Below are 143,838 nucleotides of genomic sequence, written 5' to 3'. Positions count from 1 at the left end.
TCCCTTCTGTATTTGGTTGAGAAAAAGTTGAAAAAGTTTCTATTACATTGAAAAGACCAAAATGCCCTTTGCTTAAACTTAAACCCTTTATTAAATAATAAGAGAGGATGCTAAACTCAGGTGTCCCACGCAAAAATAAGCTCAAAGGGTGGCCCCATTGGCTGCACGTCACCCAAGTGCATTTTATAGTCTTTGACTCGTAGATTAACCTTCTTCATAAAAAATTTCATTTGGCCCACCCCAACTAGTTTGGGACAAAAGCTTTGTTGAGTTGAGTTGACTCGTAGATTAACCTATGAGATAAGGGTATTTTTGTCATCTGTAGCCATTTTTTTTCATATAGTTTGCTTTCTTCAGCCGTTGATATCTGCACCAACATGTTATGATAAGGGGGTGAGCTGACCTTGTTTTACATTGTTTAACCAGTATTATAATTTCCAAAAAGCTCTCATCAGCTAATTAAAAAGTGTAAAACAGGGTGAGTTCATCCCATAATCAAAACATTGTCGTGCAGATATCAGTACCATTTTTTTTTTAAATGGCATATAGTGGTCCCCTTTCTATTCTTCTCTTCTGCAAGACGACTCCTGTGTCTTCCAAATGCCTTCTTCTGGTGCGAGGGTATTTCTGCCATTTCATAAAAAAGGAGGCTGTTCTTGTTGTTGATTACGGAAAATACATTTTGGGCAATGATATTCCCCCCGCCCGCCCCCTCTGACGGATAAAATCCCCCCCTTTAACGTTATCTATCAACTTTCAGTCTTTCACAGGTAAGGAAAAACATTAAAGGGACTGAATTTATTGAACCATTCTCACGGAAAACGTCGTGGTGGGCCGGGGGGATATCAAGTTCGTACCGGTACGTCCTTAGATCAAATGCTGAGAATTTGCAGAGATAATATCTTGCTAGAGATATAAAGATTTAAATTTAGAGTAAATTCATGGAATACGTTCCATCCATGCTTTCCTCATTCACCACCTACCTCTCTTTTTTCTCTTTCTCCCACCTCTTTGCATCTCCAGGTAAACAAATATTCCATGAATCTTTTTTTCAAGGTTGAAAAACATGGAAAGAAAATGCTTTTAATGAGGAAAGAGACGTCTCCTGCTGGCCCTTACCTAATTGCACTTTCAACAAGGTATGCAAAAAAAAAAAAAAACAGTCCCTTCTCTTGATTAGCCCTCCATGAATGCTCTACTAGCATCATCATACAAAAGATTGGAGACTGGAGAACTTTGAAAAAACTTGAGATTAGATATTATTTTGTGTAAGGTTCTTGCACTTTTTAGGGAAATAAACACATCACTTGAATTTTTTTTTGCTGAGATTCTTACTCTTGAAGGGAACTTTTAAAAAAAGAAACTTGTCGGCATTGTTGCCATTTATGCTTCAGAAAAGCACCTAATATTCTCCTTTTTCTCTTATGCTATTTTTTTAATTAATGCTCATAATTAGCTTCGTTTTTAATTGATGAGTTGATATTATTCATGGGTTTTGTTACAGAATCGAGAGAAGAAGAAGAAATGCTGAAACACCCTAAGCTCAGTTCATTCTCCTTTGCATTATTTCATTTACCTTTCCCTAACCAAAACCAGATGTGTTCCATGAAAGAGCCCAAGCTAAAACCCTTCTCTTTTTCATCACTTCTTTTCCTTTTCTTCCTTCTGTTTCTCCTTCCTATGGCCATTGCAGACCTGAATTCTGACAGGCAAGCTCTCCTTCAATTTGCATCCACAGTCCCCCATGGCCGAAAGCTTAACTGGGATCCAGCCACCCCCATCTGCTCATCTTGGGTTGGCATCAAGTGCAACCAGAACCAAACCCGAGTGACTTCCCTCCGACTCCCTGGCATAGGGCTCTCTGGTTCTATCCCAGCTAATACACTTGGAAGACTGGATGCCCTTCAACATCTTAGCCTCAGATCCAACAACCTTAATGGAAATCTCCCCCTTGACATCCCTTCCCTCCCTTCACTCAATTCCCTTTACCTCCAACACAACAATTTGTCTGGGGACCTCCCCAACAATCTATCTCACAACCTCAACTTCCTTGACCTTTCCTTCAACTCCTTGAGTGGAAACATACCCCCAGCAATTCAAAATCTGACACAACTTACTACACTGAACCTCCAGAACAACTCCCTTTCTGGGGTCATCCCTGATCTCAACCTCCCAAGTTTGAAGCATTTGAATCTGAGCTATAACCATCTTAATGGCACAATCCCCGTTTCTCTCCAGAGGTACGGCAACTCTTCCTTTTTGGGCAACTCTCTTTTATGCGGGCCTCCCCTAATTCAATGCTCTCTCATCTCCCCTTCACCTTCACCTTCACCTTCACCTTCACCATTCTCTACATCCTTTCCACCCCCCACACCCATCCCTCAAATCCAAAGCCATAGCTCCAGTAAGAAGCTTAGTGTTGGGTCTATAATTGCTATTGTAGTTGGGGGTTGTGCAATACTGTTTCTATTGGCACTAGTCCTCATACTGTGTTGTTTGAGGAAAAAAGATTCAGAAGGTGGTGGTGATTTGAAAGGGAAGGCCTCTAGTGGCGGAAGTGAGAAACCAAAGGAGGAGTTTAGTAGCGGAGCGCAAGAGGCAGAGAAAAACAAGCTGGTATTCTTCGAGGGCCTTTCTTATAACTTTGACTTGGAGGATCTGTTGAGAGCTTCAGCTGAAGTGCTGGGGAAGGGGAGCTATGGGACAACATATAAGGCCGTCTTGGAGGACGGGACAACGGTAGTGGTGAAAAGGTTGAAGGAGGTAGTGGTGGGGAAGAGGGAGTTTGAACAGCAGATGGAGATTGTGTGGAGGGTTGGGCAGCATCCAAATGTCGTGCCACTACGTGCTTATTACTACTCAAAGGATGAGAAGCTCATTGTCTATGATTATATCTCGGGTGGAAGTTTGTCCAGTCTCTTGCATGGTATGCCTAATTGATCCTCTTTGTTTTCATTCCCTTTGTTGTTTGCTTTTTGAATTGTTTCAAAATAGATTTTACTTGCAGAGCTGTGGAAGACGATTTTTTGATGTAAGATGGTTTCTTATTATACTGGGTTTCTTTTTTAGTTTCTGATTTGCTTAAGTTACCTAAGTTGGAAACCTAAGATTTGTTACCAGGAGTCTTTTAATTTGAGTAGGAGAGGTCTTTTGGTTTGGGTAGGATAGGAAGGTAGGAAAACTCTGTAAGTATTGGATGTAAGTGTAGAATTTATCTCTTTCATTGAATAAACTTATTTAGCTTGCTTCTTTCCTTGTGGATTCAAGGCTTTTATCTTATTTCCTTATGAATTCAAGGGTTTTTATCAAAGGAGATGTTGATCTTTGCCTCCTTTCCATACACTTCTGCCGCATTATTTTCAATACATTCACACATGAAGATGACCATTTATTTGCATCTTTTGGAAAATCTGTGTTTCTTTCATATTGGTGATGGTAAGTCAAATGCTTAAGGAACTCTATGGATGCCATTAAAGTTTCTCTCTTCTTCTTTTTTTGCAGATAAGAGTAGTTTTAATTAATTCTTATTTGCAAATGGAACAATAAGGCCTCTTTGGAAGCCATTGATTATATCATTCTAAAACTAGTATGACCATTTTTTGCAAATAAGCATATTTAACTTCACAACCATTTTCATATAAGATTATATGCTAAGAGTTTTTAGAGGTATCCAAAGAGCCCCTTAACCAGGTACATAGTTGACACCTCTTTTAATTCGGTGAATGATGTTTTTCGCTTTCTATCTTGCATGAACACAAGAACATATATAATGAGCTTGAATATGGGCACCAAAGTTGTGTCAAAAACCTATGTTGACTATTGAAAATCCCAACAAAAACTTCCTTTTGATTTTATTTAGAAGCACTAGAAAATTGCAACATACTTGTAAACTAGTGAGCACGCAAGATTGATTCATTGTCCCTACGACATGCTTTTTCATCTCCGCAAGTCTCAGAGATGAAAAAGGGTAATCATCTAACGCATATGAATAGTAGAAAGAATGTACTGAACTTGAAGAACACGACATGTCCATGTCTAACACTTGTAGTAAATTAAAAGATCTCAATGAAGTAAATTAAAAGATCCCATTTCAAGCCACTGAGAATCTTAGTACAAGACATCCATAACCAAATATTTGTTGGCTTTAGGTGTCTTGTTTCCTACGTAAGTAGGAAGAGGAGACCCTCCCTTTGATTCTCGGTTTCCTAGTTGGGCTAGGAGAGGTTTTAAAGTCTATTTAAGGTATTAGTATACCTTGGGTGTAGGTGGAGAGAAACATACCTTGGGTGTAGGTGGAGAGAAAACTCACGAGCACAAAAAGGGTGATTGGTTAGAGGTATGAGAAAATAGGAGAAGGTTTCTCTTGGTCTTCTCATGTGACAATAATTGGGTTTTTCTCTTGGTAGTGTACAGTCGTGGTTGGAGCAGAAACAAAAAGGGCAGGGATGTGTGGGGAGCGAAAGGAGTTTCGCTTGGACATCAAATGCTCTTTTAGATTTGATCTTCCTGGGTTGTGAGTTTGGAGGGGGTTTAAGGGTTTAATCCCTCTGTAATCTCTTATTTTTATTGCTCATAGGGGAGGATTGTTTCTCTCCCGTGGATCGGTGGATGTAAGCACGGTTGTTGAACCACATATATCTCATGCTTGTGTGTTGTTGCATATTTATATCATCTGTCTATTGCTTTGCGTGCGTTAGAATCGGATTTTGCTCGTCGTATTTCATAACAACACAAATAACATTTTACACATGACATATCTGGGATGAAAATTTGGGATTTGGCTGAGAAAGTAACAGCTCATTAATTTGGGATTATGGATAAAACCTAAAACAAAAGACAAAAAGTACAAGACTAAAAACAATGGCCTGATTGCATGTAAACCCAAAACTAAGTTGGGTACTATTTCAGTTTTTTTTTTTTTTCACTTTCAAACTGTTTTTCATTTAATGTGCTTTTCATCTGCATTGAGTTATTTTAGTACCTTTTTTTATTTGAGTTATTTGAATATTTGATTGGGACTTTCAACTGAGTTCCAGTTTTTCAAGTTTAAGTTCACCTAGGGTTGATTGAGTCATGTGAATTGGTGAGCTGTGCAGTGTACTCGATCAAATTTCCAAACACTAAAGAATACAAACAGAGACACCATATCCTCATCTCTTTTCTTTGCCATTTGGGTCCTCATTTTCATGTCCCATAGGAGGTTGATCTTATTGGGAATGATTCAATTGAAACACAATGAGATTCCCTGTAATTCGGGTCCTCCCACCCTATTTCCTATAGACCAAGACAGCTCGTCCCAAGCGCCACACCTTGAAGATGCCATATTATAACCCTGATTGGGGCCTTGAATGTGTGACTGTTAGTGTTCTGGATTTAGCCAACCATTTGCAGGCTACTGATCTGACAGTTTCAAATGCCCCCATGAGTCTCTTATTTTCGGTTATCTCTACCTTGGGTCCATTAGATGAAAGTTCCGGATCATGATGATGTCTCATCGGTCTATCCTGTCACAAGTTATTACTTCCCTTATATACTGGTTCTTGAAGATAACATTATAACAGCAGCTTGAACGAGGTCTGATTTTGTTTGCTTGGAATATAAATAAATTCAAACGAATATTTCTTCAATGTAGAGAATGTAATAATTTAGCTCTTTCCATCTCAAACTGATGAGTCTGTTATCCTCCTCCCCTTGCTCTTCAAATTCAATAACAGGGAACAGGGGTACTGGAAGGACTCCATTAGACTGGGATTCCAGAGTAAAGATATCACTTGGAACAGCAAGAGGCCTCGCCCATATCCACTCCGGGGGTGGCGGGAAATCCACCCATGGCAACATCAAATCGTCCAATGTCCTCCTCAGTCCTGATCAAGATGGCTGTGTCTCTGATTTCGGCCTGACCACCCTCATGAACGTTCCCACTGTCCCACCCCGAACTACAGGCTACCGTGCTCCCGAAATGATTGAGACCCGAAAACCCACCCAGAAAGCCGATGTGTATAGCTTTGGTGTACTCCTCCTCGAGATGCTGACGGGCAAAGCCCCGCTACAGTCGCCTGGTCATGACGACATTGTTGATCTCCCTAGATGGGTCCAATCCGTGGTTCGAGAAGAGTGGACAGCAGAGGTGTTTGATGCGGGGCTGATGATTTACCCGAACATTGAAGAAGAGATGGTGCAAATGCTGCAGATTGCAATGGCATGTGTATCCAAGATGCCAGATCAACGCCCGAAAATGGAAGAAGTCATTAGAATGATAGAAGAAATGCGGCATACTGACTCGGAGAATCGGCCTTCATCAGAGGACAAGTCCAAGGATTCAAACGTTCAAACCCCTTGAGCACTTTCGAGCGCATCCAGTACGTAACATCTCAAACTGTTTAGGTGTTTTCTGTTTCTATTTAAAGTATTTGTAATCAAGCTGATTTTGTACGACAACGATGTTTCTAGCTCCATTGGATTTTTATAGATTGATGAATTCTAATTGTTCCTCTAATTGAATGTAGCATTTGACTATCAATTTGGTCTGTCATCTTATTTCATATAAGAAGTGTCTTATATTCAACCCATTGTTCTAAATGATCAGTGTCTAATATTTGAGTCTCAAAGCATTAAAAGGTTCCTTTGAGTGTTTCAGACAGTCTTAGGGTGGCGTAGCCGGAAGCGCGAAGAACAAGTCGAGGTTGATTAATATCAACACCGATCAGAATAAACCTTCGAATCCACGAAGAACAAAGGTAAACAAAGAAGATGGAAGCTCTTCTTTTCTTTTATTTCATAAAAATAATACCAAAAAAACGTGCAACAAGCCATGCACGATAGCTATTTATAGAGCTTTTAATGTTCTATCCTAAACAGAACTCCTGCTCGTATCTTTTTCCGACTACAACTCAAAAGCTAAAACCTATCGTGACTCACTATCCCACCCCAACTAAAGACCTAAACAGATATTAAATAAACAAGGACTCAATTTCAAAGTAAGCTGGTTGCAACAGAAACGTGTTGCAACACAACACCGACTCGTTTTAAACTCCTATCCCCATATACAAAGGAGACGTGGCTACATCATAGGGCCTCTTTGGGTACAACCAAAATTGGTCCTGATTTGGGAACAATTGAGTGTTTCACACAGTCTTAGGACCTCTTTGCGGCATGGTTTTAAATTTCGATCGAAATATGAAATTTTGACACCGAAATGCATCAAAACCGAAACGGTCATTTATTTCGGCCGAAATATCCGAATTTCGGTTTTTCTGAAATTTGACCCAAAAAAATGTTTTTTTAATATTAATTTAATATTTCACCGAAATTTTGACCGAAATTTAATATTGAATAACATTTTAGTTTCAGGTCAAGTACCAGATTTCGATCGAAAATTTGAAATTTCACTGTCTGAAACCGAAATTTTAAACCTTGCTCTTTGGATACCACCCCTAATCGGTCCTGATTTGCGAATATTATTTAAATTGTGAATTCAAATTTAGGACTAGCCGTATTATTTCAAGGCTACTGATATTGGCACTACCATGTTTTTTGATAATGATTCGAACTCACTTTTTCTTTTATCTGATAATTAACTGCTGAGAGCTCTTTTGAAATTGTAATAGCTTTTGACATCTGGTTAAATAATAAAAGACAAGCTGAGTTTGGCCCGTTATCAAAACATGGTAGTTCCAATATTAGTAACCTCTTTAAATTTAGGATTAGTTGTCGCTATATTCATATCAATCAATCCCCTAAAAATCTGGGACATATTCGTTGCATCATTCTTTATAAATGAAGTTTAGTAATGACGTATATCAAGTTTACCACATCTAGTTGTCCCACTCACACTCATCATCCTCTCTCATACCTCGTCCATCTTATCTGCGTCACTACATTTCCTCTTTCCACTAAGGATTGTCATTCCCACTCTAAGTTGCCTTCGTCTGAGGCAGCCACTTCTCTTTCTTTAACTCATTTTCTTTCTTGTGATAGTATCTTTCCATCTAATTGTGCCTTAATTGCATCGATTTCCTCTACTTCAGAACTCAGGATTTTCACTCAGGCTGTCGAATTACCTCAATAGAAAGATGCTCTATCTATGGAGAGTTAGAGATCCATACACACTCGAGGCTATAAAAACTTCGACTCTTGAAGCCTTACTACCAAAGAAAGTGGCCATTGGCTATAAACGAGTTAAATGATCGAGTTATGATCTGACAGAAAACTTGATCGTCATAAAGCTCAGTTAATAGTTAAGAGCTCAGTTAGGATAGGTTTGGTCTTTGTTCCCTTGGTCTGTACCCCTATTCTTGCAATAGGATTGTGTTTTGTATGCTGGTTGTAATATCTTTCTCAATCAATAAATCGGTAGGGGTCCCCGCCAAACCCCAGCTTACCTATCAAAAAATAATAATAATAATTTAAAGAGCTACACATAGGAGGGGTTAGACTACCATTAATATTTTGCACTTGTAGCTAAACTTGTATCCATTCGATGCATCCTTGCTATTGTGTCTATCTGAGGTTGATCCTTACATCAAGTCAATGTTAATAATGCCTTTCTACATATCTCCGTGAAAAAGTAACATGCACATTCTGCCTATGTTTTCTAGCAGGTGTAGCACTGCGTCTACAAATTAAATGAATCTTCATATGAAATCAAACAAGCTTTATGGAAATGGTTTGCCAAGTTCTCTATTACACTCATAGATGCCAATTTTCAACAATCCAAAGCTGATTACTCATTTTCTGCTCATATCACTACTTCACCTCTACCTCTGTTTTGGTACTTGATGATATTGTCATAACTGGGAATAACAATTGATTTTATCGATTCTCTAGAAGAATTCCTTTATAGGAGATTCCGAATCAAAGATCTCAGTCCTCTCAATAGGCATTAAATTTTCCCACTCAAAACTAGGCATTTTCTTGAGCCAAAGAAAATACACACTTAATATTCTCTAAGATGCAGGAATATTGGATGGTGGAGTTGCTGAGACTCATATGGAGAAATATCCCAAACTTGATCCTCCTTCTGGTGAAATTTTATCAAATTCATCCCAATATCAGTGTCTCATTTATCTTACTATTATACCACTCAATATTGTATACACAGTACATGTTCTCACTCAATTCATGAAGACTCCAGGACAGCCACATTTGGTTGTTGACCATCGCCTTCTGCGGTATCGTAAGATCCCTCTAGGGCAAGTAAGTTTCTGTTCATCTACAAGTATTCTTTAACTCATATAGGATATTGTGATTCTCTCAGGCCAATATTGTATCCTACATGGTAACAGTCTTATATATTGGTAAAGAAAGAAACAGAATACAAATTTTCAGATCTTTTAGATGTTGAATATTGAGTCGTAGCTCAAATTTAACTTCTGAATTTCAATGACTCATGAAATCTTAATCTTATTTGCGAATAGGATGTCAAATCTCTCTGGAAGCCATTACCAATACATAATTTCAAGAACTATTATACCTTTATATCACTTATTTGCAAATGAGAAAGCATTACTCACTGTACATGTGGTATATGTTTTTGGTAACCCGGAGCATTGAGGGTGACTCTATGGGTCTTGGTCGATGCCCAAGTTAGATCACATTCACAAGATTAAGATGTGCAAAAATCAATGCCTTAAAGGCGTCTTAAGGGGTGTCTTTTTAATCATACCTGATCAAATGTCCAGATCCATCCAATGAGGGCGGGACTAAGTGCAATAGGTCGGACTTGCCGTGGCCAATAATATTCATGGACCTCAATCACGGATCACATGGTGATATCTATCTATTGGAAAGAAAAACGATGCATATTCTCCCATTTTTCCAATGTTTTTTTTTTTTTCCGCCCCCATTTTTACCCAAGGTCATCCCCCTCTAGTGTATTTATGACTATCCTTTTACAGTACAAGCTGGTGGCCCAAGGAAGATTTCGCTGCAGCCAATCTATTACTTTCGCAGGATCTAAAGGTCCAGATATATTGGCCATATCGAACCCCCTCCTGATGTATCGGTCAATATATGAGAAATATTCTAAAATATTTCTAAATATTCTCGATATATCGGCATATCAAACTTCCTGTGATATTTATTGATGTATCAGCCAATCTATCATGATATTTGTCAGAGACTCCATATTTAAAATCAGAACAAAACTGAGCATGTTTGATTTATAGATATGGTGAAACAATGAGGGATGGTTTCACTGTGTTTTTTCCAAGCCTTTGTATCAGAGAATGAACCCATAAGATGCACCTATATAAGATAATCATGATCAGGTTCACCCCATATGGCACCAACATGATTGCTCTACTCATATAGTGGGTTATATACATCACACCATAAGATGATCCAAATAGATAAGCTTATCAGGTTTGGCTTCTAGGTTGTGCCATCTCCATCCTAGGGCCCACAAAAAATAATGATATCCAATCATGCTAGAATAACATGAGTTGTTCTAGTCACAAGGTGTTAGGTATTCTAGCAAAAAAGACTTTCTTTAGAGAACCTTTGTTTAGGTTATGTTGAATAAATTATTAGGAAAAATTGCCAATGGGAGGGACACTCTTTTAAAAAAGTATAAAGGGGAGTCGAAAATGGGTTGTCAAGTCTACAAGGGGGTTACAACTTACAAGTAGTAAACAGTGAAAACTTGACCAAAATGCCCTAGGAGTTATCAAGTCTAAAAAAGGGTTATCAAGTATGTAAATAGGGATTGTCAAGTTCATAGAGACTTGATAACCCCTTGTGAGACTCAATAACCCTATTGAGAACTTCATATCTCCGGGCGAGATTTGATAACCCCGTTTAGGTTAGAGTTGTTAAATCATACCCTTTTTAGACTTGAAAATCCCTTTTTAGACTTGTAACCCAAACAGCATTTTGATCAGGTTTTCCCGCAAATTCCATTTTCAACGCCATTTATAAAAATTTTCAAGGAAAAATTGTCAATGGGGGACATCAATATTCAAGAATTGCCAACAGGAAACACTTACGAAAAATTGTTACAGAGGGACGAAATGAGGGTTATCAGGTCTCCAAAAGGGGATTATCAACCCTCTAAATGGGGTTATCAAACTCTCAATAGGGGGTTATCGACCCTCTTTAACAATTTTTCAAAAGTGTGTCCCCCATCGGCAACTCTCGTATTTTGACGTCCCCCCGTTGGCAATTTTTCCTTTTTTTCAAAAGAGTGTCCCCTACCGGCAATTCTCGTATTTTGGTAATTTGGTGTCCTCGATTTGCAATTTTTCCAAATTGCTAAATGACGACAGTCATGAGACATATCGCTGAGGGCAATACAGTCTTTTTGTCACTATAAATATACTTGCCCTCTCAAAAAGACTCCCTGGTTTCACGAGGGTGACGGTGGATCTGCTCGAAGGCCGTCCCCTTTTGCCCTAATTTTCTCCGATCGGAAAAATCCAAGCTCCAATCACCGAAACCCTAATTTTCTCCAGGTTTTCAATTCTATCTCTTATTCTCTCTTTATTTCCACGTAGATGGGTTCTTTTTTTCTTTTCTTTTTTCGATCCGAGAGATCTAGGGTTTCATCTCGATCGGGTCTACAAACCTTGGTTTTAAATTTTAAAGATTTTCATTCCGCCCTATTAGAATCTGAGGCTTTCAAAATGACGATCGTTGGATAATTACGTTGGGCATTTTAGGATTACTCAGAGTTTGAATCCAATCCATAAATTTTAGGGTGCATCGTGGGTTTTTACCTTTGAATTTGTTAATTTCTTATAGTATTTTTTAGGCGTTTATAGTCTGGTCTAGGGATTTAAGAGTTTTCTAGGGTTTAGATCCGTTCTAAAAATTTGAATGTATCGCAGGGTTTTTAGTCAGGTGGAAATTCGCGGCCTTTGGGGGATTCCTTTAATTGGGTCTAAAAATTTGAAGGGTTCGTAGGGTTTTTTTTTTTTTTTTTTGGGGTGCAATCTGGTAGGGTTTCAAACTGCCCTGTAGTTCTGGGTTGTTTTGACTTTTTTCTTCCGATATTGCAGCTGCTTCTCATGGCGTCTAAGCGTATCTTGAAGGAACTCAAGGACTTGCAGAAGGATCCGCCTACGTCCTGTAGTGCAGGTACACAGATTGAGACGATTCCCCTTTTACCTGTTAGTTCTCAGAAATTTGCTGGTATTTTGATAGTTGGATATGTTTATTGGCTTGATGGGTTGTTGTCTTGATCCGTGTAATGTGATAGTCCTGAAGTGAGTATGTCAACATTTTTTTTTTTGAATTGTCTGGTGTGTATGTCAACATATTGTGTATGGGTTCTGATGAAATTGGTTTCTGGTGGATTGGTTTTCTGTAAGATTTCGAATTCTTATCAACAGTTTTTATTCTTCCATCCTTTGAGAACTGTCAGTATCATGCATGTAGTACTGCTTGTTTCTTATCATCTCTGTTTTCTATACACAAGATGGTGTTTCATTTGATGTGTTGGGTGGTGTAGCAGCGAGGACTGTAATGTAGTGGTTTGTTGGATAGTTATCAACTAGCATAGTTGACTGCTGTCCTGGGTGCATAGGTGACCACTCGACTCAGTGTTATGACTCGGATGAATGTTCATTTTGTGCACTTAGTACTATTGAAAATGTGTACCTTCACAGCTTACGACCTTGATGCGGCGCATACACATAGGTCCTTCAACCTAGAAGTAGGAGAAGGAAGAATGACGCTTGGAGAAAGAAATTGATATCAATTCTGGTGACTTTTAGTTATAGCATAGGAATAATTCTGGTGCCCCCTTCTCTCGGATTGCTAAAGCTAAACTTTGTTGGCTCTAGTATAGGCAACCCCGGTCTGGGCGGTATCGGAGGCGTCCTTAGAGATTCACGAGGAGATGTGATTTGGGCTTTTTCAGGGCCTATTAGGATAGCAGATGCTAGTGAGGCGGAGGTTCGATCCGTATATGAGGGGATAAAACACTTGGAGAAAGATTTCCTTGACAGTGTCGTAACGGAGGGTGATTCCCTTAATGTCATTCTGTGGCTAAGAGGTGATTCCCTTAATGTCATTCTGTGGCTAAGAGGCACTAGCGTTCCCCCTTGGAGATTTGCTCAGTTTTTTTATGAGATTCAAGATCGAGTAGAAGGATCGTCAATCATATTTACGCATATCAGGTCGTCGGCTAATAGTATAGCTGATAGATTAGCAAGGGCAGGAGTTTCTTTATTGTCTTTCCTCTTGTTATCTTTGTACTTCTTCGGGTTGAGCATCTCAGTCTTCCTTTTTCTTTTGAATGAAAGCTTGCAACCATTCAAAAAAAAAAAAAACTGAACTGTGGCTTGAAAAGAGTACCTTAACTGTTTAACATGACTTCAAAGTCTTTCGGCAACATTTTGTTCCATTCTGAAACTTGAATTCTCATGCTGAGAACCCTCAAGATTGAAAGAGCGAAAGTGAGAAAGATGCGGTCTGTTCTTTTTTCGGCATACTCCTCAGATATTCAGATTCACAAGCTTTGCAAATATGGAAAGGAGTCACATAGCTCCCTGAAGACATTTTTTTGTTAGGAAATTGTCGTTGGATCACGATGGTGCAATGCCCCATTTCTTATAGTCTATGGCAGGTAATCATCAAAAGTTTTGGCCTTGTGTGGGTGCTTTAAAGAACCGTAAAGAGCATATTGAGAAGTTGGAGTGGCTAACCGTTTGGAGAAACGGGGCTGGCGATATGGTGACTTGTTCCTTATGCTTTAGTGTGTCTTGTTTGGAAAGAAAGAAATAATCGCATTTTCAAAGAGAGAACAGCTGGGCATAAATCATTACAGACATTAAAATTGATTTGCTCCTATGGGGAAGAAATAGCAAGGGCGATCTTAAAAATTAACATTCAGAGAATATATCCGAATATTATTATTAAAAAAAAGAATATATCTGAATATCAGGGTGAAATTTGTTTCATTAGAAGCTAGACATTCAGAGCATATAACTAGAGCTGAAGTTTGCTTGATTTGGAATTAAAATGACCAAGACACATTTCTTTAAAGTAAGACATGGGAATCTGTCCTAGCCTGAAATCCTTCTGTACAAACACAATAGAACAGTCCATATCTTTCTCACCCCTCTGAATTTCGGGTTTAGATTTGTTTCATTGGAAACTAGACATTCAAAGCATGTAACTAGCACTAAAGTTTGCTAGATTTAGTTTTAAAATGACCAAGATATGCCTATTTGAAGTCAGACCTAAGGATATGTCCTGAAATCCTTCCTTTATTCTTTTAGATGCATCTATTCCATTCAGCCTTTTCTTTATATTACAAGTTCAGCGATAGTTCCTGGAGATAAAAAAAAAAAAAAAAAGCTTTCTTTTTTAGATATGATATCCGCGCTCCATTGTTTTGATAATGGCACTCTTCATTTTATTACACACCTCTCTGATTTGTTTTTGGGAACTTTCTTTTTTGTGCTGGTTAAAAAAATAATTAGTACGTGAGCTGTAGTCTGTAGATGGCAATGATTTTGAGCATTGGCTGTCGATTAATGGATGTTCTTTTCTTGGAATTATTGTTTCCTTTTTTATCCATCTCATTTCTTTTTGCAATTAATTTCCCGCTGTATATTTTATTTTAAAACGTTATAACAAAAATGTAGTCCTCTTACCGAATATGTGAGAAGGCTTTTACGTCAATTGGTTGAACTGATGAATTTTGTTGATCTCATGTGTTTCCTGATTTCGAAACCTTTCAACAATGACCTTATTGTTTAATTACAAGAAATATTACCTTTTATCTACCATATATATTAAATTTGGGATGTCTTGTCTATTGTCTGAAGGTCCTGTGGCTGAAGACATGTTCCATTGGCAAGCGACAATCATGGGACCTCCTGATAGTCCATATGCAGGAGGCGTATTTCTTGTCACTATTCATTTTCCTCCAGATTATCCTTTTAAGCCTCCAAAGGTGCTGCTGTCACTTTCTTGTTTATTTCAATAATTATTTCCTGAATCTCTCACTGATGGTACCTTGCGATGTGCTATTTTTTCTGTTTTCATTTCAATTATGTGTGAAGATTATATCAGCACCTTGAGTGTTCTTGCAACCATGGGAGGTTACATATTAAGTGTTACAAATCTATCTTAAAAACCAAAAGAACAGTTGCTAGAATATTCAAGCCTTGAACTTGCATGCCGGGTTTGTCCGCTGAAATGTGCTCTTGTTAACAACCCTCATGAAAAATTGAGGGTTGTTGGATGCCCCTGCACCTTTAGTTTCTTCTTAAGGCAACAATTTGTAGTAGAGGATATTATTGATATTTCCTGAATCTCTCACTGATGGTACCTTGCGATGTGCTATTTTTTCTGTTTTCATTTCAATTATGTGTGAAGATTATATCAGCACCTTGTGTGTTTTTGCAACCATTGGAGGTTACATATTAAGTGTTACAAATCTATCTTAAAAACCAAAATAACAGTTGCTAGAATATTCATGCCTTGAACTTGCATGCCGGGTTTGTCCGCTGAAATGTGCTCTTGTTAACAACCCTCATGAAAAATTGAGGGTTGTTGGTTTCTTCTTAAGGCAACAATTTGTAGTAGAGGATATTATCGATTATGCTTCATGAAAAATTGAGAGACCAACCCTCATAGCTATGCCATTAATTTGCTCATTTCATAACTAATGAGTTATTAATCTGCTGTTTCTATTGCTGTTGTTGTTGTCATTATTATGATTGTCACTGTTATTATTTGATGGATTTGTCTAATGTAGAGATTCTAATGAACTATTTTCATTTATCAAATTCTCATCTATTAAATTTGGGACTTCTTGTTTATTATGCACCACCATGAATATATTAATGTACTATTATTTTCTACGAGTAATGAAAACATTGGGTGGTCTGAATTATGTGTGCATTCGCATTGGTTGCCTATTTCAATATTTATCTGCTCCTTGTTGTCATCTGTGTAGTGAGGAATGTATGACATTCATTGGCCATGCCTTTTTTTTCTGCACCTTAATGTTTGGTTGCCAGTAAAATTTAAAACCTAGGAAGTTTTTAGTAAAATTTTCGTCCCATCCCATGTTTGGTTGCCTTTTAGCACTAGAATTTTTTTAATCCCACTCTTGTAATGATTGCTTATGAGTATGACATGGACTCCTTGTCCCCTCTTTTTCTTTCCTAGGGAATGATGTCCTCTCTCTTTCTCTCTCTTCCCTCTCTCTCCTCCCTTCCCATATTTGGTAATGACACCCCTAAATTTTGGCGGGAATTTAGGAATTGCAGGAAAAAAAAAACCCTGGCCCCATTGACTTCACTGTTGGGATTAAAAAGCTCCTAGGATAAAAATTTTACTGGCAACCAAACGGAGCAAGCAATTTAAGTAATTAAAACATGGGAGATGTCATACTCCTCTATTTAGTGACAACACTGCTTTCCCTCTTCTAACCAGCCTTTAACAGCTGGTTTGAAGAGTGTTGGTAGTGTTGTTACTAAAATGCTATCAAGAGCCAATCAGAAAAGTGTAAAATTAAGTAACATGAGAGTATAGATATCATTCCCCTTTCGGATATATGTTTCTCGTTTTTATAATTTATAATCACCCTTTTTTTCTCCCCATTACTATGGATCAATATCTTACATTGTAGAGGTAGGCTGACCTCATTTTGCCTTATAGGTTGCATTTAGGACTAAGGTCTTCCACCCAAACATCAATAGCAATGGAAGCATTTGCTTGGATATCCTTAAAGAACAATGGAGCCCTGCTCTGACCATCTCAAAGGTTTGTTTTGGTTTGCAGATTCGTTTGTCTTTTGCATGTAATAATATTGTTAGTGTTTCCATTCTTCCTTTTCTGGCTGGGCATTTTATTGCTCACAGCCTTAGATATGCTATTATACTTGCTTTGTTCCATCAATGAGGTTCTATTGGAAGGCTATTTATGTGCATAACATATCTGATTTAGCAACTAAGACTGTAAATCGTATTTGGGCATTTTTGTTGTAGAATGGCAGACGATTTAGACTTGAGACATTTTTGTTTTAGAACGGCATAGTTTTATATCTAAACTAATAGGGGACCATTGTCAAGAAAATGAAAGAAAATAATGTTAGTGCATGCAGATCACGGTGTGTTCAACATGGCTAACCTTGCTCTTCTAGCTGAGAAGTGTGCAATGTTCTGATATTATCCCCAAATTTTATCCAACTGAGAACTGAGCAAAAAGTTTTATGCAAGGTAAGGACCTTTTAAATAATCTACTCATCAGTGGAAGTCATGTTGTCGTGGTTGAAACAGCCATATGTATCATTGGGTACTGTGAAGTATCACGCCATATGTGTCAGATTTTCAATAGGGGTTGTACATTTTTCACCCTCCCATCGTATCTCTTTGTAGGGTATCATCCAATGGTTCATCGCATGCCAACTGCACATGTCTTGGGTGGCAGAAATATACTTGAATTGTCGAATCATTGATGTATCAATCATCATAGAAGTAGTGATAACATAGGAATAGAATTATCGATCTGTCTTTTCTCGACTCCTGGTAGTTAATTCTTGGATACAATGAAATATTAACAACTAGACAAATGTGGATTGCTTATAGATCTGAACATTCCCGTTCATTAACTCTATAAAACTCTAGTATGTCCATTCACTCCATAAAAGCCTAGTATGTCTCTAATCCTTATAGTGTATTGATTACGATCCATACTATCTCAAGAAGCCATTTGAACCTAAGCTTTGTTGTCAAATTGATGTGAATCCATGACATCCAAGTGAAAGAGAGAGAAAGAATAGATAATCTAATGACTAAACAAAAACCTAACATTTTTAGACTAAAATACCCTCTAATGACGTAAAAGACTCTCCCCGCTTAAATTTTCATATGGGGCCTATTTAAAACACCCATGACTCAGAGAACTTAAGTGATTTTAATGAAAAAAGACTCTAATACTCCCCTATGACTTAAATAACACTTTAAAAACTAAATGAAACTCTTTTAACATTAATAAGGAGCTTCATCTTCTTAACTTATTGATTCTTCATGGCATGTTGGATAGTCCCCATCAAAAGTGCATTCATCAGTCTAATCTAGTTATTTTCAGTCTCTAAGTCTCTAGTATGCTTCGAGAAAGAGAGACCAATAAGATACAATGAATATAACATTGGAGAATGTTCGATTAGTGTTTTAGGGATTAGGGGAGGGTGATACCAACAAAAATCAGAGTTAATGATAAAAGATTAGGTAAACATAATAATCGATAATAAAGCCATTCAAAAAAAAAATCAATAATAAATAGTATTTCACTGGACAGTGAGACACGATATAATAACCTCTTGATGTGCCCACATTAAGTTCAGTAGTTCTACAGTATGTTTGCAAGTGTCGAGGGGCACCCTTGCAAAAACCAACGGCAAGGGCACCACTATTGGATCCACATCACCAAAGTGCATGTCATTCCTTTCCTTTTAATTTTTTCCAGTGCTATTATGAATGCACTCTGGTGATGTGGATACAATGGAGGCGCCCTTGCCGCTGGCTTTTGCAAGATAGTAGTGAGCCATATCTTTCCAAATTAATTTGGAGCCATATCATTTATCATTTTTATTACATGCATACTAAAAGACGAATGAATGTCTTCTGCTATCAGGTCCTACTTTCCATATGCTCGCTACTTACAGACCCGAATCCAGATGACCCACTTGTTCCAGAGATTGCTCACATGTACAAGACTGACAGAACCAAATATGAGACTACTGCTCGTAGCTGGACCCAGAAATATGCGATGGGATAGAAACCCCAGGATCTGATATTATTCAGAGAACATAAATCTAGATTTGCGTCCGAAGCAGAAAGAAGGAAGATGGTTTTCTTCGGTAAGGAAAAAAAAAAAAACTTGGCTCTTTGCTCGTGTGAAATTTCAGTCTCAAAGACCTTTGAAAGAAAAAGAGCAAAAAACTGTAGACTTCTGTGTTGTTTGACATGTAATAGTGCTACTATCTTGTTGGTGCTGCCTTTGTTTGAAAATATTTTTCTTCCGTACTTTTACTGCAGTAAATCTTCCCTTTTTTCCCCTGAATTCTGGTTTGGTTAAAAAAAAAAATAGAAGAAATGCCTAGTCCAACCATGGTGAAGTAAATCAGTCCCTCTGCAGTGGTGGGCTGTCCCGAGTAAATAATGGGGCGGATATAATACTTCCCTTTGTTTTATTCTTTCAAAGTAAAACGGTCCTAAAACAAATTTTATGCACATTTGTAAGTGGAAAATGGGTGTGCAATATGTGTTACACCCATTTTACGGATCCTAACGCCATGTTTGGCAATCTTTGAATTTTTTTTCCTGGAATATTAGATTACCAAGCGGTAAAAGAGGGGTAGGGATGGATGGAGATGAAGAGAATTGGGTGGGCGCGAGTGAAAATTGAGGAAAGAAAAAACCCTATTTTGTGTAAAGTTGTTATTTTCCTTATTTTTAAGCCACTTGTTATTCTCTCACACTCCCACCCACCTTCCTCCTCTCCAACAACTCTGATAAGTTTATATTCCATGGAAAAAATTTAATGACTACTAAACATGGCCAGTATAAAACAAAATGACTCGTCTCATTATCAAGACAGTCGTGTGGATATCAATAGCCATCCTAGGGACAACTAATGTGAAAACTAGTCTTAACAAATCGGGCTAGTATAAAAGTTGTCAAACCATGTGCCCAAGCAGAACGATGAAGAGGTAAATATAGGCTGAAATTGAGGGTGGCAGATTCTCTTCCTAAATTGCAATCTCAAATGGCAAAAACTGTACCAAAATAGAAGTTTAGATCTACATTCAAGTACACCCTTAAATCCCTTAATCATATCATCTTTTTAAAGACAGAGATACATTACAGCTAACCTCATAGCTGAAGTCACATTAACTTCAACTGCTCCTTTTGACTCTACGTAATTACAGCTGGTCTTATAGCTAAACTCACATTAACTTGAAATCCTCCTTTTGATTCTCATAACCCTCTTTTTCTGTCTTATAAAATCCAATATAAAGTGGGTAGCTTTGAACCATCAAACCACAGCTGTGATTGTACCCATCTGGGAAACTAAGTTCAATGCATCTGATTAATAAGTCAAAACTCACCTCCCTCCTACTCTTTTCCTTTTCTTTCTGTTTTCTTCCCAAAAATTTTCATCCCAATGGAGAATCAAATAAATGAAAACACTTCATGGGCACAGGCCCCTGAGTTATTATGTAAAGGCTTATAATTGTGACATTAACTACTTTGCATAGTAAAAATAATTTAAAATCTTATAAATGTAATTTTCTTTTGTCTATCAATTATGCCTGATTCATTTTAATAAAGATTCATCCCTTCAAAAAAAATATAAAAAAATCAAATAAGGAAACTTTGATGGCCCTGTTGTCATTTGTAACCTTATAGATTTAATGTTTTCTTTTGATTATTAAATTATTTTCATGTAATATTAGCTTATGAAGTGTTGAGAAAGGGGTAGGGAGGTTGGGTGGGAGATACAGGAATTGAGAGGGCTTGAGTTAATATATCCACTCCCCAAATGGATAAATTGACTCCCCATGTGTCTATCTCTCTTCTCTTTCTCTCTCTCTAACCTAGAGGAGAGAGACAGGCACGGGGAGTCGATTTATCACTCCCCGAAATAAAGGGTGATGATATTTTCAACCTCCGTGCACACCCTATTATAACCTGATTTGACATAAAGGTGCCCACTTTTCACATCAAATCAGGTTATAAGGGAGGTGTGCACATAATGCGCGGGGGTGAAAATATCATCTCCAAAATAAGACTCTATTTTGAATACAGCTTATTTTCTTTTCTCTGCAGTGAGCCAGTAATGAACAAACATTGGGCTGTCATAAAAAGAAGGCGGGAACGACGGTACCCTGTCTGAGTACCAGCCAGTTGTTATAATCTTTCCTAAAAGACACATGTTGGGTCCCACACATGTCTCGTTTTGTTTGAATTTTATTACCGAAGATGGGGTCCCAAATAAGGGTGGGTCAAAATACAATTATTTCTATAAAAAAACAAACAAACAGAAGGGGTGGAAATATCACTTTCAAATAGTCTGTTTTTTATATTAACAATTTTCACGAGACCCACGAGGTATATGTATGACTGTGAAATGGAATCTCGTATACGTCCAACGTTTTGAAACCAGGTGTATCCCCAAGTACAAGCAACGTGATTGAGATCAGCACTTTACTTTCATTTAATTATATATTTTAGAAGATTAGATACGATATTTTAGAAGGGATTTGCTAGGGTCTGTTGTCTCCATTCACGAGGTGGCTGGTCTCATATGCGACACACCAGCTGCGAAATGCCTTTTGCGATGGACGCTAGCAATTCCCATTTTAGAATGTAAAGAAAAGACAAGTGAGGTGAATGAAAACAAAATCAAGCCGTATGGCTGCTCTCACATGCGACAGCCCATCCACAAAATGCCTTCTGCGTTGGACGCTAGCAGATACCATATTGTTTTATATTAAATTAAAGTTAGTGATTTGTTTTATTTTTCTTTAAATGAGTATAGAAAGAGGAATGATAGAATGAAGGGCGCCCACGCTAGCAGATACCATATTGTTTTATATATTAAATTATATATGTTGTCTCTAGAATCTAAGGGTAGATGGGATCAAATGCCTCTGTGCATTAGGTGTAACCATGTTTCAGGCATTTATAAATTTATTATTTTAGAAATATTTAATTTCTAAAAATGAAATTTGGCCAACCAAAAATAGAAGTTGTGGGGACGTTTCTTTTTGGTCATTTTGCCCAAAAAAAATAGAGGAATTGACGCAAAATGACAGGGAGAAATTATGGGAAAATATAATATATAAAAAATGATAGCTTGATTTACAAGTAAGATACATTATATGTCTTGAACTTTTGCCGCATGTCTCCTCACGTGCGCTGACGAAATCCCACACCTTTGCTTCTTCTTCAAGCCAAAACATCCCTTTGAATATTTCTTATTTTTTAATTATTAATTATGAGATGATTATTTTAATCTGGTTCGATAATCAGCAGATAATGTGATTGTTTTTTATACAAAAATCTCCTGACATTGTTAAATTGGAAATGACGAAAATGGGCCTGAGAACGAAAGTTTGGGAGCCGTGCTTTTATAATGACGAAAGTAACCTTTGCTAAAAAAAAATACCATTACTTTTTCTTCTTTGGTAGAACCAATTTTAATTTTTTTTAAAGTGGCGTTATTGTAAATTTTCAAAATTCCTATGGTAAAAGCAGATGCACAGCCTGTGGAAATTCAAGCCAATCTGCCCAATTCTAAGATCCAATAATATGCGCTTTTTCTCGTGATTGTTGGATTACAAGAAATCGAAAGCAAGGCCTATCAAATGGACGGTTCAGATCATTCAATGGGGGACCTACAATGATGGATTGAGTGCCAATTTGAGATAGTTGAATGAAAAACTTCAAACGGGCCCAAACCAATGCTGTTAGTTTCATTCGGTGGGGCCCACTATTAAGATGTTTATTATTATTATTATTATTATTGTTGTTGTTGGGGTTTGCGAGGCCCATGCAATAGTGCAACGCATGGGCGACGCGTGAGTGCCCTGCTGGTAGCGGGCCCTCCCCCACAAAAAATTAAATTAATATCATGTGGTCCAATGGACCACGGATCAGATATTAAACTGATAAGAACAGATTATTAAGATGTTATATGCATGTAGTCTCAAAACCACAGATTGAACCATCTTAGATAGTGAAAATGCAGCCCGCAATTTGAAACAAAATGGAGCAAGTAAATTAGAGTTCAAGGGTTAGGATTGGGTTATTTGATTTGTTTAGCCTAGGACATTTACAAGGTGGGCCCACAGAAGAAGAGTAGGCTCTATCAATCAATCAAAACCTCAGATTTCATTAGTTGTTTTAAAGAGAAGTGCAACGAATGTGCACGCTGGCATAGTGGGTTCCACCTTTAAATAATCAGAACCGTCCATTCAATATGCCATGATTTGGATCTCCCATCTCTGTAGTCTTTGTTGCCTAGATGTTGTTATGACCGTTCATCTAAACTAAAGTAAGTGCACAATTTTGGATGCTAAAATTGGGCGATTGGTGTGATTTTCTTGGCATAGGAGATCCAAAAAAAGGATTGATGAAATGAATGGTTTAGATCAATTAAAGGCGTTAGCCACTAAATCATGCCATTGTGGGCCGGCTTTGAATGATCTGAACCGCTCACTTGATGCTCAAAACAACGGCAGTAAAATGGATGGTTCAGATCAATCGAATCTGAGACCCACTGTGTCAAAGTGACGATCTCAAATGTCCAGTGTTCTTTGGGCTCTCAAACATTATTCCCTAATTATATACCCCTGTCCTCCATTGCTGATCCGTCATTTCGTCAGGAAAATTGCGAAATAGGAAAAATTACCGGATAAAGCAGAAAAAGCCGGTCAATCAGAAGTCAGCACGTACTAGACTCATAATTGCCTCCCAAAGGTATGTTTCCACGCCGGTAATTTTGACTGACAACCGTCCTTTTGCTGACAAGTCCGCTTGAAATCGTTACCGTCGGCTATTCCAGGTATTTTACCGCCCCAACTTTTTTTTGTCGTCCACGTATCTTCTATTTACCTCAGACTTAAAGACTGTACCCCTGTTTATTTCCCAAAATTTATGCGACGCTGATACGAGTGTCACTGTCTCCTTCCATGTCGTCTTGGATAAAAGAAAATTCCCAAATTATCCTTCTTTTTTAAGGTCTCTTATATTGGCACTACCTTGTTTTATTAATTTCACAAACTCAAGCTTATCTTTTCATTTTTATTTGGTTCGTCAGAGCTTTTGGGAACCGTAATAACCTCTGATAGCTCTTTAAATAATAAAAGACAATATACTTAGTGCAATTAAAAAATTATTTTCGAGAAATTGGCTAGCAAATCCCGTCTTTTCTTTCTCTGCAATAGCGTTGAATTAGGAATGACGGGACCCGATTGTAAGATAATAAAGCGTACCTGCCACTGCACAGTGGGTCTCCCCTTTAAGTGATCTGAACCGTCCATCTGGTATGCTTTATTTGAATCTACCATCACTCAAAATCGTACCGATCATAAAATCCTAACATCCAACAATGTGTATACTTAGCCGAATATAGAAATTATGTATTTAATGTGACAATTAGATGAAGGGAAATGATCTCATCACAACCGTATTTTGATATTTTCACGACCCATCCTGTCTTTTATTTTTAAGGAGCTGCCAAAAAGTTATTACATTTCCCAAAATACTCTCACAAGCCAAGTGAAGAAGAAAAGACAGCTGGGCATGTGCAAATATCAAAATATCGTTTTGCACTTTTGCTTATAGCATTTCCCTTTAGATCAAACATGATTTGTCTGGAAAAGTTTGAAAAGAAAAAATATTTTCTAAAACTTTCTACTATTTTAAATAAGAGGAATGCTAGATTCACAGGCGCCCCTGTAAAAAAGAGGGCAAAGGCCACCCCCATTGGTCAATTGCATTAAAGATGCTATTGATTTTAATTTTCTGTGTCATCTTAAATGGTATTTGACCAATGGGAGTGCCCTTTGCCGCTTTTTTTGCAAGGGTGCCTGTGAGTCTAGCATTCCTCAATAAGAAACGAAAAATGGTACAATAAATTAATTAGCATGTGGAGGAATGCTAGAGTGAAGGGAGTCCTTGCAAAAATGATAAGAAATGGCTAAAATGTAAAAGTCAACAAGTGTAAAATGCACTTTGGTGATTTGCAACCAACCTTTCATCTTATTTTCGCAAGGGCTCCCTTTATTCTAGCATTCTCTAAATCGTGGAAATAAAAAAATATCAAGAAAAGAAAATCTATCAAATGCTTTACTTGCACTCCAAACAAGGCTTTAGAGATTGACTTAATTTTGGGGAACGGTGGTCCATAGTGAGGCCAATCAAATAGACGGAGAAAATAAATTAAAAAGAGAGAAAAAATAAAAATAGTCTTCCATTAAGCATACATGTTATGTGGCATCCAAGGTTTATCACTCAATATCGTATCTTAAAAATGCGTGTTTGGATAGTCAACTTATAAATTTAGGGAAATGATATGCGCCCCCCTCCCCCTCTCCTTACTAACGGCTTCTGTGAGAATGATTCACAGCTTGAGGATAAATTCACTCCCTTTAACGTTTTTCTTTTCCATTAAAACTTAACGAATAACTAAGGGTGTCAATTTTGGCTCGGGCTCGGACGAGGCTCGCTCGAGCTCGGCTTGAATCCTTAACGAGCCGAGCCGGCTCTCCAGGCTCGTTAAGTTTAACGAGCCGAGCCCAATTTAGGCCAGGCTCGGCTCGGCTCAGCTCGTTAAGAATTATATATATATATATATATATATATATATATATATATATATATGAGAGAACGGTTCATACACATGTGTAGATAAGTTATCTACACACTAGCTTAAAATACAGTGGGGGCCACATTATTTGGGTGATCCAAACCATTCATTTTTAAGGCCCTCACATAGATAGGGTGTCCATAAAAAATCAGATCCATAGGATCATCCTAACCATTCGAACTGTGGAGGCAAAAAATGGACTAATTTGTGAAGGTTTAAAGACATCCATTTTACCTCCACAAATCGTAGGGTTGGGATGATCCTATGGATCTGATTTTTTGTAGACACCCTATCTATGTGCGGGCCTTTAAAATGGATGGCTTGGATCACCCAAACAATGTGGGCCCCCACTGTATTTTAAGCTAGTGTGTAGAGAACTCTCTACACATATGTGTAGGAACCGTTTTCTCTCTCTCTCTCTCTCTCTCTCTCTATATATATATATATATATATATATATATATATATATATATAATATTAATTTATGCATTAAAAGGATTGTCCAGGGAGTGAAAGGGGTGGCAAAATATGTCACTTCATTTTTGGAACCCCATTTGTTACTAGGACCACCCCCCATAGTGTAAAAAAAGTAGTCAAATTACACTAATAGGGCTGTCCAGGGAAGATGAGGGGTGTGAACATAATATAACCCAAGCTCGGTAAGGCTCGCGAGCCTGACCGAGCCGAGCTTTTGAGCTTAACCAGCCTAGCCAAGCTCAATGCTCTCTACTGGTGCTCTCTTAAGCCTTTCCCGCTCCATCTTTCACAACTGGGCCTAAATATTCCATGAAATCATTTTCATGATTCCCAAACATGCCTTTAATGTCAACTTAGGCTTCCTAGTATGACTTCGAGAGAGAGAGAGAGGCTTTAATGTGACCTTTAATTAATCGTCATTAATTACGTAATGACGGTTAGCGTAGGGCCAATGTATCGGCAGTTCGGAACCAACACACATCTTCCCGCCAATAAAATCTACAAAAGGTCATTTTCGTAATAGAGACACAGAAGGGTAAAACAGTCATTAGATGGGGGACATTATTAAGCTTTACGAAGATATTCTCTATTCCATCCCAAGCAGGATTATCTTAGTCATCATCACAGAGGTCATGCACTAGTACTATTTTAAACATCTTCCCCTTTCTGACCAAATTACCCCAACGCGTGTTAAATTCAAGGGCTTTTTCGGAATTTACCCCGCTCTGGCCCTTTCCCTCGTAAAAGCACGAGGTCCACGTCAGCAAAGTCCAGCTGGAGTGGCCGTTTCACCGATATAAACGAGGCCCCCTCTCTCCGTGCACTATATATTCCCACCTTTCTCTTCTTTTCTCTCTAAACCTTCAAAAATTTAACAAAACCCTAGATCTGGTATTCAGACACTCTCTCTACTTCAACAAAACCCTAGATCTAATACTCTCACACTGTCTCTCTTTCTCTCTGCAAAATAGGGAAGAGAAAAAGATAACTTTTTGGAAATTGATATTTACACCTCCTTTACCTTTGTTACAGTTCTTGCAGGATCTTCAGAAGTTAGAAATTTCTTCACTCTTTCTCATTGAATACGGATTTGCTCGATGTTTAAAGGTCATCGGAGTATCAGACCTACTACTTCCGCAGCTTCTGAGAAGCTTCGGAAGACAGAGATTCGCATCATGAGAAGAAAGTTATTCAATCTTTGGTTTTGAAACCCTAGCCCTCTGTTACTCGGAGCTCTTTACTAGAAAAAGGTAAAAAAAGAAAAGAAAAGGAAGGCCTACATCTCCTCCTCTTCTTTATTGAGCTCTTTCTGCTTTCGCTTGAGTTTACAAAAAGGTTTGATTCTTCAATACTAGAATGAAAGAAGAAAAATCGTAAATTTTCTCTTATGCTTGTGTTTTTGCTGCCTTTTCGAAGATCCGAAATGCGAGATTGATTATTGCAAAAATCCTCTGTTTTTGTTTCGCTGCTTCAAAAATCCTCTTAGACATCTCTTTGTTTATATCTCCAAAAGGAAGGTCCTGATCTTATGTCTCTGTGTAGAGATTCGCATCTTATTCTTCTTCAGGAAAGATTAAGACGCCAGCAAATCTTACTTTTTATAAAAGGAATTTTTTTATATTCAACTTTCAATGTCTCTCACTTGTGTTTATCTCACTTGTCTCTCACTTGTGTTTATCCACCTGGTTTGATACTGGCAACCAGATTCATTTGCCGCCGATCGATACAATGAATCAGATGGTAGGTAGATACCTGAACTGTATCGATAACAGCACCACGTCAGCAGTGAAGTTCTCCGAGCACGTCCTCACCATAAGAAAGTCATTCTCCGGCAAGAATCTCACCGGCAAGCCTCGAAATTCCGGCGAACCGCCTGAAATCGTTCGGCGCAAGGTCGTTAGGATCTCCTTCACCGATGCGGACGCCACCGACTCGTCAAGCGAAGACGAGTCATCCGAGTTCGTGAGGCACGTGAAGCGGCACGTGCGCGAAATCAGCATCGCACCATCCGGCAACGTGCGCCAGGAAGGTCTTTCACCTGAGACGAAGAAAAGAAATCTAGAATCGCGTGCGCCGGAATCTGACGAACACTGCCGGAAAAAGTTCAGAGGCGTGCGGAGACGGCCGTGGGGTCGATGGGCGGCGGAGATCCGAGATCCGACCCGCCGGAAAAGGCTGTGGCTCGGCACGTACGACACGGCTGAGGAAGCTGCTGCCGTTTATGATAACGCTGCCGTCAGGCTTAAAGGACCTGACGCCGTTACGAATTTCCCTGTCGTTACGAAGACGGAAATGGTAACTGATAGTGAGTTTCCGAAGGTCTCGTCTCCGACCTCGGTCTTGCCTTATGATGATTTGACGCCGTTAGATCCGTTTGATTATGGGGATGTTGACGCCTTCGGTTTTGACGTCGTTGATCTGCCGTTAAGTTTGTCGGATCTTAAGTGGCCCAGGAAATTCGCGTGGCGAGAAGAAGAAGTGGAGTTTGGCGATTTTGACGCGGACTGTTTTTGAGAATTACGAAAATACCCTTTTGGGACCTTCAAATAAGAGCATCTTTTCATGGGCGGTAGAGTCAATGCGTACAAATATCGGATTTTTGTTTTTTTCCTTATGTGAGATTTTTATTTTTAAAATTGTAAGGTTTTTTTATGGAGAGAGAGAGAGAGATGATTTCCACGCCTTTGACGTGGAAAAGTAAGAGAATTATTTTCTTTTCGGCTTGTATAAGACTTTGAAGTTGAAATGTAAGAGAATTATTTGTTTTTTTTCGGCATGTATAGCAAAAGACGGTGGTTTTTTCTTTCCCTCTCTTTAATGTGGTCTGAAACTCTGGCTGACTGATAGACACGTGGCATTTTATGAGCGGGTCAGTGGCTGATTCGAGCACTGTCTCTTGGTCTGTGGGCCCTCAAATTTATTACGGAACGCGATTTCTCATGGCAGATCATATTTTCACCCCTGTAGTGCGCATTCGCCCCCTTTTGACGTGATTTGACGTCAAAAAAAGCGTTAAAGTTGCCTACTGTACACGTACTGCAGAGGGCTGAAAGTATCATCTCCCTTTCTTCTTCAAATAAGTTTCTTCTGGGGAGATGATTTTTTCGCCCCCTACCCCCTGTAGGATTATGCGATCCGGCGATCCCCTTAACGTGAAATGTGGGCGCATTTTTCATGGATATACTTTTTAATGGTTTAGGTCCTGTTTGATTTTAGGGTTGGGTTGGAAAAATGGGTTCTTCGGGTTGGGTCGGGTTGGCCTCAACCCGACCTGAGTTGCACCCCTATTTGATTTTGAGTCCAATAATCAGTTTGACTCATAATCGGATCCTAAAATCCAAAACATACACTGGCCCTTTTGGATTTTGAAAACCAATTGTGAGTTTAAAAAACTCACTATTGGACTCAAAATCAAACAGGACCTTAACCATTAAAATGCATAACAAAATGATAAAATAACAGTTCTCAGTTTGGCATGTCAGTTGACAAAGTGGATACCCCTCCTTAGCATAAGAGTTAACCCTCTCATGTCTCATCCATGAAATATAGAAACCAAGATAGCACTGATGAAGAAGGCCACAACCCAAAGTCCCATTGCCAGCCTCATACAGGTGGGCTCATCGTTTGGTAACCAGATTGTTAATCTGGCCCGGCCCGGCCTGGCCTGGCCTGAACCTCCCAATGAACAGTGCTGAACTGTCTGATAAATGTGATTTTATATTATGATGCCCGAGAAGTCCAGTATTTTTCAGAAAGTACAGTGGGGCCCACCTTCAGTTCATTTGATGGGCCACAACACAAATATGCCTGACCACGTAAATATTCTCCATCGGTTTGGATAATGTGCAGTCCCTTCTCAGATTAGAGGCGTAGGGTCATCCTATGGAGTTGATTTATGTGGTACAGCCTATTTGCATTGTGGCCCATCAAATGAACGGTTTGGATCATCCTAACAAGTGTGCCTGCCCCACTATACTTTCTGAAAAATACTGGCTTTCACGCACAAACATCATCCATCTACAATGAGATCAAGGAGTGAAGAAGTTGTATAATTCCTTTTTTCAGAAAGATTAATCAGATCAAGACACGGTCATAACCCAGAGGAAGGATGAAAACATAATTTTTAATTAAATTATATAAAAAGCAATTAAGGAACATCATAGAACAGGTAAAATACATGTCTCGCAGCCACGGAGGAGGAGTTTTGTGGAGGAAACTTACTTGAAGGAGGTGAAGAAGTTGACGGTGTCTTTGAGCCCTTGAACAAATGCATCAACGTCTTCTTTGGTGTTGTAGAAGTAAAGGCTTGCTCGTGCGCTTGAATTTATGCCTAAGAAACGGTGAAGGGGCTGTGTGCAGTGGTGGCCCGATCTGATGGCCACTCCATGCTAAAAGAAAGAACAAGTAAACCTTTAGAAATAGATATTAAGTCGTCAAAATTTTGATGAACCAAATATAAAAGAGACAATGGATTGTCGGGCCACAAGTGGTTTGGTAATTTAGCATTAGTGTTGCTGGAAATGGATATTATCTTTCTTTCTATTTGACCATATTAACAGCTAAGTCATAAGAAAATAAATACAATTTTACAATGGTGATGAGGTTCTGTTTGTAGGTGCACCTGTTGATCGAGAAAAGTTGCAATGTCTGTTGGGTGAACGTTGTCGACATTGAATGAACAAAGAGCGGCTCGAGGGGTTGTTTCTGAAGGAGCAGGGCCATAGATTCGAATATTGGGGATGGAACTGAGGCTGTGATAGAGATAGTTGGCCAGCTCAGTCTGAAAAGCAGGAAAAAACATGTAAGGAATCAGTGTGGCAAGAGTGAGCGAGAGAAGTAGCAAATAAATGTAAATGGCAAGAGCAACAAAAACAGAATATAATAGACAGCAGCTCATGTTTATAATCAATACATCAAGGTAAGGTTCATTCACTTTCTAAGTCTTTTAACAGTAAATATTATGTTATAAGAAACACAATTATTTCAGTCTCTAAGGAATCATTTGTAACAAGGCTCGAAAGCCACAACGAATCGTACTTGATCATGTCCCGAGATGAACCCGACTAGACTTGGCCAATTCTTTTGAGAATTTGCAAGTAAATTGAGAATTAACTCTAAACATATTTAATCTATGAACCAACATATTTAATCTGTGAACGAAGTAAGCATATCCTCGTCGTACCGTGTACCAGGCTACCATCGTACCCCGTACCTGTTCCCATACCACGTACCGGGACGAACCACATTCCAGGTAACATTGGTCGCGAGCTATTCACAGTGTGGGAATGCACTTTTACTAATCATACTTACAAAGCAAATTATTTAATTGCCCTTAATGAAGGGAAAAGTTAAAAAAGCGGAATACAGAGCAAACTGGAAGGAAGAATGGTGTATGTAGTCCCTCAAACACGCATTATATTACACTTGCATCAATTTTTCTTATAGTGAATATTCATTGATCAGATCCAAGATAAGTACTAACCTCGTAATCATGGATCCTTTGCATGCCAATGTGGGATAAATAATCAATTGCTGCTCCCAGCCCTATGGCCTCACCAATTGCAGGAGTTCCGGCCTCAAACCTGTCCAAGGAAATGAATGAATAACCACCAAGAGAAATATAAATAGACTACAAAAGCAAACAAAAATAAAAAGAAATGTAGACATTTTCCAACACAAAGTACTACTATTGAACAAGATCAGTTCAAAACAAAACACAAAGTACTACTATTTTCTTTCCAAAGAAAAGTAAGTTCTCATTTATTAAGGCTTTGCTCTAGGCAACCCCTTTCTCTCAACCCATTCTTGCAAACCAACCCGTTTCTCTCGAACTCTTCTTGCAAAACGCGCTCGCTCCTTCCTCGACGACAGGAGAATGATGGCATTTCTGCTCTCCCGACTGCAACAACAAACCCCCAAAGGAAAGGATCCTTCTCGATAGGTGCAACTACAAGCACTAGCTCATTGCCTTGGAGTTCCCCGAAAACCCAAAACCCTCCCAGGACGAGATGATCGCTGCCTATATCGACTCTCACAACAGTCATCGAGAGCTTTCTTATCGAGTTAAAGATACAGACCTCCAGATTTATTTTCTGTTGGTCGGTAACGTGGAATTGGTTCTGCAACTGCGGTATCACAATCACTATGGCCACTTCAGTGTTGATTTTGAGAAAATAATTTCCATTTTCAAGTGCTCTCTTATTGCAAGTTCTGGTGTATGCAGTTATTTATTTTTGGGGCTATGGTTTTTTTAACAAATATGTAGATGTATTTTTGGGGGGGTGACCATAGCGACCTGGGTTTCTTTGGGTGCTGCCTGATTCTAATCTTGATGTGCCCAACAAGGATTATGGAGATTAGTATTGTTGAGATATTTTGAAACATAGAGAAAAATTATTTCCTTGGTGGGTTTTCTTCATATATCCGAATGTGATTATGAACTCCTGCAATCTCTTTTATTTTATTTTATTATGATTATGACAAAACTCCTGCAATCTTACTGTATTCTTTCAGCTTTATGGTTTCTTTTCCATTTTGATGAACCTGTAGTGTAAATTCATTGTTTATATGCAGATGAGCCAAACATAAGAAAGAGAAAATCCAGAGAAAAAAAAACAATAAAAAAGTTTCTAGAAAAATATTATTTTCCATAAATTTCTTTTCCCTATATCCAAACATGCCCATAAGGACTTTCACACCAAACATATGACGATTTTTATTAGAGCGCAGGAGATTTTGTTTTATGAAAAATGAAACCAATCACTGTTATTTTCTTAGAAAGAACAACCGAAAAGAACAGAATATTCACTTGGTAGAGTTGAAAATAATTTGGTCCAACTGAATAAAATATAGTCACAATACCAAAAGAAGCCATAAATTTATTGAGAAAGCTGAGATATCTCTTTTAGTAGAAAAAGAATATGTCTACAACTAATGAACCAGGTGGGCAACAAAATTTCCATCTCTTCTGTTTTTAGAGTTGGTAAAATTTACTTTCAATGACTACCCAAATTTTCATAAACAAATCAAGATATAGAAACCAATAGCAGCACGACAGAACAATAGAAGTAGCAAATTGTAGCCATGGTAGGAAGTACTATTATTAATTGGTGTGTTTTATTTCATTTCAGGTATTTATGCAGCAAGCCTATGTCAGTATATATGCAAAAGTTTTTGAACTAAAGATGTTCAATCAACATAAAAAAAATCCAACTTCAACAGAGCACATCACTATTATTGGTGTCCATCTTCTGATGTAAGCTTCAGTCATATAGTTTAGTTCAATCCACGGCAGGCATACCTCAGTCAGTCCCCATAGTAAAAGAGAAAATTCTACCTAGAGGTCACTCCGAAAAAATTAAGGCCTTCCCCACCAACTCCGAATAACAAGCAATTACTTGTTCTCTACTGATACCTAAAAGACATCTCTAATAACATAAAGAGATCTCCAAAATATAATATAGACTAGTAAAGTATACATTCCCATAAAAGTAAACAATAACATTTATAACCAAAACAACAGGTTATTCCTAGTGAAGAAAAATGGAAGTCACTGACTGGGTGTTCGGAATTTGTAAGACGACTCCATGAATGATATTAGCAAAAAGCAGATGAGGTAAAAAACTAATAATAGAGGAGAGAGAACCATATCAAGGTCAAATTAAATGTAACAGTAGTTTGCTGACCTCGAAGGAGGTTCTGCATATGTAGAGTGATCTAAAAATACATCAGCAATCATTTCCCCACCACCTAACACAAAAACATAAAGAATGTTAGGCAGAGTAACAACACAATCAGCTCCCCAACAAATTGGAATGCCAATGACTTCAGACTTCCATAGAAAGAGACATCAAAACCTAGGGCAAAGAAGAAAGAACATGACAAACAAGATCCTTTTAAACTACATTAGTACAAACTCAAGGAACTCACCTAAGAAATGAGGCATTGCAGACAACAGCGTGCTTTTTCCATACAAGAATCCAACGCCTGTAGGCCCACACATCTGAGACATGTTTTTTCCTTAACATCCCAATACTACACATTCAGGAAATTACTTACACGGTAGATGGAAATAGAAATCCTATGAGAATAATCTGTGAAAATACAAGATAACTCGAACCTTGTGTGAAGATGCAACAAGAAAATCAGCATCTAGTCTCTGCACATCAACCACCATGTGTGGAACACTTTGAGAAGCATCAACCAGCACTTTAGCCCCAACGTTATGAGACCAATTTACGATCTCATCAACAGGTAAAACAGAACCTGAAAAATGATGAACATTGTCATACAATATGGTGTGATAAAGTCCGTCCTTTTCTATCTTCTTTTTAATTAATTTTCTTTTGTAGTAAATACTCCAGTCAGTATTTTCAGACTATACGTTATTCAGGCAGTGAACAATTAATAAATAAATAAATCATTTCATAACTATCAAAAGCACTTAGGTTAATTGCATCTTCACTATTACAATACTTCATGGCCAATCAGATATGCTGATTCAAAAGAAAAATCAGCTGCAAAAAGTCTGCCATCTATGGAGGTATGACATCATGATGTGAAGTAACCAAAAAAACTTGGATGTCTTGAAATGAGAACTGAAGCTGTAAAAAACAAACATGAAGTTACTGAGGAGAAAAACTTTATGATGTTCTATTTGTGCATACTAACAAAAACAGGACAAAGGGAACAGTGCAAGAATTACGGTAACTCAAATGATAACATCTGAGTACATGAGACTCATTAATGCTAGCTAATAACTACAATCATGACACTGGTGGACCTAATGCTTCGAACAAAACTTCTGAAGGGAGAACCACATTTTCAAGTTCAAACACCAATGATTATCCCATCATCTCCTTTGCTCAAAACAAAACCCTAACGCCAACCATGGTTCTAAATTTCCACCGATACTAACACGAAACGACCAAAATGTTTCCATTTCCACTGAAGCCGAAACGACTTGAATGCAGAAACCGAAATCGTAAGTGTAATAGTGGAATACTATATTTGTATGTATTACATAATTGTATTAATATGAATTGCAAGCGAAATGCGGTGCATCTATTATGTATAAACATTTATATGAATTGCAAGTGAAATTTGGTATGTACTAAATGATCAGACATGCGCGACAGGGCATGTCACTAGGTGTTCGATGTTTTTAAACCATTATGAATGTCTTGCTTATGTGATGGACTCAAGTGTGTATTTGTGCTTATTATAGCATGTCTTGAAGTTTCATCTCCATATGTTTTCGTGATTTGATAGGATTTCCATTGAAATTTCCAACTAAAACTGAAAGTTTTCTGTTTCAATGGAGACCGAAACCGAAATTTAAAAACTTGATCCCAACAACGTGGAATGAATGAGGAAAAATCCCTCATTATGGAGAACAGAATGCATATCAGACCGGTTTGTAATTCGTAAATTAATTAGAAATAGCGAAACTATAGTGAAACCATAGAAAAACTATAGTGAAACTATATTGCGCGCTGGTTTGTAATACTGGTTTGAATTTCATAACAGCAAATAAAGAATTAGGCAGCATGGGTCACGCTACATTGTAGAGGATCCTCTTAGAAGAAACTGGTCCGGAAAGCATCACTCGCCCTCACAATCATTTGTAATATATCAGAATATTAGTTACTAAGTTCTGTACCGTGAAGGGAAGGCAACTTTAACCCTCAGGTTGTATTAACATTCCAAATAATGTGCCAATCGGCCCAATCCCATATAGGATTCAAAGATCATCCTTTGTTTTACCAATTGCAATTGATACACTAGGGAAAGTAAGCGAGAAATTGCCTGAATTTGCTAATCAGTTAACTCAAACTAGTCTTCAGATGCAAAACACCACATTTGAAGCAACAGGATAGAACTTCAGCTCTAGCAGTAAAGCATTAAAGGCCTATCTAAAGGAAATCTAATCTCACATAAAAGAAGTTTTATTCAAGTAAACCACTTGTAGGTACTGTAAGACAATCCCTAACAAAGCTTCCCAAGATAACACAAATGAATTGTCAAACAGTTACCACAAAACGAATTGTCTAACAGGTACAATGTTGATGGACCTGCTTGGATGTTACTACTAATTGAATCCTAATAGATCTATTATATTAAAGATGACAGACTTTCAACCGTTTTTGCTGACATGGATAGCCTCATCTTACACCAACGTGGCATCCAATCCTACGTGGCATTCTAATTTGAAAGCTCACTTTAATAGCAATATCATTCCAAACGCCACTTTTCCATATTTCTTTTGATACGCCCCTTCCGATACCATATTTAGATTTTGACACGTCCCTTTATTTTCTAGATGGATGCCGTTTGAACCCCTAAAAATCAGGATAATATACAAGATGATTGACATTTTACGTCCCTTTATTTCTTTATTTTCTACACGTCCCTTTATTTTCTAGATGGATGCCGTTTGAACCCCTAAAAATCAGGATAATATAAAAGATGATTGACATTTTACGTCCCTTTATTTTCTAAATGGAAGCCGTTTGAATCCCTAAATATCAGGCCCTAAAAGATGATTGACATTTTACGTCCCTTTATTTTCTAAATGCAAGCCATTTTAATCCCTAAATATCAGGTCCTAAAAATTCTTGGGAAATGATAAAATCCCACAGTAAATTTATTTCCCTAATTTGAAATCTCCCTTTAACAGCCATCGTTCCAAACGCCCAGAAACGTTAGACCAATAAAAAACGTTAGGGGTAAATTCTCCATACCCTCCGTCTCTCTTTCCACAACCAGCTAACCTAAAAAATGGGGATTTTATAAGGGGAATATCATTTCCTAAAATCCATGGCAATATCCATCCTAATCGCATCCCTTCCGCTCCTGTTTCCCATACCCAAACTCTAATCGCATCCCTTCCGCCCCCTGTTTCCCATAAATCAAACCTCCCATGGGTTGTGACTTTTCATAAATACCTCCACACCCCTTCGAATTACATACTTCTGAAACGTTGTGGCTTTTTACAAATGCCTCCTCAACCTAAACGGCTTAAATACTATTAAGCGATGCATTTTTTTTTTTAAACTTCAATATTCCAACCCGACACCAGCGCTTTGTTACGGTCCAAAGTGGGGGCCCGCCTAGGTATGGTACTGGGTGGGACCCAGCCTGGTATGGGAGAGGTTTAAAGGGCCTTGCCTAACGCGTTCCATCAGCTCTGGAGCTTTTGGCGTATCGGTAAGGTACCTAACATTTGGTATCAGAGCAGCCACCACGTCCCGTGTTCGAGTCACGGAAGGGGAGACCTGTGAAAAGGGCTACCTGGAAAAAAAGGCCAGAGTGAAAGCCGTCATAGAGTGGGCCACCGAGGACGGCAGGTGCGGAAGCATGGTGGTATGTTACGGTCCTAAGTGGGGGCCCACCTAGGTATGAGACTGGGTGGGACCCAGCCTGGCATGGGACAGGTTTAAAGGGCCTTGCCTAACGCGTTCCATCAGCTCTAGAGCTTTTGGCGTATCGGTAAGGTACCTAACACGCTTCCCTTCCTCTGCCCTCACTCCTTCCCATATCTTCTGTTTATTCGAATTGCATGCTCCAGCTCCATCATTAAATTCGCACACGAGGTAATCTTTTATTGCACTATTTTTGCTTTGGATTCCATCCATCTGGGTTTTAAATCGGTTTTCTCTGCAAACAATTTATATGTGCAAACAATCCGCCTTCATTCTCTCTAATTTGGCGCCCAAAAATTTTTTAAGATCTATTTCAGATGTGCTAACTTAGGATTAATTTCTATAATATGCAATATCTAAAATGACATGAAATTTCAGATCACTTGATCCAAAGGATTAAATTCATGTTGATCTCATTTGTCTATATATACCACTTGAATAATATTGTACTGTTTTCTTTACTTGAGTCATATTATTCCTATTTAACTTATTACATATAGTTCTATTATTAACAAACTTTTTAATTTCTTTCAGTTTTATTAGATCTAATATTACTTTCACCCAGTTGCATCGCACGGGTTATCCCACTAGTTATCAATGATTTCAACAAGTACCTGGAAGCATTTTAGTCCTGAATATTTTTTAATTACCATTTTAAATATGCCATATCCTACTTCATTCAGACCATCATGGTATTATAGCAACTTGCAAATTTCAGCACATACTATCAAGACAACCAAAAATGTGCCAATAAAAAATGATTCGTAAAAAATCAATGAAAACCATAAGGTGGAGTCTTGAAATAAATACCAACCAAGCATATTTGAGACATGATGGATAACCACAAGCTTTGTCTTCTTTGAAAGGAAGCTTTTCAGTTGCTCAATATCTGGAATTTGTTCTTCCGTCAAACTAGCAAATTTCAGAGTCACACCAACCTTCTGAGCTACGAGTTGCCACGGAACTATAGCACTGTGATGTTCAGCAACTGTAAGTACGATCTGCAAGAAAATAAATATCAAAGAAAACCAAAGGAGATGATGTAAAAGACAGTGACCAAAGTAAAAAAAGGGGGGGGGGGGGGGGGGGGGGGGGGGGGGGGGTTAGAATAAGCCAAGATGATATGAACTGTGAACTCTCGGCCTTTCATGCGGAAAAGGAAATGCTCCGCTAAAAAGTCTTGAATAACCCCAGCCCGCGCATTACATTATTAAATATTTCAATTGGAAATAAGTTGCCTTAATAAATTACATTTTCAACAAATCATAAAACGGAACTTCAGAAGCTCATTGACATGAAATGATAATACAAAACTAATCGAATAAGTTTTCCCATATTTATCTATTCACCCTAGAAGCAAACATCATCTCCTATCTTGATCACAGCAATGAATCATCAATCCTATAGACATTGTTTGCTTATAAATTAAATATATATATATATATATATATATATATATATATATATGAGGAAACTGTTGGTGCGCTTAAGCTCACCAAACTTTTGGTGAGCTTAAGCGCCCCAATCACATGGGGGCCCACTTTGTTAGGGGATCCAAAGCATTCATTTTAAAGTCCCTTACATGGATAGGGGGTGTACCAAAAATCAGCTCCATAGGATCATCCTAACCCCTCCATTTGTGGAGGACAAAAATAGACACACACAAATCTGCCCATTTTTGTCCTCCACAAATGAAGGGGTTAGGATGATCCTATGGAGCTGATTTTTGGTACACCCCCTATCTATCATAAGGCCTCTAAAATGAATGCTTTGGATCACCTAACAAAGTGGGCCCCCATGTGATTGGGGAGCTTAAACGCACCATAGGTTTGGTGCGCTTAAGCTCACCAACAGTTCTCTCTCTCTCTCTCTCTCTCTCTCTCTCTCTCTCTCTCTCTCTCTCTCTCTCTCTCTCTATATATATATATATATATATATATATATATATATATATATATATATATATATATATATATATATGAGATAGTGGTTTGTGTGCAGCTGCACAGTTAAGCTATCTGTGCATGGCTGCCACAAACCATGGGGCGGCCACATTTTTTGGGGGATCCAAAGCATTCATTTGGAAGGCCCTTCCATGGATAGGGTGTGTACCAAAAATCAGCCCTTTAGGATCATCCTAACCCTGCCATTTGTGGATGGAAAAAATGCGCAGAAACAGTGTCTGTCCATTTTCCCCTTCAACTTTGATTGGGTTAGGATGATCCTATAGGACTGATTTTTGGTACACATCCTATCCATGGAAGGGCCTTCCAAATGAATGCTTTGGATCCCTCCAAAAATGTGGCCCCCCCATGGTTTGATTCAGCCATGCACAGATAAGCTAATATATATATATATATATATATATATATATATATATATATATATATATATATATATATATATATATATATTGTGTGTGTGTGTGTGTACTAGTTGCAGACCCGTGCGATGCACGGGGCGGCCCAAAAAAAAAATCTTTATAACCGGTTTTTTAGAAAAAAATTAAAAGAAAGAAGAAACATTCATAAGTAAGATATAGAGAAAATTTCAACCGGAGAAGGCATGAGAAATTCATCTAAAAGCCAGTTTTATATGTTACAAAAGTAAGGACATATATCTTAAAAGAAAGTAACAGAAAAGCCCGGTTTAATGAAACCGTTACAGGTTTTATTTTTGAAGTTTTCAAATTAAGGAGAGATGATTAAATGAGGAGAATCAAGAGGTTTATTATATACTTCATCCGTTGATCAAGGGAGGGGTGGCAATTTGTAACATTGCTAACCATATATAAGTGCAGGAAAAAAAGTTTGGCACCTATTCCGTGGATACATAAACCATTTTCATAATTAATAATTATATTATAGTTATTCCAAAAAAATAACTATATTATAATTGAAGAGTATCTTGATTTTAAACATTAAGCTGTAAACAGATCAGGTAGAGAATTATATGAGGTTCCATGCTTAAATGAGTTTTGACTATTTTAAATGTTAAACTATTGGAACTCTTAATCTTAATTGGGTTTTTTTCATAATGAATAAAATAATATTTTAATTTTGATTCATTAGCCACTCCTTGTAAATCATGAGATTTGCATTCCTGAACACGAAAGCTCTAAATGAATCAAGCAAATTGCAAGAGTTTGTCGTTCATAAACATAGAAGCTGTAAACAAATGTGGATTAAAGAACCTTTGCAAAAATATGCCATGTTTATTATAGTAATATATAGCATTTATTTTCTCCTTTATGTTATAAAGAATGTTGCTGGAAATTTAACCCAAAAAATCACGTCCTTTAACCCCTTATGTTATCCCTTTTTTTTCTCGCTCCCAAAAAATCACGTCCTTTAACCTCAAATCAGTGAATGCGGTTTGCAAAGGGGGTGCCACGTGGCACACCCTCAGCGTACCACATCCAGCTTTATATATAGAAAATAGATAGATTTCACCACTTTTAGCAACTTTTCATTCTCATATACCCTAGTTTACAGGAATACACCAATTCCAAACTATGATTACAACAGATGGAATCTATAGGATGAGGAAATTAAATAGCTCTATAAGACGCAAAACTATTTAGATGAAATTCTAATCAACCATTCAAACTTAAAAAACAGAGTCATACAGCAACAGATCGTCTTAAAAAACTATGATTGTATTGTGAGTTTTTTTTATGGTGTAATCATAGGATGATAAAAACAGTCCATTTAATGGGCCACCGTGTAAATATGTTTTACCTGAAAAATCAATTCCATAACAATCAGTTTCTCTACATAATAGAATGGAGGGCTATGGTGTAAACTGTAAACATAAGATGATGGTGAGGAAACCTAGATGTTTAAGTAAAAATATATGGTTTCAAGTGAACAAATTTTAAAAAATCCCATCATATGACCGGCTACTCAACTCCAAATGCGAACTAAATCAAATCGACTCTAAAGAAACCATAAAAATTCATCAATGCATATAATCTATATACTTTATAGAGAGACGATATTTTAAATCGATGATACTACTATTCCGTGGAAAGTTATATTCATTTTTTTGTTGTTTATTATATTCCATGTTTGTTCATTAAATGAAAACAAAAAAATACTGAATTGGTATGTAATTCAGCTCTCAAATGACATAAACAGACACGTCGGAGATAAATTTTTTGGAGGCTTATAATAATCCTCCTAGAAATTCAAGTCAGGAATAAATTTTTGGAGGCTTATAATAATACTCCTAATATTCAGTTTTTTCATCTATGTCCACAGCAACCAAAGATAGCATGCTTCCCATACCTTCTACATATCTAAATTTCTACATATAAAAATTAATAACAGAATATATTACAAATAAGGTAAATAGATACATATCATCGAGACCTGATTTATTATAAAAAAACGGGTCTGAAGTTAATGCGGTACCTTTAAAAGTGTGTTGATATAGCAAATAGGCAAGGAGTGTACAAAGGTGTATAGTTTGCTGATTTTTTTTTGTTTTTTGTTTTGGCCTATGGAAAGGGGTGTACCATGTACAATTGTTCATCCGAAAATATGGTATTAAAAAATATGGTGTCATTGGATGAATCAACATGATCTAGACCATTCAAGCAGTGGGGTCCACCTGTTCTTTTATTTCCTCTAGGATTGAACGCAGTGTTATAACTTATAATTGACAAAAAGATAATGGGACCCATCATTTATTCAGAAGACTTTTCTTCACAAATTTCTATCATTTATGACAGGTTGTTTGGATATAGAGAAAATTATGAGATTTTGTTTTACAAAATCAATTTTTTATTTTTATTTTTAAGGAATATTGCAAACGCCCTAGACCATGTACTTTGTATTTCATGGAATGTTTTTTCCTTGGAAAATTTTCTTTTTCTTAGATACAAACACCCCAGTATAGGACTTTTCCTCTGTTTGGTCTTTCAACCACACAGGCTCAATTTTGAACAGATTTTGTCTTCATTCATTTATTCATCTGACGTGACTGCTCTCACATGCAACATACCATCAGCGAAATCCCTTCCACGATGGACGCTAGCAAAACCCCATTTATTATTTTTAGATCCAATTGATATATGCAATCTCTACAGCGGAACCCACCTAACCAACGACACACACCTAAAAAATGATAATTGCACCCCTTTTAATTGTCTTTTCCTGAAAATGATATTTCACAAAAATCCAAACAATAATTGCAAAAACGCTGCGAAAGGAGGGTGTATATAATCATTTTCCAGTTTTTCCTCCCTAAAAATACCCATTTAGGCTTCAAGAATCTCTGGCACGTTTCCACTAACACTATATACTAAAAATTATATATTCGTTACGGGAAACAAAGCCCAGACAAAATGGGGGAAATAATGGCTGGGTGTTGTTTCTCTTTTCTCAAAAAATAATAAAAGAGTTGTAAAATAATAGCACATAAATTAGCACAATAAAAGAGTACCTGTGTCTGATAATAATCTTGGATCCGAAGCAAAATAAATTAGAAGAAACAGATATGGGATTGACGAAGGGCAGAGGCAAGGAGAAGATGGTGTGGAGGACTATAGATTGGAATATTGAAGTTTCTAGATTGGAATATTGAAGTTGGAATAGAAGGATGGATTGTTTAAATGTATTTAATTTGGTGGAGGGGAAGAGGCATTTCTGAAAAGACGTAATGTTTGATTAAATGATAGCTACCTCTTCGCATCGATTAGTATTTCGCATCGATTGGTATTCGCATCGGTATAGACTTTTCTGTTGAATGGTGATTGGAATGCGGTTTACATATTTATTAATATTAATTTAATAAATAGGACATATGATTGAAAGATATATCTTGGAATGCGTGTAAATTTTATTTGTAGTTTTTTCCGTAATTGTCATATTTTACTACATTGTTTTGGTATTTTTTCCGTATTTTTTCAACTTTGCTTCCATTTGTCCGTAATTTTTCATTTTAAACTTAGTATTCTGCCAATCTTTTTTCACATAGCCGTAATGATTATTATTTTTTGCTAGATTTATTGCTAGCCACCTTTGCACAAATAGTACTTCGGCCAATCTTTGCACCTCGAAGTAAGCACAGGCGAGTTGTAGCCTCGGCGATGGTGGGTAGCAAATTCCTACCAAAAAAAAAAATTCTTAAAAAATCCGGTTATAGAGGGGGTGCCACGTGGCAGCACCACGGTTTGGGTTTTTTGCGTTAAAAAAAAAGGGCTGGATGCGGTTTGCAAAGGGGGTGCCACGTGACACACCCTCAGCGTACCACATCCAGCTTTATATATAAGCCATAGATATATATATATATGAGGAAAGTTTTTCTAGTCGGCCGACTAGAGAAGCTTCTCTAGTCCGCCGACCAAAAAACACAGTGTGCCCACATTATTTGGATAATCCAAAACATTCATTTGATAGGCCATGGCATAGATCGGGTGTGCCCAAAAAATCAGATACATAGGATCATCCTAAACCGTTGATTTGTGGAGGTTAAAAATGGACAGATTTGTGGAGTTTATACACGTCCATTTTAACCTCCATAAATCAAAGGGTTAGGATGATCCTATGGAGATGATTTTTTAGGCACATCTTATCTATGTCAGGGCCCATCAAATGAATGCTTTGGATCATCAAACAACGTGGGGTCACTGTGTTTTTAACCTCCACTGTCCATTTTTAACCTCCACAAATCGAAGGGCTAGGATGATCCTATGGAGCTGATTTTTTGGGCACACCCTATCTATGATAGGGCCCATCAAATGAATGCTTTGGATCATCCAAACAACATGGGCCCACTGTGTTTTTGGTCGGCGGACTAGAGAAGCTTCTCTAGTCGGCCGACTAGAAAAACTTTCCTCTCTCTCTCTCTCTCTCTCTCTCTCTCTCTCTCTCTCTCTCTCTCTCTATATATATATATATATATATATATATATATATATATATGAGGAAAGTGTTTCTACTCGGCCGAGTAGAAAAGCTTATCTACTCCTCCCTTTAAAAAGTACAGTGGGCCCACACATTGTGGATGATCCAAAGCATTCATTTGATAGGTCTTAACATAGATAGGGTGTGCCCAAAAAATCAGCACCAAAGGGTCATCCTAGCCCTTCGTTTTGTTGGGCCTTGTAGAAACAGAATGGACGCATCTTACGCATCTTACACAGTGCGTCCATTCTGTTTCTACAAGGCCCAACAAAACGAAGGGCTAGGATGACCCTTTGGTGCTGATTTTTTGGGCACACCCTATCTATGATAAGACCTATCAAATGAATGCTTTGGATCATCCACAATGTGTGGGCCCACTGTACTTTTTAAAGGGAGGAGTAGATAAGCTTTTCTACTCGGCCGAGTAGAAACACTTTCCTCATATATATATATATATATATATATATATGGTTTTTCTTCTATGTACCATAGATCTAATATTAAAATGAAGCCAATAATAGACAGGAGAGCGATAAAAACAAAGATTTGACATTGGAAGGAAATAAAGGTGTAGAAAAAGTGCACCTCATCGCCAGATTTTAAGTTTGAGAAGCCCCAAGAATAGGCCACTAGATTTATAGCTTCAGTGGCATTCCGTGTAAACACAATTTCTCTAGATTCCGATGCATTTATGAAAGTTGCCACCTTTTTCCTAGCTAACTCATATTCATATGTGGCCTTTGCACTGAAATTAAAAAACAAACCTAAATGTAAGCGTGCCAGACTGAAAAGAGAAACTGCAAGATCTATACTCCATGGAAAACATCTTTTTTAAAGATAGAAAAGAAACTACATATGGGGAAAAATAACAGGAATATAAGCACTAGACAAGCAAAAGCGAGGTACGAGAACTATAAAAATACGGCAAACCATTTGGTTGCATATTTCAACAGTGTAAATAAAAAATCAATCACGGTTCAAGTAATCAAGGTCTAATGTGTGTGTGTGTGTGTGTGTGTGTGTGTAATATTTTTCTAATACCTCAAGGAATGGATACCACGATGCACATTTGAATTATAGTTTTCATAATAGTCATGTAATGCCTTCAAAACAGCAGAAGGCTTTTGAGAAGTCGCGGCATTGTCCAAGTAGACCAACCGTGATCCATTCACCTCCTATAGAATTCACAAAATTGTATTAAAAATGATATAGAAACCCCAAACAATATGCTAGCTGTACTTTGTTTAGCTCTGTTCCTCAGGTGAATTTCTTTTATCTTTATACTAAACGAATTATTAAGTCCTTGTTCGTAAGGCATACAAAGAACATTTTTACTAATTAGAAAGGCCTTTGAAAACCTAAGATCCAAGGAATTTATAGGAGAAATTCCTTTGATTAAAAAACAGAAATACTAAAAATCCATTCTTTTTCAAAGATATTGCAACAACTAGTAGAATTCGTGCAAACAACGTGACAGATTGACGTAACCAAAACCCTATAAATTCCTTTGATTAAAAGAGGAGCAGAAATATTAAAAATCCATTCTTTTTCAAAGATAATGCAATAAGTAGTAGAATTCGTACTATACAACAACAAAAAAAAAGTAGTAGAATGCGTGCAAACAACGTGGCAGGCTGACATAACCAGAACCCTAATCCTCATAATTCCAAAAAATCAAAGCCAGAGTAAAGAAAATAAACACATAAACTCTATTCCAAAACGGTAAAAACCTACGAAAGAAGAAGAATAAAACGAATTATTTGAACATGCCTGATCGAGAATTGGGAAATCTGGTCTCGTGATGTCTGCGAGAGAAGCGGATTCGAGTAAATTCCCTTCGCCTTCTTTAGAGATCGAAGAAGAGACCGATGCCGTTGCGAAAGAAGAGAGTCTACGAAACCCTAATCGATTGGTTAGGTGGCTCGGATTTTGGCGGGTAGGGTTTGAGAGTTTGAAAGGAGGGAGTTTCAGAAATGAGTTTTCAAGCGAAGGAAGAGAAGAGGAAGCAGAAGTAGAAGAGGAGCAGAAGAAGAGCTTCGAGAGAGATTGGTGCGATACACAAGGAAAATTACAGAGAAATGCCATTGAGAGAGAGAGAGTTCTAACTTCGTGATTTCTATTTAAATAACTAGCGGCCTGTAAAATGTACAGTGCAAAAATGATATGTGCACAAGCAACACGCGCGTCGCGCTATGCACAAACGTGATTCATGAAAGTTTATAGAGGAATGCTAAACATAAGTGAGCCCTTGAAAAATAATTAACAGCAAGGGCGTGTCATTGGAGCCATGTCAATAACTGGGAAAGTGATATATTTGCCCGTTCTTTTTTACACTACAAGGGGTGGGCCGGGAAAGAAAGGGGGCAAATATATCATTTCTCTTTTAGCTGCAATGAAAAAGTAAATAAATTATAAGTGCTGTTGAGTGACGTAGGGCCAATGGGGCTCCCTTGCTACGCTCTTCAGTTTAGCATTCCTCAAGTTTAAGAGTTAGGTTAAAAGATAGTGGTTCAATTTGTAAGTTCACCTTCTAAACTATCATTGTTCGAATATGATCGTAATGATCACCCTACATACCATCAGCTGTTGGTCCCACGGCACAAGTACACCTATAAAATTCGACTGTTTAGCTTTTTTATTTGTGGGCTACTAAAGCTTCTTAATTTATGAAGGTTCTCGGATTAACTATCTACATGAGACCACCTAGCGGGTTAAACTTGTGATTGCATTTGATTATGTCGACATGCATAATAGTTAGACCTGGCAAGAAGTGACCTCGACCCGCAGGTCGACTCGGCCAGCCTGTATTTTATGGGGTCCGAGTCACTCCTTTGCGACCCGTTTCAAAATACGAAGTGGGTGTGGGAAGATAATATTATCTCACATAAGTGACGCATGAGGGAGATGATTTTTTTCCCCCAAGGATGATACGCCCCCCTCCCTTTTAAGTGAACTGTGGGCGGACTTTAACGCTTTTTGACGTTACATCACGTTGGGGGACCATGGCCACTAAGCTTGCATTGCATGTAAAGCCACTAAACTAGTTAAGCATGCATGTAGGACATAAACCGTAAAAGGAATTTTGCAATTCATTGGGGGCCATGGCCCCCTCATGCTATATGTGCCTCCGCTCCTTTGGGTGAAAAAATCATCGAGGGACAAAATTATATTAGTGAAAGAAATGGATTGTTGTGGCTCTAATTGGATTGAAAGAAACACTTTTATAATTGGATTGTCATACCTTTTTGCATTTTGTTAGTAGTTTTTTCCATAATTGTCATATTTCAATACATTCGGAAAAAAATACCGTTGTTTTCTACTTTGTTACCCTTTTCCTCTGAGTCTCTAAAAAGTCAAAAAAGATGCAATTGCAACTGATCACATGCAGTTGCAAAGATGGGCGAAAAGTAGCCGTGGCGAAGGTGACTAGCAAATCCCTGTAAAAACAACATAATTCATAAAAACAGGAAAAAAAAACGGGTGACCTGCAGGTACACCCGGCCCGTACGGGTGGGGTCCGGGTCCACACTTCATGACCTGTAAATTTTTCCAGGTCATTTTGACCAGGCCCGTTTGACCCGGACCCGTACGGGTCAGGCCATACCCGGCCCGGCCCACCCGTTTGCCAGGTCTAATAATAGTTTTTGGCAAGTACTAGCCCACCTAGGTTATGTGCTAAAGACTTGCATTTACAAGGCTTTAAATAAGGGATTTCTACATGGTATCCCTTGTAAAACATCTAAATTGCACTTGGACAGTTAGACCCTACTGAAGGCCCTGTTAAAAAATCTACTTTATTAACTTCATTTTATCATAATCAATTCGCATGTCCAATCAATCGAAGAAAAGGCTCTTTGTATTTTGGCCTCAAGGACCTGTTAGGGTTGCAGGAAAAACATTTCTCACGGAAAATTGTTTCGTAGATTTAGATAGAAATGATATGATTATGGCTTACTTAGAGGGATAGCATTATAAACCGAAGGCCCATCTAAATAAAACTTGAACTGTAGTGGCTCAAATTACTGTTTTCCATTAGTAATCAAACAATAGAAAAAAAAAGAAATTTTGGAAAGTTTTTCCTTTCAAACTTTTCAGAAAAAAAATCCCTGCAAAACGAAGGCAAAACAGTCGAGCTCAGCTAATCTGAGTCGAGAAAACAAGTTTCCAGTTTTGTAACAATCATTCAGTCTTAAAGATACAGAGCCCAGAGCCTGACCAGATTGACTCGGACCTGGTCAAGTTCGGGGTTTAGCAACCGAGTCTCTTCAGTATTTTGATAACTTTGTTTGGTTTACAGACTGGTGTCAAGAAGTCAAAATTGATCATTGTAAGCAAATTTAAAATCGTGAGGTTCCAAAAATTACCGCTCTTCTGATTTGATTGATACACCTTTGTACAATTGGACGCGGTCCTTCAAAGCATCTCGCCTGGGCCGTGCCACCTTATTGTTGGGATCAAAAAGAAGAACCTCCTCAAAAGCCTTCAGAGCAGCTCTCAGATCTTTCTTCTGTTCATAGGCATCACCAAGGTTATTCCAAGCCGTAACATAGCCTGGTTGAACCTTCACTGCTTTCTCAAACTGAGAAATCCCCTTTTCAAGCTTCCCATCACGGATGTAACTGACACCAAGGGCATTGTAGACCTGATCATAAGTTTGAGACAAAAAAAAAATCACTCAAAACCCAACAGACTCCATAAATATAATTAAAACCAAGACTGGAAGCTGGCAGACACAGCTAAACTGATAGTGTTTGTTTCAAGTCCGCAATCCCACTTGATCACAATTAACAGATTTACATCGTAATCCTTCAAATTTGTTGATAATTTTTTAATAAGGATTACCATTCAAAAAAAAAATTGAATAAGGATTACTTCCCAATGAAACGAGATTTATTTCATCAATGGGCAGATCGACTAAATATTATACAATTTTCCCAGAAGAAGCTACCGATGAACTTCATATTTAGCAGATCCACACCAAAATCATGGAATCAGAATTGGTTGGCGGATTACTTCGAATTTATTCTATGATTCCTTAGTTTTACTAAATGAGTGGTGACTGAACCCTGTGATTCAAACAGACCACAAACAGGGTGACAAAGTCCACAACTCCAAATCATTAAGACTGATAATTAATCAATCATTTGGCAATAGGAGAAAAATTAAGATATTCCAAGCACGTGTTAAATGCAAATTGACATAATCAAAAGAAAAACTTTATTTTAGATTTTTCGTGGTTTTTTTATTTACAATTATGCTTTTTTTGTTAATTATACGAAGATATATCTAACAATAATAGAAGAAAGTATGGATGTAACCAGCATGCTTAATTCAATAATTTGTCATGCTCATCTTGCATATGACCCCATGAATATAATACTTTATGGGTTCCTAGACCACTTAACTAGTTACCAACAACAAATGTGTCAGCATGAGGTAGGAATAAGAGCGGGGTCAGCAGCCAGGGTACCTTCAAGACACCTGATTCACCAGCACTCCATAGAAACATGTGAAAGTATAATGAAAATATTTTTTAAATGTGTAATAAAGGATACAAGGGTAAAATCAGGAAAGAAGAAAACACGTGCCCCATGTCCAGCCGTGTCAATGCATCAGTCTATATTGCTAAAAGAACTACAAGCGCCTCACCTTTGTTTCATGGATGAAATGCCTACAAGCTCATTGGTGGTTTATGCATTGGTTATTCATGTTTTACCTAAATACATAAGTCGATTACAATAACTGTTTCTTTCACAAAAGGAGAAACTATATGTAAGCTAGTTATAAATGATATTGAAGCACTACGCCAGCAAGCTTTACACGAAGCTCTTCATTAAAATGTTTAAAATGGTAATGGAGAATAGTAATCCATATGACTCTGAAATCATAGTTTAACATACCTGCGCAAGATCTTGATCATCTCCATCCCATTTCTCAATTGCTTGCTGCAAGTACTTAATAGCAGCTGGGTAGAATTTCCTCCTCAACATTACTGCACCAAGCTCAAAATACCCAGTGGCACTAGCATTACCGCTTCGAACTTGTTCCTGAAAAGCCATTAAGAGAAAAAGAAGAGAATTAGCATGACACGTAAACCGTGTGCTCCCACTCCCAAGACATGAATAAGAAAACAAGAAGATCTTGCAGGGGAGAGCATTCCCCTGAAAAGAAGATATTGGAAAAGAACATGCCGCACTTCACATAAAACCATGTCACCAACAACACACCAAAAGTAATTAAAAAAAATTAAGAGTAAAAGGTCTCTTCGTTTTGAAATACTAGTAAGCCCGGCAGTGCAATTGACATTAAAAAAACAGGATACGGAAAAGGCTAAACGGTATACAAAAGTAAAAAATGAAAGTTATCATATAACAAAGACAAAAAATTACTATAAGAAGAATGCCATAGAATTAGCACATGAAGTATCATGGTAATACTATATATTATATTCTTGGAATTTGCACATGAAGTATCATGTTAATACAATATATTATATTCTTGCCATGAGAAATTATAAGAGAAGCACACGTGTCCAATACTTCCAAACGCCAACACCCAATGACAGAAACCATGGTTTTAAATTTCGACGGAAATCCGAAATTTCGGGTTTCGGACCTTTCAGTCTCAACCGAAACTGAAATCAGGTATACCCGAAACGTTACGAAAATTTCAGTCGACATTTCATTTTTCCCGAAATTTCGGTCGAAATTTAGGGCCCGTTTGGATGCTGAGAAGATTTTGATTTGGATTTCTCACATTTGTAGCCCTTTTTTGCGTTGTGATTTGGATCCGGATCAAATCCCTGGATTTTCAAATCAGGGACTGACTGTAAAAAAAATCAGATTTCCAAATATGCTGTGGAAATAAGTAATTGGAAATCCACAAATCTGGCAGTTTCCTTCACCCTCTTTGCTCCTCAACCTCTCCCCTCCAATAGAAAGTACCTCTTTCCCTCTCTGTCTCCCTCAACATGCGCTGGCATATCTTTTCATTTTGTATTCAAAACTCAATTCCGAATCTAAATACAAAATATGAGGTATCCAAACGGGCCCTTATGGAATTTCACCCAAAAATCTAGATTTTGTGCATTTTTTTAATATTTTGAGATAAAATATTATTTAAACTGGTTTCGTTGCATTCCGAAACCGAAATTTGAAACCATGGTCCAAATTCAAATATAAACCGGAACACCTTTTTCGTTGCTCCATATACTGGAGAGTTAAGAAGTTTCTTTTGCTGTTTATAAATCTCAAGGCAACAGTTGCTTAGAGGGAGATGTGAAGAATATAATAAGGGAAGAAAATGCAGAATGAAACAAAACTAACTTACAGTAGTAGCACTACTAATGTACATATAAAAATGATATATGCACACACAGACACACATGTGGTGTGTGTGCGCGCACAGGTGCGCAAATATATAAATATATTAATTACTGTGCTTCTTGTTAAAATTTATGTGCTAAAGGGACTCTGACCTACAGAGGTATGGACTAAAGGTATTATCACAATCCTGAGAAGTACTATGGTTTTCAATTGTTTCAAAAATTAAGTTTCCAATTCCGGAAAAAAAAGCAAATTTCGTAATTATTTTGCGAAAAGGAAACAAGAGTACAGTTGTTACCTGCAATTCTTTAGCAGAAAGATCAAGCTCTCTACGAACTAGAACTTGACGAATGACAAAGAAGGTTCCAACTCCAAGCAAGCCTAATAACACAATCAGGTATGATAGTTGAATTCCCAATTCGAAAAGTTCCCCTATCTCATAAACCATGTCCTTTCTCACTTCGCTTGAATGGGCCTTCGGTGCAGAACTCAACCATGCTGTTACTCCACATACAAGAGTAGATATCATTGGCGGTGGCTTGTTTGCATTGTTAATATCCTCACCACTTAGTAAGTTCCACAAAAGATCTGCAACCATGTGATGGGCTCCAATGAGATAGTGCTCGGCAGTATAAATCACCAAAAATTGCAACAGCGAAAACAAACTAATGGGTCAAGATACAAGTTGGAAACTATGATGTAAAGATCACGAATAATCACATAGTTTATGAGAGATAGAGAGCTGGAGCCTGCAGCATAATATCAGTCCTTAGAAGGAGAGTTCCTTGTTATGGGGAGTGAAAGAACAAGATCTATAACAAAGATGAGTAAATATCCATGATTCTCTAAGATATGACCCCAATACCATAGTTAAATCTTCAAAACATTGTTGATTAACTCGAAACTTGGCAGGGTCGGCTCTGTGTGCATACTACAAACTCCAATTTCATAAAACTCAATCAAGTCAACCATTAAATTGACCAGATCCATTAAATGGACTCATCTGAGTAGATCCCATAAATTGAAAGATTTGACTTCCAAGACAATTCCACGTTTCAGAAGATTATATCAACCCAACACAATACTCCATTAAATTTAACATAATGACAATCTGCCCCATGAATCTTCTGAATAGGATATATAAAGAAAATAAAAACAAAAAAGTAGAAGCAAACCTGATAACAGGATGCCTACCAAGCAATTTTTTCATCTTTGTTTGGTCTAGGCTATGTTTGCAGTTCAGTCAGTAGCAAGTAAGGCATTTAATGAGAATATTTGGGTGTCTTTTTATAGCTGAATATTGTATCGAGTGAATATAACTTTGCAAACCATGTGTGATACATTCATAACATCTTAAATATGGAGTCATTTTTTTGTCTTTTTAAACTGTTTGATGTTTTTAAATTGCCTGTACCAATCCTCGAAACCTCAACCTATAAGGTTTAAGAAACGTTCCAAGCCATCGCGGCAATGGAGAGAATTGGTTAAAATGTTTGATGTTATGCTCACAAGAAGATATCAATATTATATCCATATATATTACAAATGTGTGTGAATTAAGAAATAAGTATGATTAACAAACACAAATCAAGTTACCAAGAATCCAGTAAATAATCAATTTACTATTTTCCCAACAAAAAAAAAACATTTTACTAAAGTTTGTAGTATTTTGTGAAATAAAAAGGAATAACAACAGAGAAGCAGGAATTACCTTCTTCAACTCTTGAGATTGAGGATTTTATCTTCAATTCCCCTTCTAACGTCTGTGTTCCTCCAAAACAAAATGAATTTCAAATACAAGTCATCATCATCCATTTATATGCAGGAATGATAATAAGTAACTCAACAATTTGAATTGACCACAATGCATTGATCTTTTCTTCAGAATTTTAAAGATGCCATCATTGAGATTGATTTCGATCATAGTAACGCAAATAATGACACCTTTGTTTGAAGGTATTTGCTACGGACCATCGCAGAAGGCATTTTGCGGGCTTGGCTTATGGGTGAGAGAGCAGCCACCTCAGATGAATTAAATGAATAAGTGAGCCTACGTGGCTGCTCTCTCACGCAACATTCGGCCCACAAAAAGCCTTCTGCAATGGTCCCTAGCAAAACCCTTATTTGAAAAGGCATGAAGAAGGTGTAAGTCACTATTAATAAGATAGGGTTTTGCTAACAAGTGCCCAAAGGGCGCCCCCCTTAAGGTGCAATGGGAAAGAGATTTTACGCATATATTTATAAAGAAATCTCAAAATAGGTGTAAAAGTATTAAATTATGTGTAAAATGATTGGAAAATCTATTTTCCAATGCACCTTAACAGGGGCACTCGTTAGCAAAACCCAATAAGATATGATCTTAACATATTAAACTCATCGAGTCTGTTCGAAATGACAGATTTTGGACAATCACTGTTCCTTTTGGGAATTGAAGTGTATAATTCAAAAGTGTATGCAACGTAATTTCTAGAAGTACCTGATTCCAGAAAATGAAAAGCAATGGCTTAGAAATATTGGCACTCGTTAAAGTGCATTGGAAACTTAATTTTGCAATCATTTTACACATGTTTTGAGACTTTAAAGTCTCAAAACATGTGTAATTAAGCTTCTAATGCACTTTACCGAGTGCCGTAGCAAAACCCTAGATGTAAACAGGGAAGAATAACATAAAACCTAGAAAGTAGAGAACTCTGGTTAGAAAAACAACAAATTCGATTCGACATACCTAGTCGAGAATTGGGAGACCCAATCTAGGGATATAGCATAGCGAAGAGGGTTCGAGTAATTCGGCTTCAGATTCTTTAGAAGACGAAGAGAAGGACACTTTTAGAGGAGAAGAGGGTCTCCGAAACCCTAACTTGATGGTTTGTGACGACTGTTTGGAGTCGTTAGGGTTTGAGATTCTGTAAGGAGGGAGTTTCAGAAAGGCACTTTCAAGGGAACTGAGAGAAGAAGATGAAAACGAGGGAGAGATGAGCTTAGAAACAGATTGGTGAGACGCCGAAGGGAAATGGCAGAGAAAGGCCATGTCGAGAGAGAGAGAGAGAGAGAGAGAGAGAGAGAGAGAGCGTAATGGATTGAGTCTGCTGTAGTAGTGGGTTGATTAGAGAAGAAGAAATGACACGTGGCAGATGGAGACAGAAACGGTGATATCCAAGGGTGGGTGGGACATGTGGAGACATGATCTGAACTGTTGATCTGGTGGGATATCTTAAAATCCAATGGGCAAATGATAAATTCGCACCCCTGTAGGATGATTCACGCCCTCGTTAAACGTCTAAAAGCGTTGCAAGTCTGCCGCAATTCACGTTACAAGTGGTGCGAATCATCTTAGAGAGGGGTGCGAATTTATCGTCGCCCAATCCAATAATGTATTTTTTTGTACCATCACTATTCAATGACAAAAAATACATGCTATTGGATGATCGGTGTAGTTTTTTGGTTCAAAGGAGATCCAAAGCAAGGCCGATTAGATGGACGGTTCAAATCACTCAAGGTGGGACCCACTATGTCATAGTAGAAACACCTCACACTCGCTACCCACATTTGGTTGATCTGTCCACGTAATTGATATTGCTTTGGACCTCCTACGGCCCAAAATAGATCAATAATCTAATCCTGACATCTAGTAAGATGTAATTTTTGTTGTTGGGCATGAATCGCCGAACACTGAATATAATGCATATAAGAGCAATGGTTCGCAATCATGACAAACAAGTCACATTATTGGTATCCAAAGCAAAGGGATTATGAAATGAACGGTCCAGATCAATCGAAGATAGGGCACATTTCTTTAATGGGAATGCCACATTGTATTACAATTAGGTCACCCCCTATCGAAGCATTCTTTTTACCTCGGAGATCAGTAATCGATGTTCATTATCAAGCAAGAATTGTTGGGACCCGGGCCTTAAACACTAGTGGTCAAGGGGTGGGTGCCCAGTCCCTTATAAGCCCATCCGCATCTCTTTTACTTTTTCCGATGTTGGATCTTTGCTTTTACATGGAATCCTAACAATCTTCCCCTCCACTCCGGAGCAACGTGGGGAATTCGAGATCTTACTCGAGGGATTTTTCTCCACCCTCGAGGACAAACTGTAATTACCAAGCCCACACCAGTTGTTGGGGACCCAGGTAGAACTCAACCTTGAAGTCTCTCTCTCTCCCTCTCTCTCTCTCTCTCTCTCTCTCTCTCTTGAGAGACTGGGCAAGTTGAAAAATGGGAACATGCAAGAGATAAAGCCTGAGGTGGGTGGTCATTGGAATTTGGAAGTTCCCTCTTTGAGAATACGGGGTAGTGGGGAGCAGTTACCCGGGAAAAAGTCATAAAAAGAGACCTCATCTCACAAGAAAAAGTCCCACGACCAAATCAAAACATGCCCTTAGCATTTATCTTTTATCACTTACTTTTCAACACTCATTTACTTTTCCTAGTTGTAGCTTGTCTGATCGAATTAATGAACAATGGATTCTTACTCCAATGTGAACTTTTCTCTTCAGTTCCCCAACAACGTTGTTTGAGTTCTACGCAATCGGCGTTATTCATGAGTACATTCTGCATGTGTCGACATGCCGTTCACATTATGCACGTGTCAAACTCAGAAAAGTCATTTCCATTCGTGTAAAGGCAATAGAGCCCAAAGAAGAGGTGGCATTCCCCTTCTTCACAATTGCCTGAAATCCAATCCTAGGGGGAAAAAATGTTTTGATTCTCGATCCTGCAAATCAAGTTTTGATTTGCCTCTTAGGAGGCTGGGATGCCCGCGCATTCGCCATTTACATAGTTGCCCACAAGCACACCCACTCAACCACACCAGCTGCACTGACCAATCTCGCTGGACAAGTTTAGACTGAACGCAAGGATCTGACTGCAATCTATGGAGATGTTGTCGTTAATCTCGCTCGCACACTCTCATAGCAGTCGTGAATCTCAACCCTTTCTTTAGAGAGAGAGAGACGTCAAGGTTGAGTTCTACCTGGGTCCCCAACAACTGGTGTGGGCTTGGTAACTATAGTTTGTCCTCGAGGGTGGAGAAAAATCCCTCGAGTAAGATCTCGAATTCCCCATGTTGCTCCGGAGAGGAGGGGAAGATTGTTAGGGTTCCATGTAAAAGCAAAGATCCAACATCGGAAAAAGTAAAAGAGATGTGGATGGGCTTATAAAGGACTGGGCACCCACCCCTTGACCACTAGTGTTTAAGGCCCAGGTCCCAACAATTCTTGCTTGATAATGAACATCGATTACTCATCTCTGAGGTAAAAAGAATGCTTCGATAGGGGGTGACCTAATTGTAATACAATGTGGCATTCCCATTAAAGTAGTGTGCCCTATCTTCGATTGATCTGGACCGTTCATTTCATAATCCCTTTGCTTTGGATACCAATAATGTGACTTGTTTGTCATGATTGCGAACCATTGCTCTTATATGCATTATATTCAGTGTTCGGCGATTCATGCCCAACAACAAAAATTACATATTACTAGATGTCAAGATTAGATTATTGATCTATTTTGGGCCGTAGGAGGTCCAACGCAATATCAATTACGTGGACAGATCAACCAAATGTGGGTAGCGAGTGTGAGGTGTTTCTACTATGACATAGTGGGTCCCACCTTGAGTGATTTGAACCGTCCATCTAATCGGCCTTGCTTTGGATCTCCTTTGAACCAAAAACTACACCGATCATCCAATAGCATGTATTTTTTGTCATTGAATAGTGATGGTACAAAAAAATACATTATTGGATTGGGCAACGATAAATTCGCACCCCTCTCTAAGATGATTCGCACCACTTGTAACGTGAATTGCGGCAGACTTGCAACGCTTTTAGACGTCTAACGGGGGCGTGAAGCATCCTACAGGGGTGCGAATTTATCATTTGCCTATTGGATTTTAAGATATCCCACCAGATCAACAGTTCAGATCATGTCCCACCCACCCTTGGATATCACCGTTTCTGTCTCCATCTGCCACGTGTCATTTCTTCTTCTCTAATCAACCCACCACTACAGCAGACTCAATCCATTACGCTCTCTCTCTCTCTCTCTCTCTCTCTCTCTCTCTCTCTCTCTCTCTCTCTCTCTATTGACATGGCCTTTCTCTGCCATTTCCCTTCGGCGTCTCACCAATCTGTTTCTAAGCTCATCTCTCCCTCGTTTTCATCTTCTTCTCTCAGTTCCCTTGAAAGTGCCTTTCTGAAACTCCCTCCTTACAGAATCTCAAACCCTAACGACTCCAAACAGTCGTCACAAACCATCAAGTTAGGGTTTCGGAGACTCTCTTCTCCTCTAAGAGTGTCCTTCTCTTCGTCTTCTAAAGAATCTGAAGCCGAATTACTCGAATCCTCTTCGCTATGCTATATCCCTAGATTGGGTCTCCCAATTCTCGACCAGGTATGTCGAATCGAATTTGTTGTTTTTCTAACCAGAGTTCCCTACTTTCTAGGTTTTCTGTTATTCTTCCCTGTTTACATCTAGGGTTTTGCTACGGCACTCGGTAAAGTGCATTAGAAGCTTAATTACACATGTTTTGAGACTTTAAAAGTCTCAAAAACATGTGTAAAATGATTGCAAAATTAAGTTTCCAATGCACTTTAACGAGTGCCAATATTTTTAAGCCATTGCTTTTCATTTTCTGGAATCAGGTACTTCTAGAAATTACGTTGCATACAGTTTTGAATTATACACTTCAATTCCCAAAAGAAACAGTGATTGTCCAAAATCTGTCATTTCGAACAGACATGATGAATTTAATATGTTAAGATCATATCTTATTGGGTTTTGCTAACGAGTGCCCCTGTTAAGGTGCAATGGAAAATAGATTTTCCAATCATTTTACACATAATTTAATACTTTTACACCTATCTGTGCAGCTACACACAAACCATTTCCTATATATATATATATATATATATATATATATATATATATATATATATATATATATATATATTCCATTGTGTGTGTGTGTGTGTGTACTAGTTGCAGACCCGTGCGATGCACGGGGTGGCCCAAAAAAGAAATCTTTATAACCGGTTTTTTAGAAAAAAATTAAAAGAAAGAAGAAACATTCATAAGTAAGATATAGAGAAAATTTCAACCGGAGAAGGCATGAGAAATTCATCTAAAAGCCAGTTTTATATGTTACAAAAGTAAGGACATATATATTAAAAGAAAGTAACAGAAAAGCCCGGTTTAACAAAACCGTTACAGGTTTTATTTTTGAAGTTTTCAAATTAAGGAGAGATGGTTAAATGAGGAGAATCAAGAGGTTTATTATATACTTCACCCGTTGATCAAGGGAGGGGTGGCAATTTGTAACATTGCTAACCATATATAAGTGCAGGAAAAAAAGTTTGGAACCTATTCCGTGGATACATAAACCATTTTCATAATTAATAATTATATTATAGTTATTCAAAAAAAAGAACTATATTATAATTGAAGAGTATCTTGATTTTAAACATTAAGCTGTAAACAGATCAGGTAGAGAATTATATGAGGTTCCATGCTTAAATGAGTGTTGACTATTTTAAATGTTAAACTATTGGAACTCTTAATCTTAATTGGGTTTTTTTCATAATGAATAAAATAATATTTTAATTTTGATTCATTAGCCACTCCTTGTAAATCATGAGATTTGCATTCCTGAACACGAAAGCTCTAAATGAATCAAGCAAATTGCAAGAGTTTGTCGTTCATAAACATAGAAGCTGTAAACAAATGTGGATTATAGAACCTTTGCAAAAATATGCCATGTTTATTATAGTAATATATAGCATTTATTTTCTCCTTTATGTTATAAAGAATGTTGCTGGAAATTTAACCCAAAAAATCACGTCCTTTAACCCCTTATGTTATCCCTTTTTTTTCTCGCTCCCAAAAAATCACGTCCTTTAACCTCAAATCAGTGAATGCGGTTTGCAAAGGGGGTGCCATGTGGCACACCCTCAGCGTACCACATCCAGCTTTATATATAGAAAATAGATAGATAGATTTCACCACTTTTAGCAACTTTTCATTCTCATATACCCTAGTTTACAGGAATACACCAATTCCAAACTATGATTACAACAGATGGAATCTATAGGATGAGGAAATCAAATAGCTCTATAAGACGCAAAACTATTTAGATGAAATTCTAATCAACCATTCGAACTTAAAAAACAGAGTCATACAGCAACAGATCGTCTTCAAAATCTATGATTGTATTGTGAGTTTTTTTTATGGTGTAATCATAGGATGATAAAAACAGTCCATTTAATGGGCCACCATGTAAATATGTTTTACCTGAAAAATCAATTGCATAACAATCAGTTTCTCTACATAATAGAATGGAGGGCTATGGTGTAAACTGTAAACATAAGATGATGGTGAGGAAACCTGGATGTTTAAGTAAAAATATATGGTTTCAGGTGAACAAATTAAAAAAAATCCCATCATATGACCGGCTACTCAACTCCAAATGCGAACTAAATCAAATCGACTCTAAAGAAACCATAAAAATTCATCAATGCATATAATCTATATACTTTATAGAGAGACCATATTTTAAATCGATGATACTACTATTCCGTGGAAAATTATATTCATTTTTTTGTTGTTTATTATATTCCATGTTTGTTCATTAAATGAAAACAAAACATACTGAATTGGTATGTAATTCAGCTCTCACATGACATAAACAGACACGTCGGAGATAAATTTTTTGGAGGCTTATAATAATCCTCCTAGACATTCAAGTCAGGATTGGAGGCTTATAATAATACTCTTAATATTCAGTTTTTTCATCTATGTCCACAGCAACCAAAAATAGCATGCTTCCCATACCTTCTACATATCTAAATTTCTACATATAAAAATTAATAACAGAATATATTTCAAATAAGGTAAATAGATACATATCATCGAGACCTGATTTATTATAAAAAAATGGGTCTGAAGTTCATGCGGTACCTTTAAAAGTGTGTTGATATAGCAAATAGGCAAGGAGTGTACAAAGGTGTATAGTTTGCTGAATTTTTTTTGTTTTTTGTTTTGGCCTATGGAAAGGGGTGTACCATGTAAAAAATATGGTGTCATTGGATGAATCAACATGATCTAGACCATTCAAGCAGTGGGGTCCACATGTTCTTTTATTTCCTCTAGGATTGAACGCAGTGTTATAACTTATAATTGACAAAAAGATAATGGGACCCATCATTTATTCAGAAGACTTTTCTTCACAGATTTCTATCATTTATGACAGGCTGTTTGGATATAGAGAAAATTATGAGATTTTGTTTTACAAAATCAATTTTTTATTTTTATTTTTAAGGAATATTGCAAACGCCCTAGACCATGTACTTTGTATTTCATGGAATGTTTTTTCCTTGGAAAATTTTCTTTTTCTTAGATACAAACACCCTATATAGGACTTTTCCTCTGTTTGGTCTTTCAACCACACAGGCTCACTTTTGAACAGATTTTGTCTTCATTCATTTATTCATCTGACGTGGCTGCTCTCACATGCAACATACCATCCGCGAAATGCCTTCCGCGATGGACGCTAGCAAAACCCTATTTATTATTTTTAGATCCAATTGATATATGCAATCTCTACAGCGGAACCCACCTAACCAACGACACACACCTAAAAATGATAATTGCACCCCTTTTAATTGTCTTTTCCTGAAAATGATATTTCACAAAAATCCAAACAATAATTGCAAAAATGCTGCAAAAGGTGGGTGTATATAATCATTTTCCAGTTTTTCCTCCCTAAAAATACCCATTTAGGCTTCAAGAATCTCTGGCACGTTTCCACTGACACTATATACTAAAAATTATATATTCGTTACGGGAAACAAAGCCCAGACAAAATGGGGGAAATAATGGCCGGGTGTTGTTTCTCTTTTCTCAAAAAATAATAAAAGAGTTGTAAAATAATAGCACATAAATTAGCACAATAAAAGAGTACCTGTGTCTGATAATAATCTTGGATCCGAAGCAAAATAAATTAGAAGAAACAGACATGGGATTGACGAAGGGCAGAGGCAAGGAGAAGATGGTGTGGAGGACTATAGATTGGAATATTGAAGTTGGAATAGAAGGATGCATTGTTTAAATGTATTTAATTTGGTGGAGGGGAAGAGGCATTTCCGAAAAGACGTAATGTTTGATTAAATGATAGCTACCTATTCGCATCGATTGGTATTCGCATCGGTATAGACTTTTCTGTTGAATGGTGATTGGAATGCGGTTTACATATTTATTAATATTAATTTAATAAATAGGACATATGATTGAAAGATATATCTTGGAATGCGTTAAAATTTTATTTGTAGTTTTTTTCCGTAATTGTCATATTTTACTACAATGTTTTGGTATTTTTCCGTATTTTTTCAACTTTGCTTCCATTTGTCCGTAATTTTTCATTTTAAACTTAGTATTCTGCCAATCTTTTTTCACATAGCCGTAATGATTATTATTTTTTGCTAGATTTATTGCTAGCCACCTTTGCACAAATAGTACTTCGGCCAATCTTTGCACCTCGAAGTAAGCACAGGCGAGTTGTAGCCTCGGCGATGGTGGGTAGCAAATTCCTACCAAAAAAAAAAATTCTTAAAAAATCCGGTTATAGAGGGGGTGCCACGTGGCAGCACCACGATTTGGGTTTTTTGCGTTAAAAAAAAGGACGGTTTGGGTTTTTTGCGTTAAAAAAAAAGGGCTGGATGCGGTTTGCAGAGGGGGTGCCACGTGGCAACCCTCAGCATACCACATCCAGCTTTATATATTTATATATATGTATGGTTTTTCTTCTATGTACCATAGATCTAATATTAAAATGAAGCCAAAAATAGACAGGAGAGCAATAAAAACAAATATTTGACATTGGAAGCAAATAAAGGTGTAGAAAAAGTGCACCTCATCGCCAGATTTTAAGTTTGAGAAGCCCCAAGAATAGGCCACTAGATTTATAGCTTCAGTGGCATTCCGTGTAAACACAATTTCTCTAGATTCCGATGCATTTATGAAAGTTGCCACCTTTTTCCTAGCTAACTCATATTCATCTGTGGCCTTTGCACTGAAATTAAAAAACAAACCTAAATGTAAGCGTGCCAGACTGAAAAGAGAAACTGCAAGATCTATAGTCCATGGAAAACATCTTTTTTAAAGATAGACAAGAAACTACATATGGGGAAAAATAACAGGAATATAAGCACTAGACAAGCAAAAGCGAGGTACGAGAACTATAAAAATACGGCAAACCATTCGGTTGCATATTTCAATAGTGTAAATAAGAAATCAATCACGGTTCAAGTAATCAAGGTCTAATGTGTGTGTGTGTGTGTGTGTGTGTGTGTGTGTGTGTGTAATATTTTTCTGATACCTCAAGGAATGGATACCACGATGCACATTTGAATTATAGTTTCCATAATAGTCATGTAATGCCTTCAAAACAGCAGAAGGCTTTTGAGAAGTCGCGGCATTGTCCAAGTAGACCAACCGTGATCCATTCACCTCCTATAGAATTCACAAAATTGTATTAAAAATGATATAGAAACCCCAAACAATATGCTAGCTGTACTTTGTTTAGCTCTGTTCCTCAGGTGAATTTCTTTTATCTTTATACTAAACGAATTATTAAGTCCTTGTTCGTAAGGCATACAAAGAACATTTTTACTAATTAGAAGGGCCTTTGAAAACCTAAGATCCAAGGAATTTATAGGAGAAATTCCTTTGATTAAAAAACAGAAATACTAAAAATCCATTCTTTTTCAAAGATATTGCAACAACTAGTAGAATTCGTGCAAACAACGTGACAGATTGACGTAACCAAAACCGTATAAATTCCTTTGATTAAAAGAAGAGCAGAAATATTAAAAATCCATTCTTTTTCAAAGATAATGCAATAAGTAGTAGAATTCGTACTATACAACAACAACAAAAAAAAGTAGTAGAATGCGTGCAAACAACGTGGCAGGCTGACATAACCAGAACCCTAATCCTCATAATTCCAAAAAATCAAAGCCAGAGTAAAGAAAATAAACACATAAACTCTATTCCAAAACGGTAAAAAGCTACGAAAGAAGAAGAATAAAACGAATTATTTGAACATGCCTGATCGAGAATTGGGAAATCTGGTCTCGTGATGTCTGCGAGAGAAGCGGATTCGAGTAAATTCCCTTCGCCTTCTTTAGAGATCGAAGAAGAGACCGATGCCGTTGCGAAAGAAGAGAGTCTACGAAACCCTAATCGATTGGTTAGGTGGCTCGGATTTTGGCGGGTAGGGTTTGAGAGTTTGAAAGGAGGGAGTTTCAGAAATGAGTTTTCAAGCGAAGGAAGAGAAGAGGAAGCAGAAGTAGAAGAGGAGCAGAAGAAGAGCTTCGAGAGAGATTGGTGCGATACACAAGGAAAATTACAGAGAAATGCCATTGAGAGAGAGAGAGTTCTAACTTCGTGATTTCTATTTAAATAACTAGCGGCCTGTAAAATGTACAGTGCAAAAAGATATGTGCAACAAACAATAAGAGATATGTGCCTCCTCTCCTTTTGGGTGAATTGTGGGCAGACTTTAATGCTTTTTGACGTCACATCACGTTAGGGGATTTACACATGATGGGGCCGGACTAATTTACACTTGCCTGAATTGATTATTGGGGTGCCCATGGCCACTAAGCTTGCATTCATGTAAAGCCACTAAACTAGTTGAGCATGCATGTAGGACCATAAACCGTAAAAGGAATTTTTCAATTCATTGGGGGCCATGGCCCCCTCGTGCTATATGTGCCTCCTCGTGAAATTTCAGTCGACATTTCGTTTTTCCCGAAATTTCGGTCGAAATTTAGGGCCCGTTTGGATGCTGAGAAGATTTTGATTTGGATTTCTCACATTTGTAGCCCTTTTTTGCGTTGTGATTTGGATCCGGATCAAATCCCTGGATTTTCAAATCAGGGACTGACTGTAAAAAAAATCAGATTTCCAATAGAAAGTACCTCCTTCCCTCTCTGTCTCCCTCAACATGCGCTGGCATATCTTTTCATTTTGTATTCAAAACTCAATTCCAAATCTAAATACAAAATATGAGGTATCCAAACGGGCCCTTATGGAATTTCACCCAAAAATCTAGATTTTGTGCATTTTTTTAATATTTTGAGATAAAATATTATTTAAACTGGTTTCGTTGCATTCCGAAACCGAAATTTGAAACCATGGTCCAAATTCAAATATAAACCGGAACACCTTTTTCGTTGCTACATATACTCGAGAGTTGAGAAGTTTCTTTTGCTATTTATAAATCTCAAGGCAACAGTTGCATAGAGGGAGATGTGAAGAATATAATAAGGGAAGAAAATGCAGAATGAAACAAAACTAACTTGCAGTAGTAGCACTACTAATGTACATATAAAAATGATATATGCACACACACACACATGTGGTGTGTGTGCGCGCACAGGTGCGCAAATATATAAATATATTAATTACTGTGCTTCTTGTTAAAATTTATGTGCTAAAGGGACTCTGACCTACAGAGGTACGGACTAAAGGTATTATCACAATCCTGAGAAGTACTATGGTTTTCAATTGTTTCAAAAATTAAGTTTCCAATTCCGGAAAAAAAATGCAAATTTCGTAATTATTTTGCGAAAAGGAAACAGCAGTACAGTTGTTACCTGCAATTCTTTAGCAGAAAGATCAAGCTCTCTACGAACTAGAACTTGACGAATGACAAAGAAGGTTCCAACTCCAAGCAAGCCTAATAACACAATCAGGTATGATAGTTGAATTCCCAATTCGAAAAGTTCCCCTATCTCATAAACCATGTCCTTTCTCACTTCGCTTGAATGGGCCTTCGGTGCAGAACTCAACCATGCTGTTACCCCACATACAAGAGTAGATATCATTGGCGGTGGCTTGTTTGCATTGTTAATATCCTCACCACTTAGTAAGTTCCACAAAAGATCTGCAACCATGTGATGGGGCTCGAATGAGATAGTGCTCGGCAGTATAAATCACCAAAAATTGCAACAGCGAAAACAAACTAATGGGTCAAGATACAAGTTGGAAACTATGATGTAAAGATCACGAATAATCACATAGTTTATGAGAGATAGAGAGCCGGAGCCTGCAGCATAATATCAGTCCTTAGAAGGAGAGTTCCTTGTTATGGGGAGTGAAAGAACAAGATCTATAACAAAGATGAGAAAATATCCATGATTCTCTAAGATATGACCACAATACCATAGTTAAATCTTCAAAACATTGTTGATTAACTCGAAACTTGGCAGGGTCGGCTCTGTGTGCATACTACAAACTCCAATTTCATAAAACTCAATCAAGTCAACCATTAAATTGACCAGATCCATTAAATGGACTCATCTGAGTAGATCCCATAAATTGAAAGATTTGACTTCCAAGACGATTCCACGTTTTTGAAGATTATATCAACCCAACACAATACTCCATTAAATTTAACATAATGACAATCTGCCCCATGAATCTTCTGAATAGGATATATAAAGAAAATAAAAACAAAAAAGTAGAAGCAAACCTGACAACAGGATGGCTACCAAGCAATTTTTTCATCTTTGTTTGGTCTAGGCTATGTTTGCAGTTCAGTCAGTAGCAAGTAAAGCATTTAATGAGAATATTTGGGTGTCTTTTTATAGCTGAATATTGTATCGAGTGAATGTAACTTTGCAAACCATGTGTGATACATTCATAACATCTTAAATATGGAGTCATTTTTTTGTCTTTTTAAACTGTTTGATGTTTTTAAATTGCCTGTACCAATCCTCGAAACCTCATCCTATAAGGTTTAAGAAACGTTCCAAGCCATTGCGGCACTGGAGAGAATTGGTTAAAATGTTTGATGTTATGCTCACAAGAAGATATCAATATTATATCCATATATATTACAAATGTGTGTGAATTAAGAAATAAGTATGATTAACAAACACAAATCAAGTTACCAAGAATCCAGTAAATAATCAATTTACTATTTTCCCAACAAAAAAAAAACATTTTACTAAAGTTTGTAGTATTTTGTGAAATAAAAAGGAATAACAACAGAGAAGCAGGAATTACCTTCTTCAACTCTTGAGATTGAGGATTTTATCTTCAATTCCCCTTCTAACGTCTGTGTTCCTCCAAAACAAAATGAATTTCAAATACAAGTCATCATCATCCATTTATATGCAGGAATGATAATAAGTAACTCAACAATTTGAATTGACCACAATGCATTGATCTTTTCTTCAGAATTTTAAAGATGCCATCATTGAGATTGATTTCGATCATAGTAACGCAAATAATGACACCTTTCTTTGAAGGTATTTGCTACGGACCATCGCAGAAGGCATTTTGCGGGCTTGGCTTATGTGTGAGAGAGCAGCCACCTCAGATGAATTAAATGAATAAGTGAGCCTACGTGGCTGCTCTCTCACGCAACATCCGGCCCACAAAATGCCTTCTGCGATGGTCCCTAGCAAAACCCTTATTTGAAAAGACATCAAGAAGGTGTAAGTCACTATTAATAGATAGGGTTTTGCTAACAAGTGCCCTAAGGGCGCCCCCCCTTAAGGTGCAATGGGAAAGAGATTTTACGCATATATTTATAAAAAAATCTCAAAATAGGTGTAAAAGTATTAAATTATGTGTAAAATGATTGGAAAATCTATTTTCCAATGCACCTTAACAGGGGCACTAGTTAGCAAAACCCAATAAGATATGATCTTAACATATTAAATTCATCGAGTCTGTTCGAAATGACAGATTTTGGACAATCACTGTTCCTTTTGGGAATTGAAGTGTATAATTCAAAAGTGTATGCAATGTAATTTCTAGAAGTACCTGATTCCAGAAAATGAAAAGCAATGGCTTAAAAATATTGGCACTCGTTAAAGTGCATTGGAAACTTAATTTTGCAATCATTTTACACATGTTTTTGAGACTTTTTAAGCTTCTAATGCACTTTACCGAGTGCCGTAGCAAAACCCTAGATGTAAACAGGGAAGAATAACATAAAACCTAGAAAGTAGGGAACTCTGGTTAGAAAAACAACAAATTCGATTCGACATACCTGGTCGAGAATTGGGAGACCCAATCTAGGGATATAGCATAGCGAAGAGGATTCGAGTAATTCGGCTTCAGATTCTTTAGAAGACGAAGAGAAGGACACTCTTAGAGGAGAAGAGAGTCTCCGAAACCCTAACTTGATGGTTTGTGACGACTGTTTGGAGTCGTTAGGGTTTGAGATTCTGTAAGGAGGGAGTTTCAGAAAGGCACTTTCAAGGGAACTGAGAGAAGAAGATGAAAACGAGGGAGAGATGAGCTTAGAAACAGATTGGTGAGACGCCGAAGGGAAATGGCAGAGAAAGGCCATGTCAATAGAGAGAGAGAGAGAGAGCGTAATGGATTGAGTCTGCTGTAGTAGTGGGTTGATTAGAGAAGAAGAAATGACACGTGGCAGATGAAACAGAAACGGTGATATCCAAGGGTGGGTGGGACATGTGGAGACATGATCTGAACCGTTGATCTGGTGGGATATCTTAAAATCCAATAGGCAAATGATAAATTTGCACCCCTGTAGGATGATTCACGCCCCCGTTAGACGTCAAAAAGCGTTGCAAGTCTGCCGCAATTCACGTTACCAGTGGTGCGAATCATCTTAGAGAGGGGTGCGAATTTATCGTCGCCCAATCCAATAATGTATTTTTTTGTACCATCACTATTCAATGACAAAAAATACATGCTATTGGATGATCGGTGTAGTTTTTTGGTTCAAAGGAGATCCAAAGCAAGGCCGATTAGATGGACGGTTCAAATCACTCAAGGTGGGACCCACTATGTCATAGTAGAAACACCTCACACTCGCTACCCACATTTGGTTGATCTGTCCACGTAATTGATATTGCTTTGGACCTCCTACGGCCCAAAATAGATCAATAATCTAATCCTGACATCTAGTAAGATGTCATTTTTGTTGTTGGGCATGAATCGCCGAACACTGAATATAATGCATATAAGAGCAATGGTTCGCAATCATGACAAACAAGTCACATTATTGGTATTCAAAGCAAAAGGATTTTGAAATGAACGGTCCAGATCAATCGAAGATAGGGCACAATACTTTAATGGGAATGCCACATTGTATTACAATTAGGTCACCCCCTATCGAAGCATTCTTTTTACCTCGGAGATTAGTAATCGATGTTCATTATCAAGCAAGAATTGTTGGGACCCGGGCCTTAAACACTAGTGGTCAAGGGGTGGGTGCCCAGTCCCTTGTAAGCCCATCCGCATCTCTTTTACTTTTTCCGATGTTGGATCATTGCTTTTACATGGAACCCTAACAATCTTCTCCTCCACTCCGGAGCAACGTGGGGAATTCGAGATCTTACTCGAGGGATTTTTCTCCACCCTCGAGGACAAACTGTAGTTACCAAACCCACACCAGTTGTTGGGGACCCAGGTAGAACTCAACCTTGAACTCTCTCTCTCTCTCTAAAGAAAGGGTTGAGATTCACTACTGCTATGAGAGTGTGCGAGCAAGATTAACGACAACATCTCCATAGATTGCAGTCAGATCCTTGCGTTCAGTCTAAAATTGTCCAACGAGATTGGTCAGTGCAGCTGGTGTGGTTGAGTGGGTGTGCTTGTGGGCAACTATGTAAATGGTGAATGCGCAAGCCTCCTAAGAGGCAAATCAAAACTTGATTTGCAGGATCGAGAATCAAAACATTTTTTACCCCTAGGATTGGATTTCAGGCAATTGTGAAGAAGGGGAACGCCACCTCTTCTTTGGGCTCTATTGCCTTTACACGAATGGAAATGACTTTTCTGAGTTTGACACGTGCATAATGTGAACGGCATGTTGACACATGCATAATGTACTCATGAATAACGCCGACTGCGTAGAACTCAAACAACGTTGTTGGGGAACTGAAGAGAAAAGTTCACATTGGAGTAAGAATCCATTGTTCATTAAATGAGTGTTGAAAAGTAAGTGATAAAAGATAAATGCTAAGGGCATGTTTTGATTTGGTCGTGGGACTTTTTCTTGTGAGATGAGGTCTCTTTCTATGACTTTTTCCCGGGTAACTGCTCCCCACTACCCCGTATTCTCAAAGAGGGAACTTCCAAATTCCAATGACCACCCACCTCAGGCTTTATCTCTTGCATGTTCCCATTTTTCAACTTGTCCGCTACTCCACCTTCTAGAAAGTGATAACAGGCGTGTAACTTCTCTAACCTTGTCTGACCAGGTCATCATCCAGTAATTCAATCTCTCGTGACCGATTTCAAATTCAAAAATGGGTGTAAACACTTGAAAAAACCTCCTATATCTCGGTCAGATCCTTCAACATGCCAAAAAAATCAATTTCGTCTCACTCTGGCTTTCCATCATCCACCAAACAGCCTGTGGAATTGGAATCAACTCCTATTATTTTCAATCCCTTTTTTTGTCGGCCATGTCATTTTCCCTTTCATATTCCTCTCCCGTCGTCCAAACGGACCCTTGGGGAAGCAAAAATAGAATTAAGCAACACACCAAACCATTCCCAAAACACGGGTGATGGAACCAATCCGTAGAAAAAAAAATCTCAAAATATACCCATAAAATATTTTTCACAAAAATATTATTTTCCATAGATGGCTGGGAGAATAGGAGAAAAATAAGTCAAAGAGAATTAGACAAGAATGGTAGAGAATAGAAGATGGGGAGAATATTAGGAGGGAGATTTGGGAGTAGTGTTTGGTTGCGCGAGGAAATTAGCGGAAGATGTAGGATGTCATTATCAAAATATAGGTGGAAGAGAGAGAAAAGTAAGACAGAGAAAGAGAGAAAAAGAATAAGACAAGAATTTCTCCTAATTCCCCTAACAAATTTCTCTATTTTGGTGAGAAAAGAGGAGAAAATTATGGGGGAACATCTCCGCCACGTAGGCGTCACCTGGGATAAAAATCAATAATGATGTCTAGAAGTTGTCTAGTAGTCAAAGGTGTAAATGACAACCAAACATGCTTTGGGGAGATCTTTAGGAGATCTCATGCATTTGAAACTCCTACAATCTCCTCAAAACAAGCAACCAAACATTAGATACTGCTACTGGGATGTTTATGTAATTTTCTTTCCCTCCAAAAAGAAACAGCATAGGAGAGAGAAGAAAATGGCTATAATGACACCGATATCCGCACGACCATATTTTGATAATTGGGCCAACCCACCTTGTTTTATACATCTTAATGAGAAATTATATGACGACAGACTTAAAGGTTGCACGGTAGAAGTACCACCCTTGATTTTTGATCCAACGCACCTTTTTGGGAATGCCTTTAACAGACAGTCAAACCATATAAAACAAGGTGTTTCGCCTCATTATCAAAATATGGTCGTGTATCGGTCCCCTTTGTTAATGATGAAACCACGAGAAACGCCTCTCTTTTTTTTATCATCAGATTGGGGTTTGTATTAATTTTCCGCTCTCTCTTTCATTTCTCTGACATCAGATTGGGGTTTGTATTTATTTTCCGCTCTTTTTTTTCCCAGGGAGACCAGTTTCTGACCAACGTTTTTTTTTTTTTCCAGGCTCAAATGGCAGATTGATGTTAGAAAAATTTAATCACACGGAGAAGCTTAGTGCCAGGTTTTTTTTGTTATTGTTAGAAAACTATTGCTTCTAATTTATCTCAGGGATCTGCTTATTTAAAGTTTTGCCTGTTCTTTGATTAATTTCTGTGGGAATTTCTTTAGTTTAGATTGGTTTGATTGGTTTTACCACTGTTGGAATGGAAATTCAGGAATCTTATTTGTAGACTTGGGTAGAACTTTTGTCTGAAATTATGGCTTTTTGAAGGGTCTTTAATTAGTTGGAGTGCTGAAATTCCTGAAATCTGAGTTTCTATGGTTTGAAATTGCGATTTGTTCTTTGTTATCATTATGTTGTTTTCCAATCTTTAGTTACCTGAAGCTTCCTACTTGGGGTGGGAGGCTTGCTTTGGAAGCTCAATTTTTATATGTTTCTATTAGGTACCTAACCAATACGCCAAAAGCTCCTGAGCTGATGGAATGCCTTAGGCTAGGCCCTTTAAACCTATCCCATACAAGGATGAGTCCCACCTAGTCCCGTACCTAGGGGGGCCCCACTCAGGACCACAACATTTCACCATGCTTCCACATATATCCACTGTCTTCAGCGGCCCACTCTATGACAGTGTTCACTCTGGCCTTTTTTTTCTTTTCTTTTTTCCAGGTAGCCCTTTCCAGAGGTCACCCCTTCAGTGGTGGCCACTCTGTGAGAACTTTCACTTTGACGGGGCTTCAGACTGGCTTTTTACTAGGTAGCCCTCTCCGCAAGTTGCCTTTTCTTTGACTCGAACACGTGTGGTGGATGCTTTGATACCAAATGTTAGGTATCTAACCAATATGCCAAAAGCTCCCAGAGATATGGAAAATATTAGGCTAGGCCCTTTAAACTTGTCCCATACCAGGCTGGGTCCCTCCTAGTCCCATACCCAAGCGGACCCCCAATCAGGACTGTAACAACTTCCAACTTTAGGAGAAGCATGCTTTCTAATGCTTCCCTTAATTATGAGTACCGCTTATTATTTGTGATTATTTTTAATAAAAGTGTGTTTTCCTCTTTTGATAATGTTGAAGGAGTGTATTTAAAACTTAAAGAGCTCATCTTAAGTTTTAAATAGAGCATGTGACCATGAAAAAAAAAAACATAGAGAATGTGTGGATCCTTTAAAAAAAAAATAAAAAATTCTACATGAACAAAAAAGATGTAAAATTATAAACCCCTAAAACTTATAATTCTAACCAGGCAATCAGCCACAAAACCCTCTTTGCTACTTCAATCCCACCTTACATCAACCCTTCCCCCTAACTTACTATAGCTCTGTCTCTTTATATTTGCTTCTTTGCTTTGAACGAGGCTTAGTACATGCTTTATGTTGACTTTTGATGACGCTTCTCAGTTCTCACACATTTCATCTTTACTTTTCTTGGAGCTTTTTCTGCTTCCTGTATTTCTCTCTTAGAGCCATCGCTTACTACTTGTGTTTCATGTATTGCTTCACACACTTGTTTCCCACTCTAGCAACTACGGTTTTGAGTGTTGACCATTGAAAATTTTAAAATATGATGTGTTGTGCTTGGTCTTATTTTATTTTCTTGTTCGAAAGATTTGTGCAATCTGAGATTTTGGAGATAATGGTTACTACTTAAAATATTTGCATTTGACTTTAGAAGCTTGTAAATGTCTTCTATTTTGTATTTTAAAACCGGGCAGGCTACAAAGAATTCCAGACACATGTAATATACTATATCACCTTCTCTATCAGTATGGTTGGGAGACTTCCATTAATTCACATAAAGAAAGAAAAAAGATGGATAGGAAAGATGGAACTGTTAAAAAAAAAAACAAAATGATGGGAGCGATTTGGACTATGGTGTAATGTGAATCGCAACTGGTTAGTTTTAGGAGGAACCAAATAAGATTAGCTGAAAATTAGAAAATCGGATTGTTACCAAGGCGGATAATCTTGTTTTTTAATCTTATGGGAACCCAAAGGGTAATAATACTTTGGAAAAGTGATACTCTAATTTTGCTTCTCTTTGTTAAAACCCCAGTGGAAATCATAATAATTCACTGGAGTGCTGGAGAAAAATTTCATTAACTAGCAACTGAGTCTCTTAACAATTTAGTAAAGTTAAATTATTAATGATGAGAACTTTTACTGCTCTAGTTTTCTCCTTGGTATCTTGTTAAAATTTAATTTGAGTATTCAGATTTTCCATCACCCTACTCAAATAATCTATTTACCTCATGAGATTAATTGGAAAATTTTGATATCTTTCTTGGTTCCAAGTAAAGTTGGAATTGAATCTTGGGTTTCAATCTACATTTTATATTGAATTCTAGAGAGTAACAGAAGCATAATTTCAGCTATGCTTATTTGCCCTTTGAATGTTGGGTTTTCAATACGTATTTCTTATTGGATTCCAGGGAGCAACTGAAGCATATATTGCTATGCTTATCTGCCATGATCAAGTTTAAGTTGGATTCTAAATTTCCGTCCTAACGAGCAGAATTTTTTAACTCATTAGATATACACTAGCTTTCTGGGTTTTCCAGTTCTAAACAGAACTGCATTACATATTACTACTCTATGTTTAACTGCATGTATTTATTTAACTGCTGGTGTAGGTTTAATCATGGTATCAATTGGGTTTCGAATCTCTCATTCTTTGAAATGTTCCACATCTTTCTCTTATAAAGATAATTGGGAGTTAATATTCATAAGTTTTTGAATATCCTTTAGCTCATAAATAGTATTGTATTGCTGCATAACATGTTTCTGTAGATTAGTTTCTTTTCAGTTCCATTTGTATCATCTGATTTCTCTGATAGTGTTTCTACTTTCAGGGACACAAGTATTCTTTTTGTCAGAATCATTAATTCAAAATTTAATGGGCAATTGCGGAGGGAAGGTAATAGTTTTTTATTTTTTTAAACATGTTACTATTACTCACAGTGACAATCAATCCAGAACTATAAAATGTTAGAAGATGTTTGTTCATTTATTTTCATTAACCATCCTTCGTTTGCTCATGTCTTCTTACTTCTTCTTTTTTTTATTTTTTATGATGGACCGTTTGTAATGATTCAATTTTCCTCGTTATGTAACTTTATATAGCATTTCTATGTTTTCAATCTTTTCCTTTTGGCCTGTAAGTTCATATTGTTTTTTTTGGTTAAGGACATACTTATCAGTGGAGATTTGAGTTCTAGTCGTTCTGGAACTATTGACATTTGTTTTTCCTGAAGCTAAGCACCTTGTATATAGATTTTATATATTTTTAGTCTTTTCACTGTCAAATAGTTATCTTCAGATTTTCCATGTAGTTAGACAATTTTTTCCTATTTTTCTCTCGCATGGGAAGGATCTTTTTTTTTTCCCCGTAAAGTTTAAATCGCAAGTTGCGTGTCAAGCTGCTAATCCCAATAGCGCAGTGGTTCTTTTCTGCTCATAATTTTTATCATCTAAAATTCTTTGTTATTGGGAAACTTACATTATCTTATTCTCTTAACAGACTTCTAGTGATGATGAAGATGAGAAGATAGACTTCAATGGTGGAAATGTACATGTTATTACTAGCAAAGAAAGCTGGGATGAAAAGCTATCAGAAGCGAGCAAGGATGGCAAGATAGTAAGTTTTAAAGCTTATTTTGTTTTCTGAAGATATCCTTTCCGAAAAATCATCCAAATAGATGCATGAATTTTTGTTTTCTTACACATGCGCACTTTCATCTACAGAAATTCAACTACTGCTCAGTTTTACTGTTTTGAACTGTTCCGCATACTTCTCTACATGTATTGGCACACAATCATTTAGCATAAAGACATTTTGCACCTGTACTGAACCTATGTAGTGGCTAATCTTCGATATCAAATGTTATCTTTCCAGCCAGTTTTTTATTGTTTTGAGTTGAATATCCTGGACTTGTTCATCTTTGCAGGTTAATGATTTAAAAGTTTTGCATTAATTTCAATATGCACATGTTTTCACTTCCAACAGGTTGTGGTGAATTTCAGTGCAGCATGGTGTGGTCCTTGTCATATGATTACACCTCTCTATAGTGACCTTTCGGAGAAGTATCCCGCCCTTATTTTTCTAACAGTAGACGTTGATGAATTATCAGTAAGTAATACATCTTTCCACTTGGTCTTGTAAGCTCCTTTTTTTCTGTAGGTACCTAAGCTCTTTGTTTTTCATGGTTTAACATATCTCACAGTAACAGCTCTTGGGTGCCTTTTTTTTTGACCAAATGATCTCAGTTTAAGTTTAAGTATATGTTTAAAATCTTTTTACTCAGACTAAGTATTCAGTTTATATAATCAATTTGGCTAGTAACTGGGCACCGCTTGTGGAGTCCCTCAAAACTGGTGGTTTAAAGTTTCAACCATCTGATTGGAGGACTTGACTATGGACCGTTGCTCAACTTTTTTGAACTGTCGGTTGCCAGGCCATGAGTCAGATGATTACGATCATCCAATGAGTGCAGACTATAGCATCTCCTTGATGGGGCCCACTAGATGAGCGGTCTAGGTAATTCCGACGTCAAGTGGGTAATTGGGTATGCCCAATCTCATACTATCAACCCCACTGAAGAAAATGCCTCAAATATTCCAATTCCTCCATGTCATTTAACAGTATTAAACTGGCCATCGTGTGTGTAAACTTTTTGGCTTCATGGATGTTGATACGCATATATGTACAAATCCGTAGATACTTTCATACGTATAGTAGGATGAAGGAGGGCTTGGTCTCGAGTTGAAATGAGGGGCCTCTCGTCCTCCCATCACATTTCATTCTGGGGTGGAGTTGAGGTGAGGCAGTGTGTGTTTCAGGTTTATGAACTCCAATTTTAGGAAATGGTGCCTGAAGTGCAAAACCTATCAGCAGGGGGCGTGAAACACAAGATAACGACCAAACCGATAGTGCAACCTTTGTCCCCATGTGAGCCCGTTCAAAATGGTCTACTGCCTGGTTTTGTTAGATCATGTTACTAGGAAAAATGGCCACTGGAGGACAAGCATGGAAGATGATGGTTGATGAAAATTGAAGGTGGAATTTGAAGGTATGGCTGGAAAAAGAGTATGACAATAATTAAGGGGCTGCGCAATTGCAACTATTCATAATGACATGCTAACAAGATTAGATCCTGGATGGGGAAGTCTTAGTTTATGGATTGTTTGCGAGGTTTGCATCGATGGGGGGTAACCAAGGGTTGACTATTGTTGATGGGTGTCTGAGCAGAGGTTGGGGAAAACTGTTTGAACCAGCGGTCATTCGCGACAGTTTTGAAGAGAGGTTGGAGATAGATACAACCTCCATGATGACATGGATCAAGGTGGCTATTCGTGAGTGGAGACAGGTGGTGGGCCTTCACAGTGTAGATGGTGGTAGTGGGTGAGAAGATTTCCAAGTTAATGGCAGTTGACAAATGTGAGAAAGAGGTCGTGGGGTCTCAAACAGGGAAGGAGATTCAAAATAAAGGTGGTTGGTCGTCTTTCTGCCACCTACTTTCTGAAATTTGGTCTGCATATTAGTCGGGACAGATGGACGGGTGGCAGAATGTATAGGGACAAGTGGCAAGGGGCTCGTAAGGAGGGGAGTAGTTGGGACACCAATGCCATTAGAAGGGATGTGATGTGGGGGAGATATATGGCTTAATCTAGGGGAGGTAATGGGTATTCAAGATTTTTTAGGCGATAGGTTTTGGATGGCAAAGCTAAAAGCTTTCCTGCTAGTTTACCTATTGAGGTGAGAATGGGAAGGGAATTGAAAACCTAATTGAAGAAGACGATTTGGGGTTTCTTCAAGGCTCGATCGAATAAGCACACCAGCCACATCCACTAGGTGCAGAGAATGACAAGACCCCTGAATGGTGGTCGTTCATGGTGGTGCTATTCTGGAGGTTGTCCCTAGAAGGATGGGAGATGTGTGTAGGGGAACTTCTGATCAACCTATGGACCTTGATGGTCTACTCATTGCATGCCCGTCCCCATATCATGATGGTTCTAGTCTGGAGGTCGAGCCAGAAAGGGTGGAAGATGCATGTAGGGGAACTTCTGATCAGCCCATAGACGTTGATTGTCTTCCCATTACATGCCCATCCCCTCTTCCTGATGAAAACCAATGGACCCTTTGGAGTCCAACGCCCTTTAAGATTTGGCGGGACAAACCTTGGTAAAGGTATGTCACCAGATCACCCCCTCCCCCCCCCCCCCCCCCCCACACACACACACACACACACACACCTCCTTGTCGAGCCTGGTGATGGGGATAGCATTGGCATGGGAGATTATGTGGATTGTGTGATGGAGAATAATCCCTCAAGGGCAGTGTAAACACCCCACCACCCAAAAGTTACCTATAATGACGACACATTACCACTCGTTGATGATCTTTCGTTGTCTTTGAGCAACAATTCATCATCTTCATCCTTAGAAGAAAGGTTGCAAAGAGATAAACAGAAGAAGATTATTAGTATGGGAAGGTCGCCAGGGTTTCCTTCAAAGATAGTGATGTGGATACAAGGTAAATACTGAAGGAGATTAGAAACCTAAAATCATCAAACTTAGGAAGACCGATAGGCAAGACAAGGGGTGATAGAAGGCAGTAAGGAAGGGGAAAATTTTATGTTATTGATGAAGATTAAGTCATGGAATGTGGGTTTGAGGACAGATGAGAAGAAAACTGTTGTCAAGGAGTCAGTTGTTGGTAGGAGGATTTATTTAGTGTGTTCTTAATGAAGTTTTTGTAAAAAAAAAATACACTTTATGTACACTGAAGCATATACATGACGGTCTCAATGGGGTCAGTTTTGAGTATGTACAAGTTCCGTAGATTTGTAGTCCCTTTGCGTGACCATCGAAATGATGCTGTGTAATGCAGGAATTCAGTTCTTCGTGGGATATCCGTGCCACTCCGACCTTTTTCTTCCTCAAAGACGGGCAGCAGGTGGATAAGCTCGTCGGCGCCAACAAACCAGATCTAGAAAAGAAGGTAATCGCACTTTCTGACTCAATGACCAGATGCTCTAATTGACATTTCAGTCATGGCAGCCATGTGGCCTCAATTGTACACTTGTGATCGAGATGATGAAAGGGTCTTTGGTTTGTACTGTGAGACTTATTTTGTGTTAATTGATCATGTGTTATGTAAACTGGTTTTGTGATGTATTTGTTGATAATGTTCTCAGTCCTTCTGTATTTTGTGTTAATTGATCATGTGTTATGTAAACTGGTTTTGTGATGTGTTTGTTGATAATGTTCTCAGCCCTTCTGTGTGTTTAACTGAGATGAACATCTATTAGCTAACACGATGTTGTAGGAAACTCTAACTGCCCTCCGATGTTGTAGGATACTCTATCCGCTCTCCAATCCTAATAGAACTGGTGTTTGCCATCCAATCCCATGTCGCCATTTTCCCATTCCAAGTTTACGCCTCCATCCCTCCCCTTCCATCCGAAAATTTACCCTTCCCCTCAAGTATGTACACACGCCGCTGTCGTGTGTGATCTTCTTGCCTCCAAGTACATCCTGTTCAACCAAAAGGAGCCCTTGCCATGGTGTGAACTTCGTTACATAAATCATCACTAGTATTGTCAGATGAATCGCCATCATGACTGTAGAGCAACTGTCGAGCAACTTGTTCTTGGGGACTTTGTATGTGCCAAGGCAGCAAGGGTGAAACCATTGATTCCCTAATTAGGGTTAAACAAAGAGACATCAAGCATTTTCGCTTTTCATTCTTGTGGCCATAATACTGTGAACCCATTTACTTCGTTTTCTGAACTCAAATTGCCATTGCCATTAGACTGCAATTCTCGCTTAGGCCGCTAAGAAGATCGAAATATAGAGGTCACCCATCTCATGCAATGGAAAAACCAATCTGACTAAATGAAAATTCAAGAACAATCTTGCATGCAACATCTATCGTTTAGGCCCAATTTGGATTCCTAGAAAAACATTTATGATGGAAATGTTTGTGGTTAAATTAGAGGAATATCTTCATAAGGGATTTAGAGGGAAATGATATGATTGTGGTTAAATTAGAGGAATATCTTCACAAGGGATTTATTTGCTAGGGACCATCGCAGAAGGCATTTCACACACGGCTGTTGCATCAGAGCGGCTGCCTTAGATGAATTAAATGAATAAGACAAAATCTGTTGAAAAGTGAGCCTATGTGTCTGCTCTCATGCAACAGCCTGCCCGTTAAATGCCTTCTGCGATGGCCCCTATCAAATTCCTTATCATAAATTGAAGGTTCTTTAGTGAAACTTTAATAGGGATGGTTCAAGATTTTTCATCTAACAGCTAATGCTCTCTCCACCCTCTCTGGAATTTTGCCCCATCAATTCTTTCCCCTCCTTCTAAGCTCATCCTTTACAGTTGGGCCTGCGAATATTCCATGGAATAATTTTTCATGGTTGCCAAACATGACCTAAAATTGGGTATAAAATTTGTTATACCCACATTTTACTTTGAACCCTAGTCCTTGTGCTATTCTCACCTTTAATCTCTGGAACAGGCTTGGAACAGGCTCTCCATCTTGTGGAGATTACATTACAAAATAAATTTTTAGGGAGCATATGGCAACCATTATTTTAAGGGATTCTTTGGTTTTTCTAGGTGGGGAGAATGAGATGCAAAAGGATCCTGAAAATCTCGGCTACTTTGACTCTCAAAGCCGGATTCCTGCTTTTCACCTTCTATTTTTGACTAAAAATAAGTTTCTTCAGTCGCTTTTGAAAATTCTCATTAATCCGTTTCTGCTTGTTTAATCATGCGAGAATGAGAAGCCACAGAGAACACCCCAAAGGTAGTTGGATTGATAAAAAAAACTCTACCAGTCGGGTGACCTTTTAGAGCATGGATTGGCGTGATTGTGGGGCCATAGTAGATCAAAAGCCAGGCCCATCAAGTGGACAGTTCAGATCAATCGAATACGATACCCACTATCCCACAGTAGGTGCAACTCATTGTATTAGTGTTCATCAGACGCCTGGAATTGCTTGATTAGAGAATTTGGGGCCCACCAAAATGAACAAACCACAAGATGGTGGGGCTATACAATCGGATTCTCCAGTCTCTATTGTACACGTGTGACAATTAGATTGGTCGAGGTGGACCCCACAGCCGACCAGCTAAAACTGCATCGAGTGCACAATCCTAACTACTGTTTCTGTAAAATATTGAATGATATTGCAAGCAAGCAAGCAATCAAAACAAGAGATTGGAGAAATATTTCCCAATCAAAACAGGCCAACATGGTATGTATGAAACGAAAAATTTTCAGGATACATACAACTGTGACAAAATATATACAACAGCAACTTGAAAAAGGAATTGATATTTACAAACCCTCTATTAATATTTTCCATTGGCTATTATGGATTTATGGTCAATGAAAGAACTCTAAAATAAAAATGTTAGATTTATCAAAACAAGAGTACGTAAGCGTCCAAGTCCCAGAGAAAAAAAAAAAGGAAAAAAGAAACTGAGGACAAGGGTAAAAGATCAATAATCCATGGGAAGCTCCCAATCATCCTTGGTTTCTTTCATTTTTTGTTGAACTTTTCGGCCACCGAAACCTTTCCGGCTGCTTCGAGGACGAGCGGATCGACTCTCGCGATCAAAATATCCACCAACCTCGTCCCTAGAAGTTTCCACATTTCGAGCATCCCAAAAACCCTAATACAAAGAAAATTTACACCCCAAGAAGAAATAATGCTATAATTATAAGATTTCACCCCAATATAACCACGTCTTTCTCATGTAATAGAGGGTGAGAGGAGAAGAGAATAGAGGGAAGACAAGTCAGTGAGAAAGGGAGAGCAAATCTGCTTTCATTAACTTCAAACGATAGCTTTACATTGTCCTATATAGACAAGGACAGAAGACTGAATTACCCTCATGTGAGGTGTACATAAATCCATTTGAACAATCATCAGTAGGGTACATTCAAATAAATATGTGCATGAATATGTTAAGAAATAGATAGAATTTTTTTGAATGATTATAATAAATAGATAGATGTATAGAAAATTATTTTCTGAACTAATTATTTAGGAGCTAAAAGGCACACAAAAATGCTACACAGCCTCATACAACAAATAGGTAGATAAGGGAGCATGTGCATCAAGAAGACAAAAACTGGCTATGATTTTCCAAAACCACATGGATGTCCAACTAACAGCAAGAGTGCTGATGGAAAACCAAGAATATTTTACATCAAAGAATATGAATACAATTAAAACCCATCTAACCAATATGACTGGTGATATTCAGCAGATATACATACCTTTGTTAGTCTTTGTACATGAGAGGCTGCATCTTCATGCATCACCACTGTATCAGATGTGACTTCAAGAACATCCTCAACAAACAAACCATATGTGCTCACCTGAAATAGATTTTACAAAAACTAATTACATTTAAAATTCTGATGTGGATGCCTTTCATCAACATATAAGAGGATTAAATGATTAACCAACCCACCAAACTAGACGGAATAATGGATATCCCAAATGGGTCGAGCTCGAGAAGTTCCACTGAACCTGAGTTAATATCAAAAGTATAGCCTCGTACCTCGAGAAATAGCAGAAGAAAAACAGGTTACCATGCATATGGACAAATGTGCAAGCCTGCATGCATATGCTGGTGTAAAGAGTGCCTAAGCACGAGATCTGAAACTCACCTTCCCAACATTTCCCCGTCCCGGTGTTACCACATTGTATCCTACCTAACAAATATACACCATGAGCTTCTGGAGGAAGAAGAACGTGTATTATATTTTTTTTCTAAACGATAACAATGTTAATTAATAATCCGAATAGATACAATAATGATAATATTAAGGGACCGATGTCTGCACCACCATGTTTTGACAATGGAACGACTCACCTTGTTTTACACTTTTTAACCAGCTATCAAAAGCTATTACAATTCCAAGAAAGCTCTTGGTAGGAGGTGAATATAATAAATAACAGTACTCAGCAAAAGAATATCAAGTAGCCAGAAACTAAAAGTACCCGTCTTGGTTTTTTAGCTGTGTCAACATTCTATTACTATTTTCATCGACAAAGAGTCAAAGATAGGTCTTCTGGTCTTTCTCTTAGAAGATAACACTGGTAATATGCGTGCAACTGATGTTCTAATCATCTCCACATCTATCAATTGCCACAAACTAGAGCCAAGTGACGTTCTCCAGTAACTATGAAAATGTATCTCTTCTCTGGCACACACAACGTTCCTATTTGTGCTAGTAAATGATTAATATGTGCTTCATGCCCATCCATTCTCAAAATCTTTAAAAGTGAATGATGAGTTAATATTTCATATTGTCCATCATCGTGATAAGCATCAGCACTAATTGTAGATGAGGTATTAGAAAAGGATAGCTTCCACTGCCAGCACTCTTGAACCTATTATTCCTATACACTTTTCAAAAAAAAAAAATGAGAAAGTTGACAAACACAGACTGAATAACGATAGATGCCTCTCACAATTTAGCAGCAGAAATCAAAACTTAATGGCTAGCACCATTACCATAAGTGAATTTTAATGTCATTATCACGCAAAGACTGGTTTATTGAAATATAAACAGTCACTATCGAACAAATTTATCTGGCCTACCATGGACTACCATATCCAGAATGACCATATGAAGCTGCATCCTAAGAATACTTTTACATCATGGTCTCTAGTATCGTCAATCAAAGAAGAAATAATCTAATAATTTCTGAACAGCGGGACTATATATAAAAAATGAAAATGCCATACCAAAGTATCCAGGCCAATCATTTTAAGGTCATTTTCCATTACACTCTCATCCTGGACGAGCACGACATCCCCTACCTGTTAAGAACAGAAGATGGAAAGGATGAGCAGACCAAAGAAATGGAAGTCAAGCAAAATATTAGATCACACAGGTAACAACAGAGTGACATTGAGCTATTGTTCATAAAAACAGGTTGAACCGAGAAAAAACTAATGTTCATGATAGATATTTACTGTTCCTAACATATAACTGACATAGGCACATGAAAGCAATAGATCAAATATAATATTTAGAGTTCCTAACATATAATCGACATACCTGGCTTACATCTTTCAAAAGAAAGCGTTCCATTTCCCCGGATAAAAAACTTGGCCTCACTTCTACCAAAAGGACCATCCACTGGAGTGCAATATTAAAAAATGCATAAGAATCTGAATCTCAGTAAGAAACATTACTGTTTCCATCATTATTGAGGGTTTCACCAAGATTAAGGAACATTTTTTTTATAGGTAAGCAAGATTAAGGAACATACATAGCTGCAAACGCTACTTAAAATATGCAGAAAGTGGAAAAGCTTTGGACATGACTCTGAGTTTCAGGAAGTATTGCCCAAATCGACAGGGAAGGTAACGCCGATGTTGATAGCGTAGATAGTTCGGGGTATGGCACTGCTTCTACTTTCTGTTCCTGATATCCATTCCTAAGGGAAGGGAATCCATGTCTATTTTTTCACCTTCCCTCAGTATAATTTAGATGAAAAATAATCACAGGTACGATGCTGTGGATTTGCGAACTATATGAAGTGTCTTAGTTTCTTAGAAGTACAGAAAGCAATACAAGGAAAAGGATCACATCAGACAGAGAAGCTTCTCAGAATTCAAACTGATGGGTCTAAAAATTTGCAGAAATCACAATGGATCTTAAAAACAATTTCTCAGTTTTAGGAAATTACTTTCATAAACAAAGAATATGTGATGAGATACAAACTTGTATAAGATATAATGTCATGTAGATAATCCACAAGCACCATCATAATTTCAATCGACAGAAGTTGTAATATTTATATTTTGGAAGCCAATCTCAAATTATATAAGCCCAAATAGGACAAGAAAACAAATGGGAAATTTTGAGAAGTCAAGGTTAGAACGGCCCACAATAGACAAACATCCATTACTAATATGCAATACTGAATGCCCCTATACACACCCACACAATAATTGTGCCTACTCATATACATGCATAACACCAATTATAAATAAGCTACTATACATGAAAAAGATACATACACATACCAAGGTTTGAAAACTCAAAACTCAGAGCAGACTCGAGTTAACTTGAAACTATATTGAGTTCCGATTAAGGCTTATGAGTCTGAAAACATGGTGTTGCAATCTGATTCTCGACAAGAAACTCGAGTTGACTTGAAACAAATGGGAAATTTTTTCATGTAAAGCATCACTTATCTTGGGGGGTTAAGAAAACCCAGATACCCACTAAAATCGACCCAACTCTCGATTGTGCAAACTGCTTTATGAGATTCTGAGAACCGGGTTTTCATATATGCATCAGTATGAAGATTTCATTCACATCTCCGATAATTCTTTCAGGCTTTTCACTATTCAGTTATAACTGCAAATTGCAATATCAAAATGACAGAAACTGAAACAAATGTGCAGCAAAGAGAAAAAAAAAGAAGCTTGGTGAAAATAGGAAAACATGACACTCACTGATCTGGTGTCAACCCAAAGCTGAGAGACAAAACCCAAGCTAAGGGCAGATTGCATGCTAATCACTTGTTTTGCAAGCATATTTGATCTTCTTAACAGCTGTCTCCTGTTTCTCAACTCTGACCTTCCAACAAATTCTGCAACCTCCTCAGATTTTGAATAACTCCCTCGAGAACCTTGCTTAGGAACCAAATCCTCATCCTCTAAAGCTCCCAAACAAGTCGCAGTTGTCTTATCTTTTTCCAGATCATTCTTCAATTCAAGAAAATCAAAATTCGAAGAGACAGATGAATCACCGTGGAGGCTTTCTTCCTTATCCTCGTCACCAAAATCTATTCCACCGATTGCCAATTTCCTACCAAAAACCTTTTCATTCATCTCCGGAACTGTTGTAGAGTTCAGACAAATCTTCTCTACCTCTTCTTCATTATACTTTTCAACCTGCAAAGCATTTTCTTCTTTTTCTGTAACAACTTTGTCAAATAAATTGTATTTCTCCGGTCGGGACAAACCCAAAATCTGATCCACATTTCCACCACTTAAACTCTGTAACTCATCTTCATTTCTCCCAAAACTACCACTATTGAACCGAATTTCCCCATTATTATCCCCTGTCCACTTGGAATTGTAGGCATTCAATGATTTTAAAGAATTTCTGTTATCAGTCTTTCCTAATATCGCATTTCGGTAGCTTCTTTGCTTCAGATTAAACCTAAAATCATAATTCCCAGGACTAAAACTACCCAAGTTTGGATTTTCCAAATTACAATTCAATTTCAACCTATCCATCTCACCTATGTTTCTCTCAGAGCCACGATTAATGAACTGACCTATCCTATCTGAATTACTCAAACTATACGATTTTTGAAAATTTCCACAATTGGCCATTAAAAGCTCATTTCCAAAGATCCTTGGCTTCAAACTACATCTAAAACGCTCTAATTTTCGTGTTCTAGGTCTGAATTCATACAGATAGGTAGTTTTCAAAGAATTCAGAGAAGAACAAGCTAAAAGAGCACAATCGCACATTGCGGAACCCTAAATTCAGAAGTTGAGGACAGTTTGACGGTCTGAGGGTCTAAAAGAACACGGTTCTGAAACCCTAGAATTATATTTTAAGAGGAGATGGAATACTCACAGGATTGAGTTGAAACTTGAAATCCGTGGGATCTGCAGCCTGTGAATTCAAACGGTCCTTTGATATTTTAGGGTTTTGGTCTTCTTGGTGCGGGGGTTTAGTAGGGTTTTGAGAGGAGAAATGAAATGGCCGCCACACGCGCACTTCTTCCAGTGTGACCGTCAGTCGCTATATACTGGAAGAAGTGCGCGTGTAGAAGCTAAAAGGATATTTTGAAAGCAGGGAATTCATGAGAAATCATATAGTGCCCGATGGGGCAGGCACGTGTAGAAGAGGGCCACCCTTGATATTTGATCCAACACCAGACCCCTTAAAATCAAGGGTGGCGCCTCTTGCACGAGCATGCCCGATCGGGCACCATAAGTGAGCCGACGTTTTATTGATCATGATCGTGCATCTGATCTGCCCTTTGTTAGATACCTAGTGACCCAATATTAACATTCAACTATATGCATGGATCATTGAATATGTTAACCATAAAAAACTATGTACAGGCAATGCCCCACAGTGAACAAGTAAATATAATATTTTGGATATAAGAAGTGATATATTCGCCTCATTTTTTTGGAGACAGCCTCATCTAGTGTACTAATGACTTCTCTTTTACGCCAGAGATGGCTGTCCCAAGTTAAAAACGGGGGCGATTATATCAGTTCCGAACTTAGATATTTGAGAAAAATTATACGATGAAGGGCCGTATGAACACATACCCATCATCCCATCCTTTTGATATTTATCCAACAGCAGCTCACTTTTTGAGATATTTGGCTGGGTTCTTCAGTCCACGTATTAGGAAATAAGAAATTTTAAATGATGCATGAGCGTCAAGTCCGGTATTTATCATAAAGTAGTCTTTATTTACATAAATAAGAAACCCAGGATATAATAGACATTTTACTATAATTCATGCACTGATTTACATGAGAGGAAAGAGATAGGCATGGCCATATAGACCTCTTTTCAAGAGTTCTGGTAGAAACTCATTTTGAATCTTAAACATAATCACTGTAGAAAATGACATTAACTCCCATTCATGCTTTCATGGCTTCTGTGTCTTCCTATATTTCATTTTCTCTTCATCTCAGTGAATCTGATTAACCATAACTGGAAGATAATTACCTTTTTAATTACAGTTCTTCATGGTAGAGGAATTTCTCTAGAGCATGTTTCTTCTTGCAACTCCAACGACAGTTAGTAGAACACATGGAATTGAAGATCATAATCCTTGTGGAGTGAAGAGAAATGATGTTTGATGTTGAAGGTGATTTTGAGAGAACAATTGCATAGCCATCATCCATATAGTCAGTCCCATCAGGGAAGAGCTGCCATAGAAGGCTTCCTCCACCACTTCCTCCCTTCTTTGTAGAGTTTAAAAGGGTTCTGTACACTGTAGTAATGAAGGTATCCCTGAAAGACATGTTGAATCCATTATCCTTCGCGGATACGCCAAATTCCGCGAAAACAACGGGCATTCCGAGGGTCTTCTCCGCGTCATCGATGTGGGTTTCCATCCACGAATTCACGAATCGAAGGTAATCGTCCGATATTGATTGTGATATCCTTCATGAGTGCGATGTGAGTCAATATATACAGATAAAATGTAGGAAGCACATACGTATTTATGATGTACATGGATATATGCATGTACAGAGGAGGATGTTCACGTTTCATGCATGATCGAGTTAATTATCAACTTGGCCTGGCGGACTAGGTTTTTACTTTGGATGAGTTCTCCTTCGAGTCAAAGTTTTGATCTAATGATTTATTTGAAACTCCTTTGATTTGCCCTAGTTAATTGACTCCCCAAGTCAACTCATTTTTACCTTGGCTGGGGTTCTTGTCCAGGTCGAGTCTTTGAACACTAGTGTATAGATCCTACTTGTGTATATATGTAAGTGCTTGAATCTACATGCAACTGCATGTATTATTAATTTTAGGATAAATATGCACGGGTAAATACATTAAGACCATGTCTGGCAACCATTAAAAATTATGGGAAGCGATATATTGGCCCCCTTTTCTTCCATAGCCACATCTTCTAATCAAGGTTTTAAATTTTGGTTTTGGTTTCGGTTTCAGCCATCATGAAAATCGAAATATTTTAGTTTCGGTAGAAATTTCGGCCAAAACAACATGTTTCTGTCTAAATTTTAAACCATGTTTACGACTACTCTCTTACACTACTAGGTGGTGGCCCAGTGAAGAAAAGGAGTCAAATATATCATCTTCCCAAAATTATTTAATGGAACATACGCGGGCCCAATTATGAAAGAGAGCTCAGAAGTAGAGAAGGGGATAGACTTGAGAAGGCACTAGTGGAGAGAGAGCACAGAGAGCTGGAGAGAAATCCCTAAGAAACAGTGAAAAATAATACGTTACTTCGAATTGGTTTGTTTTTCCTTTTTTCACGAGCTTTTCATAGTGCCCTCACTCCCCACTTCTCAGTTCTCAATTCTCTCCCTCTCAGCCCATGTCTCACAATTGGTTTATACAGTGGTGAGAGCAGGGCAAGGAAGGTGGGAGAGGATTGAGAGGGCATGAGTGAAGTGAGGATGAGAAAAGGGTGGCCCAGATGTGTATGATTGAAAGAATACATTTATATGTATGCAAATGTATGTATGTTTTTTTTTATGCTGCAAATGCACGTATGTATGGAATATGAACATACAAGTTTTAGAGAACTGAATGCACTCACCAAGAGTCAGCATAGATGTGAACCGAAGCAAAATCTACACCAAATGCCCGATGGTTCCTGAGAAAATCGGTTCCAACTTGCTGTGCAAATGTGTTGGGATTGAATTGGACTTTGTCAGGGGTAGAAGGACCATAAAATCCTTCTAATCCAATCTCAACCAGGTGCAACGGATCAATGGTCTTCACGTAAGCTGCCATTTCTTGTATCCATGCCTAAAAAATCAAACAAAATCAGATAATATAAAAAAAATTTAGGCCATGTGTTGAGAGGGGGAGAGGGAGAGAATTGAGAGGGCATGAGTGAAGCTGTATATGATGTGTGAAGAGGCAGTAAAATAAGGAAAAATAAAACTCTATATATTTTGAAGAGAGTTTTTCTTTTCCCTATTTTTCAGCTACTTCTCACCCTCTCCTCACTCATGCCCTTTGAATTCTATTAGGGCCCGTTTGGATACCTCCCATTTTGTATTTGGATTTGGAATTGAGTTTTGAATACAAATTGAATAGATCCGGCAGCTCATGTAGAGGGAGACAGAGAGGGAAGGGGGTCCTTCCTAGTGGAGGGGAGAGGTTGAGGAGCTAAGAGGGTGAAGGAAACTCCCGGATCTGTGGATTTCCAATTTCTTATTTCCACAACAAACTTAGAAATCTGATTTTTTTCACAGTCAGCTGTTGAATTAGAAATCCAAGAATTTGATCCGATCCAAGTTACAGTGCAAAAAGGGCCGCAAATGTGAGAAATCCAAATCAAAATCTTCTCGGCAACCAAACGGGCCCTTATGTTTCCCACCCTTCTTGCACCTCTCCCGCCACTTGATAAACTAATGTGTAAAAAACTTTCATGGCTGCCAAACATGGCGTTATAGTAAAGGAAAAGGTTGATGAAAGATGAACCTGTAATTTATCGCCGGAAGGATCTGAGAGGCACCGGGGCTCGTTCATCAACTCCCAAGAGAAAATTGTTGGATCATTCTTATAGGTCACATTTGTGTAAGTATTCACTCTGTTAAGAACCATCTACCAAGAACAAAAAAAATCGGAATCTTAGAAAGTATATGATGGCACTGGCGTGGCACATGGATCGAATCCATAGCTTACAGTTGTTCTATCTCGGAGAACCATTCAAGGTAAATTCTATGGCCTCTTCGGATTCGAACAAAATTGGTCATTATTTGCAGATTATAATAGTTTAATTTGATCTTATTTGGAAATGGAATATTAATGTTTCTATGGAAACCATACTAATTATCATTTATAAAATTACTATAACCATTATTTAAAAATAATCATAATTAACTTCAAAAGCATTTGCATATAAGATTAGTATTGTCTATGCAAATAAATATTAGAAGTATCCAAAGACACTTAAACATAAAATAAAAATTCGCATCATCTACACAAGCCTGAGTAGTAACTAAGTTGTTAAAAGTCTTGTGTCTTTCGTAAAATGGGTGTAAAATTAATTTAGTACATATACATAGGAAATAATAAAAAGCTAAGGACATGTCTCGCAACCATGAAAATGAAAATAAAATTCATGAAATATTTGTTGGGCAGAGAGGATTAATGGTGACAAAGATTTGAGAGGGTCGTGAGCGAGGAGAGCATGTAATGTGGTCGGAAAACAGGAAAAAACAAAAATCACATGCTAGATCTTTTCGCTCACCACTCCTTCAAATCTCTCTCACACCAACCCTCTCTACCCAGCAAATATTTCATGAATTTTATTTTCCTTTGTTTACCAACCCCATCACATGCTCTCCTCCCTAACCAACCCTCTCTCACCCTGAGTAAACAAATATTCCATGAATATTTTTTTAATGGTTGCCAAACATTGCCTGAAAAACTTGCCTTGACATGAGCTTTATAGTAGCTTCTGAGAGTTGGATCGGAGAAAAAATCATCGTCCGAAGTCAGATTCAAGCCCGCAGCTTTTCCCCATTTCACATATTGTGCTTTGCCTCCATTAGCTTCCCAATTGTTAGCTAATGACAATATAAGCCTGATTTTGTGTTTTTTAGCTTCACTCACCACAAAATCCAATCCCTGAAAAATAATAGAGAAAAAATTCTTAAGATATAAAAACAGATGTATGGCAAGTACCAAAAAACAGGGTGGCAATACCAACTTCCTTTTTCAAAAAAGGGCTCTCTTAGAATTTGGTAATTCCACCCCATCCCAGTTTTTTTACTACTGGCAACTACAGTTTTCAAAAGGCAACAGTGAAACTATCTAGGATGAAAAGAGAAAAGAGTACCTTGAAAACCTCCTCATCATAAACAGAAGGGGATTTCTGAAGAGCTCTCCATCCCCCATCATTAAAAGCCCAAGTCCTACATACTGTAAGACCCACAGAAGAAGCTTGTTGGAAAACATCAGTAACTTTTCCTCTGGTAGACTGATCAACAGCAAAGACCATCAGCCAATATGTGTTGAATCCATTAACATAGAAAGGCTGGTTCTTAAGCATGAACTGATTCCCTTTCCTCTCCACCATTCCCCACTCCTCATCTCCTCCAATCTCACCCATATCATGGATTCTAAAAAAAATCCAATAAAATAAAATAAAATAAAAATAAGTAATAAAGAATAATTCTAAATTTTAAATTTTCATTTTTTTTCTTTCTAGTGGGTACCCATGATTTCTCCCAAAAAAGGGGAAATGTGACTCTATTTTCTCCACCATTCCTGTGTGTGAATCTGCAGAGACGCCAACATCTTTGGAACTTGAAATTCGAACAAAGAACATGAAAATGGCTACTGAGACAATGGTTTTAAGATCAGAAAATTGGGAAAATGTGGCTTTTCTCAAGTGGGAATCCATGAATTTGAGTCAGTCCACAAGTTTTAAAAAATTTTGGACTATATATGGATATGGAGCTTGGCATTTTTTGTATTGAGTAATGTGAAGTACTGAGGAAGAAATGAACGCCAGCTTTGAAGCAAAGTCAGGTGTGGAATTGCAAACATCACCTCTAAGGCAAGGGTTTGGTGGGCCCAGATAATGTGATTGATAGAGAAGGGCGGGCCCCACATGGATGGATCTGTTCATTTGATTCATGACACTTGACATCATTGCTTAGTGTAAAGTAGAGAAGTTCAAGAAATTGGATTATAAAGTCATCCAGGTGGACGAACTATAAAGTCATCGATATATATAGGCTGATCACCAAGTGGGTCCCACATTGGATTTGCCTGTGGGTTAAAAAAAAAATCCCACAAATCACTATCATCGATCAATCCTAACCACCCAATCAATGGCTCTTTTGGCCGTTGGATGTGAATGCGTTCATATTTTTCTCATGTTTTTTCCTATTTCGCATTTGAAGATTCTTGATTGAATTGTTATAATCGTCAGATCATACTGATTGTGGAGCCATGAACCAGCTAATTGGAGTTGTGAGCGGTCAAGATTGATCACTGTGGGGTCCACATGCAAGACATTGTGGGGCCATGAGCAAGCCACTAATCATCGAGAATCACCATTAAGACCCTGTTTAGATTGCAGGACGAAAAGTTTGGAAAGGAAAGCTTTTCCAGAATTTCTTGTTTTTCCTTAAAGAAAGAAACTTGAACCAAGTTTTATTTCGAGGGGTCTTCAATTTATAATGGTATCCCTCTGAATATTTCCCTATAAATAGTGGGAAAAAAAATCATAAGAAAATAATTTCCTCAGGAATATCATTCGAGAGAGAAAAAAAATCTTCAAGAATATCATTCAAAAAACAATTTCCTCAAGAAATGTTTTTCTTGCAATCCAAACAAAGCCTTTAGCCAAAAAACTTTAACTTGCTAATCCATTTTGGATTACAAGGAAAATATTTCCAGCAGAAAAAAACTTTTCCTATGAATTTTTTTTCTTTATAAGTGGCCTAAGATTCTTTGAAGGGCGTTTCCGTCAACAAATAATTGTTTAAACATCACAGGTGATATTGATGTAAGATTCCTTAGTTTACATTGTAGAGGCATCATGCCAATGGCTACTACAGGACCCAATAGATTGATCATTGTCAGTTGATATGGGTTGTTTTATTTACACGAGACAAAAAATTCATAGGCATGAGTGGGTTCATATTATTATCCGTACAACTTTGATATTATGAAACACATTCAAGTGAATAAATGTGATGTTGGGTTGCAAAATATAAATCTTTTACTATATTTTAGAGAAATCATATTTAAGTAGTTTCTCATGTATTCTAATTTCTAAACTTGAAAAATATGTTCAGTGGTATTTGATATAAGATTTATCAAATAATTTATTAAAATAATGTATATAAATATATTTATATTTATATAATTTTATCAAAGAGGACCATTAATATATGATTTTTATGTGGTTAGGGATAAGATAATAATCAGGGGAATGATATTTTCACCCCCCCCCCCCCCCCTCCCCCCCGCGTACGCATTCACGCCGCCCCCTTGTAACATGATTTGAGGTCAAAAAGCATTAAAGTTGTCAACTGTTCACGTCATAAGGGGGCGAATGCGTGCTGAGGGGGTGAAAATATCATCTCCCTAATTTTATCCATTTCTGGTAGTCCATAGGTAATAGTGTGACATTGCATGGTAGTACCGAATGGCTCTTATAATTTTCTAGGTTAATTATAGGGAATTGTTGTCAGCACAACCATATTTTAATATTTGCACAAACCCATCCGTCTTTTCTTCTTTAATTGGCTCGTGAGAGTATTTTGGGAATTGTAATAACCTTTTGACAGCTCTTTAACTAATAAAAGACAAGATGGGTTAGCCAAAATATCAAAATATTTTTTTTTTTTTTTTGAATGGTAGTAGTTATATTAAAAGAAGACTGAGGGTGTCCCCCTTACAACACAGAAAAATAAGACAAAACTAAGGCAATACAATTAGGGCGGGAGAAAATCATAGAGTTCTAAAGCCTGCAGCGATACGCCAACTTTTGCTAAATTATCTGCTACGTCATTACCAGAGCGCCTCACATGATTAAAAGTTACCGGCCGCCCCTGTAAGATATCTGTAATCTCGTCAAAGAATTTAAGAAAGCGCCACGGGGGAGTCCGAGGTCCCCTGAGCCATCAAAATATTGTTATGTTGATATCATTTCCCTAATTAAAATGTGTTGGCGAACAAGATAGTGCGCCCTTGCAAAAGCCTAGCCACAGGCATCCCATTGAATCCACTTATCCACATCACCCAACCCCATCATGATTTCAATTCTAGTCGCTTGTTTCCATTCTCTCCCTTTTTTGAACCAAACAACGGAATTATGCAAAAAGTAACAGGATTAAGGAGGTGAAATGAAATTGACACCGGGCGGAGTTAAAGGGGGAAATGCCGGAATTTGTTTCTGGCCCAAGAGGTGGTATTTTGATTTCATCCCGTATGGAACGAACCTTCTCTTCTAACTTTTATATTAAAATTTAGGGATTTGCTAGCGTCCACAACAAAAGGCATTTATCGGATGGCCCCTGTGAGACTAGCCACCTCGTGAATGAAGACAAAATCTAGAGAAAAGTCTCACACACAACGGACCATCCGCGAAATAGGAATTTCATGACGGATGCTAGCAAATCCTTAAATTTTAATTTTAATTTTGATTTCTCTCATTTTTTATGGGAGAATTGGAATTCCGATTTCTGATAACAACAATCCAAGCCACTCGCCGTAACATGACTCCTCGACCGAGTTCTGACTAGCCGAGTAGACTCATCCGAGTGATAATTATATCCCGAGTTGTGGAACTCAAATGACACGAAGATCATATATTTATATACAGAGAAAGAAAGGCTGAGACCCATGTCCGCCCAAAACCAACAAGACACCACCCACGACAAAGCCACTTCCGATACGAAAGGAGCAACCAACAATGCTGAGAAAAAGTCCTCTTCTGAGTCCCCACTCCTAAGTCCTAACACAAAAAAAAGAGAAACAGAACAATCTCTCAGATCTTACTCTTCTCTCCCATGGAAGCCTTGATCGAGCTCTGCGATCTAGTCGCCCAAAACCCCGACGCATTCTCCGACAAACTCGCCTGGATTTGCAGCCGGTGCCCTCCTTCGGCCACTCTTCTCGCCGGATCTCCCCGTCTCACTCGATCTCACCTCAATGCCCTTCTCGCCACCGCCAGATTTCTCTCCAAATGCCCGAACAACACCGACCCTCGCCCTAAATCCGCCCTTCTAGAATTCCTCCGTTCCCTCCCAATCTCATCATTTAACCCTAATTTCTGGCCTCTCTCTTTCCCCCTTGAATCCATCTCCTCCTTCTTCTCCGATCTCTTCGCCTACACCGCCAAAGCTGCCGATCTCTCCCCCGAATTCTCCCTCGCCATTGGCTCTATAATTTCTGACATCATTATCTCTGCGGCTGCCACCCGCCAAGATTCCACCGGAATCCCCAAAATTTTCCTCGCCGCAGTCTCCCGAAACTGCCCGCCGATCCCCGCCTCTGATGCCGAGCAAATCATTGGGTGTTTTCTGGATCAATTCGCGGCAATTTCGCCGGTGGAAATATCGGTGGCAGCGTCAGGTTCTTCGATCCCTTTGCTGTCCTCTGAGACTTCGTCCTCTCAAAGCTCGCCATTTGGGGGAAAAAGGCAGTTGCCATTGAATGGGGATTCAAGCCCTAGTAGTGAGGCTGGTGAATTGTCTGGATCATCCACTAGCACTACGCCCTCGTCGAAGGTGAAGGGGAAAGAGGAGTATAATGAGGGGAAGGATGATAATGGCAGGTCTTCGAAGGCCACTACTACGAGGTTGAAGTTGGGGAATGGGAGTATTGCTGGGAGGAGTAGTTTGGATCAGTTGGGGGCGCCGTTAGGGTTTAGTGATGAGTTGACTGTGTTGAGACAGCAGGTTGCTACTTTTGAAGAGGAGTCTGTGGAGGGTTTGGAGAAGCAAGAGATTGGTTTCATGTTGTTTAGGCATATTTTGGATAAAGCTTCTTTTAGGGCTGAGCATTTGGAGCAGGTCAGGACTGTTGCCGCAAAACAGCTCAAATCTTTACCAGCTTTTCTCAGGGTGAATACCAATCTCCCTTTCTCTTTCTCATTATGATTTTTTTTTAATACATTTATTAGAACATGTGCCAACATGGGTCTACTATGAATCCATGAATTCTTCCTAGTTTAGGCTAAAATTGCAAAGAAAACAGGCAAAAGACTGTATTGGTCACTGGGAATCTATTTATAAATCTCTTTCCAAAAATTCTTCTTACAACTGATAGGGTTAATGAGCCGTGGCACCATCGAGTTGGACATGTCTGTCTTCTAGAGCTAATCATGTTATCCATAGGGATTTTCTGGGTGAGTTCTGCAGCTAAGTATTATGTACGGATATTTATATGAATTACATGTGAAATTTTGTATTTACTAAATTACCAGACATGCGTGACCGTGCATTGTGATAAAAAGAGTATTGAAAGTACAAAGAAAAAACTCTGATTTTATTTCTCTTTGTATGTTTCCGGTTACATCAATATCAGAATATATAGAAGCAACACTAACAGAATACAGAAACTGACTCCTAAAAAACTGGATACTAATCTGATTAGTATCTTTATTTTACTAACAAACTCACACACATCTCACTAGATGACAGCTCACTAAGATAAGATAAGTATGAGTATGGCCCTATTCTTTAGCTTCAAACTAGGAACAGAAAACAACTTTAATAAATAAACAAAAGATAAAAACATATGCAGCAATCGTAAGAGGCACTAATCTTTGACACTCCCCCTTAGTGCTTGCTTACGATCAATCAAACCAAGTGCAGCTCTAAAGAACTCAAGCTTCGGTTTTGCTAGTGCCTTTGTGAAAATATCTGCAACCTGTTCACCTGTCCGAATGTTTTCTAATGTTATCTAATGCTCAAGCACTTTCTCCCTAACAAAATGATGTTGGACTTCAATATGTTTTGTGCGAGCATGGAACACCGGGTTTGCTGCCAACTTGACAGCACTTTCATTGTCACACCGAATAGGAACATCATACTCAACTTCACAATAAATATCACCAATCATCCGCTTCAACCAAACACATTCTTGGGCAGCCATCGTTGCAGCCACATACTCTGCTTCAGTGCTGGACAGAGCAACACTAGGTTGCTTGATTGCTTCTTACTACACCATGAAATCACAGCTGAACCCATATTAAAACAATAGCCTGTAGTTGATCGCCGATCATTGATGTTGCCTGCCCAATCAGCATCTGTGAAGCCAGTCAATATAAAATTTTCACCTTTCTTGTACATCAGCCCATACTCACAAGTATCTTCAAATAATGTAGAATCCTCCTTGCTGCATCCAAGTGAGGAACCTGTGGATTTTCCATGAACTGAGATATGACACTTACTGAGTATGAAATATCCGGTTGTGTAATAGTCAAGTAAATTAAGCTACCCACAAGTTGTTGGAATTTTTGGGCATCCTTCACTGGCTTTCCTTCATCTTTCTTCAACTTCAGATATGGTTCCATAGGAGTAGTTTTTGGCTTCGCCTCCCCCATGCCAAAACGTTCTATTAGACCATTGGCATATCTCTTTTGAGATACAAAGAACCCATTTTCTGTCTTCTCAACTTCTAAACCAAGGAAGCATGCAACTTCACCAAGATTTTTCATTTCAAATCTGACTGACAAATCATCCCGTAGGCGAGATATTTCTGCATCATTGTCTCCAGTGATAATCATGCTACATACAAAAGTACTAACACATGCATCCCCAATTCCTTTTTCACAAACATGCTTGAATATGAATTTGAAACTTTGAAGCCACACAAAATAAGATATTGAGCAATCTTACCGTACCACGCACGCGGAGCTTGCTTAAGCCCGTACAATGCTTTCTTGAGCCGGCAAACATGATAAGGAAATTCGTTTGAAACAAAGCCTAGGGGCTGCTCCATGTAAACCTCTCTATCTAGCTCTCCATAGAGAAATGCATTTTTAACATCAAGTTGCCAAAGCTTCCATCCCTTGTGTGCAGCCAAGGAAATAATTGCTCTAACTGTCACCATTTTTGCAACTGGACTAAATGTCTCCTCGTAGTCCAGCCCATAATGTTGTGAAAAACCACGAACAACCAAGCGAGCTTTATGCCTGTCAATTGATCCATCTGCTTTCTTTTTCAGCTTGTACACCCATTTACATGTGACTGGCTCAATGTCTTTTGGTTTTGGAACTAGATACCAGGTGTTGTTTTTCATCAAGGCCGAAACTTCTTCTTGCATCGCTAATTCCCATTCTATAACTCCTTTTGCTTCATCATAGCATGAAGGCTCATTGCACTCAAGTGGCCCCATAAAGAAACAAGATGTCACTGTGCAATGATTTAGATGTACCTCATAGTCTTTTAAGAAATGAGGTTGTTTTCTCTCTCTGCTGGACCTTCGTAAAGATGACACATCTTGCTCATTGTTCACTGAATTTGAGGACAACACCCTGTTTTGCAGAAAATCATTACTCCCCCTCTCCGTAGACTCATCTTGATTCATTGAGGAGGCACCATGAGAAGCTGGTTGTAAACTTCTTGATTTTCCCAGGTACCGCTATCTTCAATGATTCTTGGAACGGACTTTGGTGTAATATAGTATGGCGAAATCTCATCGAACACAACATCTCGAGAAACAGTAAACTTCTTTGTCTCTGGATCCATACACTTCCATCCTTTCCGATGTGGATCATAACCAATAAAGACACACCTTTTGCTTTTGGATCTAACTTAGTTCTATCAGTTTTTGGAACATGAACAAAGCATATAGAACCAAATATACTACAGTAACTCACATTTGGCTTGACTTTATATAAACACTCAAAACGAGATTTATTGTTACCTAGCCATGAGGGTAGCCGATTGACCACGTGACATGCACACCGCATTGCTTCAACCCACAACTCGCGAGGAAGATTCTTGTCATGCAGCCAAGATAAACTCACTTCGGAGAGATGTGCTATCTTCCGTTCAGCAACCCCGTTCTGCTGTGGGGTTTTACGACAAGTCATCTGCCTGTGAATACCATGATCATCGCAGTATTTAGAGAACTCAGTCAACATATACTCCCCTCCATTATCAGTCCTCAAGCATCGAATCTTTAAGTCGAACTCCTTTTCCACAGAATTTTTAAACTCGAGAAACTTGGAAAATGCCTCGTTTTTTTCCTTCAAAAAATACACCCATGTGAATCTAGAGAAGTCATCCACAAACACCATCATGTATCGAATCCCACCATAGCTTGGTGTTCTGGTTGGCCCCATCAAATCTGAGTGAATCAACTCAAGTGGATTAGATCTTTGACTTGAAGATCTTTGAAATGGAAGACGATGAGATTTGCCATTTTGACATCCTTGACAAACTACATCTTGCTGTATATTTTTAAGAGCTGGGATCCCGTCCACTAATCTTTTAGAGGAAATCTCTCTCAACATTTGGTTGCCAACATGCCCCAATCTAGCATGCCAAACTGTTGCACCATTGTTCTGACTGGTCTTCTCCACATAGGCTTCACTTGCAGACATTACGTACAAGGATTTCTTCTTTTGCCCAACGAAAAGAACATCACCAGCCACCTGCTTCAAGTTGCCCAGGACCTTCACGTCATTTGGCCCAAAAAGAACATACTTTCCAGATTCAGTTATTTGAGAAACTGAAACCAGATTTTTCTTTAACCCCGGCACATGATAGACACTTGTCAAAACAATATCTCCATCCTCAGAAGCACTAGTCTTGACATTCACACTACCTTCTTTCTCCACTGGATGTGCCGAATTGTCTGCTGTGACGATTGCTCGGTCTCCATTATACTGATGAAGATTTGAGAATAATGAATCATTTCCGGTCAAGTGATGCGAACATCCGGAATCAATGATCCATTCCTTCTCATAATTAATGGAAGTATTGGCATCAACCAATTCTTTAATTGAATCCGAAAGAGGGGCTGCATCTAATTGCTTTCCAACTACTACAGTGGAAAAGCATTTGTCCCATTGTGGTGGCTGATCTCTTTCAACAACACAATCAGTGTTCATGTTTCCATCTTCAAGCTTCAAGCTTCACACGGCAAAACCTCTTGATGTGGCCAAGCTTCCCGCATCTGTAGCACTTCTTTTGCTTAAAATTGTCTTTTGGTGTATGTTTTGAAGTTCCACCTGATGAATTTTCCTTCTACGCCTTTCCTTTAGAGAAAAGAACATCATCAGTTTCAGACACCTTTAGACCTGCCATCTGATTAGCCAATGCTTCCTGGTTGGAGAGTAGATTCTCCAATTCAATAATGGGTGGCTGGTTTGCCCATCCTTGGAGTGAAGTGACAAATGGCATGTACTCTTTCCTCAAGCCTCGGATGAAATAACGTCGCAATCAAGCCTCACTGACTGGTTCTTCCACGTCCAATTCTGAAATTTCTGCACACAAGTTTTTAATTTTCAAGAAATATTGTGAGATTGACATATCACCTTGAATCAACCCCGCTAGCTCATTTTCGAGTAATTGCAGCCTGGACGTGTTCTTCCTTTTGAAGAGCCTTTCAAGCGTGTCCCACACCTCCTTTGGCGTATTAATCTCTCGCATATGATCAATTAATTCCTTACAAATTGAAGTTCTCAATGCAAACATAGCTTTTCCGCATTTGATATTCCACTTCCTTCGTGCTTCAACATTTTCTGGAATCTCTTCAGGAATATTGTCATTTCCTGAAGTAAGGTCCCATAAATCTTGACCTTGGAGGTACGCTTCCATGCACAGTCGCCAATACTTGTAGTTTGTACTTACAAGCTTCTCTACGCCATATTGTGTAGAGCCGTTTCCGCCACCATTTAGATCCATCTCAACGAGCAAGAACTTTGAGTGATGAATCTAAAATAAAGGATGATCTTCTCCAACAAGTAAACACCTGCACTTGATAGTCAAGAAGAATCAAAACCTCAACCGTGGCTCTGATACCATGTGATAAAAAGAGTATTGAAAGTAGAAAGAAAAAACTCTGATTTTATTTCTCTCTGTATGTTTCCGGTTACATCAATATCAGAATATATAGAAGCAACACTAACAGAATACAGAAACTGACTCCTTAAAAACTGGATACTAATCTGATTAGTATCTTTATTTTACTAACAAACTCACACACACATCTCACTAAGATAAGATAAGTATGAGTATGGCCCTATTCTTGAGCCTCAAACTAGGAACAGAAAACAACTTTAATAAATAAACAAAAGATAAAAACATGTGCAGCAATCGTAAGAGGCACTAATCTTTGACATGCATGTCACTAGGTGTTTGATATTTTTAAACCATTATGGATGGTAGTCTGGCTTATGTGATGGTTTCTAAGTGTGTATTTGTGCTTATTCTAGCATTTCTTGAAGTTCCATCTTTAAATTCTATCATTTGTGCATGTTTCCTTGATTTTACAGGATTTCCACCGAAATTTCCAACCGAAACCGAAATGTTTACATTTCCGTAGTGACCGAAACCGAAATTTAAAACCTTGTGCATTTATCATTGGCGAACAAAACAAGGAAAGCATAAAAATTTTGCCCAAGGTTTTCGATGCTTCATTCCCTTATGTCCATTTTGACATGATTTGTTGATTTCATTCCTTATATTAGTCTCTCTTACTATCCTTTCTCACCACTCATTCTGCATTTATTATTATTGTCCATATTCTCCTCGTCTTTGGTACGAAAACCAAGCTTCTCATTAGTGGATTACGGAGTGTGTATCCCTGTGATGAATATTTCCCTATCGGCACCAAGGAAGATATGCTCTCACTTTCCTTTTCCACTGAATATTTCCCTATTAGCACCCAGGCTCAGACAAGATTTGCTAACAATAATAATGCACATATTATAGATCTTGTCTTTTGATCAGCCACTTTCACCAATGTATACATTGCGAACAATAGTTTTCTGCCTATCAGATATCATAGATTCATAAAAATACAGCTAAAGTGGAAGGGGCTGAATGGTCAAATTTTGGCAGCAAAATCCAGTGTTTAAGAATGCGGATGCGGGTCAAAATGCAGCCAAGAAAAATCCTTGTTGACTCAGAGCGGACGCTGCCAAGAACGTTGTTGATGCGGTTAAGTATTCTGTTTACGCGGCCATAACCCGGTAGAGTCGAAGGAGTTTTTATTGGCTCCACAAGGGAAAACATGGAACACAGCCAAGGGAAAAAACGAGTCGTCTCGGGGGAGTCCACGATAACGCGAGTTTTTTTTAAACCTATGGCAAAATTAGCACCTAAAGGAGGGGTTCTCCATAATGCAAGGAACCCAGGGGTTTAACAAACTAATTGGCAATATATACGTATTCTAAAAAAAGGGCAATACATACATTGGTGTTAATGCTTGTCGATTATTGTTTGCACCTTTCTCTTTTCCTTGCAACCACCGTCTTATGGAGTTGGCCTGCAAACATTGTCGATCTTCCTCTAGTTTGAGCCTTTGTGGTCTTTGTTTTTCTTCCACCCTCACTTACGACTCTTTCTTTTGCTATTTTAGACAAGCAATGTGGGTTGAGACCACTTCTAGTTCTCTATTTCCATTGCTATTGCTATCTGATGCAACTTCAAAGGCATCTCTTTCAATCATTTGTTGCAAATTCCTTGTTGGGCTGCTCTTTCTGTGGCTACTTCTACTAAATAATCCCTTTTTTTTAATGGTACTACTAAATAATCCCTAATCCCGTCCATCACACTCTCAGGGGTCTTAACGACCATGTCATTTCCGCATGTACCATTAAGGTGTGCTTTATTCTAAAAAACATCCCTTCTATTATCAAATGACAAAAATCGCCTTTTAGAGTGTTCACATCTTTAGTCTAGATACTACTGATGACATCTATAAAGAAAGAAGGGGAAAATAAAAATAGAAATTTGGAAACAAAAAAAATACTAACATATATCTTACCAAAATAAAGAATGAAAACAGAAATATAATAATGGAAAAGTGAAGGAGAAGAATAGTAGCTTACCTAAGCTTGAATCTTCATATGTTGTTGCTTTATGTCTGAGATCACCTTCTTTGGCCCGAATAAGCTTTGGTCAAGCTTCACTATTGTTTGCTTGAAAAAGAAGCATTCAAATAACTAAAGCCTGATTTTGACTTCGAAAAGTATTTTGAATTGAAGTCAATAGGAGTTTGATTCTATCGATTTGTATAGCCTTGGGAAGAAAGAGTTTTGTGAAGTTTAGAGGAGTGTTAATTGAAAGCTCTAGTTCATTTTTCCTCTTGGAGTGGAGAAGATGGTTTATGTTGCCTCGTGGTGGCAGTTTCTGTCAAATATCATTGGTGGGCTTTGGGAGGGACAGGAGGGTCACTAGCCGACTATGTGTTCACCTAGTGTTGAAATGGCATAACCCACCGAACTGTAGGCCATACATCTTGGTCTAGGTGATTTTGTAGTTGCATAGGTGATTTGCCTGGAATAGACTTGCCCCCACCCCCGTTTTTATGTCATGCCCAAGACTGTAGCAATCTGAAATTGCCTCCATTCCGAAGGTCATTACTTTGCTCAAATATGAAGAAGAGAAGGCTAAAATCAAAGTTAAACAATATTGAGCAAAGTTATGGTGAATAACTTATTTTCATTCATTTTCAATGATTACAAACATGTAGCCAGGATAGATGAAGACCTGAAATTGTTCCAATTCTAATAATATTTACTTTTAGTATTTATCATTTTTGTTTCTTTGACTTTTATTATTTATCGTCATTGTTTCTTTTTGATCAATAATATAACCTACACTTTGTATTAACTTGCATGCAAAAAATTTGAAATCAAATGAGATGGAGGTTGAATTTTTTTTTTGAATGGTAAATGGATGGAGAGTTAATAGGCGATAACATATGAGTTTCAAATGAATAACTAAACATAAATTGAGACCAATCTCTTGAGTTAAGTAACTCCAACATCTATGCAAAGTCCAAGGTCTTTTACCAACCCAACAATGCACATGGGCACTACTACTGAAACATTTTGGGGTTGAGCCTCTAGGCTCAATTGGTTTTCAACCTTGAGGTTGGAGGTTCAGTCTGAAGACTCTCAACTTACCTATATATTTAAAAAAAAAACTACGGAAACATTCAATAAATACCTAAGGAGACATCCCCATGGCAACCACAAAATTTGAGATTCAAATCTTTAGCCAACCTTCTATATTAGGGGATAAGGGACCAAACTTTGAATTTTGTGAAAGCTCTTTTTTTTTTAAAATCATAATTTTGTGAAAACTTTTGCTATTCAAAACAAAATAATTGTGAAAACTTCAACATGCCTAAAACTCCGTATTTAAATCAAAAGAATTCCAAGCATGCACCATGACAGATTCTGTAAACACACAAGTTACGTGGCATCTTACTACATTTGCAATCCTGTTTTTTGGTAAGTAAATAAAGTCAAAGCCCTTGGTAGTTGAGTGGCAAGGAGCACCCCTCTAGTGAGGGAGGATGTGGGTCTGGTTCCCATTGGCGTTGTGTAGTGGCAAATTTTGGTCTGCCTGGGCTGACTCACCTACGGAAGAGAAACTAACCCACAAGACAAAATATGCAAAAACGTACATCATCCACAGCCTAGTTCTGTTGAAGGAAAGTCTATATGTACACATTTTGGATCCTTGTGTTTGATGACTAAAAGTTCTCACCCTGAAAGTAAGCACACAATGAAGTTTAAAATATTATTTTTAACATTCTCCTGGGTGTTCTTCTGAGCAGATACGAAAGCGTGACTGGACAGAACAGGGTGCACCACTAAAAGCAAGAATCAATGCGAAGCTATCTGTTTGTCAAGCCGCAGCATGGGTGCATATTAAAACTCTTCTATCTCTCGATTCGGACGGGAAAAGCTCAAAGACTTTGTTGCGTGTGGGACTGGCCTTGCTCCTAGATGCTGCGGAAGCTTGTTTACTCTCTTCTTGGCGGAAGTTAAGGATATGCGAAGAGCTTTTTAGTTCACTTCTTAATGGAATTGCTCAGGTTGCTGTTGCTCGTGGGGGTCAGTTGTTGAGAGTATTGTTTAATATAAGGTTTAAGCCGCTTGTGCTAACCACGTGCGCTCAGGTACACCTTACTCATTACTGCATGTTTCATACTTGTCCCCTGTATGAGTATGCAAGTTACGGTGTTGCTTTCTTATATTGAACTTTATCAAAACAGGCTGATGCATGGGGCAGCAGCCAGGGAGCCATGTTTGAGAGTGTCACAAAGACAAGTTGCGAGATAATTGAGTTTGGTTGGAACAAGGATAGGGCCCCTGTGGACACTTTTATCATGGCTTTAGCTGCAAGTATTCGTGAAAAAAATGATTATGAGGAACAGGTTTGTCTGTTTAGTATTGTTCACTGTGCAAATCTATACTATTTTTGGTGCACAAATTGCTATATATGATATAAGTTCATAAATCTTATTAATACAAGATTGTTGTTGGGTTTGAATAATATTAAAAAAAACACTATTGACACTGACCTTATTGACAATCCAGATTGCATTTTTGCATTTCTTTTCTTGAATACTTTCTCTATGTTACTTCGCATTTCAACAACAATGTCATACTAAGGCTAGGGGTTTATTTCTTGGTTGCTTAATGTCATCTCAGCTGTACAGATTTTTACCCTGTTTGTCACTTTGGAACTTGAAGCATGCTTGGGGAAACCTGTACGATGTTTAGAACTAGAAGTTAATGCGAAAATTGAAAATTTTAGTGTGTTTGTAGGTAAACTTCAAGTATGAAAAGGGAGAAGGTCAATGTATAAATATAGGCTAGGATGCAGCCGAAGAAAGGCACAAATTTTATTGGATTTAGTTTTCTTTTGCTGGAATTCTCTCGAGTTGGTATTTATCCGTTTAGGCGTTTAGCTAGCTAGTCCTTAAGTTTGTCCACCTTGCTGCCCTGTTCTTTCTTTTGCTACTGCTGGTGAGATCTCAGTATGAAGTTGGGATGAGGCTGAGTGACGCAGGACCACGACGAGAAGGAATAATACTTCACTTTGATACCAGTTTGACGCAAGACCATCTATGGAAGGGAGTACCTTTCAAATATTAGCTCAGGTTTTAGTTGACTGGGGTGAGGGATAAGGTACGGGCAAAGGAAATAGTCTACGTAAGCTGTAGGGATCTGAATTTACTGGCAAGATAGACTGTTGTAATAGTGAATAAGGGTGAAAAGGACCCGTGAAAATTAGAGTGGATCCTAAAATATGTAATTAGATTGGAAAAATATTTCTACTAGGTTTATGGTAGGTTTGGAGGGATGCAAACTTATGCCATAAAAATGCAGACGTATGCCGATAAGGTGCAGACATACACTGGGAAGGTGCAGACGTATGTTGGCCAAGTGTAGGCAAGGGTTTTGGCATGATTAAATGGCGCAAGATAGATTTGAGTCAAGATTAAGGTTTCTTGGGCAAGGGAAAAATTTTTCTCGGGTGAATGGTGTCGGGATTTGGGTATGGGTATGTGGGCATGGGGTTATTGTGAGGTTTTAATGTCTGGGAAAGAGGCGCTTGAGGATTTTGGGTGAGATAAGGTGGGCTCAGGGTTTAGGGTGAGATGTGATGGGTAAAATAAGAAGAAAGGTTAGTGTTTTGAGGTTTTAAGCAAGGGGAAGGAATATCAAGCAAGGGCAAGGGAACAGATTATTTCCAATAAATGTAGCTCTTTTATCGTTGACTATGGGTCCCATCTTCTAAAATTGTTGATTTTTCATGGCACATCTTGGATGTTCCCCCATCACTGTGTTTCCACGGGGAAGTATTTTTCAAGTTCTAAATTTCATGCATTATTGAATTTGGTGACTTGGAGTTTTATTTCTGTCGCTAGCAAGCAACATGCATAAAGTTGTAACCGGTAATTTTCTTGAAATTTTGGAATTTCGCCTTAGACTCAAGTTCAGTTTATTTATTTTTTTGAACAAAAAATTAAGAAAGTTTTTTTATTCCAAGGTATTTTCCCAGTTAAAGTGACTGTAAATTACTTTTACTGCCCTACTTGCATCAGGTTCTACGTGTTAGCGTGATTCCCTGCTACTATCATCTATTTGAAAGTGGATTGCCTTCTCATGTGGTGGTTGTTTCTAGGTATCAGGAAATTCAGTACATTCTCAACCGACTTTATAATTTTTTCAGTTGGAGGGATTGGATGGGTGATCTCCGTACCTGTCGGTGCCATACTTTCTGGTTGATAATCCTCTAATGACTAGAATTGGTTTGGGGTCAAATGTAATTTGTTGATGTTGTGAGATTTGGGGTCTGATGTTTAGTTTATTGCGGGTTCTGTCCTTAATTCTATACTTGCTTGGTATTTCCTTCCCTTCTCATTTGTTTGACACTTGGTAAAATACTAATCTGTCTGGCGGGTTAGCCTGATATGCATATGATCATTTGTTGAATGTGGAACCAAAACCTTTTTGAAGCTTGAGTTTACTTTTTTACTGGATTACATGACATGGAAGTTTTCTTGCTCAATGCCTTGCTAGTGATACAAAGATGTTGATTACGGAGTGCTTTTCATATTCTTCTTATGTGGTGCCAACCCAGGGTTTGCGGATTAACTTCTGGGAACATTGGCAAATTAATGGTTTCTAGTTCAAGTTAATATAACCAGCATTCCCAAATGAAATAAAATAGTACAATACACAATTTAGCCAAGGGTTTTCATAACGAGTCCAATGCTTTGAATCTTTCATTAACAGAACTAATTCTGCCAATGCAGACAATATAATTAAAATCAAAAGAAAAAAAATCTGTACTCAATAAAAATCAGGGTCTAACAAATCTGTCCACAAAAAGGTGCCTATCTATAGCCCAAACAAGCTAGGGGTGATGGGAGTAAAGGTAGATATGTAAAAGGGTATGGTGATGGGGAGATGAAGAGAGATATGCCAAGATGAATTGAGGATGTGAATCTATTGGTTGTGAAGCAAGGCTAAATGGGAATCCTTACCTTGGTTGTGCAGGGCTTCTATCTTGAGCTTCGTGGTGGACGAGCCTCCAAGAGTCGCTAGAGTGATAGCTGTAGCAACGATTAGCCAAGGGGCTGTTCCAGCTACAAGGAGAGGAAGGAACTGAGGGGAAAGGTTGGTGAATGAGCGAGGACAGCAATAGGCAGCAACAAGGGTAAGAATAGGGGAAAGTAGGCTGCTATAACAGCAGGTAAGAGTGTGAAAAAGGTAGGAACAACAAGGACGCACAATAATGAGTTTTAGGTGATAAAGATAGGGGAAGATAAGGGGAGCATGTGTGGCTGTTTGATGCATAGTTGCCAGTGCGGGAAGCGAAAGCGAGAAGTGAAGTGGGAAGCGAAAGCGAGAAGTGAAGCGGGAAGCGCGGGCTTTCGGGAAGGGGGGAAGCGGGGAGCGTCAAGGGTTGGGAAAGTGTAAAGGGAAGCACCAAGGAAGTGAACAAGAAGTGCGGAAAATAAAAATATTGAAAATATAAAAAATAAATAATTATAAATAATTAGTGACAATTAGAAATAAGTTTCAACAATTTTTTAATATTTATAAAATTTAAATGCAAATGTATTCAAGTTTCTAAATAAGATAAGCAAATCGAATCCAACCACCATAAACGTATCGAAATTTCAACCGACATTAAGTATTAATTCCAACCAAAATAACTAATTTACATGCGAATCCAATTACCAATCATTAATCAAAATATCAAATATCAAAGATAATACAAAATTTCTCAAGTATGTAATGGGCAATCAAATGATTAATCAACTTAAATGATTAAATGATTACTTGCTTAAATAGAGAAATTAACTAACATCACTTCACTTGTCAATTGAATAAAACTAAATATATGCATCAACATTACTCACATTAATACACTGCATTGGATCATTAAAGGAAAATAAAGAATATGGGGAAAATAAAGAGGAAACTTTAGATATACACTTTTTCTTCTTCCTCTTCTTATAATTAATCAATTAAGAAAATTACTAAATTTCACAAATGAATATTATTAATTTAATAGAAAAATTTAAAATAAATGTTAAAGTATAAAAGAAAAATAACGCCTTTCTTCAACAGCTTAAGCTTTTGGAGTAACTGGTTGTTTAACATGGTATCAGAGCCAAAGGTCTCGAGTTCAAACCTCTCGGATAGCAAAAATCCACATGCGATGGTCGGCCCAAAGTGGGACCACATGTGCCACGTGTTTGCCAAGTGGTCCACACGTGCGGGGGAGTGTTAAAGTATAAAAGATAAATAACACATTTCTCCAACAGCTTAAGCTTTTGAAGTAACTGGTTGTTTAACAATAAAAAAGAATGGCAAAAAAATAAGCAGAAAATAAAAACAGAAAAATGGAAGAAAAAATATTCCAAACAAACAAAAACGAAACTAAAAGTTTGGGAAACTTGATTCCCAAAATTGGGAAATGTGCTTCCTAAGAAAATGGAAACTCACTTCCTAAAATTGGGAAACGCGCTTCCCAGAAATGAGAAACTCGCTTCCCAATTTTGTGGAGGCGTGTCGACATGGATTTGGCATAGGGGGGTAAAGAATCCATGCAACACTGTATGTACTGAATTGCATATATCACTACGTGTTTGATGCTGTTAAACCACGAGGGACGGATGCCTTTCTTATATGATAGTTTTCATGTGTGCATTTGTTCTCGTTTTAGAATTTCTTTAAGTTTCATCTTGAAATTTTATCATTTGCATATGTTTTCATAAGTTTTCGTGATTTATAAGTTTTCAACCAAAACCATAACGTTATCGTGGTGACTGAAACTGAAATTAAAACCTTGGTGGCTGCAACTGCTGCTGTGATTGGGAAATCCATTTTCGTTTTGATGTTGCAATCCTCAAGGGTCATTCAATCTTCCAACTACTTCGCTTCAAAAATCAGTTGTTGCTGATTCAGATGGATCTTGCTTTTACATTACCAATTCTATCCTTGAAACGGTCAAGGAGTTAACAAAGGAAAATGACTCCAACATGGGAGCCAATATCTGGCCTTAGAATCATGGTGACGCTGGATTAGTTTCATGAGATGGGGGATTGTTTTTCAACGGTGGTGGGGATTGATCGGAGCTGGGCAAATGGCTAGATCGTTCATCCACTGGAGAACGAAGCTGCACGTGTTGTGGTCATGGCGTGGTTCGTTTGACCTGCTCTGATACCTTGTTGGAAATTGATTTCACAAAAAATGGATACTTACAATCCACACTAATAAGTGTTTATATGGAGCACGCTAAGGGATAAACATGGAAGGATAGTGATAATTATGGAAATAGATAATAATAGAATGGCCTAATCTAACCTAGTTAACTCATCTAGTCTCGTTGCCTAACCATCCAACGGTGAGATCTAGTTATCTCATATAGACATCCAATGGTGACATCTCATATTCTCTAAAACATAGCAGTCAATAGTTCAACGACCAACATTATACAAATGTATGATTACTTGAAATGTCACTATTGCACAACATTCAATTGTTCAACATCGTACAAATTTACATGTCATTTGGTAAAGATTCATTATATATGCTTTTTTTGAACAGTTTCATTATATATGCTTTCCGACATGTAATTTGGCATTATCTTCATCTTCGTGGTTTCTCACTTAATTTGACTTTTTTTCCCTTGCTGTATGTCTTCGTCTTCGTGTATTCTCACTTTTGTTTTTGTGGTGGCTATCTCGGTCTCCCCATTAATGAAATATCCAATCATTCAAAAAATAAAAATAAAAGTAGGCATTCATATCCTTTCACTGTCTGCTTGCCTTCAAACTGAAAAGGAATATATACATATGATCTTTGCTTTGCTCGTTGCCTGCACATAGTTTTGGATATACTTTCAATATTTTTTCAAAAGGAATTTCTTTTCTTACCGCTGAGTATCATTTGATGCATATGTAGTGGTTTTTCCATTTTCAGGATGGAAAAGAGAAGCCAGGCGTCCCTATCGTGAAGCTTAATGTAATACGTTTACTGGGTGACTTGAGTGTTTCTGTGAATAAGTGCGAGGTGGTTGACATGATATTGCCCTTATTTATCGAAATCTTAGAACAAGGCGATGCTTCATCTCCTAATTTATTGCGTCTCCGAGTATGGAACCTTGTCTTCTGAGCATGTATATGCTGTTTCATAGAATTTCTTTCTTTCTTTTTCCTGTTGTTTTTATAAATTTGTTAAGATAGGTGCTGCTTGTTCAGTTGTATTGATGCATAGTTTGTTGATTTTGTCAAAATATCGCAGCTACTTGATGCAGTATCTCGCATGGCTAGTTTGGGTTTTGAAAAGTCATACCGTGAGACAGTTGTTTTGATGACAAGAAGCTATATGGGAAAAATTTCAACTGTAGGTTCTGCAGAAAGCAAAACATTGGCTCCAGAAGCCACTACAGAACGTGTAGAGGTTTGTTTATAATTTTTTCATTGTTTGGTTGCCACTTTATCCTTTTAAAATGGTATGCTAACCATTTCAAGCTGTCACTTTATCCTTTTAAAATGATATGCTAACCATTTCAAGTACATTCTAGACTCTTCCTGCAGGCTTTCTTCTGGTTGCGTCTGGTCTTACCAGCTCAAAACTGAGGTCAGACTATCGCCACCGGCTCTTAAATTTGTGCTCTGAAGTAGGGCTAGCTGCAGAATCTAAAAGTGGGCGGTAAGTCTTCACGCACTTGATACGGCTATATATATTAAATTCATATGGGTATTTGATCTAACTGGAGTGAGTCATGTTTTCTGTTTTATGCAATGTACACATCTATGCATCTCTAACTATTGGATTTTGTGATTCGGCCTTCACCCCTTGCTACGTATCCTTTGGACCATCTTTGCTTTCTTACCTGATACTCTTGATTGTTGCAGGAGTGGGGCAGATTTTTTGGGTCCTCTTCTTCCTGCTGTTGCTGAAATATGTTCTGATTTTGATCCAACTGGAGATGTGGAGCCTTCACTTTTGAAGTTATTTCGCAACCTATGGTTCTATGTTGTTCTCTTTGGGCTGGCACCTCCCATTCAGAAAAACCAGTTGCCAACAAAATCAATGTCCACTACATTGAATAGTTTGGGAAGCATGAGTGCCATGGCTCTTCAAGCTGTTGGTGGACCTTACATGTGGAATACTCAATGGTCTGCAGCTGTGCAGTGTATTGCTCAAGGAACACCACCCCTTGTAAGATGATGTTCGAGGCTGTTAAACAGTTCCATTGCAGTTTTTTAGTTTATCATAAAGTTTCCTGTTTACATATAAAATAAAAAAATAAAAAAAAATCAAAATTCGTAAAGCTTTCCTGCTCGGTCCACTGACCACTAGCTGCTTAAGATTAGACTTAAAAGCATCATGCCATTTGTTTTTCGCTAGGTTTCCGTGGTGACTAAAGTCTAGTGTAGACAGGAATTGCAATTTTAGATTGCATTTTGTCTGGACTGAATTTTCTTATGCACTTTATAATTTATACTTGATTATAGTTGCTTCAGTTGTGCATCTCTCTCTCTCTCTCTCTCTCTCTCTCTTGTCTCTTTGAACTATCCTGTTCTCCGAGATGCCTATGCCTGCACAATCAGATAATTTATGTTCAGAGTGTATAGAGATTGATTGTTCGCTTTCTTGGGGGTAACTTATCAGCCAAGTTGGATCAACTGTTGTTTTAGATTTGAAAATTTCAACCAAAATAAGTATTTTAACACCTTTTTATCTGTCCCTATGGAATCATGACTTTTCGTATCTAGTGTTCTTGACTTCTTGGTTTTTAAATTAGACCATTTATGCTGTAATTTGTTTTTTTAGGTTGTTAGCTCAGTGAAATGGCTTGAAGATGAGTTGGAACTCAATGCTCTCCACAATCCTGGGAGTCGTCGAGGTAGTGGCAATGAGAAAGCTGCTATTGCTCAAAGAACTGTTCTTTCTGCTGCTTTAGGTGGGCGAGTTGAGGTTGCAGCAATGAACACAATTTCAGGTCAGTATAAATCCTTGATAATTTTGTTGACTCGTAGTGCTAGGCAATGCCACAATACTGGCTATATAGATAAGTAACCGTCATTTTGTCTGGGACTGTCCCTCTATCTATGTTACCATTCTCTATGTAAATTTCTTTATAACGAGGTTCATAATTGGATTATACTAGTTTCCTAATTGTAGCGTTAACATCTTCTTTCTCTATTTGTGGGGTTTCTTTTATTTGCAGGTGTTAAGGCAACTTATCTCCTTGCTGTAACTTTTTTGGAAACTATACGTTTTAGTTATAATGGTGGCATCCTTAATGGTGATTCTAGTAAAACCCCTTCTAGAAGCGCCTTCAGTTGCGTGTTCGAATACCTTATGACTCCAAATCTGCTTCCGGCTGTCTTCCAGTGTTTGACAGCCATTGTCCATAGGTCCTTCGAAACAGCTGTGGCATGGCTGGTACTTTCTTCTCTTTGAAGATAGTTGCATTTTCTTTGTTCTTTTAATCATGAATCTTTTGTTTGTGTTCTTGAAATTTTGTTATGTTCATCATGGATTCATTTATTTCCTGTGTGGAAAATGGCCTGCATTAACTTCCATCTGATTCTAGTAGCCGGTGATAATATTTTTTTGGCATACATTTCTATGTACTAGCATGTGATATGGTTTTTACTGTGTTGGAAGATTCAGAATTATCCTTCTTTTCTGCTTCTTGCAATAAGATCTTTTTTCAAAAGGGATCTGCTAGGGACCATTGCAGCCACCTTAGATGAATTAACTAAATAAGACAAAATCTGTTGAAAGGTAAGCCTACGGGCTACTCTCTCATGCAAAATGCCTTCTGTGATGCCCCTAGGAAATCCCTTTAAAACATCAAGCTAGATATGTTGAAATTGGAAGCCAGGTTTGCTTCACATGTTGTACTTTTAGTTTTATAGCTTGGTGTGCATTACATAATAAGAGATGTCTGTTTCTTTTTTAGACCCTGGAAAATGTTCCATTTTACCATAAAATCACATCAATTTATTGGAGGAGTACAACATCATTATGGTATCCATTGTTGGGATTTTGGACCATACAAACTGCTATTTGTAGTCATGTCAAACATTAATTCATTCTGTTTGGGGAAACCTTAAAACCTGCATGGTCTGGGGACTACCTTCAGTTGATTTGCCTGATTTGGTTTTGATGGAAGCAAAAATGATTTTTTAATGATGATGGAAGCAAAAGATGATAACTCAACATTTCTGAGCTGGCGGTATAGTTGCCATAGTAAAATTTTTGCTTATAGCTGCGACTCCGGGCAAAGCATTGCACACTTAAGGCTTAACGTACGAAACCAAATGTATTTTCTTTTTCCTTATATGATCAACCTGGTTCTCGACTTCCAATGATTGCTCCCGATATCCACTTGTCCTCTCCTCTTGGTCTTGGAGATGGACACACATTTTATCCATCTAGGTTGCCCGCAAGTAGGCTACCTTTGGAGTTCCATTGATGTCCAAATGTTACATTTGCCACCAGGCCGCATCTTTTCTGATTTCAATCTGGTGATTATACTGACACACTTAAATCATTCAAAAAATAATAATAATAAATAAATACTGACACATGTAACTCCTTGATAACCGTATTAGTCATACACAAAAAACATATTTTGGTTAATTTCGCATTCTCATATCCAATTATCTTCTATTCTTGGTCTTGGAGACTGACACACATTTTTTCCATCTAGTTTGCCCACAAGTAGGTTACCTTTGGAGTTCCATTGATGTCCAAATGTTATATTTCCCAGCAGACCACATCTTATCTGATTTCAATCTTTTTAGCATTTTCTGGTGATTATACTGACACACGTAACTCCTTGATAACCATATTAGTCGCACACAAAATATATATGGCAACTCTTGGTCAATTTCGCATTCTCATATCATCAAGCGAAGCGGTATCCTGATACCATTCATGCTCTCTACTTTGTTTCTTGTTTTTTTCTTATTGGGTTTGTTATTTTTGAAGGCGTTTACCTTGTCGGTTGTTATGGTCTCCTGGTGAGCATTCAAATAGCTAATATGCTTTCATTTTCTCTCCATTTTGTATGATTTGGGATATCTCTAGATTCTCTACTATTTGACTTTTCCTTAGATCAGGAATTGTTTTAATGATAGATAAAAAATACTGGTTCCTTCGGTGTAGTATTTGGTTGAGTAAGTTTTGATTTCCAGGGACTTGTCACGCGCACTTTCAGGATAACTAATAAACACTGTGTAGGGTTTTGATTTGGCCTTATTACTTAATTCCAGGAGGAAAGAGTGTCTGAAATTGGTAATGAAGCTGAGATCAGGGAGTCGATTCTTTCTGTGCATGCTTGCTTTCTTATAAAAAGCTTGTCTCAAAGGGAGGAACATGTTCGTGACATCTCTGTTACGTTGCTGACTCAACTGAAAGAAAAATTTCCACAGGTAACTCTATATCTTTAATATAACTCTTGTGCCATTATAGGAAAGCTATATTTATTAACTTTTTTTGGTAGACAAGCTGGGGTTTAGCGGGAACCCTACCCGGTTCATTAAAAGGAAAAGAATTACAATCTCATATATTTATTAACTTACACAAATAATTTTTTATACATGCAGGTTCTGTGGAACTCATCTTGTCTGGATTCGCTGCTCTTTTCAGTTAATAATGGCGCATCTTCTGCTCTCGCCAATGATCCTGCCTGGATAGCCACCATCCGCTCTTTGTATCAGAAAATTATTCGAGAATGGATCACTAATGCACTTTCATATGCCCCTTGCACTACACAGGGCCTTCTACAGGTTTGCTAAATCAAAACTCACTGCATTTTAATTTAAGGCAAGTCATTGTAAACTGATGTAGTTGCTTCTTGAAACCCACTCGCTATTCTTGCCAAAACCCCAGTTGCCTTTCACAAAATATAAATCAAGTTGTTGTATTTCTGTGTTGAAACCCATAAATCGTTCAATATTCTAATCTGAAGAACTTCAACTACTACTCAAACTCCTAATCGTAAGCCTTTTTTTGTGAAAGATAATTATTGAAAGAAACGATCTACGAAGGAGCCAGAGGATGCTCCTTTAAAACACTTCCTGCCAAATTCCGGATTTTGCCTAACTTGTTTGCCAGATGGAATACAAGGGAAATAAAAATCCAGGCCTTTACAACATTCTACAATTTCGTCAAACAGATGCTAATCTCCATGTGCCCAAACTTCTTCCCTCTTCCCATGAGATGGCATTAGATGAATCTCCTTCCACTATGAGTGGTTGTAGATGCTCAAACTAGTTATAAAGGCCCTGATTTCTGCCTCGTTGAAATCGGCTCTTCCAATTGGACCTAAATGTCAAACTGTTGCATTTCTGTGTTGAAACCTAGAAACCGTTCATTATTCTAATTGGAAGATCTTCAACTGCTACTCAGAACTCCTAATCTTAATCTTTTTTTTTTCGAAAAATAAATACTAAAAGAAGCAATCTACAAAGGGGTTAGAGGTTGGCCTTCGTACAATCCTTCTCGCCGAGCTCTGGATTTAGCCTGTTAATTTCCCATAACAATAATCTCCTTGGACACAAACTTCTTCCGTCTGCCCGTGAGATGTCATTGGATGAGTCTCCTTCCACACTGTGAGTGTTGTGCTGAGATGACACTTGCAGATCCTCAAATCAGTTAGAAGGCCTTGATTTTCTGCTTCTTTGAAATGAGGTCTTCCGATTGGAGCTGAATAAGAAAACAACACCTCTACATTTCCATGAAAACTCCTAACCTTAAGCTCTTAATTCCCTACTGCTTCAGATCAGTTTTGGGAGTCCAATTCTACCCAACTTCATGTTTCCCTTGAATTCTTCTTCTCAAATGGTATAAACCCAAATTTGTGGGTTCATAAGCCATATGAACATCATGAGTGAGCTTCTCAAAACCCATTTATGTTTCTTTAAAATCTTGAATAATAATGATGTTTTGTTTTGCGATAATAACAATACTTAAATAGACATAAAAACACCAGGCATTTTTGTGCAGTTCTGACAAGGTGGGCCCACCTGATGATGTTATAGTTTTGAATCTTTTATAGCATTTTTTTTTTTAATATATTTTATCCTTTAGGTGATACATATTGTTGTTACATATCCATATATCCATATATATATTTATTTATTTATATACATTGTCTATGTTGTCTCTGGCTTCTCTTGGCAAGTTTATGCTAGCTATACTTTGCTTTGGGATGAACTAGGACATAAGACTCTTTATGGTGCTCGAGAATATGTGAGCGACCTTAGAATTGGCCGACCATGGGATTTGGGGTTTATTTGCTGTATATCTCAACTAATGCCTGATACATTGTGATTTTTGAACTAAATGATTCGATCTTTCCAATTCTTTATTTCAGGAGAAACTCTGTAAGCTAAATGTGTGGCAGCGAGCATTGCAAACAACTGATGTTGTTTCTCTTTTATCTGAGATACGTCTCTGTACCGGAAGAAATGATTGTTGGGCAGGCATTCGAACTGCAAACATTCCAGCCGTCATAGCTGCCGCAGCTGCAGCTTCAGGGGCAAACTTAAAAGTGACAGATGCATTCAACTTGGAGGTGCTCTCTACTGCCATTGTCAGTGCAACCGTCAAGTCTAATCACGCCGGAGAAATTGCTGGTATGAGAAGGCTCTATAACAGCATTGGTGGGTTTCTACCAGGCACTTCGCCAATAGGTTTTGGACTGAGTCTCAGCCTTCAAAGCTTGAAAGGTGGAGCACCCTCTCAAGAACCAAACCTTGGAAGTGATTCTTTTAATGAGATCCTTCTTACGAAATTTGTGCGTCTCCTTCAACAATTTGTTAACATTGCTGAGAAAGGTGGGGTGGTCGAGAAATCATTGTTTCACGAAACATGTTCTCAGGCAACTGCATTGCTTCTCTCGAATCTGGTATACAAACTCTCTCTCTCTCTCTCTCTCTCTCCCTTTTTTTTTATGACATAGGATATCCCCACCCCATTTTAGGGCGGGACTAATCCCTGTGGATGCACGCAATCACCCTTAAACCACGTGCATCGGGTAACTCTGAAGGGACTCGAACTCTTCCGTGATATTTGCTTATGTACTTTCTCTGTTTTCCTTCAGGAATAATTTTATAGACATCTATTTTACTAGGATCTGAATTTAGTGTGATTATGTTTGTTCAGGGTTCTGATTCCAAATCGAATCTAGAAGGTTTCTCACAGCTTTTACGTCTTCTTTGCTGGTGTCCTGCTTACATTTCAACTCCTGAAGCAATGGAGACGGGAGTGTTTATTTGGACATGGTTAGTTTCTTCTGCGCCTCAGTTGGGGTCTCTTGTCCTTGCAGAGCTTGTTGATGCATGGTTATGGACTATTGATACAAAACGCGGTTTATTTGCAAATGAAATTAAATATTCTGGGCCTTCTGCAAAATTGAGGCCTCTACTTACGCCTGGAGAGCCAGAATTGGGGCCTGAAAAGGATCCTGTTGAAGGAATAACTGCTCATAGAATATGGCTGGGGTTTTTTATTGATCGTTTCGAGGTTAGGAACATTTACCAAACTTTATTACGTTATTCTCTATTTCGTTTCATGTAAATTGTCGCTTATGTAATCTAAAACTCGTAATTGTTCATGCATGTATGTGTCCTTTAGTATTTGTCAATGATGTTAATGTAGGGACATCTGCATGATTTGCATTTTGTGCTGGGCACAAGCATTGACATAATTTTCATTTTGTGTAAGTCATATTATGAATCGAGCATTGAAAAACGATCTTGAATAATTGAGTTTTCTTGTGGGGAACCCAAATTTTATGCTCGTAAATTTCTGGATTGTAACTCCTTGAAAACATGCTCTGTGAACATTTTTTGTTCTACTGTTTTGATAGATCAGAAGGATTGGTAGCTCATTTTTATATAGTCAAAATTGACTTCAAATTTTTTAAAGCTTTACCTGAAAGTTGAAAGATGATGGAAGAAGTTAGTAACTAGAAATCCATGGGTGCCCTACAAACAAAATCTCATCAAATCCTATAATTATTTGATCGAGACACTGAGACGCATGTCATCTCGAAGCTGGAACTTATAAATTATAGTAGGGGCCATCAACAACTTGAATCCTAGGAGCTTCAAGTAGAGGCCAACGATGCAGAAGCCACTGGCAGGGATTGGATTCATAGTCCGATTGCTTGCTGATTTTTTGTTGGCTTTCAGTGGTTGGATTCTGATCTGCAATGGTTGGTACTTCAGGATGTCTGCGAGAGGAAGAAACCCTAAGGATCTGTTTGGTTGTGCGGCATACAATCTGGAGAGTAGTGGAATAAGTAGTCAACACGTAGGAGACAAGCATTGGATTTGCCTAAAACTTACCTAGGAGAACAGTGGTAAGTAGTGTTTGGTTGTCAGCTTCGTAGAATAGTGGTAGGGGTGTCAATACCAATATATATATATATATATATATATATATATATATATATATATAGAGAGAGAGAGAGAGAGAGAGAGAGAGAGAGAGAGAGAGAGAGAGAGAGAGAGAGAGAGAGAGAGAGAGAGAGCCACCAGACATCCAATTATTAGCCAGGAGACATCCCCAGGAGTCTCTTGGGATTGTTTATGTTATATTGGCAACCAAACAAGGGGTTTTGCTGGTGCGGCATCCAAATGCCATGCAAAACCCCTAAGCCATTCTGGCTTTTGTGCAACCAAACACACCCTAAGAGAGATAGGGAGAAGAGAGAAGTGGAGGACGAGTCTGTTTTGGGATTCGATAGAAGGGGTATAATGTTATAGCAGCCTTTTTGTAATTATAAAACTTACATAGAAACAAAAAATCATGACAAAAATTATTCATGTGACCCTCAAAGAGAGTAATTCATGTCAATTAAAATTTGTTTTTGCCTCCAATGCACATGCTGTAGAACAGAAATCCCCCATATTTCCCCCCTTATTTATGTATATGTAGGGAAATGATCTGCACTCTTGTTTTAGAACAGCAGTTACTTCTGCTCTTCTTATCACTATTAAAGGTTGTGATAATTCTCAAAAAGTTTTGAATATAATAAAGTGAGGAGGACCACTCTCAAAACAAAGGAGGCTTAGTACATCATTGGCAATTTGTTCTTACATTGTGATTACTACTTCCCCATATTTTTAGAACACTCAAGGGAGTTCACTATATGCTACAGAGCTTCTGTATAGGTTTGTCTTTGATTCAGCTTTCATCTACAATGGCTACGGGCCATAGATGTTCGAATGGCCAATATTATTCTAGACTCTGGATTGCCATTCTAATTAATGATTTTTGTTGTGTAGGTAGTTCGGCATGATAGTGTTGAGCAACTTTTGCTTCTAGGTCGGATGTTACAAGGGACTATGAAATCCCCTTCTCAGTTTTCACATCATCCTGCTGCCGCTGGCACCTTTTTCACTTCCATGCTTCTTGGACTTAAGTTTTGTTCATGCCAATCCCAGAATATTCTTCAGAATTGTAGAACGGGGCTTCATTTGCTAGAGGACCGTGTATATCGGTGATCACATTCTCTTCTTCCTCATTAGTTTTTTTTTTTTTTTTTTTTGAATGGTAATCTACTTCCTCATTAGTTGCTTCTGATAAAGTTCTAATGGCATTAACTTTTGATTTTGAAATATATGGAAAATGTTACTTTTTCCTTTTTTTTGTCTTTTTCTTTATTCTAGCCTTGTTATTTCAAGTTCTGATAAAGTTCTAATGGCATTAACTTTTGATTTTGAAAATGTTTGGTAATTGTTACTTTTTCCTTTTTTCTTCTAGATGACTGTAAAATGAAATGGATGTTCAATGAATCTTGGCATGGATAATATGATCTACTGTGAATGTAATCATATTATAACAAATTTTTTTTTTCTTGAATGATGAACAAGATGTTATCCTCAAAACATTTAGTACATGCACATATTGACAGTCTATTTGTCATATACCTATACTTTCAATGCTGATTAGATTCTCAAGGGGCTTTCATTCCCTGATCTTTTACTTGTGAGTTGGGTTTACATGATACCATTGTTCTGAAAATCAGAACATGCTAGGTAAGGGTTATAGATATGAACTGACCTGAATCTTAGATTGTAAAATTCATAAAATTGTAAGCTCTTTTTTTTAATTTATTTTGAATATTAATAACAATGAAACAATAATATCAATCTACAAACACAAGATATGGCTAAATCTTCCAATTTTTTCACACTAGGATATTTTTCTGACAACATTATCATAGTATAGCTATTGCCATGACACATTGTCTGCGAAGCAGTTAATTTTTTTTCTAAGCTCCTACATGAAGTACTGTACAAATTGTTCTTTCTTGCTTCTTTAAACTATGTTGCATGGAATCTTTGCCCCCTATGCCGAATCCGTGTTGACACGTCTCCACATGCTAATCGGATGTGGATTCGCATGGGACACACCCGGATTTTTGTCGTAGCCATGTCCCGCACGATTCCTGTTTTTTTTTCGGGTGAATCTGACTCATCGGTCTCTTTTAAATTGCGAATCCTATATATTTTCCCTTTAAACATGTTTTCTTCTTAACTTTTTATTTTTTTATGAAAGCACAACCCCTACTCTTTTAATAAAAACCCTAGCGCCTCGACCCTCAAACATCAACCCCCTTTCCTCCTTCGACTCTCTTAATAAAAACTCGTCTCGACCCACTACCCTCAAGTTTTTCATGAATATATATATATATATATATATATATATATATATGAGGAAAATGATTGTGAGCTTGAAGCTCATATAGCATATATGAGCTTGAGGGCCCAAACACATGTGGGCCCACATTGTTAGGATGATCCGAAGCATTCATTTGAAAGGCCCTTACATAGATAGGGTGTGTAAATCAGCTCCATAGGATCATCCTAACCCATCCAAAAGTGGAGGGCAAAATAGACAGACACCGTTTGCCACAAATCTGCCCATTTTTGCCCTCCGCTTTTGGAGGGGTTAGGATGATCCAATGGAGCTGATTTTTGGTACACACCCTATCTATGATGGGGCCTTGCAAATGAATGGTTTGGATCACCACAAAAAATGTGGGACCCATGTGTTTGGGCCCTCAAGCTCATATAAGCTATATGAGCTTCAAGCTCACAATCATTTTCCTCTCTCTCTCTCTCTCTCTATATATATATATATATATATATATATATATATATAGAGAGAGAGAGAGAGAGAGAGAGAGAGAGAGAGAGAGAGAGGAAAGTTAACTTTATATATATATATATATATATATATATATATATATATATATATATAGAGAGAGAGAGAGAGAGAGAGAGAGAGAGAGAGCGGAAAGTTAACTTAGCTACACACTCGTGTAGCAAACTTAGCTATAGCTAACTTAGCTACACCGACGGCTTAAAATACAGTGGGCCCACATTGTTTGGGTGATCCAAACCATTCATTTGATAGGCCCTCACATTGATAGGGTGTGCCCAAAAAATCAGCTCCATAGGATCATCCCAACCCTTCAAACTGTGGAGGCAAAAATGGACAGATTTGTGAAGGTTTTTACACATCCATTTTTGCCTCCACAAATCGTAGGGTTGGGATGATCCTATGGAGGTGATTTTTTGGGCACACCCTATCTATGTGAGGGCCCCTCAAATGAATGGTTTGTATCACCCAAACAATGTGGGGCCCACTGTATTTTAAGCCGTTGGTGTAGCTAACTAGTTGGTGTAGCTAAGTTAGCTACACGAGTGTGTAGCTACACTTTTCTCATATATATATATATATATATATATATATATATATATAAATAGTTTGTGAGCTAGAGCTCAGAAACCATATATCTTATATAGGGTTGACTCATCCAACCCATTTAGTTTATTTGTTATAGTTAGGATTATTGTTAGGATTATAGGTTATGGTTAGGGTTATGATTTCTTAAGGTTTAAAATGGATGGCTAGAAAATGTGTGTCTATAGATCGAATGGTTAGGATTATGGTATGGAGATGGTTTCTTAGGAACACCCTATCTATGTGAGGTCCTATAAATGAATGGGTTGGATGAGTCAAACAACATGGAGATGTGTATTTCTGAGCTCTAGCTCACGAACCACGCCCTCAACTGAGCTCTAGCTCACAAACCATATATCCTCAGCTGAGCTCTAGCTCACAAACCATATATCCTATATATATATATGAGAAAAGTGTACTTAGCTACACTGACGCCTTAAAATACAATGGGCCCCACATTGTTTCGGTGATGCAAACCATTCATTTGATGGGCCCTCACATAGATAGGGTGTGCCCAAAAAATCAGCTCCATAGGATCATCCCAACCCTACTATTTGTGGAGGCAAAAAAATGGACGTGTAAAAACCTTCACAAATCTGTCCATTTTTGCCTCCATAGTTTGAAGGGTTGGGATAATCCAATGGAGCTGATTTTTTGGGCACACCCTATCAATGTGAGGGCCTATCAAATGAATGGTTTGGATCTCCCAAACAATGTGGGCCCATTGTATTTTAAGCCGTCGGTGTAGCTAAGTTCATGGTTTTAAATTTCGACCGAAACCGAAATTTAGTGAAATTTCTGATTTCGGCCTTTACCGAAATTCTCGGTCCGAAATTTCGAGAAAATATAATTAAAAAAAAAAAAGTGTTACAAAATTTCGGCCGAAATTTCGGAATTTATTAAATACACTTTTTAATTTATTACCAAATTTCGCCCGAAATTCACCGAAACCGAAATTTTAAACCATGGCTAAGTTAGCTACACGTATGTGTAGCTACACTTCTCTCTCTCTCTCTATATATATATATATATAGATATATATATATATATATATATATATATATATATATATATATAGAGAGAGAGAGAGAGAGAGAGAGAGAGAGAGAGACACAAATTTTTAATTTTGAAATTTTATTTTATTTAAAATTACAGAATCCACGAATCCTATTTTTGGGGGTTTGCCGAATCTGACACCTCGAATCCGTGTCGGATCTTGACATGCGAATCTGAATCCATGCAACACAGGTTTTAAATGAATTTACTTGTTTTATTATCTGATTGAACATACTAGCAAACTCTTACGAGTAGTACGAGTCAACTCTTGAGTTGAGTCGAGTCGAGTCGAGTCGTCAGGCTTTCGAGTCGAGTCGCCCATGCGAGTCGCCTCTGTCGAAAACTCTTACGAGTCATCAGGTGACTCTTACGAGTTGCTCCGAGTCGAGTAAAAAAACTATGACTCTTACGAGTCGAATCGAGTCGTTGGGCCTGGGCTTTCTTGCTTTGATGGTTGAAAACTTGGAAGTAGGAACTTAAAACTTAATTATTTTTGTAAGTTACAAGCATGTAGTTATTTACTAGTAAAATGGTGGGCCCCACGCCATCAAAACATGAGATGTAAAATGGCAGGCTCCAGTCAAATGCATAGGTTTGGGTAGAGACGGTGGACACCACCTTGTTAATAACATTAGGGGTAAAATGGTGGGGCCCACTTTCTGCATTGGTTTGGGTAGAGACAGTGGGCCCCACCAATCCTAGGCATGGTCATTAAATATTGGACCCCACCCCATCATAGCATGAGTTGTAAAATAATAGTCAAACCATTACAAAAAAAAAGTTGGAACCATTCAAAAAAAAAAAAAAAGTTTGTCCTACGGTGTATGCATGGGTTTGGATAGAGTTGATGGGCTCATCGGATCAAGGGTAAAATAGTGGACCCTACCCATGCTATTCTTGGGTATAGAATATGGGCTCCACCCCACCCCATCAAAAGATCAAAACATGATGTAGGGGAAAATACTTTCCAGGAAAAACATTTTCTGGGAAAGGTGAATGACATTTGGAAAATTACGTGCTTAGTATATTATATTATATATTATGGTTGGATAGCTGGATATTTTTGGCTTAGTGCTTTATCTATGTGCAATTGGGTTGTATTTTTTTTTACATGTTTCATCTTTTGAGATATAATGATATTTTTTTCAACTACATTTCTACTCTTTCAAAAAACTCTTACGAGTCACGAGTCGAGTCGAGTCACGAGTCATAAAATTAAAAAATTGAGTCACGAGTCGAGTCACGGGTTGACAACTATGCGTCTGTGTATCTAATGTTCCTAGCTTGGACCGTGTCAAATATTCTGCTGTGTTTAACATGAGCTTTCTAAAAATACTTTTTCGTTGACCAATTTCATTTGTTTTTTGTGGATATTTCATTTATACTTTTGCTTTGACTAATATAGCTGGTCATTTGTGTATGTATCAGGGCCTCTTTGGGTTGGTTTGCTTATGAACCAGAATGGTATGACACAAATAATAAGAGTTTCTCTCAGAGTGAGGCTCAATCTGTATCTGTATTTGTCCATCATCTAATGAATGAGAGGGTGGATGCTCCTCTACCAGATTCATCTTTGAAAGGACGAGGACGTGAAAATGAAAACCCTTTGGGTAATATGGTAAGGTTGTTTCCTTTGTAACCTATGTAAATTATGATCCACTACGTTTGTACTTTGCTCCTCTGTTTCTGTAACATTTTCTTCTAAATTGTTATTTCCATTGATTTAAGATGTATTGTATATGTAATTTGCTCATTGAATTTGTATGCATTTTGTACAGATGGATCAGTGTCATCCTGTGTGGGGCCGGATGGAGAACTATGCTGCCGGACGAGAAAAACGGAAACAATTACTGTTGATGCTATGTCAGCATGAGGCCGACAGACTTGATGTTTGGGCACAGCCTGCAAACTCCAAGTATATTTTTGAAATTGTTCATTTCATTCCTTAAGTCGGCGGTTTATCACGGCGAATTCTTGATAATGGTCTTGGTGAATCTTCTCTGAATTGTTAATTTGTATACCATCTCACTTCATTTATATTTTTTTACAGGGAAAGCACAGCCTCCCGTTCTAAAATTAGCTCAGAGAAATGGGTTGAATATGTCAGGATTGCATTTTCTGTGGATCCACGAATTGCTTTGTCCCTAACCTCAAGGTTCCTGACAATTTCCTATGTGAGGGTTGAAGTAACTCAGCTTGTTCAAGTACGTACTCTATGCTGCATTTTTGTGTAGGTTAATTCGATGATTTCATTTTGATGTCTTTCTTGAACACATGAAAGGCTGTTCTTTTTTGGTAAGTAAGCATGAGTTTTTAAACCTGGACCATAGTGATGTACTTCTTGTCGGGCAAAAGTTCAACTTTACTTTTTAAAACATTTATGGTTTCTTATTGATTGAAAATTGAAACTTTCGTTTTTGGATTGTAGGATCCCACACAGCACAATGAACAAGATTTTAAAGGAAAGAGTAAAATTTATTAACTGTTTTAGATGGTAAAGAGTAAAATTTATTAACTGTTTTAGATGGTAATTGTCTGTGTTTTCCAAATTGACAACTATGACATACTGATCCATTAAAGGCATTGCTACTTTAAGCAAGATCAAATGGCGGCACAAATGTTTGTTAACCACATCATAGTTTACATGACCTAATATATGGTCCCATAATCAAACAGAACAGTAGGTAAAGTTGAGACAGAGAAGGGTTGCACTTGATGACTAGAAAGAAGGGACAAATTCCCTCTTTGGATTTCTACAGTGAGTGTTGTCCTTGAGTGTCGATTGTGGAGCCTTGTAAAGAAAAGCAAAGTACAAATAAGATAATAATATTGCTGATGGACAAATTGCGAAGTAGAAAGAATGTTCTTTTGTTTGAATATTAGGAACTAAAAACACATGAAGAGAAAAACGAGATGAAATGGAAGTTGATCCTAAGTGCGAAATGGGGAGTAGAGGGCCATCTCCCTATGAGCATATGAGAAAAACCAATATAAGGAATCAAGGAGGCAGCTTGAAAGGCATTCGAACGTGTCAACAATGCATTTATTCCCTGGTGATTCCATGGGCATGTGCTTCAACAGAGTTCAAAGGAATTGTCGAGAACGAGTTAAGAAGATCTTGGTATGAGCTTCGCTCAAGTAGAGTCTACCAGAGCGACCCCCAAATGCACTCCTCCTTCATGCTTCCTTGAGCTAGACTTTTATGGTTTTGGCCTAGGGAATCCCGGACTGGCTTGCTTCGGAAGTATTTTTCGCGAGCATGATGGTACCATGAGATGGGTATATTCGGGGCATACAAATGCAAAGATGGTGAAAGTTCGGGCACTTCTAGTAGGAATTTGATTGATAGAGGCGGCTGATCCGGACTGGCAGAAGCATAGTTTTAAATTTTGGCTGAAATATTTCGGTTCGGTCCAAACCGACATTGAAAGTACATTGAATCGGTTTTTACAGGATTTCGGCAAAATTTCTGAAATTTCGGGTTATTTACATGATTTCCACTGAAATTTTAAAAATACCTAATTTTTTTTACTGAATTTTACATGATTTCGGCTGAAATTTCCATCGAAACTGACATTTAAATCGTTGATGAGAAGGAGATTCTAATGATGTTATCAACTGGATGAGGAATGGATCTAATTACCCTTGGAGATGTGCAGATGCAATTGATTAAATCCGAGATAGAATCGAGGGTGATGCAGTAGCTTTCTAGGATGTTTTGAGATCCACTATAGCGAAGCCGATCGGTTGGCCATGTTAATAGGATAGAGTGTACGGATTACAATAGATGTTACAAACATTCTATAATCCTCACCAAGACCCTCAAGAACATGTTGGACTTTATCATTGATGGACTGTTGTATGGAAGCAAGCTGATCAAAAGACTCAGTTTTTTTAATGTAATCGGAATAAGTAGAAGAATCCTCATTGTATTTGTGGAGTGGAGCCCAAAGATTCATGATACTAGCCTTGGACTATTGTGCATTTCCATCATGGAGAGGCTTTTAAAGTTCTTGTGCATTGAAAACTTGAGCATTATTTCTGGAGAAAGAGTCGTGTTGATTCACACAGTATCTAATTTATCCTTTGCAGCCTTAGTTTCAAACTCTCCAAATTTCTCCCAAGATGTCTTCTTTTCCTTGCCTTTAGTCTTTTGCATATATTTCGGTGGTCAAATCATTGAGCCTTCAATTGCATGCATCCATAGGGATTAGTCTTGCTCTAAAATGGGGTGGGGATACCCTATGTCAAAAAAAAGAAAAAAAAAAAGAAGAAAAAATCATTGAGCCTTCAAAGTAGTTGTAAAGGGGGAACTCTATGGAGTCTGGTGTTGCTATTGGTGTTGTGGTGCTTATGAAAAGAAAGCAACAACCGTCTTTTCAAAGGAATTTCTAAAGGTGTCTGCAACTGTCAACAATTTATCCTTTGACGGTTCGATGGGCTAGTATTTTGACAGTTCGATGGGCTAGTATTTTGTCGGAGTTCAAGGTAGTTGCAGTCAAGGTTTTAAATTTCGGTTTCTGTGTCTGTTTCGGTTGCCATGGAAACGGAAAAGTTACGGTTTCGGTTGAAAATATCAATGGAAATCTTGTAAAATTACGGAAACGTATGGAAACATATGCAAATGAGTTGAAAATTTCGGTGGAAATCTTGTAAAATTACATAAACATATGCAAATGATAGAATTTTAACATGAAACTTCAGGAAGTGCTGGAATAAGCACAAGTATGCATTTAAAAGCTATCACATAAGCAAGACAATCATATATAATGGTATAACAACATTGAACACCTAGTGACAATGCATGTCTGATAATTCAGCACATACTACACTTCACATGTAATTCATATAAATATTTATACATTATACATACACCACAATTCACACTCAATTCATATAAATATAATTGTGTAACACTTACTAATATAATATACATTTTGGTTTTGGTTTCAATATATGTTTCGGTTTTGGTATCGTTTCAGTTGGGATGGAAACTAAATTTTTGGTTGTTTCATGTCGGTTTTGGTGGAAATTTATAACTATGGTTGCGGAACTTTATAACTATGGTTGCGGAACATGATATTACAAGAGTGTGGGATGATATAGGATTAACTAGCATTCCTGAGAGAAGGGTGACCCCTTTATGGGTGCATCCCCCATCATTCTTTAACCTGAACTTTGATGAATCCAGTTCGGGGAATCCAGGACCGACAAGTGTTGAGGGCCTTCATGAGCATAGTCGAGACACGAGGTGGGCTTACTCGGGGCCTCTAGGGCAGACAGACACAACTAATGTGGAGATGCAAACTCTTCTAGCAGGTATTCACTTGTTGGATGCTAATGATCGTGACCACGCCTTTATGGAAGGAGACTCTTAAGAATGTTATTAATTGGAATGAATAAGGGGATGGGTTGTCATTGGAGATGTGATGTGCTAATGCAATTGAAGAAATTCTTGACAGAGTTAAGGGACATGCAACATCGGTCCACATTGTTGGAGATTGCCAATAATGAGTCTGATCAGCTAGCTCCCGCAGGGGTCAATAGTCTTTTCTTGGAGGTCATCAATTTTTTACGCCCCTACTTGGTTTCATTTTGTATTGATCATCTCGGTCCCCAGTCTTTGCCCTTTAAGGTAATGAAAAGAAAACTTGAAAATTGCAAGTGTAGAAGGATTGTGATTGAAGGATGAGATTTTGGTGATATTTTAGAAGAATTTAGTAAAACGAATCTATGTAGTGCCTCATGCTAAACCGAGCCGATTTAAGCCAAAGACGAGTGAGTTTGAGTTCAAGACTTCTAGGGAATGAAAAGACCTGTTGACAAGAAAGATATCGTCGAAAGATGATATTTTGGTGATATTTTAGAAGAATTTTCTAAACAAGACTATTTTGTGGCTTATGCTAAAATTAGCCTGATTCAGGTGAATGTACTAAATGAGCCTAAATTAAGTGAATGTTGCCCACTTCAAAATAATTAATGCTAAAATGCAACTAACTGAAATGAGGTTAAAGCTAGCAGGAAAATAGAGGAGAAAATTGAAAGAATGCTAAGTAAATGTGGACATCTTTTTAAAGGACTTAATAACATTCAGCTAAGTTATAGCGGCGTTCAAGTTAGCAAACAAAAAAAGGAATTGAAATTTTAAAATTGCTATCATTTAATGGGGGTTAAAATAATTGCCTTGTCTTATGGATGCATTTGCCTTGATGGTTTATTCCTATCATTGCAATTCCAAAATTTCGATCAATGAAATTTAAAAATTTCTATTTATGGTTTATTGATACAGTTGTCTTGGGCTTGAATTACTATTTATTGTCCTGATTCTAAGCTTATTCACAGTAAAATAATCACTACCGCCTCTTTACCATCTATTTAGTTGTAGAGATCTCTTATTGTTGCTTTATTGATTTTTATTCTGTTCTTTTCATAATTAGATAAACTTTCTAAGGCCTGTTATCATATATTTTGGTCACTGAGATTGATGCATCCTTTGCAGTTGCACATATTAGAACTCCGTGTTATACCCGAAGCATTACCATTTTTTGTTACTCCAAAGGCTGTTGATGAAAACTCAGTAGCATTGCAACAATTGCCACATTGGGCTTCTTGTTCAATTACACAGGCTCTTGAGTTCCTAACTCCTCCATTTAAAGGTCATCCACGTGTCATGGCATATGTCCTTAGAGTTTTGGAGTCCTATCCTCCAGAACGGGTCACCTTTTTTATGCCACAGCTAATACAGGCACTCCGATATGATGACGGGGTGAGTATTTGCGCTAAATTTGTCAATCACTGTCTATCATTTCCTCTATAGCTTTCATATATGGTTAATTATTCAATATTTACTCACTGCCTAAAGATGGAGTATTCTTTTCTGCAGAAGTTAGTGGAAGAATATTTGCTTGGAGCTGCTCGAAGAAGCAATATATTTGCTCATATCATGATATGGCATCTTCAGGTCATTTTCCTTTTTCTTGCTTTTCATATATTTATGTGATCTTGGATGGGAGTTAGTGCTTGCTTCTAATTTTTTAACTGAAAATTAAGCATCCAAGTTTTGTTCTCTATATACCTGAGCTTCTACATTATGATTATGGATCCTTAATGGCAGGGTGAGACAAGTTCTTCAGAGCCAGGAAAGGATGTGGGTGCTGGAAAGGTATGTATTTGTTTCTTTATAGTCATGTAGCCTTCTTTCAGTTTATTATGATGCAAAAGTTGTTACTCAGTTTTTCTGTGTAGTAATTTATTCCGCCTGATATTTTTGTAACTATAGTATGAATTTTGATTAAAAGAAATATGCAGTTGTAATTGTGAATCATATCATGATATAATATTCAAATGATTATACTTTTTTGGATGATAGTACAATATTAATGACACCTCCTAAAAAGAATATATAGCTAATGTAATTAAGAGATAATTTGTCAGTAAGGAGTAGATGGTGATTCAGAGTCATTTTTCTATTTGAAAAATACACAAGTGCTGATTAATTGAAATGAATGAGGCTTATGAAATGTAATATTTCTTGGAACTAAATGGAATGAAAGTTCTTCAATTGATAAAATCATTAATTATAATAAAGACCATCAAAATAATAGGTTAAGGCTGCAGCTGGATGTAGGAAACAGGGCACTCTCTGTACAAAAGATTACCCTTGATCTTCGCTTCCCTATGAATGTCTTTGGCCAAATAGTTTCCACTCAAAGTGGCTGGCATTTTAGAGCCTATTTTCTATTTTCAGTCTTTACTCTGGTACCTGACGCCACTTCCCCTTATTTCTTGAGGTTCTGAAGGCTATGAGTCAGCGTGTCAGACTACCTCAGAAGACTGCAAAAACTCCAAATTCTGAGAGATCCATATTCCTCAATGAATACACGAAGTCCTTAGACTACTATTCAAAAAAAAGAAAAATGAAGTCTTTAGGCTTGAATGTATGATCATTCATTGGGTTGACTGAAAAATTGGCTTAGTCTGCTTCCTTTGTAAAGTCGTACTTTTAGAAATTTCCAAGGGGTCAAGAAAATTATACAAAGTATAATATGATGTCAGCTATTTCACTCAAGTACAACACGAGTACAATCTGGGCGCATCTTGCATACGTCTTCTGAACTTAATCTCGTGTGGGACATGTTGACATGTTGACACCACCCTTCTAAAGAGCCTTGTCCAACATGATATGTGTATACACAATGCCATAATTAGTCAATGCCATGCCATGTAAGAATAAGGTTATCGTAGTTTGGTCTTTTTTTTCCAAACTTTAAAAGGTGCAATTTGTTTTTATTTTTTTTTAATTTGATTAGGGCGGTTGACAAGGTGTTTGTTTCTAGTAGATAGGATGGTGGTGGTATATGATCATCAAGTTATCTTGATCAAATCTTTTTTGTGAGTCCTCTCGACATTTGGAAGTAGCATATTGCCTTATGAAGACATAAGAAGATGAAAAATCAGGTTGTCATTCATGTGCTTTATGGTGAGGAGATTGAGGAATTGAAAGATCACTTATCCATTGTAGGTGACAAGCTGGTTTAGAGCTTTTTTCTTGATGATTTTCAGGCAAAATGGGTTTTCCTTCAAATAATTGAGTTTTTTAACAAATGGATGCACATTTCATTGACAAGTGCAATGTTTTGTACAGAACCATTCTATATGTGGTGTTATGTGGAATTTTGAATGAAAGACAATAGAAATATTCCATGAGAAAATATGCACATTTCAGTGACAGTTCGGACTCCTTCTCCTCATGCTCAAATGGGTTGCAAAGATGAATTCTTCTACGGGTATCTGCAACCATTCTTATATCTTCTCCACACTTTCCACTCATGCCTTCATAATCATCTTTTCCCCAACTTAAGCCTCACTGACGACTTGATGACTCGAGAAAAGCCCAGCCAGGTGAAATCACAAGAGCCCTTGCATATTCCTCGCTTTCCTCCCATCTACGCCATCTTCCACTTTCGCCTCTTTGAATATGGAATCTAGGGCTTTGATGGTTAATTCAACCCACGCATGCAAGGGGATACTGAAGAAGTAAACCCATGTTGATTTTGCACTATTGCTGTATTCCTGATGCTATACTCCACCATCCACTGCACAACCTTGACTCTACCAATCAGGCAGGCCTTAAGAACTGGTTCTCTCTCCACTTCTCCCTACTTGGGACCATGGTTTCAAATTTTGGTTTCGGAGTGTGTTTCGGTCCTCACTGAAACCGAAATTTTGGCCGAAATTTCAAAATTTCGGCCGCAATGTGACGAAATCAAATTTACGGCTATTTTTTCTCGTATAGAATTTTGAACGAAACCGAAATTTCTGTAATTTTGGCTGAAATTTTGGGATAATATTAAATAATTATCAAAAATCTCGATTTTTGGGTGAGATCCCTTAATTTTAGGATGAAAATTTCAAAATTTCGGCCGAAAAACTACCATTTCGGGTATTACCAATTTCGACTTCGGTCTCGAGCGAAACCTGAAATTTCGGTCCCAAATTTTGGATTTCGTTCGAAATTTAAAACCTTGCCTGAAACCCTTACTGACTGGTTTAGTCCTTCCTCAACAACATTTACATCTCCTCCATTCCACATTCATGCTTTTGACTCTTTCAGGTATGATCTCTTTCATGCAATGGCATCGTCAAAACCTTGCTGTTTCTCAGCCATTCTATGCCTCCTACACAGGTTACTTTTTTTCAGAAATTATGGTACATACAATTGTACACCTCCATTCCCTTGGGAGAAATCTAGGGTCGTCCTCTGGCCTTCTTGAATCTCTTTTCGTGTATCTAGCCACTGACCACTCTTCTGAATCCATTTCCTTCTGCCTCACTACTTTATCTCGACTCACAGTCAGTAGACGTTGTAAGCCCCACCGGATACCCTCATCTTGGAGATCTTATACAATGGCAAAACAATGCCATCATCTACCTTTGTTAATTTACCCCTTTGTAGTCCACTTCCACAATTTTACCCACATTTTGATCTGTGCCTTTTGACGAACGGAACTAAATTTTGAGTATCTTTATGATCTATCATATTTAAGGGAGATTCTACAAATGTTACTTGCTTGAGGGTATCACCATTAGGCCAATAGTGGTTACGTTAACATATATTGATTCACATCTGATGCATTGTATACATTGAGCCTTTCTCATCATTCAATTAAGAATGTTGTAAAATACATCTCCTGAGTATAATAATTGTTATTTAAAAGTCACTTCATATAAGAAACAAAGATCTGGGTCCATGGGACACTCAATGGTTTCTAATCACAGTTGTTCCTCACATGTATTGGTTTTACTCTTTATAAAGGCATATCTAAAACTATTTAAGTCTTAAGAAATTTATAATATCTTGAGGAGATTTTATATGGTGTGTGTGGTCGTAGAGTCCACAGTCCACTTCATAAGATGATCCAAACCGTTCTTTGTTGGTCCACAATGTAAATAGGTTGTACCCCAAAAACCATTTCCTTAGGATGATCTTAACCTTCCTATCTATAGAGGGACCGTTGTATGTTCCTTTTTTGAAAAATACTGGACTATACGGCCACAGACCATATAAAATCTCCTTGAGGAGATAGGTCGTCAACATAAGCGGTGCATATCTTGCTGAGATTCTCTCAAAACTAAATACCATTATTTTTATATTATCATAAATTTCTTATGACATACAGCCTCTTTAATCATCCTTGCAACATGGACTTGGTCTTTGTAATTGGTGTCAGTGACTGATCTTTTGTTCTCCTTGAATCTTAAATCTGTCAAGATCAAATGTTTGTATTGATAATATTGGTATCAATGTTTGCTCACATAGCTTTTGTTATTGTCTTTGTTTCAGCATAACTCTTTTCAAGCATTGTTACCAATTATTAGGCAACGAATTATCGATAGTTTCACTCCTGAGGCCCGTGATATGTTTCATAGAGAGTTTAACTTTTTTGACAAAGTGACATCTATCTCCGGTGTTCTCTTTCCACTACCGAAGGAAGAACGCCGAGCTGGCATTAGAAGGTATTACATTTACATTTATGAGTTTATACTTTCTATAAATCATATATCAGTTGAAGCATTTTTTTAATTGGCTCATACAGGCAATTGGAACAAATAGAAGTGGATGGGGATGACCTTTATCTACCTACTGCCCCAAACAAATTTGTACGGAGCATTCAGTTGGATAGTGGGATCCCTCTACAGTCTGCTGCAAAAGTTCCTATAATGATTACATTTAACGTGGTGGATAGGGATGGAAATCCCAATGATTTAAAGCCCCAAGCCTGTATCTTCAAGGTAATCCTTTTATTTTAGTCAAATGTATCAGATGGCTTGTAGGATGGGCCAAAAGTTTTGCTGACATCCTTTGTAACTATTGCCATTGTCGGTTAAAAAGTAATTTGAATCACTCGTTCTGGTTATATTATTGAAACCTCATGCATTTTCCAAGTCTTTTCTGGTCTTTGAAATAACCAAGGAAGTTCAAGTAAGTGTTCTATTTCATTTTCGCTTCTGTAAATCGAATTGTGAATCAAAATACTTCCTGTTATGCTTGTAACTTATTTCATCAACCGAATCCCTTCAAACTCTACATACACCTGTTTATCCTTATTGTTCTGATTGGCAACTTCATCAAATCAGTCAGTACAAGTTGAAGAACTAATTTTTTTCAAGAACCTTGTAAAGTAATCTGCTATTTGGTCCCTATTGATGAGAGTTTGTTTTTTGAAGTATGAAGATACTTTATCGTAAAACAGAAAGTAAATGGAACAGATTACAAAAAGGTTAGAGATTGTTCTGTGGAGTAAAACAATCGCTCACCCGACTGAGGGTGCCCCATGGCTAAAACAGTGTTCTGATGAGATATCTGACAACTCCAACCATTACAACCGGACGTTTTGTAACATCTAATTCCCATGATTTAAACTTCTCTCCATTACTCCATTACCATGTGAAACTGAAAGCTATTTGCTTAATCCTTTCCCATGATTTTAACAAGTACTCAGTGATTTTCTTTTACATCATGACTGAAAGATGCGTAATGACGAACAATTAAAATGAAAGTGTTCTGGTGGAATATATTGGCATTCCAATATACCATTAAAAAAAATAAAAATATTGGCATTCCAATTGAGTTTACTATTGATTCTTTGAGGATTCATGTAATATGATGTGATAGTTTTCTTTTTCCTTGACAATAGTTTCCTCATTTGGTGCCCCTTTTTACTGTTTTTCTTTGCCAGTGAAGAATTTGGAATAAGGGTAAGTATAGAACATTTTAGTTGATACAGAATGATATTATATCAAGAATCCTTATAGATTTTCTTGAATTAGTGTCCTTGTGCTTTTTTGGTATTGTCGCCAACTCAAATTGCATTTTCATTATGGAGCGACAATTACTTAGACACTATAATTTGTGGTCACGGACATGGAGTGTCGGACACGGCAAACTCCCAAACTTTAGAAACGGGGACATGGCTAAAATAGAAAGTATATGCAATCATGATTTGTGGATATGGATTTGTGTGTCCAGTTTCGACATGGATACTAGTTGTCTAAAGAGGTAAACACAATATTCAATAAAAAACTAGAATGTCACACTTGACACAGTACAAAAACATGTCCACACACCCACATTAAGTCTAACACTTCCAGCAATACAAGTAAAAGTGTCCAAAGGAGTGTCGACACGTGTGGACACGCGTGTCGTGTCGGACACGGCAGGACATGTGAGTCGGCAATGAATTCCAAGTGTCAGCCAAATCATAGCTCAGACATGTACATATTGATAGAAAAGCCAAAGGGTCAACAGTTCAGGTTTTAGTACAATCAGTGTTTCAAATCACGGATGCGGGTCATAAAGCGGCTGAAGAAAATCCTACTAAACACGACACAGTTGAGTACTCGGTTGACACGGTCATAACTCGGGAAAGTCAAAGGAGTTTTTATTGACTTTGTAGGACAAAATGTGGAACATGGCGACAAAACGTTGAATGTGGCCAAGGTAAACGGGAGTCGACTCGGGGGAGTCCACGATGACGTGAGGGAGTTTTAGAACTATGAGTACAACTACTTGAGATGCGTTTGGATTAATCTAGGGACTGAAGGTAATAAAAGTAGCCCTAATTCTTCAAATGAAATTGACCTGGCAAGTTTAAATGTTTTAATTGATGATATGAATTCCATGGAATAGCATGTGAAGTTCAAAGAGGAGAGGGCCGCGGGACTTCAATCAGCCGTGAAACTATAAGGGACCATGCTTCTCTTGACGTGGATTCAAGGGAAGATAGAGGAGCTTCGCGGGGTCGAGGTCTGTCAAGAAGAGAACGAGAGGGCCAAGGTTGTTGAAATGAAAGCAATAGCGAGTTTGTTGGTCGAATTAGAGAAAGACGGGAAGGTCCTAAAATCTCTTACGAAAGAGGGTGGCAAATGGGAGTCCAGAAAATAGCGTTCAGAAGAAACTAAGAGACAGCTTGGAAAAGAGTGGGCTGAAAATATGAAGCTGCTTGATCGAATTTCAGAACATTAAACATTAATTTTGGCATTTGCCTCCTTATCCTATCAATCTTGGGAATGAAGGAAATAAAAGTATCCCATAGACATCTGGTAAACTTACCCCACTAGTGTAACTCTTCAAGGCTCAAGCACCTTCATTAAGTCATCCTTTATAATTTCTACATGTTCTAGAAGAAAGCCATAGTAAAACCATCCAGTCCTGGCGCTTGTCACAGTCCATGGAGAATACCACCCTTCTGACTTCCTCATTTTCAAATACTCTCTAAAGCTGATCAGGTACTCTAATAATATCCTCTTGAGTGGGATACTCTCAATCTTGGGATGCCAACCGCCTTTACTATGGTGCAAAGTACAAACCCTTGTAGAAGTTTATGATTGGCTCCTCAATCCTTGCCTCATCTTCTATCATCTAGACATTCACCAAATTACCTTTGATAGAATTTCTTCACTGTCTTGCTAAGGCCATCTTATGAAAGAAAGTGTGTTCATATCTTCTTTGATCCAAAGAGGTTTGGAACGTTACCTCCGGCTAATTTCCTCCTAAAGAAGAATTTTATCATGCTCCGCACATAATCATATCATCTAGCGATGAGACATTAATCAACTTGCCCCCTTTCTGCCTCATCCACAAACTTGAGCTTTGCTTCAATCTCTTTTTAAAATGGATTCAAAAGAAGACATCTTCCATTCTTTAATTTTTCCCTTAATGAATTGAAATTCTTTTGCTATTCTAAAACCTTCCCACCCCTGGAAGTCACTTTCCCACACCATTCCTTGATTAGGTCCTTGCAATCCTGGAAGTTGGAACTTTGAACCAAGGAAGCAGGATTCTTCCCTGGGAGTGGGGAACCTCGATTCCCGGGTTCTCGAATCTGAAACGGGAATCTTCTCGAATCCCCAAAAACTGGGAATCTCGGTTCGGATTTGCCGGAAACCCGATTCCCACTTTTGGGAATCGCGGTTTATGATTCCCCGGAAACCCGATTCCTACTTTTGGGAACCACGGTTTAATGTTATGTGAAACGCAATTTCCCGGTGATTCCCCCGAGATTCCCTGGTGATGCCTAACTCTCCAGCGATTCCCCGACAATTCCTCGGCGATTCTCCGGCGACTCCCTGGTGACTCTCCGGCGACTCTCCGGTGACTACGACGACTTCACGATTCCCACTTCCGACCATCCCGAGAGCCTTCGATTCCCGTTTTTGATTCCCGCTCTGGCAACCTTGCTTTGAACCACACATTATCAAACTTGGGGAGGGCCTCTAGCCACGAGCTGCCCCAAAGATATTGATGAATGATCTGATATATAGGTCGACCGATAGCCTCCCGAAACTTATTAGGGGAATGGTCCTTCTAACAAGACAAGATCAAGAAACGATCAAGACAAGCCGTCATGATCAAAGGCATGTTATTCGTCCAAGTGAAATTCCTTCCTTCCAAAGGAAGCTCAACCAGCCTTAACTTGTTGATAAGGAGATTGAACTTCGACCCTTTTGTAGTTACCCTGTTCGGACATCTTACACAGAAATTCATCTTGCATATTTTTAATGTTGATTGAAAGCAAAAACCTATACCCCACCCTCCGGTGCTTTTTTTCAATATTTGCATGTGGTTGTTCTATAATATCTTTTTGTTTGTTTGTTTCCCTGCATAATACATATCATGAGTAATAGTATCACTGTAATAAACAAGAATAAATAAAATTTCTGACTGAGCTAACCATAAATGCCTTAATTTACTTGAAGTGGGTTGACTAGGTACCTGGAAGACAGTCTATTTTTGTTCTTTATCAATAATTTTTATCTTATCATTCTCTTTTTCAACAATAGTCATTTTTCTTATCTTTGTAAGTAACCTTTGAAGATATTCAAATATGTTGATATGGGTAGCATAAATTTGAGTTCTTCCTATTATAGGTTGGAGATGATTGTAGACAAGATGTCCTTGCTCTTCAAGTGATTTCACTCCTTAGAGACATTTTTGAAGCAGTTGGACTTAATCTCTATTTGTTTCCGTATGGAGTTCTCCCCACTGGTCTCGAGAGAGGCATAATTGAGGTGAACTTGGTTTCAATTTTTATTTTATCTGAAGATTGATTATCTTATTATTTACCGAATAAAGGTAATGCAAACTGTTTGAAATAGTTTTTTTGTCCTTACTGGTGACACAATGCACATGGCACACTATAATGTTGCTCTTCAGGTGGTCCCAAATACGCGGAGCCGAAACCAGATGGGTGAAACCACGGACGGTGGTCTCTATGAGATTTTTCAACAAGACTATGGACCTGTTGGCTCTCCTAGTTTTGAGCGTGCCCGTGATAACTTCATCATTAGCAGTGCTGGCTATGCGGTTGCTAGCCTTTTGCTTCAACCAAAGGATCGGCACAACGGCAACCTACTTTTTGACAAGTATGCTTTTTTATCTTCTTTCCCATGATTGTTAGAAGCTATGCTAGTGACTAACCCCTTTTTTTCTTTTTCGACCCTACAGTGTAGGGAGGCTTGTGCACATTGATTTTGGGTTTATCTTGGAGACATCACCCGGTGGTAACATGCGTTTTGAAAGTGCCCAGTTCAAGCTGAGTCATGAAATGACTCAGTTGCTCGATCCATCTGGGATAATGAAAAGTGATACCTGGATCCAATTTGTAAGGTGAGTCACTGAGTCTTCTTCCACGTTCTTGAGCATCTTTGCTAGCATTAACATATGCATACTAGCTGTTCAGCGTGCATTGATAGGAAGATTTACATTGACATATCTGACCTGCTAGAGCCCATGCATTAACAAGTTAGTAGCAGTAAACATGATGTAGAGAACCTTGATGCTCAGTTGCTTGATTTTTCTCAAGAACTGTGGTAGGTTCTAATAAACTCGAACAAGTTTTAATGGGGAGATGATATTTTCACTCCCCCTGCATTACGCATGTGCTCCCCTTATAATGTGATTTTGACGTGAAAAGTGGGCAACTTGAACGCTTTTTGACGTCAAATCATGTTACAAGGGGGGCGCATGCGTAATGCAGGGGCTTGAAAATATCATTACCCATTTTAATGCCTTCGGGCTATTTTTTTTGCCCAGATAGTAAACCATGGAAAAGTTCATTTAATTTGTTAGAAACAGGAGTGTTGTTTTTAAGTTCAAAATTTTAGACATTTTCTTTTTGGCAGGTAGATTTAATAGTCTTCAAAAGGATCTCATTTAGGCCCTATTTGTTTTGGATTTCTAGAACCAATTGTGAGTCGGAAACTGCCTAATGGAATGAAATTTATGCTTAATTTTGCATCCAATGATCAGTTTTAGACTCACAATTGTTTCTCAAAATCCAAAACAAACAGGGCCTTAGATTCTGACACAATTTTGAAAAATGTGGTTGTAATTACTTTTTGAAAACTCCACTGGGCCGAGCTTGAAAATCTTGCCACTGATCGAGTGAGTTATTTGAATACTGTCCACATTGTTGTGTCCCATGATCTTGATTCTGTTTGGTTTTTTATTGCCTTGGGATTCCAAATTGCAGCCTGTGTGTTAAGGGCTACCTTGCCGCACGCCGATACATGGATGGAATAATCAACACTGTGTTGCTTATGGTTGATAGTGGGCTGCCTTGCTTCAGCAGAGGGGACCCCATAGGGAACCTTAGGAAGAGGTTCCACCCTGAGATGAGCGAGAGAGAGGCAGCGAATTTCATGATCCGTACTTGCACCGATGCCTACAACAAGTGGAGCACCGCAGGCTATGACTTGATACAGTATATACAGCAGGGCATTGAGAAGTGATGGCTCAACCAGAAGAACCATGCTGGCGCCCAATGTACATCATGCCCTTGCTTGTAAGTCCTGCAATGGCCATTTAATTTATCTGATTATCTACACATGGTGCATGATTTTTTTAAAGGGTTTCCAGGCAGTTTGAAGTTGTTGGTCTACTCAGCTTGGTTTGGAACTTTTTCCTCTCAAAGGTCTGTATGTAAAGAAAGGCATCTAGTTGTTTTAGTTCATTTGAGTGATGCAATGAAAAGAGCAGTGTTTTTCAATGACCCTTTTGCTAACTATTAAGTAGAATCAATGCATTGAGAGATAAATAGCAGGAGCTTGTGTCTGAAAAATGTGAGAAAAACAGTGGAAACAGATTTAAAAAATTGGCTTTGAACCAAGAAGCTCATTACAGTTAAAGGGACGTGTTTGGTTATGGGGAAAAATCCTTTTTGAAAAAAAAAAAATCCCAAGAAAAGAAAAACACTGCAGTGGGCATTGGTCTTATTCATGGAAGTTTCATGAAAAAAAATTCCCTAAAGGGCATGTTGCAACCATGAAAAAAATTCTATGGAATATTAGTGGGGCCAGTTTTGAGGGATTGATGGAGGTGGAGAGACTTGAGAAGATGGGAGAGAAGGGATCTTGAAACGAGTATGAAAAAACAGGGAAAAAAAAAATACTAATTTCAGGAGGTGTACTGGTTTTTAGGGATTTCTGATGGTCTCTCCACTAGTGCTCTCTCAAGTCTCTCCCACTCATTCCTTCCCAGGTGCTCTTCTACAATTGAGGTCACTAAAGTTCCATGAAATAATATTTTATGGTTGCCAAACATCCTCAAAAGAGTGGGTTATCGGTTCAGCGTAGGCAAAGTTGCCCTACACCATTAATTTAACGAATTGCACCCGGGACTTGAGCGAGATAGCATTTTCTGACTGGGAAATCTATGGAAGAAATGCGCCAGGGGCTCACTTTTGCAAGAGAGAACAACCATTGAGGCTCATTTTTTCAGCAAATCCTATATATATATATGTACGCTACTTATATATGCACTACCATGTTTAGATAACGGGGAAGACTCACCTTGCTTTTTTATTATTTAAAATACAAGGCGAGTTCGTCCCTTTATCAAAATATGGTAGTGCAAATTTCATTAGCAAATATATATCTAAGTGGAAAACACTTTGAAAATGGGATTACTACAATTTAGTGCCTCATTTCTAAACACTCTTTATCCCGATGCCAGATTGTCTTTACCTAGATATCTCACTTAACTACCTTTAGCTAAATATTGCAAGTAACCCTCTTTACAACGATAACCACTTACTTAGATTAAGAGCTATCATTACCTAGATTCACTTACCCCTCTTTATTTCTATATTTTATTTTGGGAAATGTTGTCAGCACTACTGTATTTTGATGAGGGCACTCTTCACTTTATTAAAAGTACGGTATGGCCCGCACCATAGGATGATCCAAAACCGTCCATTAGATGGGCCACAGCTTAAATAGGTTGTGCCTCAAAAATCATTTCCATAGGTTGATCCTAGCCTTTCAATCTGAGTGTTAGAGGGTTGATCCTAACCCTCTATAGATCGGAGGCTTAGGATCAACCTATAGAAATAATTGTCGGGACACAATCTATTCAGGCTGTGGCCCATCTAATGGACGGTTTGGATCATCTTATGGTGCGGACCATACCGTACTTTTAATAAAGTGAGGATTGCCCTCATCAAAATACAGTAGTGCTGATAACATTTCCCTTTATTTTACCTCTCAGATAAAAAACGAGATTCTACATGGTGTAAGCCCTTATAGTCACTTATTTTTCAAAAAGTACTGTATGGACCACACTATAGGATGATCCAAACCGTCCATGTGATGACCCATGACGTAAGTAGGTCGCGCCCCAAAAATCATTTCTATAGGATGATCCCAACCCTCCCATCTATACAGGATTCCATAATATGCAGTTCCTCTATAGATAGGAGGGTTGCTATCATCCTATAGAAATGAATTTTGGGGCACTACCTATTTACGTTGTGGCCCATCACATGGACGGTTTGGATCATCCTATAGTGTGGTCCGTACAGTACCGTTTGAAAAAATAAGGGACTATAAGGGCTTACATCATATAAGATAAAGAACTACTAACCCGCTCTACATTGAGGATTTGCTAGAGACCATAGCGGAGTGCATTTTGCCAGACCGGCTGTTGCATGAGAGAGCAGCCACCTCAGATGAATTAAGTAAGATAAAATCTGTTGAAAAGTGAGGCTATGTGGCTGTGATGGTCCCTAGCGAATCATAAAGTATAATACTATAATAGGGAAGTGATACGTGCGCCCCTTTTTCTTCCCCCATCCACCCCATCTGTGTTTACAAATTATGATTTATGACTAATCTTTTTACAGTAGAAGAGGGTGGCCCAGGGAAGAAAAGTTGGAGAAATACATAATTTCCCAATATAATAACAATCTATAACCTGTGGCAATTTTTTTTCCCGGTCTTCCCAGTTGCTGTAAAAGTGCAGCCCGTTTAATAAGAGGCTGCTGTTGGATCATCGAATATTTAATCCAACGATTGCGGACAAATGAAGACTGGGAGTAAACATTTTAAACAAAAGAGTAGATAGAGAGAGAGAGAGAGAGAAAGAGAGCTTGGGATCCGATTTTCAGCGATTCTTCTGGGTAATTTTTGGATTCCTTCTCCTTCGTCCTGTTCTTCTTTTCTGACGTTTTCGAGCTGGCTAAAATTCATTGTGTGTGTGTGTGTGTTTTTTTTTGGGAAATAATTTTTATTCATTTGGACTGCCAAAACCCGTTTTCACCAAGAATTTCAGTCTAGATGAGGTTTTATTTTAGGGCATTTAACTAAATCTCATTGTGGAAAGCGAAATCTTATTTGCTTCCTGTTCATTTGCTGGATTGAAGTGGTTGGAGACTGAAATTGATTAGGTTTTGATAACTTCAATCTGAGACTGAAATCTTGTTCTTAGTCTGCCAAATTTACTTTTTTTTTTGTTCATCTTACGAGCATTCGAGTGAGACTCTAATTCCTATAGCTTTTATACAGTTCTGGACATCTGGATTAGGGCTGGCAATTTCACCCGTTAAACCGGGGATCCGCCCCGCCCCGAACGGGCCGGGGGATGGGAATGGAGATGGACCCGCCCCGTTTTACTATGCAAGCCATTATCAATATCCTCTTATTTTAGTATTGTTTTAGTGTTTTTTAAGTTAATAGTAAATATTTTTTTTATTCTAGTAATATTGGCACTACCATATTTTGATAAGCGCACAAATACGGCTTGTCTTTTTCTTTTTTTGGGTGTTAAAAGAGCTTTTTTGAGGTGAGGATTTTTGTGTGAGGCGAGGATGGGGATTAGGTATTCCCCGTGGGGCGGGGACGAGGATTCCCAGTCATCCCCGAAGGTAGTCCTTCCGACGGGGACGGGGA

At 38.0% G+C, this 143,838-nt stretch overlaps 9 protein-coding genes and 1 pseudogene across 18 annotated transcripts in view; 5 read left to right on the top strand and 5 right to left on the bottom strand.

The window, feature by feature from the left end:
* The window catches only part of LOC143851918 (putative inactive receptor kinase At5g58300), an 8,746-nt gene extending 2,226 nt beyond the window's left edge, over positions 1–6,520 (top strand). For 2 of the 4 annotated variants that reach the window (XM_077361424.1, XM_077361423.1), the window contains exons 4-5: positions 1,505–2,926; positions 5,715–6,520. In XM_077361424.1, coding sequence (XP_077217539.1) covers positions 1,525–2,926; positions 5,715–6,340 — 2,028 coding nt within the window. In that variant the 5' untranslated portion in view covers positions 1,505–1,524 and the 3' untranslated portion in view covers positions 6,341–6,520. The other 2 variants (XM_077361426.1, XM_077361427.1) reach the window with 2 other exon arrangements.
* Positions 6,521–11,292: 4,772 nt separating this feature from the next.
* Positions 11,293–18,986, top strand: LOC143849700 (ubiquitin-conjugating enzyme E2-17 kDa-like). Of its 2 annotated transcripts, XM_077358856.1 has the most exons (6): positions 11,293–11,450; positions 11,826–11,893; positions 11,997–12,075; positions 14,775–14,902; positions 16,618–16,722; positions 18,595–18,986. In XM_077358856.1, exons 3-6 carry the CDS (start codon positions 12,006–12,008, stop codon positions 18,736–18,738), a joined length of 447 nt encoding a protein of 148 aa, XP_077214971.1. In that variant the 5' UTR covers positions 11,293–11,450; positions 11,826–11,893; positions 11,997–12,005; the 3' UTR covers positions 18,739–18,986. The 2 variants fall into 2 exon arrangements, with proteins under 2 accessions (XP_077214971.1, XP_077214972.1); XM_077358857.1 differs by lacking the exon at positions 11,826–11,893 and having other exon boundaries at positions 11,307–11,450.
* A 3,516-nt stretch (positions 18,987–22,502) lies between these two features.
* LOC143852129 (U2 spliceosomal RNA) lies at positions 22,503–22,688 on the bottom strand (annotated as a pseudogene).
* Positions 22,689–26,644: 3,956 nt separating this feature from the next.
* Positions 26,645–28,595, top strand: LOC143850622 (pathogenesis-related genes transcriptional activator PTI6-like). The gene is made up of 2 exons (XM_077359848.1): positions 26,645–27,065; positions 27,520–28,595. Exon 2 carries the CDS (start codon positions 27,544–27,546, stop codon positions 28,327–28,329), a length of 786 nt encoding a protein of 261 aa, XP_077215963.1. The 5' UTR covers positions 26,645–27,065; positions 27,520–27,543; the 3' UTR covers positions 28,330–28,595.
* A 1,327-nt stretch (positions 28,596–29,922) lies between these two features.
* On the bottom strand, positions 29,923–46,302 carry LOC143851694 (cysteine desulfurase 1, chloroplastic-like). The gene is made up of 10 exons (XM_077361176.1): positions 45,920–46,302; positions 45,191–45,324; positions 44,735–44,894; positions 38,053–38,239; positions 33,935–34,080; positions 33,745–33,817; positions 33,501–33,564; positions 31,298–31,397; positions 30,437–30,595; positions 29,923–30,203 (listed from the first exon to the last, which is right to left on the bottom strand). Exons 1-10 carry the CDS (start codon positions 46,232–46,234, stop codon positions 30,033–30,035), a joined length of 1,509 nt encoding a protein of 502 aa, XP_077217291.1. The 5' UTR covers positions 46,235–46,302; the 3' UTR covers positions 29,923–30,032.
* Positions 46,303–48,297: 1,995 nt separating this feature from the next.
* LOC143851767 (Tetratricopeptide repeat (TPR)-like superfamily protein) lies at positions 48,298–63,972 on the bottom strand. Its single transcript, XM_077361253.1, has 7 exons — positions 63,578–63,972; positions 62,847–62,980; positions 62,381–62,540; positions 53,186–53,237; positions 51,773–52,062; positions 50,050–50,196; positions 48,298–48,791 (listed from the first exon to the last, which is right to left on the bottom strand). Exons 1-7 carry the CDS (start codon positions 63,890–63,892, stop codon positions 48,510–48,512), a joined length of 1,380 nt encoding a protein of 459 aa, XP_077217368.1. The 5' UTR covers positions 63,893–63,972; the 3' UTR covers positions 48,298–48,509.
* Positions 63,973–70,856: 6,884 nt separating this feature from the next.
* CXXS2 (C-terminal cysteine residue is changed to a serine 2) lies at positions 70,857–78,290 on the top strand. Of its 3 annotated transcripts, none has more exons than XM_077360383.1 (6): positions 70,857–70,924; positions 71,049–71,106; positions 73,894–73,958; positions 74,562–74,678; positions 75,048–75,170; positions 77,931–78,290. In XM_077360383.1, exons 3-6 carry the CDS (start codon positions 73,938–73,940, stop codon positions 78,081–78,083), a joined length of 414 nt encoding a protein of 137 aa, XP_077216498.1. In that variant the 5' UTR covers positions 70,857–70,924; positions 71,049–71,106; positions 73,894–73,937; the 3' UTR covers positions 78,084–78,290. The 3 variants fall into 3 exon arrangements, with proteins under 3 accessions (XP_077216498.1, XP_077216497.1, XP_077216499.1); XM_077360382.1 differs by having other exon boundaries at positions 70,896–70,975; XM_077360384.1 differs by lacking the exon at positions 70,857–70,924 and having other exon boundaries at positions 71,056–71,106; positions 73,879–73,958.
* Positions 78,291–80,287: 1,997 nt separating this feature from the next.
* LOC143849909 (uncharacterized) lies at positions 80,288–85,883 on the bottom strand. 4 transcript variants are annotated; one of them, XM_077359204.1, is made up of 7 exons: positions 84,551–85,882; positions 83,151–83,222; positions 82,826–82,900; positions 81,741–81,785; positions 81,542–81,631; positions 81,345–81,446; positions 80,288–80,734 (listed from the first exon to the last, which is right to left on the bottom strand). In XM_077359204.1, the coding sequence occupies exons 1-7, from the start codon at positions 85,577–85,579 to the stop codon at positions 80,561–80,563; spliced, it is 1,587 nt and encodes a 528-aa protein (XP_077215319.1). In that variant the 5' UTR covers positions 85,580–85,882; the 3' UTR covers positions 80,288–80,560. The 4 variants fall into 4 exon arrangements, 2 of the variants coding, with proteins under 2 accessions (XP_077215319.1, XP_077215318.1); XM_077359203.1 differs by having other exon boundaries at positions 83,142–83,222; positions 84,551–85,881; XR_013235904.1 differs by having other exon boundaries at positions 80,697–80,734; positions 81,542–81,600; positions 84,551–85,883.
* Positions 85,884–86,506: 623 nt separating this feature from the next.
* MAN6 (Glycosyl hydrolase superfamily protein) lies at positions 86,507–91,248 on the bottom strand. Its single transcript, XM_077360300.1, has 6 exons — positions 91,019–91,248; positions 90,640–90,922; positions 90,234–90,428; positions 89,277–89,399; positions 88,384–88,595; positions 86,507–87,248 (listed from the first exon to the last, which is right to left on the bottom strand). The coding sequence occupies exons 1-6, from the start codon at positions 91,204–91,206 to the stop codon at positions 86,816–86,818; spliced, it is 1,434 nt and encodes a 477-aa protein (XP_077216415.1). The 5' UTR covers positions 91,207–91,248; the 3' UTR covers positions 86,507–86,815.
* Positions 91,249–94,152: 2,904 nt separating this feature from the next.
* ATPI4K ALPHA (Phosphatidylinositol 3- and 4-kinase family protein) lies at positions 94,153–140,713 on the top strand. Its single transcript, XM_077361457.1, has 26 exons — positions 94,153–95,386; positions 104,073–104,417; positions 104,514–104,675; positions 110,248–110,418; positions 110,569–110,727; positions 110,852–110,979; positions 111,186–111,492; positions 112,108–112,276; positions 112,505–112,722; positions 114,564–114,722; positions 114,897–115,079; positions 116,669–117,202; positions 117,460–117,819; positions 119,589–119,803; positions 124,540–124,729; positions 124,890–125,026; positions 125,162–125,315; positions 129,611–129,877; positions 129,995–130,072; positions 130,226–130,273; positions 133,955–134,127; positions 134,208–134,403; positions 138,541–138,681; positions 138,827–139,035; positions 139,118–139,279; positions 140,145–140,713. Exons 1-26 carry the CDS (start codon positions 94,331–94,333, stop codon positions 140,401–140,403), a joined length of 6,180 nt encoding a protein of 2,059 aa, XP_077217572.1. The 5' UTR covers positions 94,153–94,330; the 3' UTR covers positions 140,404–140,713.
* The last annotated feature ends 3,125 nt before the right edge of the window (positions 140,714–143,838 follow it).

Source organism: Tasmannia lanceolata, unplaced genomic scaffold (assembly GCF_043159265.1).
Source record: "Tasmannia lanceolata isolate RefF3 unplaced genomic scaffold, GAP_Taslan_0.1 ptg000018l, whole genome shotgun sequence".
NCBI classification, from domain to species: Eukaryota; Viridiplantae; Streptophyta; class Magnoliopsida; order Canellales; family Winteraceae; genus Tasmannia; species Tasmannia lanceolata.
This window is presented reverse-complemented; position numbering and strand designations above follow the sequence as displayed.

What these genes read in the sequence shown, in the direction of transcription:
- LOC143849700 (XM_077358856.1), top strand. Translation starts at nt 12,006, where the DNA reads ATGGCGTCTAAGCGTATCTTGAAGGAACTCAAGGACTTGCAGAAGGAT. An exon ending in GCCTACGTCCTGTAGTGCAG is followed by an intron (nt 12,076 to 14,774) that starts GTACACAGATTG and finishes TATTGTCTGAAG; the next exon opens with GTCCTGTGGCTGAAGACATG. An exon ending in ATCCTTTTAAGCCTCCAAAG is followed by an intron (nt 14,903 to 16,617) that starts GTGCTGCTGTCA and finishes TTTGCCTTATAG; the next exon opens with GTTGCATTTAGGACTAAGGT.
- LOC143850622 (XM_077359848.1), top strand. Translation starts at nt 27,544, where the DNA reads ATGAATCAGATGGTAGGTAGATACCTGAACTGTATCGATAACAGCACC.
- LOC143851694 (XM_077361176.1), bottom strand. Translation starts at nt 46,234, where the DNA reads ATGGCATTTCTCTGTAATTTTCCTTGTGTATCGCACCAATCTCTCTCG. An exon ending in CGTGGTATCCATTCCTTGAG is followed by an intron (nt 44,895 to 45,190) that starts GTATTAGAAAAA and finishes TTTTAATTTCAG; the next exon opens with TGCAAAGGCCACATATGAAT. An exon ending in TCATGTCTCAAATATGCTTG is followed by an intron (nt 34,081 to 38,052) that starts GTTGGTATTTAT and finishes ATCATTTTTCAG; the next exon opens with GTTCTGTTTTACCTGTTGAT.
- LOC143851767 (XM_077361253.1), bottom strand. Translation starts at nt 63,892, where the DNA reads ATGGCATTTCTCTGTAATTTTCCTTGTGTATCGCACCAATCTCTCTCG. An exon ending in ATTTCCCAATTCTCGATCAG is followed by an intron (nt 62,981 to 63,577) that starts GCATGTTCAAAT and finishes TGAATTCTATAG; the next exon opens with GAGGTGAATGGATCACGGTT. An exon ending in AATCTCAAGAGTTGAAGAAG is followed by an intron (nt 52,063 to 53,185) that starts GTAATTCCTGCT and finishes ACATGGTTGCAG; the next exon opens with ATCTTTTGTGGAACTTACTA.
- CXXS2 (XM_077360383.1), top strand. Translation starts at nt 73,938, where the DNA reads ATGGGCAATTGCGGAGGGAAG. An exon ending in CGAGCAAGGATGGCAAGATA is followed by an intron (nt 74,679 to 75,047) that starts GTAAGTTTTAAA and finishes CACTTCCAACAG; the next exon opens with GTTGTGGTGAATTTCAGTGC. An exon ending in TAGACGTTGATGAATTATCA is followed by an intron (nt 75,171 to 77,930) that starts GTAAGTAATACA and finishes TGTGTAATGCAG; the next exon opens with GAATTCAGTTCTTCGTGGGA.
- LOC143849909 (XM_077359203.1), bottom strand. Translation starts at nt 85,579, where the DNA reads ATGTGCGATTGTGCTCTTTTAGCTTGTTCTTCTCTGAATTCTTTGAAA. An exon ending in TTTGGGTTGACACCAGATCA is followed by an intron (nt 83,223 to 84,550) that starts GTGAGTGTCATG and finishes ATTGCACTCCAG; the next exon opens with TGGATGGTCCTTTTGGTAGA. An exon ending in TGATTGGCCTGGATACTTTG is followed by an intron (nt 81,786 to 82,825) that starts GTATGGCATTTT and finishes TATATTTGTTAG; the next exon opens with GTAGGATACAATGTGGTAAC.
- MAN6 (XM_077360300.1), bottom strand. Translation starts at nt 91,206, where the DNA reads ATGGATTCCCACTTGAGAAAAGCCACATTTTCCCAATTTTCTGATCTT. An exon ending in ATGATGAGGAGGTTTTCAAG is followed by an intron (nt 90,429 to 90,639) that starts GTACTCTTTTCT and finishes ATTATTTTTCAG; the next exon opens with GGATTGGATTTTGTGGTGAG. An exon ending in CTTCCGGCGATAAATTACAG is followed by an intron (nt 88,596 to 89,276) that starts GTTCATCTTTCA and finishes TTGATTTTTTAG; the next exon opens with GCATGGATACAAGAAATGGC.